Source organism: Sorex fumeus, unplaced genomic scaffold (assembly GCF_029834395.1).
Source record: "Sorex fumeus unplaced genomic scaffold, SorFum_2.1 ptg000240l, whole genome shotgun sequence".
Lineage (NCBI taxonomy): Eukaryota > Metazoa > Chordata > Mammalia > Eulipotyphla > Soricidae > Sorex > Sorex fumeus.
In genome coordinates this window covers 8,433,015-8,577,193 of record NW_026606297.1, presented here as the reverse complement: position 1 = coordinate 8,577,193, position 144,179 = coordinate 8,433,015, and the positions used below count along the sequence as shown (strand labels likewise).

General features: G+C 36.3%; 1 protein-coding gene across 1 annotated transcript; it reads left to right on the top strand.

The window, feature by feature from the left end:
• The first annotated feature begins 25,555 nt into the window (after positions 1 to 25,555).
• CDH10 (cadherin 10) lies at positions 25,556 to 142,171 on the top strand. Its single transcript, XM_056108954.1, has 11 exons — positions 25,556 to 25,906; positions 80,316 to 80,610; positions 82,570 to 82,689; positions 83,099 to 83,266; positions 113,994 to 114,181; positions 116,102 to 116,355; positions 121,926 to 122,062; positions 126,812 to 126,933; positions 134,456 to 134,564; positions 138,218 to 138,469; positions 141,664 to 142,171. The coding sequence occupies exons 1-11, from the start codon at positions 25,676 to 25,678 to the stop codon at positions 142,152 to 142,154; spliced, it is 2,367 nt and encodes a 788-aa protein (XP_055964929.1). The 5' UTR covers positions 25,556 to 25,675; the 3' UTR covers positions 142,155 to 142,171.
• Positions 142,172 to 144,179: the final 2,008 nt, after the last annotated feature.

The following is a 144,179-nucleotide window of genomic DNA, read 5'->3' as shown; positions in this document are numbered from 1 at the left end:
CCTATGCAACAGTATCACTGTTGATATTTCTCCTTCTAGGAATATCTTCACAGGCTGCCCATGATACTTCAAGGGACATTCTTTCATCTTATGGTAAATGAAAGTTGACATTTTCTTTTATAGTGAAAAGAAGATTTGTGAGCTAAACAATAGACCAAGGGGTAAGATGAAAACAATGAACACATTTTTGAAAACTATTGTACATGAAAGTAAAAGAACATGTATAGAAAATAAATAGGATTTTATCTCTTTTTGCTCGAAAGAGCAATTCACAATACTATGAAAATGTCTTTTTAAATTTTTTTGACCACTCACTTATTTATACTTCCACAACAAGGTAACAGCAGAGAGGACAAATGCCTTGTGTTTATGATTTTTTTTTAAAAATTACTTTTACTAACTATACCTATAGTCAAACAAAACATGAAAGGGTAACAGTTTGATGTTACTTAAACTACTCTCCCATTTTCAATTGCTATTTTAAACTTCAGTGATCTATTTTCAGTATAAACAAGTTGAGACTTCTAGTAAGTTTAGAATGAAAATCGTTACATTTCACTCTTTAACATTTTTTTTTCTGTCTTAAGTGCTTCATGATTATCCTAGATGGTGGCCATGATACCTGCAATCAGATACCTCCCATGCGCATCACCAAAAGGGGATATGAGCTTCTGCTCTCAGGAGTATGTTTTCCCATGTGATTGAATAAACACAAATAATAAATAAATGCAAAAATTAAAATTAAACTGCAAAGTGTTGATAAGGAAGTTTACTCGCCCTAAAAGAATACTCAAAAAATAAAAACTCTAGTTGTGATTTTGGATTTTGCATTAGAGGTTGTTATCACCACCTGCATTTTAATATATATATATATGTATAGTTTTAATATTGAATCACAATGAGATATACAGTTACAAAGACGTTCACAATCAGGTTTTAGCGTATAGTGTTACAACACCCATTACTTCACCAGGGCAAATTTCCCAACACCAGTGTCCCCAGTTTCCCTTTCTCCCCTCCCCTACCTCTATTCTATGGCAGGCACTTTTCTCTCTTCTCTCTCTCTCTCTCTCTCTCTCTCTCTCTCTCTCTCTCTCTCTCTCTCTCTCCTTTTGAGCATAATGGTTTGGAATACAGATATTGAAAGATACTGATACAGTATCTTTGGATACAGATACTGAAAGGATTATCATATATAACGCTTTACCTATTTTCAACACTTAGTTCTTGTCTAGCATGTCCATGTCTAACTATTATTGTCGTACTGATCCCTTCTCTATCCTAACTGCTCTCCACCACCACCCCTCCCCACACACACAAACACTGACAGAAAGCTTTTAACCATTGACCAGTCCTCCGGGCCTCTGTACACATGCATATATTTATTGAAGTAAAAATCTACCTTACACTCCAAAAGTCACTATTTGTCATTTTAATTTCCTGACAGTTGCAACTATTCTGCCAAAGAAAAATAACATATCTCTTTCTAAGATTTGATTATGTAGCTGTATGCACAAGCATTCATGTTCTACTCTGGAAAAAAAAATTGAGCTGGAAGGCGTCTAATGCTAGCACGGTTGAACAACACAGAAGTTCAGGATACTGGCCTTTATACAGCTCAGCTGAAAATCTGCATTCATTTTAGGTTCCCAAAATGTTACTAATAGTCTGTACTGCTAACAATAAATTGATGTATGCCAAGAATGTCATATATAGTAAACTTTAGAATTAAAAAGTATTATTAAGAACATATTAAGGAAAGGAAAATAAACTTGAAAGAGTATTATATTTATCATACTGTAAATTTACATCTTTTACAAATGGACAATCCGATCTTGCCTACATCATTGTTATACAAGACAAAAACACTACTGGCATTGCAAATGTATTCTTGATAAGAGACAGCACATATACAATTTAATGTGTATGCCTCCATAAGTATTTACAAGAAGAGTGATTCATGCAATAATTATCTTCAAAACTTTTACAATACATTTGTTTATTTTTGGATTTTGGGACACTCTTGGTGATGCTCAGGGCTCACTCCTGGCTCTTGCTTAAGGATTTGTCCTGGTAGGTTCACTGGACCATATAGGGCAGCAGGGATTGAATCTCGGTTGGCGGCATGAAGTCAGTGCCCTCCCCATATTTTATTACTCTGGGCCTACAATTGTATTTATTTGTAAAGCCCAGCATACAAGTGGGCATACACCATTCAAACGCAGTAGTTGTTGGTTTAGGGAAATATGCCTCGCCTGTTATAGTCTCTCAGTCAATGGTCTCATTACAGAAGATTTGATTCTTTATTATTATTTTTTTAGTGAAAACTTATTATTAAGCTTCAACAATAAGCAATAACTTCACGCTAGACAAATTAAATGGGTAACACCCCCATTTTCTCCAGCACTCTCTACAGTTTGCATTCTTCTCTTTATCATTTTCCATCTCTATTCTCTACCCTCCAAATGCTCATAAGTACCATCGCTTAAAATATTCTCGATGCACTTAAATTGTACTTGAGAACTGAGGAAAGTAAAATACTGGGATGAGAATATTGCCAGGAAATATTTATTGATGTTAGTATGAAGATTTAACCAGAAATATATTAAATCAATATATAATCCCTGTATTCAAGGATCATAATTCCATTTAGTAGAGCTATTTAACATTGCCATTCAGAGAAAACTTAATGTTTTATTCATAAGTGTTTTCTGAAGTAGAGGCCAAACATTCATATTTATAATATGAAAAAACACATTAATATTTAAACATCTTTCTCTAAATTTAATCAAATACAATTAGCATAATGGAAGTAAAAATACAGATGACCTTACTCAATACAATTTTAAATGGATTATAAAAGTACTGTTTATTGAAATTAAGATTAAAGAATTCAATTTATATTTAAGAAGCTATTTAATATGATGTTTTCTACAGTCAACACATAAATCTTCAGGATTCCTTGCTGTACTGTCTCTATTTATATCATTAGAAATCTAATTTTCAGTATTTTAAAAATCAATTTAGCATTTGTTCAAGTAACTTGCTCAGTGGTTGTCACATAATAATTGGTCATTTATGAAAGATCATTTTCTAGAAGTGTGTTAAGATAAAATTAGGCCCTGCAAACATGGATTAGCTAGCTAAAAGTGGTTACTGTATGCCTATTAGTATAGAATATTTTTGGAATCAGGGTCCATTAAATAAAGCTGAGGAGTCACTAACTGGATTCCTCGCCCTACTTCTCTCATCTCCACGTCCTTCCTGGACTGTAATGAATAGTAGATGTTATTGTCAGAATTCTGGGACTGGCAGGGAAACTGGCAAATGGATAGTCAACAAACAGTGAGGGGTACATTCAGCAATTCTGACAAGGAAACTGATGGGGGATTTAGAAGCCTGTTAACTGATTGTAAGCAGCCTGGGAAATGTGTAGTTGAAATGATAGAACAGAAGCTAAAAACACTGCAGGGAAGTTCACTTAGGTTAGTGGTGATGGCATGGCAAGTAGTGTTTTGGATTTTTGTTTGAATATGTGAAAGTGGCTACTCCTTAGTAGTCTACACGACTGTCCTACACTATTGTCATTTAAGAAAATAATTGTTTTGGTAGCTTTCCCAAGAGAGAGGTGTGTGTGTGTGTGTGTGTGTGTGTGTGTGTGTGTGTGTGTGTGTGATATTTATTTTCTCTCTGTCCTGTTATAATCCTGTCATACTCTGCTGTAATTCTATTTAATCTGTTTCTGTTTTCTTTTCATTTTCCTTTCTTCCATATATCTATATCCATACCCATATCTATATCTACGTCATTTTTATCTATCTAGCTCTATCAATATATCAGCCCCCCCTTCGGTTTGTGAGTTCATGAGTTGCTTCTAAGACAGACTGCGTGGTACCCACGCATCAATGAATGGAGGCATTCACCTGCTGTGCTACTCATTTTTCCTCTGTAGGCCATAGCCAAGTGTCAGTGATGTTCAGTGGAGACAGTAGAGTGTGTCAGGAGCCAAGAGATTGACTTTCCACTGCTGGACATTCTATTATTCTTCCTGATGGTCTTTCTTCAGTAGCTGTAATGGATTCCCACTTTCTTGTGGAAAAGAAATTCTGATATTTTTCTCTTATTTCTTAATATTTTTCTAGTAAACTGTCGACAAATTGAACAGTCACAGGTACAACTACTTTTCAAAAGTTCACGGTGTTTTCTTGTTTGTTTTTTTGGCTTTATTTTGTGCCAAACCTCAGCTGTCATCAGGTCTTACTCTTAACTCTGGGCTCAGGGATCACTTCCTATGCTTGCTCAGGGGACCATATATGGTACCAGAGAATAACGTTGGTTTAGTAGTGTGTAAGCCTAACATCTTAATCCCTGAACTATTTTTCCATCCCTTCAATTAGTTTTATTATAGATTTTATGTGGCTTTGTAATTGGTTTTGGGAGCCTGTGAATGCTCTTTTTTTTTCTATATAAGTAGTGGTAATTGCTTCTCATTATGCCATTCCCCTTAAGAAAGGTTTTAGAAAAAACACTTCACTTTCAGATTGTAGCAAAATCCTGTACTAACTTTCAAACTTTTATTCTATAAATGCAAAGAATAAAATTCAATTTAAAACTCAGTGTTCACTGATTACAACTTTATTCTAGCCACAACTTGGATCATAACGCCTAAAACTTCCTGTCAAAATATTAATTTTAAATCCATTGCAGTGGAGCAAGAAACACTGACTATGGGAAAAATCAATGCACTAATTTTAATAAATTTAAGCACCACTTAAAAAGTTCTTAAGGGACAGGAAAATAAAACATGATTTTAAATGTTGTTAAGGGGGCAGGGACATATTCAAAGGACTAGACTACGTGCTTTACATGAATAGCACTACATCCCGTTGTCCCACCAGCACTGCCAGTGTCTGACCCTTTAAAATAAAAGTTCTGAAATCTGTGCATTAAAGAATATATCATAAGATGCTGTCTATTGAGAATAGAGTGACGGCACAGCTGGTAGAATGTTTGCCTTGCACACAGCCGACCTGGGTTTGATTCCCAGCATCCCATATGATCCCCTGAGCACAGCCAAGAGTAATTCCTGAGTGCATGAGGAAGTGTAACCCTTGTGCATTGCTGCATGTAACCCCGAAAGAGAAAAAAAGGTGCTGTCTATTGCTATACTCCCAGGAAGGGACATGGCATGGAAGGAAGTCAACACAAAGGGTACCAATGCAGTGGGAAAGAATGAAACTTTTAGTGGTAAACTTGATGTTTGGTAGTAAATATTCAGATGTTCTTTATGCACATTTTGGCTTTTGGCATTGCATTCCTGAATCTTGATTCAATGTGATCATTCAATTAATAAAAAATATATGCATGATTTGGTGGTTACGAGAAAGAAAGGGATTGTTTGAAGGTGATCAAGTGCATGGTGATGGATGGAAAGGAGACTTTAGGTGGTGATCCCAATAAATTGTTATTGAATCATCTCTTGGATTATAATGCAGTGGAGCTGAAATTTGTGGGATTATATCATGTAGGGTAACACTGTTTTGTCCTTTCTCAGGTAGTTTAGGTTTATCAGGTCACGACCATCTAAGGACACTGAACTTGTATTGTAAGCAGTGTCCTTTCTGTGTGGACACAGGAAGACAGTTAATATTATGATTTGTAACTTTGGAGTTGATTGACTCTGAATAATATTTACTCCTGGGCATCTGCTTTTTTGACTCAGTTGACCTTTGTTCCTAGCATCCCAAAAGCAGGGTCCCGACGATAGACTGAATGGATCCAGGGCAAGCTGTGAGCTACCCTGGCATCAAAATGGGCCAGGCCAAAGTGCCATGATACTCAACTATAAGTTGAGGGCATGATTATAGACAAATGCTGTCATGATCCAAAGTAAGACTAGGATGAGACTAGGACCCTGTTAGACCTAGGAAGACTAACCTGGCCTGAGGACTGCAGAATGTATAATGAGATGTTTATATCTCTTACTGTGCTCTCACAGAATGACATTGCTAGAAATATTAGAAATAGATTTACAACAACTATTTAAGTAGATTACTAGCTGAGGAAAAACACACCATTGTTAGGATCCCACCCTTGAGCAGATCTCCTAGTAACCTGGAGTAATTTCTTTAGATGAGATTTTATCCTTGAGTTAATCTCCTGGAGGAGTGGTTTTATCTCTCATTGTTGATTTGTCAATATTCAGCCCACCTTCAGCCCACCTTTGTGTCACTGCCTTACATGATTTCTATATAAACTAAGGCTTGGAGAGGGGAGTCAGAAGCGAGAGGGCTCAGGCTCCAGAGATCCAGAGTCAGAGCCAGAAGGAGAAAGGTTCCAGATAGGAGTGAAGAGGATTGGAATAAACCACTATTGATATCGACCAGCCTGGTCCTCATTTCATCTTCCGTGTGCCCTTGGCCAATAGCTGTCCCGATCCAGGCCACACACAGCGGCTCAAGAGCACCGAACACGGGTGATGAGACTGTGCCAACCAGTGAGCCCGTGAACACACAAGCTTTGGTGCGATAAGATTTTACAATATCAGTCACTGTTACTTTGATAAAAATTTATTTTATAATCCTGCTTATTCAATTTATATTGTTAATATGGTTTCTCTTTTAAATTTTAGGCTAAATTGTTTTAATTTTCAAAATTAAAAAATAAACCTCATTATACCCCATTATAATAGATTTATACCATGCTATATTAACATAATTAGCACCGTTCCCTGATGACCTGATTTACTATATATTCAGACTAGCACTGCCCTGTAGCACTGTCCTCCCATTGTTCATCGATTTGCTCGAGCGGGCACCAATAACATCTCCATTGTGAGACTTGTTGTTACTGTTTTTGGCATATCGAATACGCCATGGGGTGTGTGCCAGCTCTGTGGGCGGGATACTCTCAGTAGCTTGCCAGGCTCTCTGAAAGGGACAGAGGAATCGAACTCGGGTAACGTAGAAAGCAAATGCCGTATCTGCTGGGCTATTGCTCCAGCCACATATTAAGGCAAATTGCATTTGAATGTTTTAAATTTTGCAATGAAAATAACTTTTGTAACTTTTATCATCAACTAATTCATTCAAAGGCAAGACAGAAAGATATCTCGGGTTGCTAAAAGTATTAATTATTATTTACTATCTCTTCTCAGTATTTCTGGTTTAAGATGGGATAACAATGTTTGAAATGTGTTTTATGTTGTAAGAATACATCTGTTATTATTAAAAATTACAAAAATAATTTTCTTGCAATACTTTTTATCCCAATGCTAACATTCCTTGTCGTAAATATTTTAGTGTCAGACAGAAAGTACAGGGGTTAAGGCATGTCCCTTGCATCCATCAATGTTGGTCAGATTCCTGGCACTAATTATGGTTGAGCACCACTAGGGTTCACTCCTATTGTCCTGAGCATAGAAAAAAAAGTAAGCCTCTAAACACTGCCAGAGGTGGCCTATTACCCCCGTCAAATCCAACAACCCCCCAAAAATAAATTCTCTCCCATGCAAAACATATTAATGAATATTTTTGTAGTAAACTGAAGGTACAAAACACTACCTGCTGCTTAATATCTGGATTGGTGCTATAATGTTTTAAACAGGTGTCTCTTTATAGCACAGAATTATTTTTAAAGTCCTTTTCATATCTGAAATCATAATATCACATTTTAAATTATGTTAAACAAAAATGAATTATTAAAAATACTAATGAAACACACATGAAAGTCATCACAGAATATTTGCTTCTGGCTCCATTTGAACACAACTTTTATTTGTATTATCTCAAATGAAAAGGTTTTTTACAGCGTGGTGAGTGGTGGATCATAATTCAACTGTCTTTTGTGAAATCATTCATTTGATTCTTTCAGATATAGTGTTTAAAGGTGTAACTGATGCACATCCCTCGTCAAACGGGTATAAAATACAATATGAATTCTAACACATCACTCTTGCATCTCTTTGAAATTTACAAGCGCTTGTTAGAAGCTTAGCATACAGGTCATAAAGATATGATTCCTTATTTATTATTTATGTTAGAAACGAGTCTATGAATAAAGTGGGAACAATAGAAGCCTGCCAGTATCTCTCGTACCTTTTATTCCAATAAATAAATAATGCAACTCTATGGAATCTGTTTTCCTAGTTGGCCTTCCCTTGTTTTTCTCACTGTTCTGTCAGGTATGTTTGTTAAGTCAATATCCCTTAGAGAATAACTCTCCCACCTTTGTGTCTGTCTCCAAGGGAAGATGTAATCTTGCTTCAGTCATCTAATTGGCACTAGGCCTCTCTGTGCCACGGGCTCCGACATCAGCACTAGGGTTATGCGCCAGTGCGCTGACATCAATGAACACTTTATTAAATTACACACTCTCCTAGGCAAGCCTGCGCTTTCAAAGTCCAAATCTTTTATGCACTAGTGCACTGGCTCCCTGTTTTCTGAAACTTCGAGTGTCCAGGCCAAGCTGAGCATATAAAGTCCTGCTGGAATGAGGGAGATATTTTTAAAAAGATAGTGGGCCAGAGTCTTTGATTCAGTCTGTTGTTTTGATAACTAGCTAGAATTAAAGAATAGCAGAGAACAAAATATGTTCTCATTTTCGATGGAAAACGACTGAGAGTAGAATAAAAGATGCATTGATAGCATTATTTATTTATAATTAAAACTCTACGATGAATACTTTTTCATATGTCTGTTTCTATATTTATGTCTGCTTTCGGGAACCTCTGTTCAGAAACTCTCATTATTTTTGGAGAGGTTATTTTGTTGAGCTCGTTATAAATCTTGAGTAGGCAACCTCAAAAATTAAAATTGACAAATCTTTTTGGAATGTTTCCTATTTAAAAATTATATTCATCTGTAGTAATTTATAGTGGTTGATGAAAGTGCGCATTCTCAGATGCTTTAATTAGCAAATATATTAATATTTGCTTATTTATTTTTTTGCTTTTGGGTCATATCCAGTGGTGCACAGAGGTTACTCCTGGCTCATGCACTCAGGAATTACTCCTGGCGGTGTTCAGGGGACCATATGGGATGCTGGGAATTAGACCCGGGTCAGCTGTGTGCAAGGCAAACGCCCTACCCAGTTTGGTATCACTCTAGCCCTATATTAGTATTTAATAAAGGAAAATTCAATTCAGCAAACTATTTTTTAATTGAGATTTTATGTACTAACCATCCTGACAGGTGTGAAGTGAGACCTCGTTGTTATTTTGACTTGCGTTTCTTTGTCAAGTACTCTTGAGCGTTTTTTATGTAACTGTTAGTTATTTGGATGAAGGTATTTTTTACTTGCAGGAAAACAGATCCTTTCTAGTAAAACATAAATGAATTTTTCTATGCTTGAATTTTGACAAATATATCCAGTCATAACTTTCACAATGATGACTAAAAGCACTTTTGTGACCCTAAAATACCCCTCAAGTTTCTGTTGATTTAGGGTCTATTCAGCATTATATGTTGTACTGTGTGCTTTTACTTCTTTAAGACTATCTTTAAATATTAACATGCTACTATAGAACAAACATAATTGCCACTCAATGCCTCTTTTGCAAACCACAGCACCCAAAAGGAGAGAGAGAGAACAAAAGGGAATGCCCTGCCACAGAGGCGGGGTGGGATGAGGGGGATGGGGTGTGGGAGGGATGCTGGGACCCGTGGTGGTGGAGGATGGGCGCTGGTGGAGGGATGGGTACTTGATCATTGTATAACTGAAACCCAAGCACAAAAATTTGTAACTTTATAACTGTGCCTCATGGTATTTCACTAATAAAAATTTTTAAAAAATATTACATGCTAAATGTGAATTTTAAAGTTTGCTTTCTTCAAGCTAGCATAATTCATTAGTGATTTGTACATAGTGATTCATGTAATACTATTTACACATTTTTAATGAGTCAAGTTCCTTACTTTTAGAATTCAGTTTTACTTGCCATCTATAAATTGCTTTCAGTTTTTGATGATTATAAACCAGGTATAACCATTTACATACACATTTGTGTAAAAATATTGTTTCTTCTGTACAAATACCTAGGATCATAATGTTACCTTAAAGAAAAAGTGCTATGTGACATTTGAAACAAACTTTAATTTGTTTTCTAATATGGTTAAATAAGAGTTTGTTATTAATGTATTACGAATAAATACATTTCCAGATATGTTTGCAGGTATTTTCTCTAAGATTTTAATATTTGAACTTTTATTATATCATTTGTAAAAGAGTACAACATATATCCTAGATATGAAATATCTAGGATAGTATAAAAGAAACGTGTATATGGTATATGTATATCCATATGTATATGTGTATCATGTATATCAGAGAAAAATATCAGACATTATTTTGATAAAATATTTTATTTTGTAGATAAATCTATATGCCTTACATTTCCTTGCTTTTAGATTATTTTCTTCTTTTTGGAATAGCATATTTAAAGAAGTATTCAAATGATTATATTATATGTTCTCTTTACTAAAATTAGTATTTTATAATTTCTTTCCAAATATGTATTTAGCTACATCACACACATTTTAGTATACACAAGCTACCGAGAGTATTCAATATGCCAGACACAGTAACAACAAAGTCTCCAATGGAGACGTTACTGGGCCCGCTCGAGCAAATCGACGATCAACGGGAGGGCCTTTACCTTATTAGATTGTTTGATACTCCTTACATCCAATCCAAATTATATTCTGATTTTTTTTGATGATTTCTTTGATTCATGAGTCATTTAAAAGTTATTTGATTTGGAGGGCTGTAAAGATAGTTCAGAGGTTAGGTGCCTTGTTTTGCATGCAGCCAGCTCTCAGCTGATTCCCAGAAAACCTGGTCCTCTGAGCATCACTGGGTCCAGCCTTGTAGACACCCAAGCTCTGTGCTCATGGATTATTCTTGGCGGTACTAAAGAAAACATATGTGGTGACAGGTACGAATCCAAGGCTGGCCACATGCAAGGTAAGCACCCTTTCCTTTTACTAGTTTTTCTCCAGCTCCAAAGACACGTTTATTGGAGAAATATTCGCTTCTTGAACCTGTCTTCTCAAAGGGACTTTGATAGCAAATTTATTCTCAAAACTCAACATTTCAATGATATGTTTTAACTCAAAAGTAGTCTGTGAAGTTTGCATATTAATCCATTGTCATTAATATTTTTAAGTAATATTGTTTACTCAGATGATGAATATCCAAATACTTCAAGTTCTTTAGTACATGCACTTTCCTTGGTATCAGCAATATCTCCTTGGTATCAGCAATATCCGGAGATATTGAGTCCATCTTAGCTTAGCAAAGGGAAGTTAGTGAGGTTGTCCTCCAGATAAGAATGTTAAAGCATAAGTTTTAACCATAATGATATACATTTATTATTTAATTGTTCAGAGCATTGCAGAAGGAATCAAGTGACTTGAGCTATATTTCTGATTAGGACACTATGTGATGCGGAGTACATCACATAACGTTTGTCTTGAAAATGTCCCTATATATGTCAATTTTTGTTATAGGAGAAAAAAATAATTTTGGGGGGCTGGAGCGATAGCACAGCGGGTAGGGCATTTGCCTTGCACGCAGCCAACATGGCCGACACAGGTTCGATTCCCAGCATCCCGTATAGTCCCCTGAGCACTGCCAGGAGTGATTCCTGAGTGCATGAGCCAGGAGTAACCCCTGAGCATCTCCGGGTGTGATCCAAAATGCAAAAATAATAATAATAATAATAATTTCGGAGCCGAAGAGAAGGACCACATGGAGGGCGGGAACCACAGATCCCGGAGGAAAAAAAAAACAGGTTCCAAAAAGAGCCGAGATCACCGGCAAGTCCCAGATGGGGTAGGTACCACATCCCGCCTCCCCCAGATGGAACCCCGGTGACCAGAAGCCTCTACAAGCACAGCTCGAGTATGCGGGAACGAGGACTTTTTCTCAAAACCGCGCGGCCGCATAAGTGGCCGCGCGACATCTCTCTATATACAACGTGATCAATGGGAAGTAAACCACCCAACGTTTCTCCCTGAAAATCAGAGTTAAGTTTGGAGCACAGCCACAGCCCCAGAAACACAAGAACTTAATGCAGAACCCAGCAGCTTGGAGCAGAAAAGTGAACGGACTATGCGTTAATCCAGGCCATCATGTCTGCCCGGAGGGGAAAGGGTGTTGCCCCATTCGCCCTCTCTTCTCTGGAAAGAAGGATGGTGGCCGCATGGGAGCCTTGTGGACAGCAGGTATGAGCCGGGGGTGTGGGGGCGACTAAAACCTCATGCGAAGGGGAGCGTTCCGGTCCATCCTTCACGCCCTACCGAGGTCACCAGTTGCCCCCCGCGAGTGGATCTCCAGCACAGCCACGGCCCCAGAAGCACAAGGACTTAATGCAGAACCCGGCAGCTTGGAGCAGAAAAGTGAATGGACTATGCGTTAATCCAGGCCATCAAGTCTGCCGGAGGGGAAAGGGTGTTGCCCCATTCGCCCTCTCCTCTCTGGAAAGAAAGATGGCGGCCACATGGGAGCCTTGTGGACAGCAGGTATGAGCCGGGGTAGTGGGGGCGACTAAAACCTCATGGGAAGGGGGGCGTTTCGGTCCACCCTTCACGCCCTACCAAGGCCACCAGTTGCCCCCCACGAGCGGCTCTCCAGCACGGCCATGACTCCAGAACACAGAAACCAATTTCTTAACTATCTGACTTTCAGTAGAAATACTTCCAGGGTCAATAGGTAAAATAGCAGAAATCCAAAACCAACATTTAATTCTTGAACCCAGCTATAGAAAGCAAATCACTTCACAATGCTTTTTCAGCATGTCTGATTTGGGGGGGGTAAACTCTAAATAATAGTGGTGAATCTTTTATTGAAACAATGAATCTAATCAAAGCAGATAGAGTGTTAACTAGAATTCATCTGCCTCACAGGGACTGGGAGGGGTGGGGGGTGGGGTTTTTTTGGGGTTCTTCATGGTAAAAAATAAGTATTGGTAAAGGGAAATGTGTTTGATATTTGCATGACTGAGACCTAAACCTGAAAGCTTTGTAACCTTTCCCAAATTGATTCAATAAATAAATAAAAATAAATAAATAAATAAATAATAATAATTTTGGATTCTCAGTTCAAATGTAATTGCATATCTGCTACTAAGAACAATACAGGGTACTCCAGTAGACCAAGTAAGAATTGCGCTGAGGACTCTATATTTTTAAGTAGAGGACCCACAAAGTGTTTAAATTTTTTTAATTGGAGGAAGAAGTAGAACGATTGGTCAAAGACATTGTTTTATAAATATAATATTTTTTATACATTGTTCATTGATTTGCTCGAGCGGGCCCAGTAACATCTCAATTTTGAGACTTGTTGTTACTATGTTTGGCATATCGAATATGTCACGGGTAGCTTGTCAGGCTTTGCAATGTGGGCGAGATACTCTCGGTAGCTTTTGTATTAATGATTATAACATGCATTTTCTATTATTTTATTGAGAAATAAAGTATAAAAGATTATAAAAGAAACAAAATAGCTTAGTCTCATGAAAATAGTAACATCTTGTGTAAAGTGGAAAAAAATTGTGACTGAAGGACATTGTGACATTTGGACTTAAAAATATTGTATGAGACATGGACCTAAATTTATATTTTTTTCTTAGTGATTTTAGACTTATGTTGAACAAAGTGAAATCAGTTAACAGACTGTTTCCTCTCTGAGGCATAGACATTCTTTTTCTTCATAATCCATGGTCCAACAACATGACCTGCTATTCCAATCAGTGGGTTACAATACCACCCCACCATGTTCAGTTTTTATACTTACTTGAAAACTGGTATATGTATGTACAATTAAAACATGCACACAGAGTGACATCAATGACAGCAATCTGTTTAGTACCTAAAACAGAATCTTCTCAAAAATATTTCTCAGAGCACACATGTTTGCTTTATGTGTTCTTTTTATACACTCATGTCATTGATGCTTGAACTTTGAGACTCATGTGAGATTTGTTCATATTGTACAATGTCTATATTGTAAAATGATTGACACAGAAACAGTGAAACATTGCCAAGAAATTGATTCTGTGCCTATGTGATCCATCTGAAAAACAAAGAAAATTCTGAACACACTCCACTTAAATGTGTAGAGTCAAACACACACATACATACACACATTGATTTTTACAGCTTGTTTATCAGTTGTTCATTGTAATCTACCCTAATATGAACAGTATCTATGAAAGTGATAGTATGTTTGTCGTTTAGAGTCTAAAGTTCGGAATTGATACCTTAAAAATAAAATGAGGGAAGTATTGAAAGACATTACAGCAGATATGGTGCTTACCTTGTTCACAGCTGACCTGAGTTCTGACCCTTCCATTGCATTTGGCCTCCTCAGCAATGGCAAGAGTGATCCCTGAGCATAGGGTTGAGATTGAAACCTCAACACAGCCAAGTGTGAGAAAAAAAAACTAGGAAAAAAGAAATTAAGGGAAAAGCAAATGGTTAAAGACAACAGAACCTGAAAGTTGATGTATAAAATTGACCTTAACTAGGAAGGAGACATGGGAGGGGTCCTTATGACATTGGTGATGTGAAGCAAAAGACACTAGTGGTGGCTGTTGTGCTGGAATTACATATACACAAATTCCATCATTAAAAGTATTGTAAACTATGCTGTTCAATAAAATGGATAAAAAGGAGCCAGTGAGATAGTGCAGGAATTAAGGTACTTGATTTGCGTATGGTCAACCTCAGTTTGATCTTTGGCGTCCCATATGGCCTCTGAGCTCTACCAGGAGTGATCCCTGGGCAAAGAGCCAGGAGTAAGCTTGAACAATAAGAAAAGAGGGATTACAAAAAAAGAAGACAAAATAAATAGTAGAATAAGCTAATACGATTGGCTTTTCCATTCATTTGAAAAATTAAATATAATGCATTATATGGAATTGAACCAGACATCAGGAGAAATAGAAAATGATTAACAATCTATTCTCTTTGGCCTTTAAAATATAAAATTTAACTAAATTAATGTTATTACAGCTTTAAATATCAGCTTCAAATATATGTTTTGAAATTTAATTTTTTAATGCCTTCAGAGTCTACATAGAGATAAACTATCAACAAACAGATATTCTGTTACAGCGCATATATTGAAGCATAATCACAGTAAAAACTAAGGCTGATAAAATTGTCTGATTTTTAAATGTAATCCTGCTGATCTTATACACATGCCAAGAACACTTGACTCATTACAACAGTGTTTATTATTATACAATAGCTTTACTTACAATTTTAAGTAGATTTTTAGTAGTTCATAATCTATTTTCACATTTGCACCTTTATACAATTTTCACAAATGAGTGCAAGGTATCTTTTTTTGTGCTTTTGGGTATAACATAACCACAGAAATATATTTTGTAACAGTTGACCCAGTTTGAGTGCATATATTATACACTCATTTATAGTGGTTATTTATAGATGATAGTATATGCATAGATGCTATTTAAGAAGTAAAAAAAAATGAACATAATCTTTTACAGCTCCTTGATTCCAAGATAGCTTGACATGATTCACTAATTATGCATCCAGTGAGGAACGAAATCCCATTCTGGCTATGATTTCTAATAAAGCTGCCAGGCTCTATCTCCCATCTCTTCACTCTTTGCTTTGAAGAAGCAGTTCAAGTACCAGATCAAAGAAAATGTGGTACCAGATGGCTTTTATCCTAACATCTTTATGTTACCCTCAGAGTTTTCTTGCCACCAATTTCCACATAATGAAATAAATTCTAGCTGTAGAAGAGTGAGACTTCCAGAAAGCAGCAGGTGTAATGTCATAGCTGTATTAGCACAGTTAACTTGATCCTGGATCTAGTTACAACTGGGACTGTCACCGTCCCTGCTGAAGTTAAAGAAAGAAAAAAGAAAAAGAAACTACTGAAAGTAGCAGTAAGTCTTGACTCATAGGATTCTTAGAGATAATGGCTACATTACCATGTAAAATTCCTTGACCAATGCTTCTCTTTATTTTCATCAGTCAGTTGTATCCCTTCACTGCCTGCAGCTTATATGCACTCTAATAAGTTTCTGCAAACCATCTCGTTGCTATTATGATACATACATAATGGAGCTGGAATAAAGTTTGTGTGCAGGTCACATTCCTGGAGAATAAAATTCATTTTTAATGGTTTGGCTTGAAGGAGGATTTTAATTTGAGAGGAATGACAAGGATCAGGGTTTCTTGAAAATCTTTCTGTACTGGCAATAGTTCTAGAAATACTCAATGATGAAGACTAACAAATATTTCTGTTGCATATTTCATTCAATACCAATGCATTGATTTCTTATTATGCTAAAGACTTTAGTGAGTTTGAGAATATCATGTATGAATGTGACGTAGGCATTAAAAATTCTCAATGGTCTTCGGCATATTGTGCTTTCTTAATAAAATGAATTATGTTTATTCTCATAGAATTATTTTTAAAAATGGTTTGTATTAAGAGATCAACATTTGTCAAGTTGTTTTATTGTTTTAATGTTACAGCACAACTTTGAGTGCCAGTATGCTCTTTCCTCCTCCAAAGTCACAAGGGTCCTTCCAATATCCCAACCCTTGTATAACAAATTTATTGCATATTGTTTTTTCCAACATAACATAAAGAAATGATAAATAGAACTGTCAAAAAATCAATAAAATATATTTGTGATAACTGATCACTATTTTATTTTAGCTTATCTACAAAAATAAATTAATTTTTATTTTTTCCACATCCAGCTGTGGTCGGGTTTACACAGGGGATCATAGGTGATGCTGGGGGTTGAACTCATTTGCCTGTATGCAAGGCAAGCACCCTACCTGCTATCTCTCCAAACCCTGAATTTAAATAATTTAATACTATGTATTAGAATGTCTATTCTCACTTATATAAGTAAATTTCCAACTCTCATATCTGGAGCGATAGCACAGCGGTAGAGCATTTGCCTTGCATGCAGCCAACATGGCCGACCCGAGTTTGATTCCTCTGCCCCTCTCGGAGAGCCCAGCAAGCTACCGAGAGTATTCGATATGCCAGACACAGTAACAACAAAATCTCCAATGGAGACGTTACTGGGCCCGCTCAAGCAAATCGATGATCAACGGGAGGGCCTTTTATATCTGAACTATATATCAAAATTTATATTCTACTTGGATCATACTATAGTAATTATCATGTCTTCCCTGTAGTAAATAAAATATTTTCTTAATATGCTTTAGAGTTTACACATAATAGGTAAAACCTACAGATGTTAAATTTAGTTAGAATGAAGAGAATTAAGAAAATTGAATGGGGCAATATGAATAAGCCTATAAAGTTAAAGTGTTTTACCCTGAGAAAGAGAATATTGGCTTTGTCTTATAAAATATTTTATTTTAAATTCTATTTGAGTGTCTCTCTCAATAAGTAAATGATTGCATAAAAATCTCTATGGATATAAAAATAAAGACCTAGAAGATTCAATATAAGTGAGACATTAATTTATTATTGAAAATGCATAAAATCATTTATAGGAGTTAGCAAGCTAGGAGTAAACATATCTTTCTTAATTTAGCAGAGGAAAATCATAAACACCACAAGGGAGGGCCATACTCCATGCCACGTTGCGGGAAGTTTGTAATGTCCTTTAAATAAGCTCTTTTAATGCTTCTTGCAAAACAGTTTTCAAGGCTTTGCATTCCCTGAGTGGTTGCTTGTCCATGAGCTCTGCATTGTTTATTCAAATCTGAATGATGATCCCGCTAGAAAGAGTATTCTTGGTGAGGTATTAAGTTCATTTTGTTGATTCAAAGAGTCTTATATTGCCCCTCTAGAACTTATCCCACAGTTCTATGATATGCTGCTCCTTCTTCTGCTGTTTTCTAGAGTTTCAATCTTTTCCTCAGCTACTGTAATTCTGCTACCCAAAGCTAATGACTATTGTTTTATGTCCCCTTCCTTCCTCTTCATGTCTATGTGTAGAGTCCCCAATTCAGATCTCAGTTTCTCGTGCTTCGTTGATCCTTGTGTCACCCTTATTTTGAGCCCATTAAGCATCCTCACCATAGTGTCATTCAAATAGTTTTTTTTAGAATTTACTGTACTACTTGGTATTTGTACCTTCCATGTTACTCTTTCTTTCTGATTGAACTTGATAAGCTTTTACGGGGTTTGTCTTCGTTGGTTTTCTAGTGCTCCTGCTGTGATGGGGTGAGTTTTTGTAATTAGACCCCTGGATATCTCTTAAGGAACATGCTGGGTATGTCTCTATTTCTTCTCTGCCCATCTACACTGAATGATAGGAAACATAATTGTGAATAGTTATGAATTTACTGAGTAGATCTGTCACGTGACTCCTATAAGGCCTGTTAATATAGTGCAGGTTGGGTCTTGAGAGCGGGGACCAAGCCATAAGGTAGAGGATCTGCCTTGTTTTCTAAGTTGGTCCAGCGATCTCAGCCAGACGTTAACCTCATCTGGAAGGGTGAGGCAGCAAGCTGAGGTTCTCTCAGAAATATATTTTTAAAAGAATAATATATAAGGCCTAAGCAATAGTACAGTGGGTAGATATCTCCTTGGCACTCTGCTCACTGGGGTTCCTTCTGCGTCAATCCAGATGGTCCTCCAATCACTGCCAGGAGTGATGTTGGGTGCAGAGCCAGGAATACGTGTGGCTCACAGACAAACAAAAAAAAATAATATATGAAGTAATTCAAAAATATTTTTGAATATTGAGAAATGGACCTGAATGATAGCATAACGGGTAGGGCATTTGCCTTGCAAGCTGCCAGGGTGGGTTCGATTCCTCCACCACTCTTGGAGAACTTGGCAAGCTATCGAAAGTATTCTGCCCACATGGCAAAGCCTGGCATGCTCCCCCGGGGTATCCGATATGCCAAACACAGTAAAAACAAGTCTCACAATGGAGATGTTACTGGTGCCCGCTCAAGATGATAAATCAGTGAACAACAGGACGACAGTGCTACAGTTCAGTGCTACTGAGAAATACCTATTTTAGTAAGTTTAGGTGCGTTTTGAATTAAGCCTCAATTTCTATATGTAGAAATGCTTAATGAACCCTTCAAATATATCATCAAGCATATGGACTCATTATATGAGCCTGTCATGTAATGATTTGTTTCAATGATCTTGCGTAGTGCTTTACATTTTTACTAGATACATAAAATGGTATTCGTGGCATAAAAATAAAGGATTTGATATGTAGTGTCTCAGCTGAATTGTGCGTACACAGCTAAAATGTCCTTTATTTCTGAATGCCAAAATTTTATTAGACTGTATTTATACTACAATACTCTAAAGTGATTTACTTTACTGTTTACTTTTAGTATCTTCAGTTCAGTGACAATAATCTTTAGCATTTTTATTACAATTTCAAGTGGTAAAATTAAATTGAGAAAGTGGGTCCATTACTATTCTAATAAACATGATAACTGACTGATGGATAATTTCTTCTGTATACCAAGGATGAATTGCAACTTAATTGATCACCTGTGAAGTGTAGGTATTTAGATATGGCAAAATACTTGTAATATATATTGTAGTCTATTCTTGGTTTATATAATTAGATTAATGATTCATAGAAAAATAATAATTTTATAAATATTTCAGAAGAATAATGAAAATTTTGTTTGTAAAATTAAGTAAATTTCAGGCACAAATTTTTTGTACAATAAGCAAAACATAGTTTGTATTTTGATCAGGAGCAAATTGCTATAGTGTGTTTAGTGTGAGCTGACTTGAATAAATAGTGGTCACAAGTTTATATTGTAGTGACAAGTTTATTGTCACTACAATATATATTACAAGTATTTTGCCATATCTAAATACCTACACTTCACCGTTTAAAAAATCATTGATTACTGAGTAATAGTCTCTGATCTTCCACAGTGGTCATTTTAATTTCATTTAATTAAATTTTCATTTTAACTGGTTTCAGGTGATAGCTTAATGGGTTGGAGTTTATGTGTTACATGCTGAAGACTGATTCAATCTCAGTGATCACTTGATTACTGCCGGGAGTGATTTCATGAGTCTTAGTTAGAAATAGCCTTTGAGCACTTCCAGGTTGAACCTCTCCCAAATAAACAAAACTTCTTTAGTTTTTGGTATCCAAGAATACCAGGAGCACGGCTTGGAAGCCGGCAGATTGAATCCCTGACTTGTGGGGCAAAAAAAGGTCATATGTACATTCCAAGATGATTTGGAGTTGGGTGAGTTGAATTCTGTCGCTTCGCTACTCAGAGCATGTGGTCTAGCCTAACTTTGCATGACAGGGGAGCTTGTTAGGAATATACAGCCTTTCTTACCAATACACATGGGTGTGTTCAATGAGAACTAAAAGTTTTTTTTTTAACAAAAGCTCTGGGGGATGTGAATATATATTAAAGTTTGAGAAGAATTGCAGAAGAATTCCAGGGATATAAACCACTGAGGGGTGGGTTAATCTAGTTGTTATGCATCATGTGATAACCAATCGACTCTAAATTATTTTTAAAAAATTAAAATTAGGGGCTGGAGAGATAACACAGAGGATAGGGCGTTTGCCTGGCACACAGCTGACCTGGGTTCAATTCCCAGATATCCCATATGGTCCCCTGAGCACCACCAGGAGTAACTCCTGAGTGCAGAGTCAGGAGTAACCCCTGTGCATCACTGGGTGTGACCCAAAAAGCAAAGAAAAAACAAAATTAAAATTAGGAAAATTGATTTTAAAAAGTAGTTATATATTCTCAAGAATAGTCAAGATAAATACCGGGAGATCTTCTCCACAGCTTGGAAACTGGCAGCACATGCTGGGGGAAAAGGAGGTAGTTCAGATAGAGAAGGGAACACCAAGTAAAGGGTGTTTGGAGGACTCGTCCGGGTTGTGAGATGCGTGCTGAAAGCAGACTATAGACAAAACAGGATGGCCACTCAATACCTCTATTGCAAACCACAACACCCTAAAGGAAAGAGAGAGCAAAAGGAAATGCCCTGCCACAAAGGTGGGGTGGGGTGGGGGGTGGGATAGGGGGGTGGGAAAGCTACTAGGTTCATTGGTGGTGAAGAATGGGCACTGATGGAGGGATGGGTACTCAATCACTGTATAACTGAAACCCAAGCACGAAAGTTTGTAAGTCTACAACTGTACCTCATGGTGTTTCTCTAATTAAAATAAATAAATAAATAAATAAAAATAAAAAGTAGTTATTTAAGATAAGCGCGATCCCTGGAAATGATACAAATTGCATTATTTTTGGCATTTTTGTCCTAGCAGATGTTTTAGCTTTTGTTGCAACTTACTCTACTCCCCTTTATATTTTATTTTATTGTTTAAATTTTCATAAAGTTGTTAACATTAATGGATTACTCAGTATTTTGACACCACCCCACCATCATTGCACCTTCATACCCCCATTATTTTGAATTTTCCCACCACCATTCAAATCTGCCAAAAAGGCATATGCTAGATAACTTACGTTGTATTGCTTGTTATGAATAACATAAGATGTCGTGCAGCTGCGAGAGTGGTCCCGCCCTCTTGGAATTCTAAAATTTTTGATAATTTGGGTCTGGAGAAATCTCTGCAGTGAGTTGCTCAGTACCAAGATTCTTTTGTGTGTCTCTGGATCATAGATGTTAATGAGCTTAAATGGTAGTTTGTGGGCATGACCTCCAGGGTCCCATAGGGACGGGGAGATGAGAAGGGCTGGCCCATCCACTATCCCATGAGGCCTGGAGTTTGCTGTCACTGTTTTTGCTGTCATACCTGCCCTTCTCATTGGGTTCTGGGGGTTGTCGGCCACCAGGTTTCTTGGGGGTGGGGGGGAGCAGGTGAAAGGACGGTAACTGTTCCCTTCTGAGGCACTCCAGTGAGATCGGCCTGGCACATTGTCTGGAGGCACCTCTGCAGTAAGCTGCTCGATTCCAAGATTCTTTAGTGCGACCCCATTCCTCTTTATTTTAAAACAACTTATAAATTCTAACAAGTATAGCTTCCTAATATAATATTTTCATCCTTTAAATGTACCTTTTGATTTCCACTTAATTCAGAAAGATGTTGGTCTAGACACAGTGAATGATACATATAAAACTCTAAAATTGTTTACTGACACATGTGCATGATACAGGTTAAATCACATACATGTGCATGGAAAAAATGTGGTCTTTACCAGTGGAGGGAATTCATCTAGAATTAACTCAAAATTATATTTTAGTGAGGAAGTAGTTATGTAGGTAAATTTAAAAGTTAGGTAAAAATTAAAAGGACAACTAAAGTGTTATGAAAAAGTCAATCCTTTTGTTCAAAAGATACAATGAATACAATGTTTAGATCTTATCTTTCTAGCACTAGCAGAAGACAATTTAAAAGGTTAACTGATTTGGCCTCAAAAAAGTAAGCTTTGGAAAAGAAATTTAGCTAACCACCCTATAGACTACTTTTTAAATAAGATATATTAAGATTAAAGGAACCTATTAGTAGTTCTCTTACAATTTTTTTTTTGCTTTTTGGGGTCACGTCCGGCAATACACAGGGGTTACTCCTGGCTCTGCACTCAGGAATTACTCCTGGCATTGCTTAGGGGACCTTATGGGATGCTGGGAATCGAACCTGGGTTGGCTTTGCAAAGCAAACACCCTACCTGCTGTGCTATCGCTCCAGCCCCAAGGTCTCTGACAATTTTTCATGAAATTATTTAAAATAGTATGGGAAACATGAGTAGGGAAAAAACAGCATAGAAAGCTCTGAAGAAAAAAGAGCAAGTGGGGAAATATGTTGACTGGCATGTAAGAAATATATAAATAGATTGATGTGTCAAGATGGTTCATATTTTAAAAGTCAAGTTGTTGGAAGAGTGATTAGTTGTGTTGCCTCTAATGCACTTTATGTAAACCTGGATTTAAACTGGGCCCTAGACCTAAGTGTAAAAATTGAAACTATATACTTATGAAAGAAAAGTTAAGAAAAAATCTTTAAGATTTATAGGTATGGTATCAAAAGTTCAACTTCTGTAGACATTTATTTAACCAAATTAATAAAAAAATTAAAATTTTTTTATTATTTGATTTGTAATTTTTTAAATACCTTTATAAAATAACATTTTAGCAAAGCCTGTATGTACATATTTTAATTGACTTTAGCAGTATCAAATGCATTATACTATGTATTATAGGAATTTGTTGTATAGTAGAAACAGTAATAAAATTATCTTATGTATATGTGAAATTATTTATAATTGCTAAATTTTACAGATAAAACCTCTAATATGTTTTTGGTTGCGCTGAAAATATACACCAATATGGCCTACAGTTGATGGTAGCTAATGTTTAAAATTAAGCAAGAGAAAAATAAATAGGAGAACAACTATTGGTTCCATATATTGTAGAGTTTTGATAGAACAGACAAATACTCAATTATGTAAATTGTCCCCCAACTCTTAAGACAGAGGTAACTTCTAGAGAATACCAAATGTTAAATAAATTCAAGAATATATTATGGTTTGTGTTTCTATTATTTCAAATCAAATCATCCTAGTTTCTGTATGTTAGTGCTTTGTGGCATAAAATCACTTTATGCATCAGATAATTTCTACATTCTAATTATAGCAGTACATGGTATATTTTAGTACTGTTTACATCTATCATGTTGAATGTTTCAATTGCTGTGGAGACCTCCACTATCATTCTGTACACTCAAGGGAAATATTGCTTCTATGACTCTAATATTATTTCTAAAGCAAGTTTACATTAACCTTTAAGTCTTTTCAATTGTTAAATATCAATAATACAGTAACTTATAAGTTGTTCACAAATCATTTTAAATGGAAGTATGCATATAAATATTGGAGTCCTTTGAAAATGTTACCATATTGAACAAGTAAAATTCAATATTCTGCTCTGTATATCACTTTTCATAAAAATATTTTATTATATCCTGAAATAAAATCCATGGCTAATGAGAAGCTAACCAAACTTTAAAATTAAAACCATGTTTTTATGATACGTGAATAAACAGTTACTGTGAGAGAAAATTTGTGTTTTGTACAGAAATTTTGTTGTTTGCTATGTAAAAATGGAGTAGTTCTCAAATATGTGAATCAATTTGCAATGCACTGAAGTAGAATGTTGCAGTCGGCATGGAGCTGGGGTATAGGAAAGATAATACACTCATAATGAACTTGCCTTGAATCTACTGACCCCAATTTGATCACTGATACCCCATATAAACTCTCCAGGCACTCAGGAGTGATTCCTGAATGCAGGGCCAGGATTAATTTCTGAGGAATGCTGAGTGTCCCCAAAATGGAAGGAAGGGAGGGAAGGAAGGAAGAAGGGAAGGAGGGAGGGAGAGAGGGAGGAAGGGAGGGAGGGAAGGAAAAAGGGAGGGAGGGAGGAGAGAGGAAGGGGGAGGGAGGGAGAGTTTATTGAGCAACTATCACATGGAAGATTCTGTTTTTGACAATGTAAAAACAGAGAGAATGAACTTCGCATGAAGTAGGAGTTCTGAGTTCTATTCCCAGCACCATATGGAGTGATTCCTGAGTACAGATCCAGGAGTAGCCTCTGAACACTGCCAAAGATAGCCCACAAAAGAGAACAAGCAAAATTTCTTTCCTTTGTAGCATTATAGCAGGTTGACCTCAGAATACAGCTTAAGAAAGAAAACATATGCTACATATGGGTACATATGCATGCTAGGGTTGGTTTGAGAAATAAATAGGGAATGTCTGTGCCTTACTAGATATTTTAACATCCCAGAGAGAGGAAATGGTAAAAAGGTTCTAACAGAAAAGAGCATGTGAAGAGTCTTGCAGGCAGCCGTAAGGCAGACTCTATGGCTGGGAAATTCAGTCAAACAGAAGGTCAGAGAACTGACCAGCAATTTTGAAACTGAGTATAGAATTGGAGTTTTTGTGAGACTGGATTTAATCAGCATAAAATAAGGAGCTATTGGCTGTTTTTGTGGAGAGCTGCATTAATTTGATTTACATTCTCATGAAATTATCTGGGTGGGGGCAGGTACAGAGGTAGGTTGGGCAGAAGTAGACAGATAGTGCAAATATATCCAATGCTTACTGAAGACATGACTGAACCTTTTGACACTATAATGTTAATTATGTTATTTACTGAATATACTCTTTACTTCTTTATAGTTTTTATTTCTACTCTAGGAAACCATAGATTTTTCTGCAGACTAACCGAAAATAGAGAATTTTACCAGTGGTGTCCCTATTTTGTATCATACTTTAACTTTTGAGGGAATTTAATCATAAAGCAATCATGCTGCTATTTAAAAAAATAATAGTATTGCTTCGGCCAACAGATACTTTTGGCCTGTACTTTATAAAAAACACATCTGTTTCATGTTGAATTACTCTGGCACAGTTTACTTGCAAGATTAACTTCATCTGTCAATGGCAAGTATTGTTTCCAAAAAAAGCAAAATTGTTATTTTATGTAAAAGAAGGAAAGCTTGCATTTTGATTTTTGTGACTAATGTATCTTGTCACTCTGTAATATTCCTGATGTTGTCAACTCATTTGTGTTTCTGTTTGTTTGCAGCTTTTGGAACATGCTCAAACCTTTGGTGAGATGTTGGAAACCAGTCGAAAAACAGTAAAATCCAACTGAATAAAATAGGACGGCTTCCTCTGCATCCACACCAAGACTTGTCAAGAAGTAAACTATGACAATCTATCAATTTTTGTTTCCGTTTTTACTCTGGGTATGGCTGCCACATTTCTGTTCTCCAGAGATGATATTTCAAAGAGCTCCTGTGGCCCAGCAAAGAATCTTAGGGATGCGTGTGCCTAGGAGTGATGGCAAAGTTCTGCATCGCCAGAAACGTGGCTGGATGTGGAATCAGTTCTTCTTACTGGAGGAATATACAGGATCTGATTATCAGTATGTCGGCAAGGTAAGTCTGGGAGCAGACAAATTTTTTACTTTATGTCTTACATTTTAATAAGACAATGTTGAATGTCATTTAGATCCTCAGGAATGCGTCGAATTTTCTAAATATCACTGATCTGTTTTTATTCAATGCAAGTTCTTTTTATTTGGAAAAACTCATATAATGAATAAGGCATGAGCAATGTAGGGGTTCACGGAATGGAATTAATTCTTCCCATATTTCATGGATTTAAAAATGTACGAAAAGATGCAGTTTCAAAAATTTGAAATCATTGCTAGTGAAGAAACAATACGCCATTAAATTTATTGAAAATGACTGCATTTATTTAATATGTAGTACATATTGATCATATGACTATTGAATTTGGTAAAGAAGAGATATATTTAAAGTTGTTTAATTTCTTACAGAATGGGAAAGCAAGTATGTTTAACATATGATCTAAGAAAACAATGAATATATCACTTATTCACTTAATGAATACATATGTGTGTGTATATATATATATGGCAAGTTATTACAGATAGGAGAGTCATGTCACTACTTGTATGGGTACATTTACACTGAAGAAAAATAAACTAGAAGTTGGGCAATTAAAAACAAGTTATTCATGAAATATTCATATTCATGCAGTGTAATCTATTACAATACAGAATTTTTATATAGTTCAGTTATAAAATCTATGAAAATTACTTGTGATTGAAATAGAAAGAGGATTGTGGAACACAGATACCATAAATACTTTTATACACAAAATTCTATGGATTTCAATTTTCTTGTTGTTATCTAATGAAATTAAACAAAGATAAAGATTTAAGAAAATTGTTATACAATTTGGGAGGAAAGTTCAATAATTATACTATTTGAAGGGAAAGTCTATGAATAGATGTTAAAAAAAGAAAGGTTATGTTACTTTATATTCCACATATAAGTGCAGTCATTCTATGTCTGTTCCTCTCTTTCTGACTCTTCACTTAGCATGATATTCTCCATGTCTATCTACTTGTATAGAAATTCCATGATTTCATCTTTTCTAACAGCTGCATATAGTAGAGATTAGGGCTAGGAAGATCGCTCCATGGCTTGGAAGCCGATCTCATGTGCTGAGAGAAAAGGCAGCTGGGACAGAGAAGGAACCACCAAGTAAATGATGCTTGGAGGCCTTACTCTGAATGGTAGATGCATCCTGAAAGTAGAATGTGGACCACACATGTTGGCCGTTTAGTACCTGTATTGCAAACCACAACACCGAGAAAGAGAGAAAATGAGGGAATGTTCCTGCTACAGAGGTGGCAGATGGGGTGGGAGGGGTTGAGGGGTAGGTGTGCTGGGAGGGATACTGGAAACTTTGATGATGGAGAATGGGCACAGGTGGAGGGATGGGTACTTGAACATTGTATGACCAAAAGGCAATCATGAAAGTTTGTAAATCTGTAACTGTATCTCACAGTGATTCATCAAAATAAATAAATAAATAAATACGGTTATTTAAACACAATATCAAAGGGAAAAACAAAATCTCATTTTAAAATATGTAAATACTGGTTTACCCTCCCAAGTCTGTGTTCTTTGAAATGTACCTTGCTGCTTGTTTCTGTGTCTCTTCACTTGCCTTTTCCATTCTGGTGAATTCCGTGATAGAACTATAAGATAGTTTCTCTTAGTTCTGTCTACACAGAACTACAAAAGCAGTTATCTGACTTATTTATTTCTTTTTCTTGGTTCTATCCACACAGAACTATAATAGCAGTTATCTTACTTAGTTATCTATTTTCCTTTATCTGACCCTTCAGGAAGATCTAAAAGATGCTAATGAACAGAATTATTATTGCACATTTTATCCTTTAAAACCAATGCTGCTTTTCTCTACACCTTCATTAATGCCCACTACTTGATTCTTGCCTCTTTTAGATAAACCATTCTCACATGTGTGAGGTGATATATCCTTGATTTGATGTGTACTTCCATGCTAAATTGTTACCATGAACATTTTTCATATTCTGTGCCACCTGCATTTCTTATTTATAAAGTATTTATTCAGGTATTTTTCCATGTTTTTTGGGGGAAGGGTATTGTTTTCTTTCTTTTGGTTCAATTTTTAAGAGTTTCTTATATCATTTGAATGTTAGCCCTTTGTGTAAATAGTTTCCTTCATGAGGCAAAGGAACTTTTTGCTATTTTAAAATATCTCTTTATTTCTGTTTTGTATTCCATTGTCATTGGAATCAATTCTAAAAATATACCATAGAAACCAATATTATATGGTGTTTACATAGTGTTTTCTTACTTCTAGAAATAAGCATGCGATTATGATATTCATCCTACATGGTTCAGTGTCTCTGTGTCAGTTTAGTTGTAAGTGAAATATGTATCTAACATTTTAGACATATGGGGAAATTGTTATTAGTACTTTTTAATATTCAGGAATATTTAAGTACTTAAAATAGAAACAATGGAGAGACTTATGTTGGTATGAAGGGGAAAAAAAATCTGAACAGACCGCATGTGAAGAGGGAAGCAAGTTTTAAAGTACCAAAGAATTATTCAACTAAATGGTACATAGGATTGATGGCATTTAACTTCTCAGGCAAAATGTATTACTCTTCATTGTGTTGAGAGCAGGAAATACTGGAACACACATAATCTCATATTAGAAGGCTTGTTTTTTCCAATAATTCCTCTTAATTAAATTAAGTTTCTCTTAATTTTATTTTTTTAATCAGTGAAATCAAAATGAATGTTTTTATTTAGTGATATAAAATGTATATCAGTCATATATATTTACATATGTATATATATATCTGATGACCATAATCTATATTGATAACCATTCCACATTCATTGTAAATTTAACTGCACTATAAATGCAAAGCTTGTGAGTACATAAAACCTATGTTGAAAGACAAAGGGAGATAGAAATACAGACAACTGAATAGCTAAAGGTTTTTATTACCATATAAGAAAATCTTATTGATCAGAAATACAGCTGTCCATTGATCTGCATTTAATGAACAAAGAGTATCGTCCTCTAAATCATTCAACTGAATAATATTAATATTCTCAACCCAAATACATCAGGAGTAAGACAATGCTTTCCTCTATAATGAGATATTCACTACATCGACCTTTAAGAATTTTCTCATATACAGAATTACACCTTTCACAACATTTCAAAAAAGTGGATTAAAAGTTGAGCTTCAGGCTATATTGCTTCATATTACAACTTTCTATGAACAGTAAGAGTTTGTAACAAAACTCAAATCTTAAGTTTTGATAAGAACTTAAATTCATTTAAGGCTTTTTTTACATAAAGATTTTACATACATAGACATGCACATGTCTAGTTGCCTAATTTCTTTTCTTTTTAATTCATTTTTTAATGGATCACTGTGGGGTACAGTTACAGACTTACACATTTTCATGCTTATGTTTCAGTCATACAATGTTGTAATGCCCATTCCTCCACCAGTTCCCATTCTCCACCACCAATGCTCCCAGTATCCCTCCCATCTGGTTGCCTAGTTTCATTGGACAGAAAGTTCTGGGAGGGGTTCTTAGTCTTCTAAGCATTGATTGGGAGGCCTCCCTCCAAGAAAGGTATTCAGATAACTGAAAATTTTCTCTCTTTCATTTATAAGTAAAATAGTGACATTAAACTAGATAATCTTGAATCTCAATGCTTAAAACAAATACATATCTAAATAAGTTACTGATTTAATTTATCACACAACCTTCATTTTCTTAGCTGGTCAGAACCATCTACTTTTTCATAAAGCACTTGAAATATCTTTTACTTCTTTCATAGTTTCTCTCAATTATAACATGGTCTTCCCTTTGCTAATAGTCATCATTACTTTTCCCTCACATAGATTTGATTCAAGACTTTTTATTTCTCCTATTCATGTCCAATTTAACATTTAACACTTATGTTTAACTCTTTAGATCATATTTTCCATAATTTTGTATACTCTTCATAACCACTCTACATGCAATGCTTATTAATTTACTTTTCCTTAACCCCCTCCCTAATGCTTTCCGTAATAGGTATCTGCAGGTTTTTCCAGATAATGCTCTCGTGTTAAGTATACAATGATGAAAATACAATTTATCTGCCCCCAGGTTTAAGATAATAAGAAAATAACGAATGGGAGAAACAAGAAGATATAATGCTTGTTTAGTCTCAGATACAGCATAGAGCCCAGAAACCAAGAAAAAAACTTCTAAATGCCAAAATATTCTATGTCCCACCTCTGTGCTATTTTTACATATACATAAAATCAGCTATGGAATACACCTCATATAATCTAATGTGATTGATGTTGACATGGGAGAATAATGATCTATATTTTTAATTTTTTTCATGTTTTTATCTTTAGAAGGGAGTTTTGGGCTACAGTTTTTGATAAATGATTATAGTAAACTGCCAGAATACAGAATTCACAGAGTGATATGATTTTGATCCCTGAGAGAATAACCCAATTTAAAGCATTCACAAATCCCAGAAGTAGAATCTGTTCTCATCATACTGAGTTGTATCCTTTTAACTCCTACTGAAAGAATGACAACAATTCAACTCTCTATAGCAGAGGAAAAGGTAGAAATTAGAATAATAAGACTGCCTAGCCAATACAGTACAGCCTTCATAGGGGGAGGTGGATCTTAAGTGAACACTTGAAATAACGTTATATTTTACGAGGACACTGAGATGAAAATACTCTTGGACATGTTTTGCAATGGAGCTTGTAATAAAATTTCCCAGATGACATTCCCCTCCCTGCCCCCACCCCACACGCACCAGTCCAAATAGAACCAAAGACAAACCTAGATAGAGCCAGGGAAATGCTCAAAATCATGGCGAACATGTCTGGTCAATGCTAGTTCCTAAATTCCATCCCCAGAGGTAGGCGGGCTCCCGAGCACTGTGTATCCTCTAAGTGTGGGCACTGGCATCTCTCTCACTGCAGCATCTGTTCTTTTTTTGCTTTTTGGGTCACACCCAGCAATGCATGGGGGTTACTCCTGCCTCATGTACTCAGGAATTACTCCTAGCGGTGCTCAGGGGACCATATGAGATGTTGGGAATTGAATGCCCGTTGGCTGTGTGCAAGGCAAACGCCCTTCCCGCTGTACTATTGCTCCAGCCCCATCTCTGAAGCATCTTAAGGAGGGGGTCATTAGGACTTTGGGATGAATACCGACATTGATTTCCTGTTATATAAAATCTGCAAGAAAGGTGGATCTCAATTAAAGTCAGTGAGTATGTTTCCTTGGGCAAGAAAGTGAGAAGTAATAAAATCACGTGAAGGCTAGAGACAGTGCAGTGACTAAGATGCTTATCTCAAGTAAAGTCAACCTGGTGCCATTCCTGGCACCCCTCCTCCCCCCATCCAAGCTCCACCGGGCATCGCTCTCCAAGGTCAGAGGCAGGAATAAGCCCATTTGTGGCTCAAAAACACAACGAACTTATTTTGGAAAGTAAGTCATGCTCTGAATGCCCCTGATGATTTCCTGGCAGACCACATCTTGCTTGTGACTCTCAAAATTCATGACAGAACGGGTAGGGGGTGGGGTGGGAGGCCTTTAATAGATCGTCAGACGGTAGTTAAATAGGGAAAAATATGCTTGCATCCTCAGAGTTACTCTAACACTTTAACAAAATAATGTTCAGGGAGTTTAAACTGCGTTTAAGATATATTTGGTATAACCTCAACACCACCCATAAATGGAACGAGGCTGTCAAAAATAATGTACAGCTAAAATCGTGTAAGCACTTAGTAAAGCTACAGTAATTCATATGGATTTTTAAGTCACAAAGTAACACTGGTTTAAGCACTTTACATTCTAACATTCTGACATGTTAATCATATATAGAGGTTTGTTTTATTTTAGTTTCTCTTTATAACATTCATTTTTTTTGAGTTTCAGGTTAACCTGTGAGCGTTATATTTTTTCTCAGTTAAAAAAATAATGGGAGCTAGGCTCGCTGTTACAATTTTCAAGCAAAACCTGGCATGTCAAACGTTAAGGAAACTATAAATAAAGTTTATTTATAAACATAGGAAGATAAATTAAATGAAAGTTACTTTTGTTTGTTTATTTTCCACACTGGCGATGCTCATGGATTGCTCATGGATTGCTCCTGGCTCTACATTCAGGAATTAATCCTGGTAATACTCAGGGGACCAGATGGGATTCCGGGGACCAAACTTGGGTAAACCTCCCATGCTTGGTGAGCACGCTACCCATTGTACTATTGCTCTGGCTCCCAAGCTACACATTTCTTTTACCTAAACATTCTAAGTGGTAATAGTGGTGCAGTTTTACTAATCTCTCCATAAATATACTTGCATCATATATTGCATGTGTATTTTTGCCAAATTTATTTTATAATGCTCACAAACCAACAATATACATATGCCATGTATACATATTTTGTATACTTCAACCATTCTTTCATCTAAGTATTTGTGGATCTCTATCTTACCACTCATGTCTAATTACATACTTGGAGTTGCCATGTGTGTTCTTCAGTTACTATTCAGTACCTACGCACCATACGTATTACTATCTTTTCTATCCTCTCATTATTTCATTATTCTCTCTCTCTGTATATATATATATATATATGTATATATCACAATTTTTTTTCTTAAACCATTTTCTTTTAAAAAATTAATGAACTTTTTGTTGTTGCTGTTGTTTTGGTTTGTGGGCCAAACCCAACATAGCTCAGGGTTTACTCCTGGCTCTGAATTTAGGGATCACTCCTGGAGGAATCCTGAGACCATTTGGGATTCTGGAGATTGAACCTGGGTCACCTGTGTGAAAATCAAATACCATTTACATTGTACTACAGCTCTGGGCTCAACTTCATCATTTTCTTATTCCCTATATCCAAATTTTTTAAAACTTGGTCACTGTCACGGTCCTCCCATTGTTCATCGATTTGCTCGAGTGGGCCCAGTAACATTGTGAGACTTGTTACTCTGTTTGTCATATCGAATACATCATGAGGCGCTTGCTAGGCTTTGCCATGTGGGCGAGATAATTTTCTTTTCTTTTCTTTTTTTTTTTTTTGAGTGGGTGCCACACCTGGTGCCATACCTGCTCAGTTTTTACTCCTAGCACTGTGCTAAATTATCACTTCTGGTGGTGCTCAGGAGACTATAGGGCCTTCTAGGGATTGAATTCTGGCCAGCCACATGCAAGGCAAACACAGTACCAGCTATACTATCACTCTAGCTCCTATTTTTATGTATTTTAAAGTGTGATCTTTTCAAATACAAATTACTTGTAATAGCCCTTGATTTAATTTTTACTAGAATATGATTTATATAGAAGATGATATGACTTATCTAGAATTTGCCAATGGCTTCATTTTCTTATAAAAGTTTTTCTGTTGCTTTCAGACAATTCAGAAAGATTAATAGTAGTTTGTAGTGAATAAATTGATCATTGAAACAGTTGATTGATTAAAATAAGAAACAAGTCAAGAATTTTTTCTGCCCCAAATATATTTATTTAAAAGATAAACATTCAATGATCAAAAGATTTATTGTTTAAAATATTTTAATTCAAGAATATAATAGTTTCCAGGTAAATTCACTAATTTTAGAAGTAGAACAGTCATTTCAAGGGGCATAACATACAAACATTTGATTCTCTCATAACTTAACCCTTATCAGGCAAAGAATATTTATTTTCATAAACTTCAAATATTTTCTTTAGGAAAATTATCTTGCTAATTTCATATTTAAAACAGTAATTTATGTATATATGGATTGCAAAACACTATTAAATTTAGCATTTTAAATTAAGATGTTAAAACTCAACCTAGGATTAAAGTTATTTTACTAAAATGGAAAGGTTGTTTTAAAAACCTATTTTCAAGTTTTTATTTTTGTTAAAGGTACATTTCCTATTTTAGCTTAAATTTCATCAGTGTGATTTGAAGTCCAATATTGCATCTAGAAGAAAAAATCCCCTTCCCTGAACACTCCAAAGTTACTTTAAAAAAGTTTCTGTGTTGTGATGAACATACTAGTGTCAAAAACTAAGTATAGTTTATGTGTTTTTTTTTTCTGGTTACCACAGACAATGATCAAACTAAGCTTCTGCATCCCTAACTGCTGAGCCTCTGAACTAGGTAATAAAAAGGTCAAATAAAGATTAAAAATGTGACCTTGGAGTACAAATCAAACAAAATAAATATAAGTACAGGAAGAGTATATTTAAATAAGTTGGTCGGAGAAAGAAATTTAAGTCTAGAGAGGTTATTGATGAGAAGAAAAAATGTTTATAAAGAAATTAACTTGATGAGCATAGCTTCAACCAGGCCAGAGGTCTAAGTATTGAGAGTTGAGTATGGCCCAAAGAAAGAGACATTTTAGTGACTCAAAGCAAAGAGCTCTGATTTCTAACAAAGACAAGGCATCAGTTCTTCACGGGGAAAGTAAGTGAGAAGCCCAAATAAGTGAATAGTGAGAGATATTTGGAAAAGAAGCCAGCTTGATATTAGATATCATGTGTACAGAAAGCAATGATATGAATGTTCACAGGAGGAGGGGTCGCTTTTCTCATTCAGAGTTATTTCTAATTAATTGACAGCTAGCATTATAGTTGCTACATAAGAGAACATTATATGGATTCCAATTATGGATAGGGGTAAAACTATTTAGAAATACTTTAATTATTCCAAATAGTTAACGCAGTTCAAGATGCAAAATTATACTATAGTATGCTATACTAGGTATATGGTTATACTAAATTTATACTAAATATAAATACAACTAGTTATAGTGGATGGACGGAGGTGACTTCTCAACTCATGTCTTCCATGGCGACCTCTCAGCTTGTGTCTCCAGGGTCCCCTTATGGCAGTAACGACCCAATTCAGCCCGTGGTTCAACGATGAGTCCAGTGCACCGCACTGCTTGGTCTCTTGTAAGAGCATGAAATAGGCTAACCTATTCTGAAAATCTGCCTCTATATTTTACTGTCACTGTCATTGTCGCTGTCACTATCCTCCCATTGTTCATCGATTTGCTCGAGAGGGCCCAATAACATCTCCATTGGAGACTTTGTTGTTACTGTGTTTGACATATCGAATACATTACAGGTAGCTTGCCAGGCTTTGCTGTGTGGGTGAGATACTCTCAGTAGCTTGCCAGGCTCTCCGAGAGGGGTGGAAGAATCGAACTTGGGTCGGCCATGTTGGCTGCGTGCAAGGCAAATGCCATACCGCTGTGCCATCACTCCATTATATTCCAACAACTGGATAAAGTGTCTTTCATCAAAATATCTGATTTGCAGCTCAGGGAAAGAGGTGTTTTACATTTTTTCTCTTAAAACAAACTTTGTTGAATATAAAATTCTTGTATTCTTTCTTAGTTCTGCTCATTTTGATTTTACAAATTTGAAAGTTTTTCTGTGAATTTAGAGTCAAGGATTGAAAGGAATTAAAGAAAAATAGGACAGTTCAACAGGTATTGTTAGACTATGTTTTCTCATGAAAAAAAACTAGTTTCTGTAAGAACTGTACTCCATGAGGTTCTTTGCGAATTTTCCAGGAAGTGAGAAAGATGGATAAAAAAAGGAAGAAAAGATATTAGAAGACAGTTCTAGAACCCCCAGGCCCTATACCATATAATATTAAAATATCTGAATTACCGTTTTAGGTTATTAGGATAGATTAATATGTCATATGATAATTCTACTATTTTTGTTTTGTTTTGTTTTTGTTTTGGGACCATTCTTGGTGATGCTCAGTAGTTATTCCTGGCTCTCCACTCAGAAATTACTCCTAGTGGTGCTTGAAGGACCATATGTGATGCAAGGGATACAACTCCTATTGGCCCTGCAGAAGGTCTGCGCCCTATCTGATGTACTATCGCTCCACCGGAATTCTACTTTTAAGATTTAAGATATTTCTGTAAATTTTTGCATAAAAGGTGAATGCTTATATTCTCAACTAAAGAAAGAGGGTTCTCTTTTTTTCCCCCTCCATGTTCTACTTATACATGTTTCTGGCCATTTGTAGAGAAGCTATTCTTACTGGTCTGAGATGATACATCATTGGTAATTTCTTTTCTGTGATAATCAGGATTCATTAATCTTTTAGTAGTGGGTTGGAAAGGTAATAGAGACAGAGAAATTGGGGGAAAAAAGACACATGCAGACAACTTTGGAGAATTCTGCCACAAATGACAAGTGAATGCAATAGATCTGGCAGAAGGGAGCATTGTAAATTTTAGTAGATGAAAACAATGTTTTTCTTTTCACATGTATTAAAAAATCCAATATGCTGTTGAATAAATATGAAGGAACTTATTTTTGTCCCTCACTGTTTTGACATGTTTAAAATAATCAACGTTTTAATGTTACTTGTGAAGCTTATTAAAATGCTCTCAAGGGAGCTTTGCCATAAAATGCTGAGACTGAACCCAGGTCATCTTTGTGTAAACCAAATGCCTTACCTGTTCTGTTATCTCTCTAGCCTCTTAAAGTGGCCTGAAAATCTACTTTTTAAGTAAAAACTTTGCTTAAGTGAATTACAATGTATTGGATCTGTTAATCACAAGTCAATATGAATTGTTGTAAAATATATTTATGCATCTTTTGAACTAGTTTTCTTTTCATATGCTACTGTGATGGATTAACTCAACCTATGTATTCCAGATTTGTACTTTGGATTTAGAAAATGTCCACTTCTCTATTACATTATTCTGTCACTCAGTATAGTAATATAACAGTGAAATTATATATATATACACTATTATAGTCCATTTTTCCTTACTTTATTTTATATATCTTTTACAAAAATATTATGTTTGTAAAAAAGGGGGTCACTGGCAGAAGTGCTAGGAAACAAAGAGTTGCTAGGAATTTGATATAGGGCCCTAAATATTTTAGAAAAGTGATCAATAGCTCTACTACCTGACCTATCTTGTCAGTCCCTCTAAAAACCCTCTTTTTATGGAGTATAACATTTGGAGACATTGTTGTAATGTTATCTATGAAAGTTATAATAGCCATATAAAATGAGACTGGGAATTAGGCACCCTTCCTCTCATATTTGTTTCCTGGTTGTTGGGAAATCAGTGACACATGCTTTTCACATGCTTGGAACCCTTGCGTCTCACTGGCACCATGAGCACAATTGGACATAGCTCTGGGCACTAGAAGGAACCAATGATATAACCCTAATGACTCAGGCACCATAGCAGAGCTTGAGCAATTTTAAGTTCTTGAGCCCTAAGGTAGGACCATCCATTCCACATTGCCAATTATCTGCTAAGTGACCAGATCCTAAGCACCCTTTGGGAGGCTCCCCAGATAAAAAACAAAATACACCAATAATTTGTTTGTTCTAGAATTATGTATTCCATGATTTTTTTTCTGTAGACCACCTGAATACCCTATGGTACTCTCTTCTTACTATAAGAGAATATGGTCTATTATGTTCCTTACTGTTTTATTCATACTTTCTTTCCTTTTTGAATAGATTGTGTAAATCACATCTTATGTGGTTAAAATATTTAATACTCTTTGAATATTTTATGAAAGAAACAAACAGTAATGCAGAAAAAACTTGGAGTAGTTTTTGTAGATGGTTTAACGGTGGAATGATTTTGGTTTTATAGAAGAGTTGTCCAAGAGTGTAATTCCATTTCCTCCTCATCCCAACTCCTGCTAATAATTTGTTATACTACTATAACATACTGGTTACAAAAAGAATAATATGTATATAGATTCATTAACTTAACTCTAAATTTTGTAAAGATTTTTATAACACTCCCAAATTCACATTTTTCTCTTCCAACATCCCACCAACAAACTAAACTGCACTTAATTGTTATCCATTATGTACTGCAACCCCTTTGGACTATGGACAGTTTCAAAATGTTTTGATGACATCAAAATTCTTAAGGTGTATCTATCTGATATTTATTAAAGTACTTCTCAACTTGGGTTTTCCTGATATTTTTCTCAAGAAATGATTTCCCTGAATTGGGTTAATAAATGAAAGAAAGAAAGAAAGAAAGAAAGAGAGAGAGAGAGAGAAAGAAAGAAAGAAAGAAAGAAAGAAAGAAAGAAAGAAAGAAAGAAAAAGAAAACCATCAAAAATAGGTTGTAGTTACTTGGGCTATGGAAAGGAAGACCACAGGGATAAAATACCATTCTCTACATCATCTCTTGGAATGGACTATATGTGAGAAGCTAGTTCACATGACTCACATATATAGCAGGACAGTAATAGAAAACTACGTTGACTTTAAGAGAAAAATAAATAAGTAAAAATTTTTGTTCACTTTTCTTTTAGGCTGACCCTGGTTGATTAGTCCGCCCCTCTCGGAGAGCCCGGCAAGCTACCGAGAGTATCTCACCCACATGGCAAAGCCTGACAAGCTACCCATGACGTATTCGGTATGCCAAACACAGTAACAACAAGTCTCACAATGGAGACATTACTGAGCCCGCTTGAGCAAATCGATGAACAACATGAGGACAGTGACAGACAATGCTTTCTTTTAGAGATACTACTTAAGAACAGTTGAGTTCAAATTGCAGATGAATTAGTGAAACAAATGGAAGGGACTCTTGATTACTGCAGTATAAATTATCACTAAATATTTAGCAAATAAATATTTCAAACTATTTTGGTTAAAAAAAAGTAAAAAATTTTGTAGTTGCAGATTCCCTAGAGCCATAGTTATATCAGTGAGAGCTGTTTCAATGTAATCAAACAGAAGAAGTCAATATGCCAAATACTATGCAATAATATTCAGTTTTGTACATTTTATCAGAAAAATTTAGTTTGGTACAACAGAGAAAATATTTACAGAAGTAATATAAATTATAAAATCAAATAAAAATATTCATAACCCTTCAAATTGGATATGAGTTAGCGATTAAGATATCAGATGTAAAAATAAAATTGCATGTCTTTTGGGGGGCTATGTGGGATACACCCAGCCGTGTTCAGAGCTTACTCCTGGCTCTGCTCTCAAAAATTTTGCCTGGCAGCCTCAGGTGTGTCAGGATAAAACTTAGGTGACCAAAGGCAAGGTAAGCTCCTTACCACTGTTCTCTCTCTACAGCTACAACATGTATTAAAATGACAAAACTACAGACTACCACATGGACATGCAACAGGAAAAGGATATTATAACCACACGCATAAGTGCTATGAAATAGAATGTATGCAATTAAGAGAATACACGTTTCCTCTTTCACATAAATGCTTATTCCTTTGAACATCTTAAATGCAATGGATACAATAGAATGTGATAAATCATATATAATTCTGACATATCATAAAACCTTCCTCAACTTTATTTATTTATTTATTTTTGTCTTTATCATTTATTTTTGGTTTGGGCTCTGCTGTGTGTAGGCTACACCCGGCTGTGCTCAGGGTTTACTCCTGGCTGTTCTCAGAGATCACTCTTGGTAGATTTGGTAGAGCTTACGCCGCGCAGGGAGTTGAATCTGGGTAAAATGAGTGCCTTTCCCATTGGACTATTGCTCCGTGCATGCATTTTCCCTTTCCCAATTTTAAAGGAATCTAGAATCAAGAGTTTCTTAGTTAATTTTTAGACTTTTTTTCATTATTAAAAGATTGAAGCTATTAACTTCTCTAAAATTTAAAACCAGATGCAGGAAATACTGATGATGAAATGGACTTCTTAACTGGAGTTCAAGTTGAATGGCTATGAAGTTTTTACCCTGAGACAGACCAATTTCCTTTAGAGTTAGTTTTTATTTTGGTAAGGAGACACTCATGGTAAAACTACAAGATGATTGGATTAATTTCTAAATAGCGCACTGTGGTAATTAGATGATTTATGATAAACATAATTAATTATTGATTTATATAGGTTTGAATCCGTTATCAGGTTACCTGTTTTCTACTTGTATTTTCTGGTTTCTTGCCATTTTTCTCCTCTTTTTCTTTATTTGGAACAAATAGATTACTATATTAATCCCATAAAAGTACTTTCTGTTTCTGCTTACTACCTATGGTTATTTGTTATGTTATCTTAATGCAGAACTTCATAAGAAAACAGAAATAGGAGAATAAAATTCAGATGACAGACTCTTAGCTTATGGTTAAAATATTATTTTACTTTAATTTTTTAGTTCATTTTGTTTTGATTTTGTTTCTGTGTTTGGGTCACAGGTGACAGTTCTCAGGACGTATTCCTGACTGTGTGCTCAGAGATCATTCCTATAGGAGTTTGGGGTTCAGATGGGTGCCAGTGATTTAACTAAGTTTAGCCTTTAGCCAAATTTAAAGAAAGTGATATTCACATTCTAATATCTCTCCAGCACCAAAAAAAAGGAAATCTTAACATATTTTTTATGAGTGGTTAAATTAAAAAAAGAAGAAGAAAAAGAAGGGGAAGAAAATCCCGGGGACAGATTGTATGTGACCCACAAAGTGAAAACAATTTACTATATGTTCCTACAAACAAAATGTGCTAACTCTGTGCATATGGTTTCTTTGGGAATAATAATGGCAGTATGTAACTATAAATTGTCTGAAAATACTGAAACTATTATCTTAATGATAACCAGGGTAAATTAACTTAGAATATTCTATTAATTTATAAATTCTTCCTTTCATTCTGTTTTCTTTGGGGAGAGGGTCAAATCTTCAAAATCCCATTATTTTCTGTAGCTATGTAAGAAGTGAAAATACAAAATTAACACTTGCATTTTCTGTAATTTTATCTATGGGTAAAAGTTAGTTTGATAGTTACCTATATATTTACTTTTTTTCTACACCTTGACAAATTTTTATACTCCTTTCTAAGCTTATCATGAAATATCTTTGACAGTTTCTTTAATCTATGATGTTACCTAGATGCTAGATTTTAATAGAATTCAGAATACATTAGTATTATTCATTTTATGTGTCCATTAGTACTACTCATTTTTATGTGATTGATACTATCATTTTTTATAAAACCTGTTTCTTTATGTTTACTCAAATATTATATATTCTCTTCGCTCTTTATTCTTTCTTACCTCTCAGGTATTTAATCAGGGGTCACATGCTTTCATTATGAGTCAAATATATTTATTAGCTGTGCCAGTGATTATATTCTTCTTTGTTTATCCGAAGATACTTTAAATATTGCATTAGGAAGTTGATTTGTGCAGGTTGGTATATAATTTAGAAATGGCATTTGCATTGGTATCATTTCTCTTGCTGAGACTATTAATCAGTTGTGCTGTTGAAATACCAACTGAAAATCAGTCTCTTTTTTTGAGGATAATTAGTATCTTATTGTAAAAATGTTCTCTGAGTTTTTTCTGATGTGTTTGTACATTTTTAATCGACCTCAAAATATTGGTATGGGTCAACCTGTGGTTGCAGCTTCCCTTGAACAAGTACTTTCTTTAATTTTAGTAACCTTAGCTTTTTTTAAAAAATCCCTCTAAATTTGTTTATGATAAAGCTATGTTCTCTCTCCTGTTTCACAGTGTGGGCAGCTGGCTTTAACTTTTAAAATTTGCATGTTTTCTATGTTTTTGATCTTGAATTGTAGATCTTTCACCCTAAAAAAGAGCTAAAAACAAGTTTCTGCTACTAATGTATTCTTATTAAAAAAAACCCCACAATTTTCTGATCTCCTTTAGGTTTTGCTTTTCATTTCAACAGTTGACAGGGTGGGGGAGGGGCAGCTTTTCTTTGTCACTCCATGATCATGTTTATAATTTCTTCAGCATTAATTTATTTGATATTATTAAAGAAGAAATAAAACTTCGATGACATGTCTGAAAATATAGGTCTCTTTAACAGTTTTCCTGTGTCTCAAATATATTTTACCTAATATATATTGTATGTTGATTTTAACCATCTTGTGTATGTATTCCTCAACAAAATATTCTATTATATTCTGCAGTTAAATCATTTACTTGACTTTTTCTATGCCTCGCCATTGTTCAAATTTTCTCATCTGAAGCAAATTCATTCATTCTTTTCTTTTCTCTTTATATTTTTACATTCCATAACAAATATTTTGTTCACAGAAAGGCGTTCTCTTTCATAAATTATAGCACAACAATCAAAAATCAGGAAACTAATGTTGATGCATTACAAATAACTGTCTCAGACAGCAGTCAAATGTTTCTAATCATTCTAATAATACGCTTATAACAGAAGAGTGAAGCTGACAATCAGAAATCAAATTTAATTGCCGTGACTCTTTGGTTTCCTTCTCTCTTCTAATGAACTTCTCAATTTCTCTCCGACTTCCTGACGTGGACAATTTTGAAAATTGCACATCTCTTGCTTTGCAGAACATCTTTCAATCTGGGTATTGTTTGATGATTTCCCATGATTAGATTTAGGTTAGACATCTTTGCCAGCAAATACACATGATGCTGATTTTCTCATTAATTCCTATTAGGTGGCACAAGAGTTCAATTTTTCCATTACTGGCAATAATTATGATTATTGGATTAAAATGATGTCTCCACAATATGGTTACTTAGTTCCTTTCATTTTATTTTAGAACAGATTTAGACTCAAATAAAATTTGTGAAAAAGGTATAGATATTTCTCGTATACATTGTTCTCCCATACACGAGTAATTTTCTCATTATTAACATCTTTTATGACATCTTATTATCTCATTCCTACTTTGGACAAACTTGCAGGCTATCGAATGTAGCCTGCCCACAGGGCAGAGTCTGGCAAACTCCCCGTGGCGTACCAAATATGCCAAATACCAGTAACAATGATGGGTCTCATTCTCCTAAAGAGCCTTGAATATAATCTCAGGGCTAGGATGAAGGAGACGTTACTGGGGCCTGCTCGAGGCAATCGACGAATTACAGGATGATGAAATGAATGAAAAAATTAACACCGCATACACAATACTAAATTTCTATGTGATCATATATATATATATATATGGAGCATGTGCGCTTGTGTGTATGTATTTTTTAATTTTATCAAATCACTTTGAGTTACACAGTTAACAAGTTATTCATGATAGAGATTCAGACTTGCAATGTCCCCACACCAATTCTTTCACTAGTGCATAGCCTTCTCCACCAGTGTCCCCACTTACCCCTACCTTTCAGCCTATTCGATGGTAGCACTGTATCACTGTCCTCCTGTTGTTCATCTAATTTGCTCAAGTGGGCACCAGTAATGTCTCCATTGTGTTACTGTTTTTGGCATATCGAATACATCACGGGTAGCTTGCCGGGGTTTGCCAGGCTGTTCGATGGTAGGCACTTTATACATTTTTTCAAATTTGATCAACCTATTATTAACACATCATAACCACCAAATATTATAGGTGATCTTACTCTTCTCCTTTGTTGTGAATTTAGCAGGTTTATACACTATTGTAATGACATGAACCAACATTGGAATCATACAGATTATTTTGCTACCCTAAACATCCTTTCTAACTATTCATCCTCTCTTAGCTCTTAATTCTAGTTACTAATTATTGTTTTTCTGTCTCCATGTTAATCATCTTCCAGAATATTACAGTTGAAATCTTCTAACATAAATCCTTTTCATCTTGGCATATGGTATCCTTCATTTGGTAATACACATTTAAAGTTCTTTTGAATAGTTTGACACTTGAGTGGTTTCATATTCATTTATTTTTAATGCTTAATGATATTTCATTCTATGGACATACTACAGTTTAAGCATGTACTTATAGTCTAATAACTCAGGGATTTGAAGTTTTATCAATTTAAAATAAAGCATGTAATATCATAACATGTATGAGCAGAATTTTATGAGTATAAAAAAGGAATTTGGGGTAAATAATAAGCTGGATCAATGAACTTGGGAAGAATCTGTTTAATTTCATAAGAAATCACTAAAATGTCTTTCTAAGTAGCTGCACAATTTTTCCAACCAGTCAGCAATAAAGTACAAATTCTTACTCCCATATTTTTCTGAATTGGAGATTGTAACTAATCCAAACTTTGCATGTGTTATAGGTGGATAGTTTTATCACATTTAAATTTTAATTTTCTTGGTGACATATGGTGTGTAGTATCTTTCCATGATTGTATTGAGTTTTCTGATTTATCTTTAGTGGTTGTGGAAATATAATTAAGGTCTTTGTCTAGGTTATTTTTGTTGAAGAGTATCTGCTGCTGTCAACCTTACATTGAATACATTTATTTAGTTATGCTTCTGGACTCTTCATTTAGTTTAACTGACCTGCTTTCTACTCTCCAACCATGTCACTTCTCTAGATTCTGCTGGTTTCATGCTTTGCAATTGTGTAGTGCCTGTCTTCCAATCTTGTTCCGCAATTTCATTATAGCATTGGCTATTCTGGATCTTTCTTTCTCCATAGAAGCATTAGAAAGGGTTTAAATATCCACAAACTGATTTTCATTGCCATTGCAGTTAGTGAACTACATGAAATATTATGACAATACCGATACTTTTATCCATAAGCAAAACATTTATCTTATTCTCTCTTGATTTAATAATTCAAGGTTTTATAACTTTCTAAATCTTTTTTGTACTTTATGAAATTGTAGCTAAAGTATTTCATTGTAGGACTCAAATGAAATGATATTATATTTTTAGGTTTTTCTTCTACAATTTTATTCCTGTGTATAGGAAGGGTGTTGACCATTAACCTTAAACATTCAATTTACTGCAATTACTTAGTTATGCATTATAATACTATTTAAATATTACATATACATCAATTTAAATGAGTTTTTGTATATACTGCAAAACATTTCGCTACTAAAAATGCTACTTTTCTATGCAACTATTACCTTCATTTTTCTAATCATACCCACCCACTTTCCCTACTTTCCTTGTTATAAACACTAATCTAAAGTGAACATTTTTATTTAATTTAGTTACATATAACTAACTTTTATAGTTTAAAATGACTAAAGATCTGTATTTTGTTCTGTATACCACAAACCAGTGGCTTCAAAGAGATCATGCCTTCCTTCTTTAGATTTATTTCACTATGTATTAATATTCAGTGTTTACCTGTGTTACTAATGGCAGAATTTCATTTTTTCTTTTGGTGCAGGGGGCACACCTGTATTGCTCAGGGCTTACTCCTGCTCTTTACTCAGTAGGTAGTCCTGGGTGTACTTAGAGGAGCAAATCCGGTGCAGGGAATTGAAAGTGGGTCTGATGCTATTTCTATCTTCCTGATTCTATTTAGGTATATTTTGTGGCCTAGGACATGGTCTATTTTGGAAAATGTTCCATGCGCACTAGAGAAGAATGTGTATTCTTTCTTTTGGGGGTGTAAAGCCCTGCATAGGTCTATAAGCCCTTTCTCTTCTATTTCTTCTTTCAAAGCCAATTTTTCCTTGCTGAATTTTGTTCTTGTTGATCTATCCAGAGGTGATAAGGCAATGTTGAAATCTCCACCTACTATTGTGTTGCTAGCAATGTCCTCCTTAAAATCTGTTAACAGTTGTTTTAAATATTTAGTTGTTCCCTCATTAGGTTCGTATACATTTAAGAGTGTGATTTCTTCCTGTTGTACGTATCCCTTGACGAAGAGAAAATAGACTTCACTGCCCCTTCTAATCTTTTGCAACCTAAAGTTAATGTTGTCAGATACTAGTATGACCACCCCAGCTTTTTTTGAGAGAGCTGTTTGCTTGTAGGATTGTATCCCATCCTTTCACTTTGAGTCTGTGTTTGCTCTGACTGTTGAGATGAGTTTCTTGTAGGAAGCAGTGTTGGGTTCTGTCTCTGAATTCATTTTGCCATTCTGTGTCTCTTAAATGGTGAATTTAGACTGTTGACATTGAGACAGATTACTGATATGGGGTTTTGTGTCATCTTTTTGTAAGCGTCTGCTGTGGTTGTAGGGTTTGTCTTGTCTTATAGTAGCCCCTTTAGCCCTTGTATTAGGTTTGGTTTTGAGTCTATGAAGTTCCTAAGCTGCTGTTTATCTAGAAAATAGTATACAGTTCCTTCGATTTTGAGTGAGACTTTAGCCGAATAGAGTATTCTTGGTAAAGCATTCATTTCAGTGAGTTTTTTCACTATATCTCGCCACTGCCTTCGGGCTTGTAGGGTTTCCTCTGATAGATCTGCTGTGAAACTAAGGGGTACTCCTTTGTATGCGATTGCCTTCTTTGACCTTGCTGCTTGCAGTACTGTGTCTCTATCGGCAGCATCGATCATTCTAACTATGATATGTCTTGGAGTGTTTTTGTTAGGGTCTTTTTAGCTGGTACCCTTCGGGCTCCTTGAACCTGAATGGCTGCATTGTGCAGCTCTGTGAATTTTTCAGCAATGATTTGTTTAACCGTGTTTTTTCATTGGGATTGTTTCCCTGAGTTTCTGGTAGTCCAATGATTCTAATGTTGTTCCAAGCATATAATCATCTAATCTTTGATAAGGAGGCAAGAAAAGTGAAATGGAGCAGGGAAAGCCCCTTTAATAAATTGTGCTGGAAAAACTGGACGCTACAGGCAAAAAAGTGGGCTCAGATCTCTGCCTAACGCTATGCACAAAAGATCAAAATGGATTTATGACCTCAACAGCAGACCGGAATCCATAAGGTTCACTGAAGATAAAGTTTGCAAAACCCTCCATGATATTGAAGTTACAGGTATCTTCAAAGATATCACGCCACTGGCCAACAAAGTGAAAACAGGGATAGACAAATGGGACTATCTTAAACTAAGAAGCTTCTGCACCTCAAAAGAAACAGTGACCAAAATACAAAGACAGTCTACAGAATGGGAAAGGATATTCGCCAAATACATCCAACAAGGGGTTGATATCAAGGATATACAAGGTACTGGTTGAGCTCCACAAGAAGAAAACACCCAACCCCATCAAAAAATGGGGCGAGGAAATGAACAGAAACTTTTGCAAAGAAGAAATCCGAATGGCTAAAAGGCACATGAGAAAATGCTCTACATCACTAATCATCAGAGAGGTTACAGAACAAAACAACAATGAGATATCATTTCACACCACAGAGATTGGCACACATTCACAAGAACAAAAGCAACCAATGCTGGTGCGGATGTGGTCAGAAAGGGACCCTCCTTCACTGCTGGTGGGAATGCCGACTGGTCCCACCCTTCTGGAAAACAGTATGGACGATTCTCAAAAAATTAGAATTTGATCTCCCATTTGACCCAGCAATATCAGTCCTGGGAATAGATCCCAAAGAGGCAAAAAAGTATAGTCAAAGTGACATCTGCAATTGCTTGTTCATTGTAGCACTCTTTACAATAGCCAGAATCTGGAAAAAACCTGAGTGCCCGAGAATTGATGACTGGTTAAAGAAACTTTAGTACATTTACACAATGGAGTACTATGTAGCTGTTAGAAAAGATGAAGTCATGAAATTAACATACAAGTGGTACTACATGGAAAGTATCACATTAAGCGAAATGAGTCAGAAAGAGCAGGATAGACACAGAAAGATTGCATTCATCTGGGGAACATAAAGCAACAAAATGGGAGACTAACACCCAGGAGTGGCTGATATTAGTACCAGAAATTTTGCTCCATGACTTGGAGGCCAGCCACATGTGCTAGGGCGAAAAGGAAGCTCAGATAGAGAAGAGAGCACCAAATAAAGGTGTTGTGAGGATCCTCCCAGGGTGGGAGAAGCATGTTGAAAGTAGGCTATAGATCAAACATGATTGCCACTCAGTGCCTCTCTTGCAAACCACAGGACCCAAAGAGAGAGAGAGAGAAAGAGAGAGAGGGAGAGAGAGAGAGAGAGAGAAAACAAAAGGGAATGCCCTGCCACAGAGGCAGGACGGGATGGGGAGAATGAGGGGTAGGAGGGATGCTGGGACCCGTGGTGGTGGAGGATGGGCACTGGTGGAGGGATTGATACTTGATCACTGTATAACTGAAACACAAGCACAAAAATTTGTAAGTCTATAACTGTACCTCATGGTGTTTCACTAATAAAAAAATTAAAAATAAAAGCGGCTCTCCGGCACGGCCACGGCCCCGGAGGCACAAGGACTTAGCACAGAGAACCAGCCGCTTGGAGCAGAAAAGCAAATGGACTTGTGTTAAACCGCGCGCCACCAAGCCTGCCCGGAGGGGGAAGGGCGTTGACCGGCCCGCCCGCTCCTCTCTGGAAAGAAAGATGGCGGCCGCACGGGAGCCTTGTGGAAAGCAGGTTTGAGCCGGGCTCGGGGGAGCGGCGGGGACCTCATGGGAAGGGGGGCTTTGTGGGCCGTCCCCCACGCCCCACCGAGGTCGCCAGCTGCCCCCCACGAGCGGCTCTCCGGCACGGCCACGACTCCAGGGCACACAAACCAATCTCTTAACTAGCTAATTTTTAATAGAAATTCTTCCAGGGTCAATAAGTAAAATAGCAGAAATTCAAAACCGCGCGGCCGCTATTGCAGCCGCGCGACATCATTTTATTCTTAAACCAAGTTGTAGAAAGCAAATCATTTCACAACGCTGTTTCAGCATGTCTGATTGTGGGGGGTGGGTCGTAAACTCTAAACAATGATTGTGCATCTTCTATCGAAATAATCTATCTAGTCAAAGTAGATAGAGTATTAACTAGAACTCATCTGCCTCACAAGAATTGGGAGGGGTGGGAGGTGGGGGTCTATTGGGGTTCAGGGTTAAAAATGAGTATTGGTAAAGGGAAATATGTTTGGTATCTACATGACTGAGACCTAAACCCGAAAGCTCTGTAACTTTTCCCACAGTGATCCAATAAATAAATTATAAAAAAAAAATGAAAATGGGTCTGTCATTTGCAAAGCAAATGCCCTAGTGATGGGCATCTACATTTCATCTTTTTATAGATAAAATATTCTTTATCCATTTGCCTGTTTTTTAGAAACTTAGCTTGCATCTAGTTTGCTATTGTGATTAATGTTGTTATAAACACTTGTGTGTCTTGAAATTATTTTGTAAATTTTGGATAAATAGATTTTGATAAGTAGATTGGATTGGATAGAACAACTTTTTTTTGGTTGTTTGTTTTTTGGTTCTTTGGGCCCTACTGACATTGCTCAGGGCTCACTCCAGGCTTTGTACTCAGGAATTTCTCCTGGAGCAATATGGGGACCATATGGGATGGCAGGTATGGACACGGGTCAGACACATGCGAGGCAAACATCCTCTCTGCTGTATTCTCATTCTGGCTCTGGAATATCTCTTTTCAATTGCTTGGAGTATTTTCTTATTTATTTTCCATAATGACTACACCAATTTACATTCTCATCAATAATATTTTAGGATTTTCCTCTCTTCACATACTGAAAATATAACTATTATGCAAAATATGTAGGGCGATATCTCATTTTTTAAATTTGAAGTTGTCCAGGAATGATGTGACAAATATTTTTATGTATTTAATTGCCATATGTATGTCTTGTCTGTTGTATCTATTCAGATTAACTCTCCATTATTTTAATTACATTTTTTTCTTTTTGGGTCACACCTGGCGATGCACAGGAGTTACTCCTGGCTGTGCACTCAGGAATTATCCCTGGCGGTGCTCTGGGAACCATATGGGATGCTAGGAATTGAACCCGGGTCAGCCGCGTGTAAGGCAAATGCCCTACCCGCTGTGCTATTGCCTCAGCCCCATTTTTTATTTTTATTGTTGAGTTTTGGGCATTAGTATATTTTGAATTTTAAGGCATTTTTAGCTGTGTGATATGCAAATGCTTCTTTCCTTTCAGTAGCATTTTCTTTTATTTTGATATTATTTTCTTTCATTGACTCAGAAGCTTTATAGATTGATGTAGTTCCATTGATAATATATGTTTTTGTTTCTCTTGATATTGACATTGAAACTCAAAGATATCTCTAAAATCGTGAGTGCACAGTTTATATTTTCTTCTGTTTCATGGTTTATTTAAATTTTAATTCTCCTTTAAATTTTTGTATGATCTTAGATAGTGATTTAATTTTGCTCATTTGCCAATCTCAGTGTTTCCCACACTATTTGTTGAAATGAATTCCTTGCTCCCATTATTGGCTTATGGCTCCATTATCTTAAACTAGTCGTCTACACATGTGTAGTTTAATTTCTTGGCCCTATTTTATTCCAGTAATCTGTCTTTTTTTTAAATTCAGAACCCGAGAGTTATTTTTCTACATTGGTGATAATGTTAATGAAGCAATTCTGTTTAATATATATTTTTTACCAACTTGTTCGCCTGTTTTCACTCCATAAGTTAGTTTCCTGTCTGTTTTATCAACTTGCATTTGAAAATGTTATGGTGCTAAAGATTCTTTCATTTTTACCCAATCCTAGTGGAAATTGTTTAAGTTGTAAGAAAGTACAATACTAGATTTAATTTTTTATTCCACTAACAGATTGAGGGAATTTTATTTCATTTCTGTGTACTGGTACTGAGAGTTTTTTTTTTAAACAGGAATAGTTGGTGTTTGTCAATTATTTAAACAATTTTGAGTGTGCTGTCAGAATTATTCAATTATTTTTGACATTTTTCTATGTTTTGAATTTGTTTTACTCATTTTCCTTGGTCTAGTCTCATTTATCTTACGTTTGTAGCAATTTCTACTGTTTCAGTATATCTAATGTCACCTTATTTTAAGTTGCATTTTATTCTCAACTTTTCCATTTTTTTCCTTTTTTTTGTCTTTTATTCTTTTGGTTTTTATTTTGTTTTGGAGCCATACACAGAGATGCTAAGGGGTTATTCCTGGCCCTTCACTTGGGGATCAATCAACCTGAGAGCACTTGGGTGACCATGTGGGGTTCTGGGGATTGAACCCAGTAGACAAGAATAGTACCAATTGTCCTGTTCTTCGAGTTGCTTCCCAATTATTTTCTGTTTGCATGCTTCACTTCCTTCTTAATTCTTGACATTTCCTTTCAACTCATGTCAGTCTCGAACTCTTGTTGCTTGAAAACACGGTCTCTTTTTACTTCAATTTTTGTTTATAGGTCACAAATATCCAGAATAGTATGCTCATCATATTAAGTGGCAAAATATTTAAATGTTTGCAACATGCATATAGTATTTTGAAATTCACTTATTGCATCCCCCTGTAAGTTAGAAGAAAACTAAACAAAGTCCATTTATGTTTTTTCTTATAAGATTTTGTGTAGATAACTTTTGATTCTAATTTTACTTCCACTATCTTCTTTAATTTGTTTAACTTTTTTTTTATTTTGTTGTTAACTGGGGCCTTCTAGGTGTTACTAGTGTTCTGAATGTGTTAGAAACCTAACCATAGGCCCTGTGATTGTCAGGTCTGCCCTCCAACCCTTCCAACTCTCAAGGACACACTTTCTTCTTTCCCTTTACCTTTTTTTGGGTTTGGGGTCACAGCTGGCTGTGTCATGCTATCTCTGCATTCAGAAATCCCTCCTGTGGGGATAGAGAAGTGATTACTAAGTCAATGGTGGTTGGAGGGATCAGTTGGGATGGGAGATATGTGCTGAAAGTAGATAAAGTACCAAACATGATAGCCTCTCAGTATCTGTATTGCAAACCATAATGCCCAAACGGAGAGAGAGGGAGAGAGAGAGAGAGAGAGAGAGAAATAATGAAATTATCTGCCACAGAGGCAGGGGATGGGGTTGGGTGGGGGTGGTGGAAGGGATACTGGGGACATTGGTGGTGGAAAATATGTACTGGTGGAGGGATGGGTGTTTGATCATTTTATGACTGAAACTCAAGCATGAAAACTTTGTAACTGTATTTCATGGTGATTCAATTAAAACAAACCAAAAATAAAAAAAGGTGGGTGTGGGAAGAAATCCCGCCTGACAGGCTTTGGGCACCATTTGAGGGGCTTCCAGAAATTACACCCATCTAGCCCTTTAGGCTGTATGATCCCTCTGGTTCCCCAGCTCCCTTGTGAAAGAATATTCGAAGGCAGTCATATAGCTTTTGTTCTGACGCCTCTGAATCCGTGTTGAACACTATGTTTTGTCTAATCCAGCTATCTGCAGGCCATATGTGAAGCTAAGAGTAGACTTCAAGCACTTTCTGTAGATGTGAGTTTGTCATGTCCTAGATGCAAATGTGGTGTAAACAGGAGGCAAGATTTCAATTTGTCTGATCTTGTTTCTTTGCCGCCAACTCAAATTGATGTCTCTCAGACATTTCAAAATGTAGATTTCTGTCCTCTTTTAGTCTCCTGCTAACAGAGTTTGTGGGAAGTAGGAGTCTTTTAAGTGATTCATTTTACCTTGCCTTGTGTGTACAGAACTGATTATCTTTATTCCTGCCATCATACTACATAAGTCTTTTTTTTTTTGTCCCGTAAAAGAGGAATGCTCAATTTTCTTGCACTGCAATTTCAAATACTTTTCAAATTGAACTCTGCCCCCTTTTCTTTAGATCCTCAGCCCCAGGTGTCCTCTTTTGTGGCTTTTCTTCCTGCTGCTTAAAAATTTATGCATATGGGCACCCTTAGGATATCACTTGATTTATTCAAGAGTAGAATAGCATTTTCTTTCTTGACTTCTTTATTCCGTTAGGTGTTTGAAAGGAAAAGAAGAGGGAAATCCTCTTTGTCAGTTTACCCTGTATTTGAAGGGAGAATACTCTTAGTGCTAGGTTATTTTTGTATACCTGATTGTGCTGCTACCATTAATTTAACTTTCAGTGCTCCTGCAAGAAAAGAAAAGAAAAGAAAAGAAAAGTAAGGAAAAGAAAAGAAAAGAAAAATCTAACAAAGAATACCAGATACATACATTCTATTTTAGATTTTTAGATATTGGGCACTCTGAGTATATATTTATTTGTTTATTTAAAATTTTATTGAATCACTGTGAGAGAGTTACAAGCTTTCATGTTTGGGTTACAATCATAAAATGATCAAACACCCATCCCTCCACCAGTGTACATTCCGTACCACCAATATCCCTGGTATACTCCCTCTTTCCCACCCTCCCCCTGCCTCCATGGCAGACATTATTTCCCATAATCTCTCTCTACTTTTGGGCATTATGATTTGCAATACAGACACTGAAAGGTTATCTTGTTTGGTCTCTTATCTACTTTCTGCACACATCTCCCATCCCAACCGATTCCTTCATCCATCGTTTTTCTGGTGATCCCTTCTCTACTCCAGCTGCCTTCTCCCCTTTGCTCATGAGGGAGGCTTCCAGCTGTGGAGCAGTCTATCTGTCCCATGTATCTACTATCCTTAGGTGTCAGCCTCATGTTATGTTATTTTATACTCCATAGATGAGTGCAGTCCTTCTATGTTTGTCTCTCTCTTTCTTACTCATTTCACTTAGCGTGATACTCTCCATGTCTATCCATTTTATAAACAAAGTTCATGACTTCATCTCTCCTGACAGCTGCATAGTATTCCACTAAAAGTTGTAAGGCAGATTTCAAAATTTCCCCTGGAGATCAAAAATGATGCCAGTGTGTAGGGTTTACCATTTGAGTTTCTCAAGTACTCTAAGTTTCAAAATTAATTTAACCAGGTCAAAACTCTAGACTAGTATTGAGATGCCTGTAAGCCTAGACAAGTATATGGTTTGGTTGGATTTGTTATCTTTCTCTAAAGTTTAGTTTTGTTTAACTTACTGTGAATTTTTGAACCCAAAACACTCTGCATAAGTTTGATCCATCCTGCTATGAATTTGTATTGTTGTCTCCATTTTTGTTCTAGATATAGCAGTGGATCTTTCCTGGAGGGTTCTGATGTCTGCTCAAAAGAGTCTATTGCTAATTTTTAGAGAATGTGCATGCCAGTTGATGCCATAGTGGTAGCTTTCATAGAATATGGTTTGGTATATACACTAAAGATATTGGCAAGCACTAGAAATAAGACTTCTTGTCTCTGGAGAGCTAGATGTTAAAGATTTGCTCATTAATCACTATATAGTAGTATTTTTTACATGAAAGTATTAACTGAGTTTAGAGTAATTTATAGAATACATCAAGTTTGCTTTCTGGCTTATTTTAATTGGTCAATAGATGTTAGAAATTGATTATTTTTTTCCTTCCTATTGCAGTGCACTGTAGCACTGTCTCTCCCATTGTTCATCGATTTGCTCCAGCAGGCACCAATAACATCTCCATTGTAAGACTTGTTGTTACTGTTTTTGGCATATCGAATACATCATAAGGAGTTTGCCAGGCTTTGCCGTGTGGGCAGGATACTCTCGGTAGCTTGCTGGGCTCTCCGAGAGGGAGAGAGGAATTGAACTCAGGTCAGCCATGTTCAAGGCAAATGACCTACCCGTTGTGCTATCGCTATAGGCTAATTATTTTATTTTTAATGTGTATGGATTATTTTTTCATCATTATGTTGTTCTCAAAGTGACCTTCATTCAAAACTGAATAATAATGCTATACTTGGCCTTAGACTGAATTATTTTTCAGTCATGCAATTACTCAGTTATTCTTTTCTCTGATGTATTTCTATATTGCTGGATCCATTGGCTTCTAGCATTATCTTCTTTTTTTTTTTATTTTATTTTTTTAAAGTTGTAGATTTACAATTTTTTGTGCTTTGGTTTCAATTATACAATGATCAATACCCATCCCTCCACCAGTGCCCATTTTCCACCACCATGGATAATATCCCTCCCACCCCCATCCCCCCATCCCCCCGTCTCTGTGGCAGGGCAATCCCCTGTGTTCTCTCTCTCCTTTTGGGTGTTGTGGTCTGCAAAAGAGGCATTGAGTGGCAAACATGTTCAGTCCATAGTCTACTTTCGACATGCATCTCCCATCCTGGGAGGATCCTCCAAACATACTTTATTTGGTGCTCCCTTCTCTATCTGAACTGCCCTTTCCTCTAGGATACCTGGCTGGCCTCTAAGTTATGGAGTAATCCTCCTGGTGCTGATCTCAGCTATTCTTGGGTATTAATCTCATACTTTGTTACTTTATATCCCCCAGATGAATGCAATCTTTCTATGTCTATCCCTCTCTTTCTGACTCGTTTCGCTTAGCATGATACTTTCCATATTGTACCACTTGTATGTAAAGTTCATGACTTCATCTTTTCTAAGAGCTACATAGTACTCCATTGTGTAGATGTACCAAAGTTTCTTTAACCAGTCATCTGTTCTTGGGCATTCAGGTTTCTTCCAGTTTCTGGCTATTGTAAAGAGTGCTGCAATGAACAAACAAGTGCAGATGTCACTTCGACTATACATTTTTGCCTCTCTGGGATATATTCCCAGGAGTGGTATTGCTGGGTCAAATGGGAGCTCAATTTCTAATTTTTTGAGAATCGTCCATACTGTTTTCCAGAAGGGCTGAACCAGTGGACATCCCCACCAACAGTGAAGGAGTGTCCCTTTCTCGCCACATCCACGCCAGCATCGGTTGCTTTTGTTCTTTTGAATGTGGGCCAGTCTCTGAGGTGTGAGATGGTATCTCATTGTGGTTTTGATCTGCATCTCCCTGATGATTAATGATGTAGAGCATTTTCTCATGTGCTTTTTTAGCATTATCTTCTTGATTTAATTGAAATTCTCCCTATTATTTCTTATATCCTGTTCTTTTTCAATCAGAATATTTTTCCTTTTTCTCCACCATCTTCAAGACTTACCATGAACATCACTATCAAATAAATAAAAGAATATAAATTCTTAATGGTGAGATTCGTGCCTTCTTGTCTCGGTCAGACCAATGATGTCGTACTTGATCATTCGTGCTTGTACCATCAGGTCCTCGATGGATGCATCTGATGCTAGCGTATGTGCATTGAAAGTGCAGACGATCATTTTTGTCTTCCTTTGTTGTGGCAGCCTACGTCAGCCTTGAGATTTTGTCGGCCTCTCCTTACTCATCCTTTTCAGTGCTGACATGTCGGTGAAGCCTTCAGGGTCAGGTGAATGAGACCAGTTGTAGTTACTGGTTTTGGCATATCGAATACACAGCGGATAGCTTGCCAGGCTCTTCCGTGCGGGCGGAATACTCTCGGTAGCTTGCCAGTCTTTCCGAGAGCGATAGAGGCTTTTGGGGTGATCTCTAATCACCCTTGTAGGTGTTACCATATTTGAACCCTATCAAATATGGTACAACAATTCCGGAAGGTGGGTATTTAGTGTCTTATGATGTGTTGCGCGGCCGCTTTGCGTCCAGAAAGCGTCCTGGAGTGTGGCGACGGCTGGGTAGTGGAAGTAGTGTCGAGAGTGGAAGTCTGCCAGTGGGGTATTTATCTGGGTAGGGTGGGTCTCAGGCAACCGCAAGCTAATGTCCGAGCTCGCAAAGCAGTGCAGAGATGCGATCAAGGAAGACCTCAAAGAGAGAAGAGCAGAAGTACTGGTAGATGCGGCAGAAGCTGGGAAAAGTATTCCTAACGCCCGCCTGTCCTTCGCCAACTATAAGACCAAGATGACTGCCCTCCGACGTCCTGATGGATCCATCACATCCTCCAGAACGGCAATGGAGAAGATTATCCATGACTTCTACTCAAATCTCTTCGATAGCCATGTCCACTTGCCGACATACCAAATTACACAGGATGGATATGTCGTTCCCAACGTTCTCCCTTTCGAAATCCGACACGCCATTTCGTGGGTAAAGAAACAAACAGCACCCGGCCCAGACAAGGTCAGACCTGAACACCTGAAGAACCTGCCATCAGTACTCATCAATACAGCTCTTCACTCGCTACCTGTCTGAATGCAAGGTTCCGTCCCAGTGGAAAACCAGCAGGACCGTACTACTGTTCAAGAAGGGAGACATCCATGACATTGGCAACTATCGCCCGATCTGCCTATTGTCTGTCATCTACAAGTTGTTCACTCGAGTCATCCTAAATAGGATTGGCAGAACACTAGATGAAGGACAACCATGTGAGCAAGCAGGGTTCCGCAAAGGATTCAGCACCATCGACCATATCCACACAATAACCAAGCTCATTAAGGTTTCTCAGGAGTTCAAGATGCCGCTCTGTTTAACGTTCATTGATTTAAAGAAGGCCTTTGATTCTGTTGAGATGGAAGAGGTCATTGAAGCCCTAGCCAATCAGGGCATTCAAGCCCAATACATCAGGATCCTCCGTGAGCTGTATTGCGGATTCACTACCAGGATCTCACCATTCTACAAAGAAGTGATCCTTGATGTCAAGAGAGGGGTGCGGCAGGGTGATACCATTTCACCGAAACTCTTCAGTGCCACCCTCGAGAACATCATGCGACGACTGGCATGGGAAGGAATGGGAGTGAAGATAGATGGTCGGCAACTACACCACCTCTGCTTTGCTGATGACATTGTTTTAATAACACCAAACATCAGCCAAGCGGCACAAATGCTGGCCGACTATGACCGTGAGTGTGGAAAGGTAGGACTACAGCTGAATCTTACGAAGACAATGTTTATGAGAAACAGCCTTGTTCCTGACGCCCCATTCGCTCTCAATGGAACGACCATCTCCGAATGCAACAGCTATGTGTACCTAGGTCGAGAGGTCAACATGACAAATGACCTGGCACCCGAGCTGCGCAGGAGGAAGAGAGCGGCTTGGAACGCCTTCAAGAACGTCGAAGAAATAGCTAAGAGGACGAAGAACCTCCGGCTCCGGGCATATCTCTTTGATTCCACTGTTCTTCCTGCATTAACATATGCCTCAGAGACCTGGGCCCTATGCAAACAAGATGAGAACGCTATTCAGGTCTCCCAAAGAAGAATAGAAAGAGCTATGCTTGGAATATCACGTTTCACTCAAATGAGAGAAAGAATCCGGAGTTCTGACATCCGTCGACAATCAAGAATCAGGGACGCTGTCTCATTTGCTAAGGTGTCGAAAATCAGATGGGCTGGTCACGTAATGAGATTTAAAGACGACCGCTGGACTAGAGCTGTTACCGACTGGATTCCACGGGATGTCAAAAGACCGCGTGGCCGCCCACCTTCCAGATGGTCAGACTTCTTCGTCAAGGTCATGAATGATTGGTTTGAGGCCCTTCATGTTCCCGGAGGGAACAGATGCCATTGGGCTACACTAGCACGCGACAGGGACAAATGGAGACGTTACTGGCGCCCGCTCGAGCAAATCGACGACTAATGGGAAGTTAAGTGATTAAGTGATTAAGTGAAATTCTTAATATAGATACTCTTTAAATACTACCCACAACTGTATACTAAAGTGCTAATTATAATGAAGTGGAGTCTTCCAATAAATTGGAAGAGAACAGGTTTTCTTCTCAAAATCTTTAAATTTGATCATTATTGATGAAAAATTCTATTTTGAAAAATATGATTATCCTCAAAGAAGTGTTAGATTAATGGGAACTTTTTTTTTGAAAAGGATAATGAGAAATAAACATATACTATAAATTTACTTATAGACTGAGAGTCAACAGAAATTCAAAGTCAGCTCTACTGAATATATTTCTGTTATACTGCACTGATCCAATGAAATCATAACCTTCTTTCTAAATACAAAAATGAGGGGCTTAAGAGACAGTACATGAGGTAAGGCATTTACCTTGCGTGCTAGCCACTGATTTGAATCCCTGGCATGATATACGGTCCACTGAACACTGCTTGGAATGACATAGGAGGACAAAGCCAGGAGCAAGCCCTGAAAACTGCTGAATCCAAAAGCTGAATCCATAAATAAATGCTATACAAAATGACTTCACAGTATTCACAAATGTAGGTTGCAAAATGGCAAATTTTAAGTGAACAAGTACAAATTTGATTAAAAATTTAAAGCAAAAATTATAAGAAGAGATTTTATATATATTTAATAAACCACGATTTTAATATTGAGATCTTACTTTATAAAAAGGCAAGCATTTTATTATTTTCAACAGTTTTAGAATGTATATCAGGGAAATTTTGGGCTTAACATCCTTATAGTATTTATAGTTTATTTAAAGCTTTATATATAGACATATATAATATATATATGAAATATCTGTGTATCTGGAGCGATAGCACAGCGGGTAGGGCGTTCGCCTTACAAGCGGCCAACATGGCTGACCCAAGTTCGATTCCTCCGCCCCTCTCGGAGAGCCCGGCAAGCTACTGAGAGTATTCGATATGCCAGACACAGTAACAACAAAGTCTCCAATGGAGACGTTACTGGGCCCGCTCGAGCAAATCGACGATCAACGGGAGGGCCTTTACCTTTATCTTTACCTGTGTATCTATGTGATCACATATAATGATGTAAATATGTCATGTATTGTAAAATCGTAGCATGCTGAAGGTTGTGTGTTCACGGGCTCTGTCTCACCACCTGCATTCGGGGCTCTTGAGCCGCTGTGTGTGGCCTGGATCAGGACGACTGTTCTCTTTCTCAAGCTTGAGCCCCTCTTGCTCTGACTCTTGTTCCTCTCTCCTGGGTCTACAGTCTTTGTTTATATAGCAATCATATAAGGCAGTGACACAAAGGTGAGTTGAACATTAACAAATCAACAAAGAGAGGTAAGACCACTCCTCCAGGAGAGTAACTCAAGGATAAATTCTCATCTAAAGAGATTACTCCAGATTACTAGGAGATCCGCTCAAGGGTAGGATCCCAACAAGGGTGTTTTCTTCCCTCAGTTAGTAATCTACTTAAATAGTTGTTATAAATCTACTTCTAATATTTCTAGCAATGTCATTCTGTATGAGCACAGTAAGAGATATAAACTTAGTTCGGTTCTTCCTGAGAACATCTCACTATACATTCCGCAATCCTAAAGCCAGGTTAGTCTTCCTAGCCCCAGCAGGGTCATAGTCTCGTCATTACTTACTTTTGGATTGTGACAGCATTTGTCCATGATCATGTCCTCAACTTATAGTTGAGTATCGTGGTGCTTTGGCGAGCTACCCGTGTCATATTCAATATGTCAAACACAGTAACAATTGTCACAATGGAGACGTTACTGGGCCCACTCAAGCAAATCAATGAACAACGGGAGGGCAGTGATAGTGACAGTGATATGTTGGGGGTCCACACCCTGCAGTGCTTAGGGCCAATTCCTGACTGTGTGCTTGGGGATCACTCGTAGAAGGGCTGAGTGGACCCTATGGATTGCTTTCGATGGCCCATTTTGATGCCAGGGTAGCTCACAGCTTGCCCTGGGTCCATACAGTCCCTCGTCGGGACCCTGCTTTTGGGGTGCTAGGAACTAAGGGTAACTGAGTCAAGAAAGCAGATGCACAGGCATAAATATTATTCGGAGTCAATCAACTCCCAAGTTACAAAGCATAATATTAACTGTCTTCCTGTGTTCATACAGAAAGGACATTGCTTTTAGGTAAACTATGCAAAAGAAATAAGGTGATTAACTGAGGAGACGAGCACAGAAAAGAGTTTACAGATAAAAGAATGAGAGTGACTCAGGAGCACTGGGATGGGAGTGACAAAACAGTGTTATCCTACAGTGTATTATATATAGAGAAAGAATACAAAAATTTCTTAGTTGTTTTTAATGAAAGGATCTAGAAAAACAATAGAGTACTCAAGTATATCTGGTATCTATTTATAATATCACATTTTTCTAATAGCTACAGGTTTATGAGTATGGAAATCCATAGCTGGAATAGGTATGGATTATTCTATTATATAACACAATAATGCATTATATATTTTAATAATATATTATGTTTGCTCGAGCGGGCCCAGTAACGTGTTATGCATATATTACATTATATGTTTAATATATCACACATAATATTATACCTTATATTATTCTGTTATATAAATTATTCTATTATAACAGATATGAAAACTTACTAATTTTCTTGTGCAATCTAGTAGTGATTAAAAAGTGATGGAAACTTGTGCAAATTCAGAAGAAGAACCTGAATAGGACCCTACTGCACCGAGCAAATGTGACTTGAACATAAAAACATCTAACACATTATAGAAGGTAGAGAGAGAATTAGTCTATTAAACCATAATTTTTGAATTGCTTAAAAATCATGGGAACTGGGATAGTAACATCATTTTTAAATCCTCTATTGAGAATTTATGATAGTTTTGTAAAGAAAATTTAGAACTTCATGGCTGAAAAGATTTAATTCATCAAAATAAATATTCTAAAAACGATTGGTTGAAAGTGAGTCTTGACACGTTGGCTCTAAGAACAGAGAATCAGGGCTGAAGCACTAGTATAGTGGTATAGCCTCTATAGTGGTAGGGTGTTTTACTTAAATACAGCTAACCTGGGTTTGATACCCAGCAATCCATAGGGTCCACTCAGCCCCCCTACAAGTGATCCCCAAGCACACAGTCAGGAATTGGCCCTAAGCACTGCAGGCTGTTGACCCCCAATGTATCACTGTCACTGTCACTGCCCTCCCGTTGTTCATTGATTTGCTTGAGTAGGCCCAGTAACGTCTCCATTGTGACAATTGTTACTGTGTTTGACATATTGAATATGACACGGGTAGCTTTCCAGGCTCTGCCATGTGGGCGAGATACTCTCGGTAGATTGCCGGGCTCTCCGAGAGGGGTGGAGGAATCGAACTCGGGTTGGCCATTTTGGACACTTGCAAGGCAAACACCCTACCTGCTGTGCTATTGCTCCAATATAAACAAACATACAAATAAATAAGCAGAAAATTTCAGTGATAATGTTTCTAAAAATGCCTAATATAAATCTATGATGAAAAAAACATAAGACCAATACAAATTGAGGAACATACTATGAAACCATCCATCTTAAATTACTACAACTATTTAAACTATCATGTTAAAGAAACAGCTGATACATCAATATCAAATGTACTAAAAATTACCAACAACTAACTGCAGTACATAACTTGGCATTGATACTTGCTGGAAAATTTGATGAAACTTAAAGAAACCTGAGAATTCTGTAATAACATTCTGAGTTGTTAATAGGAAATGCTAACATGTTTAGTTTAATCAGAAAGAAAAAGAAGGATGGGAAAGGAAGGAAAGAAGAAAGAAATTCTCTTTAGAAAGATAATTAGAAAGTTGTGGTTTGTTTTTCTGTTTGTTTTCATGGTTTGTTTTTTCTACCAGTTATAATAAATAGGATTTTTAACATTATTTTCAATGAAAATGGAGAAGATGAAACTTCTTTTCCTACATTGAAACTATTCTACCTTTCCTCATGTGCCGCTAACTACAGGTCATTTTGTAAGATGAGTAGGAAATACTCATTTGAAGTTTCTTATAGAGTCTAGTTAAAGAAAATACAAATAGTTAAAACTAATTTACAGGTATATTCCTGGAGATTATATCCATTCATATTGAATTCGTGTTGAAGTCATATGACAGAATATTGTCATATGGAAAAAAATAATTTTTTTTTGGAATTTTGTTTTATCTTAAGATCAGGGTAGCTGGTGAAATTAAATTTAAGTCATCATTAAGTATTGTAGTTATATATTAAAATAGCAAGAGAAGAAAGAACAGTTATATTTACAAAAATGAGTTCATCATTCCTTTATATATAAATTTTTTAATTGAATTTTTATTTATGAACTTATCTTTATTGTAGCTAGCATAATTAATATTGTACACCAGTATTAACTTGAATAGTTTTGATGTGAAATGTTGTTTCACTTTCACTTTCTAAGTATAGTTTCATAGAGTACAGAAATCTAATTTGATCACTTCGTTTATTTTAACATATGAAATATTTCTCTCCACTCTTCATGTTTATATGTGTCTGGGAAAATTTGTATTTAACTTTAATCTTTATTTCTCTAGAGTTTATGTGTATCTTGGACTTCTTTAAAAATTTTTTCTTTACCTTCTTTATATTTCACATTTTCTAGTTTAAAACTGATATGTCCTATGGTAATCTCTTAATTTATTATTACTATTATAACTATTATTAGTACTACTACTATTATTAATATTATTACTATGCTACTTTATCCTGCTCTAGTCTCCTTGAGACTCTGTGATCCTTATTTTGGTATCATGTTAATTTGGGGGGAAATTTATCCTCATCATTGTTGTAATTTCTTTCTTTCTATCTCCTTTCTCCATTCTTCCTCCTATTTCCTTCCTGACCTCTCCTTTGAATTTATATTATAGATATAGTTAGCATTTTGCAGTTTTCCTCAAGAACTATGATTTTTTAAGTCTTCTATAAATAGCACAGCGGTAGGGCATTTGCCTTGCACGCAGCCAACATGGCCAACCCGAGTTCGATTCCTCCACCCCTCTTGGAGAGCCCGGCAAGCTACCGAGAGTATCTCGCCCACACAGCAGAGCCTGGCAAGCTCCCCGTGACGTATTCGATATGCCAAACACAGTAACAACAAAGTCTCCAATGGAGACGTTACTGGGCCCGCTCGAGCAAATCGATGATCAACGGGAGGGCCTTTACTTTATTTTACTATAAAAATTTATTTTAAAAGGGTTTTTTTTAATCACCATGAGATACATTTACAAAGCTTTCATTTTGACTTTCAGTCATACAATGATCAAAGACCCATTCCTCCACCACTGCACATATTCCATCACCAATGTTCCCCATATCCCCCTCATCCCACGCCTCCCCCTGCCTTTGTGGCAGAGGATTTCCCCTATACTCTCTCTCTCCTTTGGGGTATTATGGTTTGCAATGCAGATACTGGGAGATAAGGAATTTTTTTTTTCATTTTGGGACCACACTGGGCCTGTGCTCTGAGCTTACCCCTGGTTCTGCCCATTGGAGTCTGTCCTAGTGGGGTTAGGGGAAGGTGTACTAACCCTGGGACTCAAACCCTGTGGCAAACTTCTTACCCACTATACTCTCTCCAGATCCGTTTTGAAGTATGCTATTGCCTACACTTTATTCAGGAATTATTTCCTTAACTACTGTATTTGTCAGCTTGAGCATAAATAACCAATTTCCAAAGAAAACACTCATAGGGCCAGTGGTTGCAGGCATGGATTAAGGGTTGTGTGCTTATGGGAGCGGCAAGTATCTGCAGCAAGCACGATTAAGTGGGCTAGAGGAATTTGCGCAAGTGAAACTAGTGGTGGTGGACGGCTTCTGGTACCATCGCTGTGCTGGTATGGTTCCTTAACTGCACAAGAGTTATTCAAAGGCAAAGCAACAGAAAACAATCTTGGAACATGGAAGGATAACCATAAGGGTCGGAGATTTTGGGGAGGGGAGAGGATAGAGGGGCAGTCATACACAGTACTGGACAAATTAGATAGCAGTAGTATCTATGGGTGATGTTCCAGTTCTTGTCCTGGAGCTTTCATGGAGAGCGAGCAGTCAAGATCAACTCCAGACTCCTACGCAGCAGGCTGGGGTTGTGAGATGGGTGTCTTTTCCTCTGTTTTCCCTGACACTAACCATGCCCAGTCTGTTAATGAGTCTATTCAAGGTATTCTTGTTTTATTGCAGTGATTCTTCTTTTTCTTTTTTTTTTTCAAATCTTCATCATGTATCCCTTATGAGTTACATATATCTGCTTACAATTTCTGTCTGTTCTTGCATGTTTTCTATTTTAGAAAATAGAAGACATTTTACTTAAAAGTGCTTTTTTGATAATGCACAAATCCATGCTCTTAATGCATCAGTTTCTTAAAATTGTTCTTTTTTCTTTATACGCTGCTTAGTATTTTTATTTTTTGGACCATACCTTAAGGTTTTTAGTGCTTATTCATAATTCTGTGCTCAGGGATCATTCCTGGTGGGCTCTGGGGATTTATAGGGTGCTCAGTTGAAACCAAGTCAGCAGCTTGCAAGGAAAGTGCCTTATATGATGTGCTGTCTCTTTAACCCTATTACCCTGTATTTTTTATTTCATTTTTCTTTGACAAATAAGTACAAGTTACAAGCAAGTATATTTATAATAAACAAAGACCTAATTAATAATATAAATACATTTTAATACCACGGAGACATTTGTTTTCAAATAGTATATGTATCCTACTCATGTATATCAATATACATAAACATAAATTAGCACTATAGGTAAAAAATACCTAAATAGAAATATCAACATCAAGGAAATTGAAATGGTAATAAAAAGTCTCCCAAAGCACATAAGTCCTGGACCAGATGGATTCACTAGTGAATTCTTTCAAATCTTTAAGGAGGACTTACTCCCAATCCTTTTTAAGCTTTTCCACAAAATTAAAATATCAAATACACTTCCAAACAGTTTGTATGAAGCAAATATCACCCTGTTACCCAAAGCAGACATAGATACCACAAAGAAAGAGAATTGCAGGCCGATATCCCTGATGAACACAGACACAAAGATCCTCGACAAACTATTAGCAAATAGAATCCAATGAATCATCAAAAAGATCATACACCATAACCAAGTAGGATTCATTTCAGGGATGCAAGGATGGTTTAATATTCGGAAATCGATCAACATAATCCATCATATCAACAAAAGAAAAGATAAAAAGCACATGATCATATCAATAGATGCAGAGAAAGCATTTGACAAGATCCAGCACCCCTTTATGATGAAAACCCTAGCCAAAATGGGTATAGAGGGGACTTTCCTCAACATAGTTAAAGCCATCTACCACAAGCCTGCAAAAAGCATCATCCTCAATGGGGTAAAACTGAGAGCCTTCCCTCTAAGATCAGGGATGAAACAAGGATGCCCACTCTCCACTGCTTTTCAATATTGTGCTGGAAGTACTTGCAATAGCGGTTAAGCAAGATAAAGATATTAAGGGAATTCAGGTAGGAACGGACGAAATCAAACTCTCACTATTCGCAGATGATACGATACTATACTTAGAGAACACTATAACCTCTACCAGGAAACTCCTAGAAACAATAGACTTGTATGGTAAAGTGGCAGGCTATAAAATCAATAACCAAAAGTCCATGACTTTCCTATACACAAACAGTGAGAGAGAAGAGAATGACATGAAAAAAACAATCCTATTCACAATTGTGCTCCAGAAAATCAAGTATCTACGAATCAGCTTAACTAAGGAAATAAAGGACCTGTACAAAGAAAACTACAAAACGCTACTTCAGAAAATAAAAGAGGACATGAGGAAATGGAAAGATATCCCCTGCTCATGGGTCAGGAGACTTAACATTGTCAAAATGGCAATACTACCGAAAGCATTGTATAAATTCAATGCAATCCCTATAAGGATACCCATGACATTCTTCGAAGAAATGGAGCAAACACTCCTGAAATTTATATGGAACAATAAGCCCCCACGAATAGCTAAAGCAATTCTTGGGGAAAAGAAAATGGGAGGAATCAACCTCCCAAACGTCAAACTCTAATACAAAGCAGTAATAATTAAAACAACATGGTACTGGAACAAAGGCAGAACTGCAGACCAATGGAACAGGGTTGAATATACTGACAGCTCCCCTCAAACATATGATCATCTAATATTTGATAAAGGAGCAAGAACTGTGAAGTGGAGTAAGGAAAGCCTGTTTAACAAATTGTGCTGGCAAAACTGGATGGCTCCATGCAAAAGATCGGCTCAGATCTCTGCCTAACACCATGTACAAAAGTAAGAACAAAGTGCATTAAAGACTTTAACATCAGACTGGAATTCTTAAGGTACACTGAAGACAAAGTTGGCAAAACCCTCCATGACATTGAAGCTAATGATATCTTCAAAGATGTCACGCTACTGGCCGAGAAAGTGAAAACAGAGATAGACAAATGGGACTAACTTAAACTAAGAAGTTTCTGCACCTCAAAAGAACAGTGACCAAAGTACAAAGACAAGTCTGCAGAATGGGAAAGGATATTCGCCCAATACAATCCGACATGGGGTTGATTACATGGGTATACAAAGTACTGGTTGAAGATCCAACCCCATCAAAAAATGAGGCGACAAAATGAACAAAAAAATTCTCAAAGAAATCCGAATGGCAAAAAGGCACATGAGGAAATGCTCTACATCATTAATCATCAGGGAAATGCAGATCAAAACCACAATGAAATATGATCTCACACCACAGAGACTGGCCGACATCCAAAAGAACAAAAGCAAACACTGGTGGCACGGATGTGGTAAGAAAGGGACCCTCCTTCACTGCTGATGGGAATGCTGACTGGTTCAGCCCTTTTGGAAAACAGTAATGACGATTCTCAAAAAATTAGAAATTGAGCTCCCATTTGACCCAGCAATACCACTCCTGGGAATATATCCCAGAGAGGCAAAAATGTATAGTCGAAGTGACATCTGCACTTGTTTGTTCATTGCAGTACTCTTTACAATAGCTAGAATTTGGAAAAAAACAGAGTGCCCGAGAACAAATGACTGGTTAAAGAAACTTTGGTACATCTACACAATGGAGTACTATGTAGCTGTTAGAAAAGATGAAGTCATGGAATTTACATACAAGTGGTACTACATGGAAAGTATCATGTTAAGCGAAATGAGTCAGAAAGAAAGGGACAGACATAGAAAGATTGCATTCATCTGAGAAACATAAAGTAACAAAATAGGAGATTAATACCCAAGAAAAGCCGAGATAAGTACCAGGAAGTTTACTCCATGGCTTCGAGTCCAGCCCGACATGCTAGGGGAAAACGCAGCTCAGATAGAGAAGGGAGCACCAAATAAAGGGTGTTAGGAGGATCCAAGTTGGAAGAAGCATGCTGAAAGTAGACTATAGACCTAACATGATTGCCACTCAATGTCTCTTTTACAAACCACAGGACCCAAAATGAGAGAGAGAACAAAAAGGAATACCCTGCCACAGAGGCAGGGTGGGATGGGGGGAATAGGGGGTGGCTGGGATACTGGATACTGAAATCCGTGGTGGTGGAAAATGGGCACTGATGGAGGGATGGGTATTTGATCATTGTATAATTGAAACCCAGGCACAAAAATTTGTAAGTCTACAACTGTACCTCATGGTGTTTCACTAATAAAAATCTAAAAATAATTGCATGTAAAGAAAAAAAAAGAAATATTTTGTCAATAAATTGAGATTCCCAATCACTGCCAGGAGTAAACCTTGAGCACAGGGTCAGGAGGAATCTCTGAGCCCTGCCAGTGTGACCCCAAACAAACCCTCTCACCCCAATAAAATGGAGATAAAATGAAGAGTAATAGTACGAAACTAGCAAAATATTAAGTCATTTTTAATATATTGAAAATATGGCCATTCTCTCATTTACCTTATTTTCTGGCCAAAAGCAATATAATGAGTGAGAGCACTTATAAAATTAAGAAATTTTGGGATGCTAGAGCAATAGTACAGTGGGTAGGGCATTTGCTTTGCACAGGGTTGACCCGGATTCAAACCTCATCATGTCCTCTTGTCCTACGAAATTTGCCAAGAATCACCTCTGATGGCATAGCCAGGAATAGCCCTGAGTATTTACAGGGCATCACCTCCCAAAAAAACAATAAAAATAATAATACAATTTACTTTTGAGTTTTAAAATTTAAGAAATTTTGACTTTCTTATCAAGACATCATTTTGCAAACAATCTTTGTTTTCTCTAAAATTCATTAGTATTTGTCGTTGCTTATTCCAGTGTTGGACACATCATTTACAGTAGTGCGTTTGTTACCAAGAAGGTTATTTTTCTCTTCTGTCCCAATTTTTCGTTAAACGTGAAAACCATTTTCTAAACTAACACCCTTTTGAGTTTATTCTTCCAATAAACACATTTCTCAAGATAAAGAGTATGCTGCACTGTGAATCTGTGCTAAAGTAAAATGTCTGAAGGAAGTTCTGTTGATTGGATATTGATCTAGGGTCAATTTATGCATATTGTAGCTATGCATTGTAGTTGGTTATAGAGAGGTAATTCACTGAAAATGTTTATTTTAGATTCTCAGACAAAGGTAATATGGACATGTAGCTAAAAAATGTCACAACCAAATAATAAATTTCAACAAATGTACATTCATTACTAAAACTGATTGTTAGATACAATGTGGCTAAAGCAGATAATTTGTAAGATAATTTGCCTGAAGAATAAAATCACCGGAGCCCATTTTCTTTTCTTATTTATTTCCACTAACAAAGGGGAAAAAATAGTTCCTTTGGTACCTATTTCCTAGCAGGATATTTATTTCTTTGTGCTAATAAACAAAATAGGGAATCAAATGTATGATTTTATGAGCAGAACTGCCCTAAGGAGAGCAATTAAAAATGAAATAATTTATCCTAAGAAGACCACTACTAGACATCCTAAAGACATATACCCCATGCTATACCAAGCAAAATGTTTGCTTTTGAAAGGAAATATATATGTATATATATATAATTTTAAAAATAAACACCTCTTACAAAGGTAGACGATGAGGTGAACACTGACTGAGATGGTTCTAGGCTGCAGAGAAAAGAGACTGGAACTTGATACTTATTTATGTAAAGGATGTCAGAAGGGCTTCTCCAATCATAAGCAGCCCAATTCTCATACATGATACATTCTTTATACTTTTGAGCCCATTATGCAATTAATTGTTAGTAATCCATATCTTGTCTCATCATATTCATTTTATATCTCAGTTATATTTAATTAAATATAATTATATGTATATTACTATATACATGTATATATAGCTACACATATATATGCAGTTATTGTGTAGTAGCTACTGAAACCCCTAGAACATGAAGATGGTCCTAGAACACAGGACAACCTATGCTCATAGGGAGCGTGCACAGAATAGCCGAGACATAGCTACCCACATGGCCATAGACTAATAATCATATGACAAAGTTTATTAAGAGAGGCAGTGGTTAAACAGAGGCTGAGGGAAAATACCAATGTAGACTATCTCACAGGTGGCAGAGGAAGGCAGGGCATTGTTATGACTAGGAAGAAGCTGCTGGAACACTCACTGTCCTTGATGATCTAAGCTTGTGTACTGCTGACACCCAAAGATGTCTGCTTCCCATGTATCAAGACATCAGCCGCTGGGAAATTAAGAACAATTAATCTATGTTATTCTTAGAATCGTACAAATGTCAGGTTTCCCTGACAATACACAGATTCCCAAGAAGTTAGTAGCCCAGGTACTGCCTAAAGACCCAGCGACATCTTGTGGTCAAGGCGATCTATCTACCTAAGATCGATCGATCTATCTATCTATCTATCTATCTATCTATCTATCTATCTATCTATCTATCTACCTATTTGTTTATGAGCTGGAGTGATAGCATAGTGGGTAGGACATTTGCCTTGCATGTGGCTGACCTGGGTTTGATTGCTCTGCCCCTCTCAGAGAGCCTGGCAAGCTACTGAGAGTACCTCACCCAGCAGAGCCTGGCAAGCTCCCCGTGATGTATCTGATATGCCAAACACAGTAACAATTCTCACCAATGGAGATGTTACTTGTGTCCACTGGAGCAAATCTATGAACATTGGGAGGACAATGCTACAGTGCTTTGTCTATCTATAACATAAATATATGACTATATAGATATAATGAGAGATATGTAGATTCTTGCCACATATAGGTATGTTGTTTATAATGTGTTATGTATATGCATATACATATTTATACACATATACATTTACATACATATCTATTTACATATAGATAGATAGGTTGGTAGATAAATAGACAGACAGACAGACAGACAGACAGATAGATAAACATGGTGGTACTCAGGTCTTTTTCCTAACTCTGCACATGGGAATCTCTCCTGGCAGAGCTCAGGAGACCATCTGGGGCCCAGGGATTGAACTCAGATCAGCCATGTGCAAGGCAAGCGCTCTCCCAGCTCTACTCTGGAGTGACCCTCTTTTGTATTTTTTTCTCCTTTGTTCCACTTTGTTCTTTCATTGTTTTATGAGATCTTCACTTGCTCTCTCTTATTGTTTTCAAAATGCACCACAGGAAATATCATTAATTTTAATATATCGTACCTTAAAATATATTCTTACATTTTTTGGAGAGCAAGTGATTTTTATTGTATGGAATCTTTGCATATAAAAAGACAACTTTCTAAATTAGCAATGCTGACTCTTTGTTTTATTTTGGGGTCACACCTGGCAGACTTACTCCTGCCTGTGTGCTCAGGACTCACTCTTGGCAGGCTCAGGGAACCAAATGTGTTGCCGATTATTTAAGGTGATTTGGCTCTGGGCAAGGCAGGATTCCCAACCACTGTAGTATCACCCCAGTCCCATATGTTTTTAAATGTTTATCCCAAGAGTTATTGCTACCTCATATAAAAAAATCACTGTCATAGTAGCCTTTCTTTTTAAACATAAAAAAGTGTTTTGAATGATATTTGCTACTCAGGATGCTCATATGTTCGAAATCTTGATCATAGCATAAAATGTAATATTAAAGAATGATTAAATTCCCTATAACTTGAGGTTCTGTTTTAATCAAATATTGTTGAAAGATCAAATTAACTTCCACTATATTAAGTAACCTCAATATAGAACTTTAGCCCCAAAATATAAACAATTTTCAGGATTACTGAAAGCCATCCAGATTTTCATTACTTCCTCTTTGGTTTATCTTATGCTTTTAAAATTGCTGTTAGGTTCTAGAATATAATTTCTCCTTTTCCACTTATTTTGGTTTTCAATATAGGGATGGGTACTGGAACACTTTATGACTGAAACCTAACCATGAACAGCTTTGTAGGGGTCTATCTCACTGTGATTTAATTAAAAATTTTTTAAAAATACATAACTATTATATGTGAATAATGCCTCTTGTTTCAAAATACTTGAATTTGGGGGAAGGTTAATCTTTTTAAACAAAATATAAATTTTTGTAATGATTTCTAATGGGACTCAAAAACAAATTTGGTCCTTGCTTAAGAAAATTGATATGCATCTTTACAATTGTATCTTTAATTCATTATATTTACCTTATTTTCTTTTATGACTATACTAATTTTTAAATAAGTGTTTAATTCATCAGGGAGCATTTCCTTTGAACATCAGTTACATTAAAAACTGAAAAAAAAAGTGTGTTCTAGTAAACATGGTAAATAGAGACAAATATTGGCATCTCCTGCCTTAAAAAAATGACCAGAAATCAGCTCACAGTCTCATCTAGTTTTTACTTGACTAATGACTAAGGGTGCAAGCAAACAACTTAAATGAAAAATGAGATTTAGCTATAGAAATTTAATAATCTATTGTCTTTTTTGTGGAAGTATCACAAAAGAAATTAAGCACAAAATTATGTGGAAATTTCCTATTAGCAATTGGTTCAAGTATACTAAGAACAGAATGGAACTAAATCAAAAAATGAGATAAGAGAAGAATTATCATTTAAAGTATTTAAACAGGAGATAAATATCAAGTTATATCAGAGAAATGTTAATCAAAACAGTAATAAGATTTCATCTCACACCAACTAGGATATAATTTATTAATAAGATTAAAAACAACCTGTGTTGGCAGAGATGTGGTTACAAATAAACCATCACTAATTGTTGGTGAGAATATGATCCAGTTTAGCCTCTATGGAAAACTGTGTGGAGATACCTCAAAAAATTAAGTATAGATTTCCCATATGAATCATCAATTTTCACTGCATAATCATACATTTGGAAAGATATATGCATACCTAAGTTCATTGCAACCTTCAATACAGGAGCTAGGATATGAAAACAGATCAATTATCAAAGACAGGTAACTGGAAAGGTTACGGTACATGTACATAATGGAATATTACTCAGGCATAAGAAAGATGAAATTATGCAGTCTGTTTCAAAATGGATGGGACTAAAGAATATCATATAAAGCAGAATAAGTCAGAGGAAGAACAAATATGAGATGGCCTCATTCATCTCTGGTATAGAGAGAGACCAAATGAATAAATAACATTGAACAATGGGAAAATTATACAACTATTAGGGTACTTGCCTTGTATGCAGCCAACCCAAGTTCAGTCCCTTGCATTCCCCATAGACCCTTTAGCTTTTCAGAAGTAACTCCTTAGCGGACAGCCTGGGTTAAGCCCTGAGAACTGCCAGGTGAAGTCCCCAACAAGACAGAACAAAACAAACTTAAACATGAACAATGACAGATCACTGATAGACTTAGATTCATCTTTCCAAGCAGTGTGGGGAAGGGTGAGGGATTAAAGATGTGGAAGACTGATGAAGTAAAGATAGTGGTGGAAGGTCTTAGCCACATTGGTGGTGGGGGGGTAAGAGAAATTTGTACATCAGTAATCTACATGCTGTATTATTGTAAGTAAGCTACTCTTGTTGGCAGTGTTCAAGGCAAGCACCCTATCTATTCTACTTTTTCGCTGGCCCCATTGATTAGTAAATTTTAATCAAAGTTTATCATGATTCACAATGTGGTTGGGACTTATCTATTCATTTCGGATGCCATATTCATAACACAAGAAGATATTTAGGATAATTTAGTAGTTGTTAAAATTATGAGAATGCTATGTAGCTATGTACTAGACTGAAGAAAGTATGTGAACTGCCCCATTTCACAGATACCAAAGGAAAATAAATACAAATATTTATTCAAAAAATGCATCTACTACATAAAATGTGCCATTCATTCAATTTTTTAAAGCAGAAAATGCTCTGTGCCATGATTATAGAATACTTAAATTATATGCCTTTAATGTTACTTTAATTTACTAATATAATATTGGCATTATGTAATGTTACAGTATGTTATCTTACCATCAGAGCAACAATAAAACTACTGTGTTTGGGATATCTTAAGAATGTGATTTAATAATAGTTCTTAAAAAATGATTTATTCTGGAATTTTATAGCAGTCTAGGCTAAAATAACTTACCTGTTATAAGACTTTGAGTAATATCTACTCACTTTAAGAGAGCCTCTTCAAACTCCAGAACAGCCTAAAATAAGATTCATCTTTCACTGTGACGCATAATCATGAAGGGACATTCTATCGGGTTACACTTCTGGGAGACAAAATGGGAAGAAAAATTCTAAGTTATTATATCCAGAGTCTATTGGAGATTCTCCTCTTGACGATCTCTAGAGAATCGCCACATTTGTGAAAACAAATTTCTATAATTATTTACTCATTAATTTTGTGGCACATTACAGAAGCAGACATCATTGTCATCTGCAGCACAGCAGCACAGTCCTCCCGTTGTTCATCGATTTGCTCGAGCAGGCCCAGTAATGTCTCCATTATGAGACTTGTTCTTACTGTGTTTGGCATATCGAGTTCGTCACAGGGAGCTTGCCAGGCTTTGCCGTGCGGGCAAGATACTCTCGGTAGCTTGCCAGGATCTCCGAGAGGGGTGGAGGAATCGAACCTGGGTCGGCCAGGTTGGCTGCATGCAAGGCAAATGCCCTACTCACCCATGAGAAATTTTTCACAAAAGCTAGCTATCTGAATAATATGTATGGATATATTTTATCCGTTTCACTTGTGTGTGTGGTGGGGAGAGTTTGAGGGTAACAACCCCAGAGTATTTTAATAATTCCCCAAAAGGATAGTTGTAGGTTTTCCTCCCTCTGTGCTTAGGTGTGATCTGCTGGTGCTTGCTGGTGCTCAGGGTACCATATGCAGAGTTAGGATTTCCCCAGGGGCTGGTGTATGCAAGACAAGTGCATTAATTACACAACAGTATTTTTTTCAGCCCTATTTTAATTTAATTTTATTTTTTGCTTTTTGGGTCACATCCGGAGATACACAGGGGTTACTCCTGGCTCTACACTCAGCAATTACTCCTCGCAGTGCTCAGGGGACCATATAGGATGCTGGGAATCGAACCGGGTTGGCCACGTACAAGGCAAATGCCTTACCCGTTGTGCTATCACTCCAGCTCCTCCAGCTCTATTTTTTTTCTTTTTGGGTTGCACCCGGCGATGCTCAGGGGTTACTCCTGGCTCTGCACTCAGGAATCACTCCTGGCGGTGCTCAGGGGACCATATGGGATGCTGGGAATCGAACCCAGGTCGGCTGCGTGCAAGGAAAACGCCCTACCCGCTGTGCTATTGCTCCAGCCCCCTCCAGCCCTATTTTTATGGAAGGTTTTCGCATGATCATGATTTATCTTGTAATCCATTCTACATAATTCATTTTATAATCCATCCTAGTGATATTTTCTCCTCCCCATTTCTTTCTGAAGGAATGATAGTTTCATTGGAATTCACAAAAATTGGTCTATAATTCCTGCTATTAATATTAAAGCAATGCTTAGTCAGAATCTGGATCCAACCTATATTTCAATATACAGTTTGTCCTCCATCTATTACATATTCAAAATCTCAACAAAACACAGATTTACTTATTTATAACCAGATTGAGTTGTGCTTGTTGGCTTAACTTGCTTTCAGCTGCACTCTGATATTGGCCAGCTTCACTGATACATTTTTTATTGGATGTAAATTTCAAATTATTTGATTGCATACTTGTTTTTCATTTGCTCTTATTTTTATTCCTGTAGCACTTAGAGTAAAATACTAATAACAGTGCCATCAGAATATTTGATCTAATGCTTTTGTTGAAAAGCAAATATAAAATTATTGGTTAGTTGAAATAACAGCAAGCATAAGATAGTCATGTACATAATAAAATGTAGTATATTTAACAATTTACAGTATTTTAAGTTAATAAGCACAAGTATAAAATAAAGAAATATTGCTAAAATTAAATAGGTAATATAATTTCCCTTAGCATTCATTCAAATATTCTTATTAATATGTATGCAATTTTATAATTATAATGCTAAGTTTATTGTCTTTCAGGCTTGGGAGTAGAAACCAATATTTATAATTGACAATAACCAAATGAATACCAAGTTCTTGCTCAATATAAATTTCCTATATGAATTAGACTTATACTAGCATTGTTGATAGTTTTTGTTTTCTAAAAAAAATTTTTTTCTATCCTAGTCAATAGCAAATAAGTAAAATAAAATCTAACATCAATTGTCTTTTTGACAGTTAATAATTTTCCTGTGCTTAAAAAACAAATCTTAATTTGCTTTTTATAATTTCTTATTTAAAAGAGGGGACTCAATTTTTGTAAACGACCGGATATTTAGAGGCTCACTCTCCACTATCATAATAACTATCCAAAATGTAATCTTTATAGAATTTGTCTGTAAGAATTGAAACTGACCAACTTGTCAGTTTCTTACACCTAAAATAACGGCTTTAAGTAGATAAGCAATATAGTCACTTTTAGTTCAAAATATCTTCAGATGAGGACTTAAATAAAAAGTTAAAAAATAATAAAATGGACAGTTTATAATATTAAACTTTAGTTAATAATTTGTGCATAGGAATCTTTAAATTCATTGTATTGTTTGATTTTTAGCTACTCAGAATAGATAATGCACTATGATTAACCACATAATTTTTTTAAGTTGAGTAATATGAAGATGACTTTTAAATGTGCAGCACAGTACCAGTTGTTCTATTTTCATTAATTGTCATGTATCTTGCCATGTCCTTTATCTGCTTGTGAATTTACAAGGAGCACAGCAGGTTTTGAATTTTTAATAGGCTTTCCTCAAGGAAAGGAAAGGTCAGTATTAGCATAAAATTCTTCTTAAAGATTTGTGGCACAAATGTTTCACACCGGAGAACAGGTGTTACCAAAGAACTAAAGCCACAAAATCTGATTTTTTTTAATGTTTAAAGAAAACTTAATGTTTCATGCAATAAAATAGCACAAGGTCAAATCAATATAAAAGTTCTTTCAAATTAGATGTTGTAAGTTATTTGACACATCATCCGTAATTTCACTTCTCAATAACAAAAAGAATGGGTTTTATGAAAAGCTTACTAAATCCAAATATTGGAACTACTCTTCAAGTATCAAGGGAGAGTCATATAAAAGCTGAAGTTGGAAGTACAAACCATTCTGTGACTTAGTAAATATGTAAATATGAAATAAATTTCTATCACACATACACAGGAGATACCAGGACAATAGTAGAAAAAGTATGAAAATGAAGAGCCAATGAAATCAAGTGAAACTTGAAAAATGAGTGAGAGTTTAGACAAAACAGTATGAATCAATAATTTAATCCCTATATTTCTATAACCCTTTGAAAATCAACATCTATATACTGTTAAGATTTAGCTCCATCACCCTGAGACTTCATCTTAGGAAGTTTCACAGTGTGTGGTTCAATCGGCAATATTCTGCTATCTATAGTAAAGATAGAATATTGCAGTAATTCAAATTTAAAAACTAGTTTTATAAAAAAAATTTTCAAACTGGTATGTTATAATTTTGACTATATGAATAGAACAGGTTTTAATAATTTCTGTTTTGTCTATGTCCTACACTTCAATCTATGTATATATACCCAGTGTTCCTTATGAATTATAAAATTGCCAAATCCAAAAAGATCTGTTTTTCATTCAACAGTTTAGATATAATTTTTCCTCTATTTATTTTAATTGAAGCGCTGTGTCTTACAAAGTGATTATAGTTGAGTTTCAGGCACACTACATTGAAGCACTGATCCCACCACCAGTGTCAACTTTCCTCCGCTAATGTTCCCAGGTATTATATGATTAAGGAAATCTTCACATGTTTTTATGATCTGGTTTAGGGCTGTTCTGTGAATTTCAGAACAGTATTCTGATCTTCGATAGGACTAGAATAAAATTGTTGATTTATTTTAATCAATACTTGATTTTTATGATAGTACATAATTAGTTCTCTGTTAAAATTACTGAATTGATAGATACTTAACATCATAAATCATGAAGGTGTCAGATTAAAGGATTGCTCTTCTCAATATTTTCTCATGAATTACTTTATTTCCAGATGAAACAAAGCATATTAAGTTCATCTCCCATTTGGAAAATTGCCACCATGTTTTCTCATTTCTATGAACATTTATATTATCCCAGGAGCAATATACATTTCCAGTGTCTGTAAAAAACATGTTTTGTGACTTGAGTATGGTTCTCTGGACAAAATAGCGATGTATTAATTCTGAGAGCTTTTTTTGCTAAAAGAAAAAGAAAATAATCTCAACTACACTGAGTTGTTTATGATTAAGTAAATATGCAATCAAAAATTATCTTTACCTAGCACCCATTTTCTTTAAATGGAGTATTTATTTGCAATTTTATGAAAAATTGGTAGAGGATTTACAGTAGTTTTATTTGTCCAGAAGTCATAAAAATGAGTTTGACACACAATTGATGACTCAATGTCAATCATTAGAAATACTTACCCAGAAATTAAACTCCTTTGTGGACTTACTTTGGTATATATTTTGTGTACATATATAAAAATTGATATATGCACAAAACTTTGATATATGTGTATATATGAAGATAGTTATTTAATTTTAACAGTTTTATGTTCATATAAAATTATTTTTACACTCAAGTTTTTGGTAGATCCTTTCATAAAAGAAGAAAGCTGCATTCTATTTTAAGCAAAAGTATTATGTACTATGTTTAAATATAGTTAGATTAAAATATGTATTCATGTAAATTTTCTAAAGAGAAAAATCCAAGCCTATATAGATTAATAGATGTAATTATTTCAAGTTGAGGGTTATGTCTTCCATGTTTCATTTCTCTAGATTACAGATCGGTTGTTCTCTTCTTATTTATTACTAAGCTGATGAGTATTAAAAGGAAAACACATTCATGAAGATATCTAGGCTTTAAATGCATGATAGTTATTTAGATAATCTACATCTTATCAAATAAGAAAGAGAAAATGACATAATCTCCTACTGAAAATCGCAAAACAATGAGTCTAGCACCAGAAAAGATTTGCTGATTAGTTTTGCTGATTTCTTTATGACTAAAGAAAAATATGTGAACGTCACATCTTGCTAAACATTGCTTTATTCCTCCTATGGTAAAACGTCTTCCTTTAGGGTAAAAGTTTCATGGTAGGCAGGGAGAATCAACACCTGGAATTGACGCATTTATATTCAGACTTTTCTCATAGATTTCTGACCTATTGTTCTCTTCCAGATGTTTCTTAGTTTGCTTATTGGTGCCAGGAGGTTTTCTTCTCCAAATTTATAAACTAAACTGTCATACTGACGTACTATTATATATTTCCCACATATATGCAATAGTACATAATACTATTATATAAGATATAATTATGCTCACACAACATATATACACACACACAAACACACACACATAAGATTTTGGTGTTTAGATTTGCAGTGGAATGGTATTTGTGTTGAACTGCTATATTCAAACAAATGCATGAAAAACTATTTTGTTCTTTTTGTTTTCTTCTGTTTCTGTTTTGGGCCACACCCAGCTGTGCTTAGTGCTTACTCTTGACTCTTGTTTTCAAGGATCATTCCTGGTGAACTCAGGGGACAATAAACCATCGGATTGATTCTAGATCAGTTTTGTAAGACAATCTCCCTAACCACTGTACTATCAGTCTACCCACACATGATTGTGGAATAATAGTATTGTCCACATGGGCAAAGGACCCAGAAATACACTCTCTTTATTTTGTCTTCTGGGATCTGTCCACACCTTGTTTGAGGTTGCTACATTAGATTAAAATATACATTGAGGTGTTGGGGTGATGTCTCAAAATACTGGAGCATATACATTGCAAACATATGCAATATATGCACCCCACGAGCAATGCCGAACATGTCTTAGTGGCCTTGTGCAGCACGGTATCTTTGAGTCAATCATCTTGGTGCCAATTATTGCCAGGATTATTCCCCAGGCTGCTAAGCACAATAATAGATAGATAGATAGATAGATAGATAGATAGATAGATAGATAGATAGATAGATACATACATACATACATACATTTGAACAAGTAGTTGATTTAAATACATTTTATAGTTTGCTGATTCACCCATGACATTAAAATATATAGAGGCATATATTACATAAAATATATGCAAATTCTTGCTCCTTGACCCAAAAGTACTTGTGGGCTTCTTGATGTCTTTTGTTCACAGCTGCTATGGGCCTGTTGTTTTCATTTTGTTCAAACTAGGAGCACTAAGAATGATTCACACTGTTCCTTGTGTAGTTTAAATCTTGTTATTATATATTTGTTTTGGGGCCACACCTGGCAGTGCTCAGGATATGATCTTAGATCTGTGCTCAAGGATTACTTCTGACAGAAATGGGGGTGGGGGGTATATGGAATGTGGGGGATGGAATCCAGGTTCACCTTTTGTAAGACAAGTACCCTACCCACTGTTCCAACACTGTCTCATTTATTTTGGCTGACTTATAGTACATATAATTTTACTAGTTCCCCAATAGAAATATGACAACCAATGAAAACTTTATAGAACATGAATTTCCCATACAATGTGAGACAAAGGAACTTTACAGTCCTAGAATAAGGTGATGAAAGCAATGTGTACTCTATAAGTTTAACAAGGCAGATGAACTGTTGTCTTTGTCAGGGGCCATCTGTCTATGATGTGGGCTTTTTATTAAACTTAGTAAAGAAGGAAGAGAACTGCATCTATTTTTTTTAAAAAATTATTAACATAATAATACTGATTTGTAAAAGTCTACTACGGTTGTTTCGAGTACATTGATGAGTGGAATGATACTTATTCAATGCTTATTTCAAGAGCAGAAAAAATGACCCAATTTTTCAATGTCAGAATTTCACAGATCTTCTTAGAGTATTTTCAGCATTATTTACCTTTAGAAGTTATCATGGATGTGCTCTTATTTTTATTTCCCAAGCTTCATTCAGACCAAGATAAAGGAGATGGATCGCTCAAATATATTTTATCTGGAGATGGAGCAGGTACACTTTTTATTATTGATGAAAAAACAGGTGACATTCATGCCACAAGAAGAATTGACAGGGAAGAAAAGGCCTTTTATACGCTACGTGCACAAGCTATTAACAGAAGAACTTTGAGACCAGTAGAACCAGAGTCTGAGTTTGTGATCAAAATCCATGATATCAATGACAATGAACCCACATTCCCCGAGGAAATTTATACAGCTAGTGTTCCTGAAATGTCTGTTGTAGGTGAGTAATTTAAAGAATTCATTCTGGTATTCTAATACTATAAAAATCACTACCAAGAATTCTCTGATATTAAGGTATATGAATTTAAATCAGTTGGTCTTCTTTTGAATATATGTTTAAATTTTATCATTTAGGAAATGATTCAGAAAAAATAACTGCATACTCACTTCCCATAGATTCATGAATTTTTATAAAATAGTGATTTCACTAATGAAGAAGTCAGTGAATCTCAATGAAAGGTTATAAATATATAAATTTTGTTGTATTTTCTGGTTTATAACTATATAAAATTCTGATCGCAAATATAAAGACATTTAGAATAACATCCAGGATATTTTATGTTCTTTCATATTTTTTCCTTATTTTTCTGATTTTAATTTAATAACACTAATAACATTAATGAAGTGAAATTGCCTCTCATTAGTTGATCTGATATCACTGTCACTGTCCTCCTGTTGTTCATCGATTTGCTCGAGCTGGGGGGGTCCCAGTAACGTCTCCATTGTGACAATTGTTATTGTGTTTGGCATATCGAATACATCACAGGTAGCTTGTCAGACTTTGCCGTGCGGGCGAGATACTCTCCATAGCTTGCCGGGCTTTCTGAGAGGGGCAAAGGAATTGAACTCGGGTGGGCCATGTTGGCCACTTGCAAGGTAAACGCCCTACCTGTTGTGCTATCGCTCGAGGGCTGGAGCGATAGCACAGCGGGTAGGGCGTTCGCCTTACAAGCGGCCAACATGGCCAACCCGAGTTCGATTCCTCCGCCCCTCTCGGAGAGCCCGGCAAGCTACCGAGAGTATTCGATATGCCAGACACAGTAACAACAAAGTCTCCAATGGAGACGTTACTGGGCCCGCTCGAGCAAATCGACGATCAACGGGAGGGCCTTTACCTTTACCTTTAATAACATTAATAACCATTAGTGTTATTTATTTTCTTAGCTAACTCATGCATATCAAGTATTTAAAATATGTTTTTAACATAAAAAATCCACTGGTATGAATTTTGAGTTTAAGTCAAATAGTTGAAAACCTAAACTCGTTCACATTCTATGTAAAATTACCACTTCAGGTTGTGGTTAATATAAGAAAAAGCAAAGAACTGAAATTTGTAACATTCAGAAAAATCTCGTTTTTTCAAAGCAAATAAATGAAGTTACACTTAAAGTCAAAGAAAAATAAGATTGCCTTAAGCTTTTTATTAAACAAAATATTACAGAGTGATAGCATTTGTAGCTCTGTGATGGGATTTAGTAGAAAGATTTCATTTGTCAGAAACAGAGAGAAGTTGAATAAACGAATGGGACAATGATGATACTTTTTATTATTATCACAGTGATGATATCCTTTTTCCGTTCTGCATTTCTCAAAAGCATTGTTCCCAGATTATTATTTAATATTTGCTTCATAAAATCCCAAGGACTTTAGGCAATCACCTTACTACAAAGCCCTTTTAAATGTCTTGAACTTTATTAAGCAGCTTCTAATAGTTCATGGAACTTGGGATCATCTAGGATTGTTTCTAAATTTAAAATTTAATCTATTCATAAAATTGTATTGTAGAGCAGATGGTAATTGTTTTTATAGTTAATTAGTGGAGAGGGGAAAGAAGAACTTACTTACTCCTTTGAGATTAGATCTGCCCTTTACAAGAAACCAGTGTATTATGGGAAAATGAATTTAAACATCAAATCTGAACATTTATAGTTACTGCACTTATCAGAACGTGATACATTGTTACATTTCCAAAACTACACCTGTTGGCTAAGCAAATAGGGAGCTGCGTTGGAGATTTCATGTAATAAATCGCTATATGCTTGTCATCTAAATTAAATGTAAATGTTTCTTTAAGAGGTCATTGATAAAACCAAACAATCATTAAGTCTTCCATGAAAACCAGTACTTTTGCTCCTCCTTCTGGTACTGTGCAGAACTAAGCTGAATTTGGATACTTCAGGTACTTCTGTGGTGCAAGTCACAGCTACAGATGCCGACGACCCCTCTTACGGGAACAGCGCCAGAATCATTTACAGCATTCTTCAAGGGCAGCCGTATTTCTCCGTGGAACCTGAAACAGGTCAGGAATCATCTCTATTTATTAATTTGCAGTCTATGTTCTCTTTATAAGTCCAAACTAAAAGGAGAAAACGTGAACAAAACCCTACCATTAACACTCATGGAACTGTGACGAATTCGCCCTGTAATTTTTAAGAACCCAATTAAATGATGAAATGGTTTTATAAAAGTATATGTATTTTAGAAGGGTGTCTAACAACAAATTAACCCTGGAACGCATTTGTACAGACTCGCTTTTTTACACTTTCCAAGCAATGAGGATTAACAGAGTTCATCAAAACCATTTGTCTTTTAAAAGTCATACTGCTGTTAGATATCCAAAGCGTGGTTTTAATCAGCTAATAGCTGAGATCACAATGAAGATAACATAAGGCATCCTTTGCTTCTGTTCCTTTTTCATTGTCTTTAAGGAATCATCAGGACTGCTTTACCAAACATGAACAGAGAAAACAGGGAGCAATACCAAGTGGTGATCCAGGCCAAGGACATGGGCGGCCAGATGGGAGGATTATCTGGGACCACCACGGTGAACATCACGTTGACAGATGTCAATGACAACCCCCCTCGGTTTCCCCAGAGTAAGCTACCTTTAATATCTTTCTACAGGGAAAGTTATCGAGCTCAAAGAAATAGCAGCTGTCACGAATTTCATCCAAACCAACTGAAACGTGTAGAGAAATATGTCCAGTGAGATAGCACAGGGGTTAAGGTGCTTGCATGCAGTGTGTTGGGCCCCAGTTGGGTCCAAAGTTCAACATACGGTTCCCTGAGCACCACCAGAAGTGATCGTTGAGTGCAAAACCAGGAGTAAGCCGGAAGCACAAGAGAGTACAAGGTGCCCGTCTACCCCACACTCCCCCATAAAAGAAGGAATTGTTAGAAAGTCTAGAATAATGGTTTATATTGATGAATTCACTATTATAAAATAGAAAATAGTCATGCTTCCTTCAGAGGCAGGAGGAGCTACAATCCCAAAATCTTCTCCTTAAGAATACTCTAAAAATATAATTCTGATCTTGGAATCTTTTCAGTTAGCAAAAGGAAATGAGCTTTATTGGAAAACAAATAAAGAGATTTCTATAATAAATACATTTTTTATTTTCACTTTGAATTTATTAAGGAAGATCCTAACTGGAGGGTAATTTTTTTTCTCATAAAATTCAATTTGACATATTACAAGAATACCCATAAAGGGTTACATAGGCGAATCTCAAACTAGTTGCATTGAATCCATTGTATCATATTGCATTTAATATCCCTGTGTTTGGAATGGAAAATATACAAACACTATGTTTTTCATGTATTGTTATATAGTTATCTTTTGTGACAGAATTAGCCTTCTACTTCTGAAAGATGTCAAGAGTAGTTCTAAGAAATATTAGATATGGGTTTGGCAAGATTTACAGCAGGTAAAGCAGTTGCATTGTGTGTGGTTGACCCTTGTTCAACCTTGTTCAACCTGGGCACTCGATATGTTTTCCCAACACCCCAAAATGGTCCCCTGAGCACCACCAGGATTGTTCTCTAAATGCAGAGTCCCAGGTAATCTCTGAACACAGCTTGGTGTGGCTTCCAGAACAAATATATAGAATATTTGAATAATTAGTTACTCTAATGTATAATAATATATAAGTAAATATACATATTAGATTGGATTCTGTAATACATGGTTTTTTGGAAGAAGGTAGGGATTGTTACGTATGAAACTAGCAAATAATTATTGCATCTCACTGCAGACTCAGCAAGATTAATGCTTTTCTAACAGCCCCTATTCTCCATAATGGAATTTTGTGTTATTTTGATAAACTGCAGGCCTTTGTATGAGGTGTGTCCTTAATATACACAATTTTCTGCGTATTAACCTGTTAATTGACGTCCTGTTGCTAATGATGTTTTAGTTTTAATTCTTTTGCAACGGTATGTTAAAGTACACAACACCAAATTTCTGTAGTAGTATTTAAATCAAATATTCAGAAGAATTATGTTTTAAGTATTCACTATATAGTGTTGATTCCCTGAAAGCATTTTACTGGTTTTCATTAGAATTTTATATTTAAAAATTTGAGTTGAATTTTTCATGTTTGAAAATATTACAGAATTTAGATATGATTTTTGAATGGTACAATATGTTACTACACTTGTGATGATATTCCTGTTACTTTAAAATACTTGACTCTTGGAACTGCTTTTGTGGTGTTTTGTCACTAAGCATAAATAGAATGATTTTCTATTAATAGAATTCAATTTTCTATTAATAGAATTCAAAAAGTATAATTATTTTATTTATTTTTTTAATCTTCTTTTTTGGGGGGGGTGACTTTTTTTTCCAGTTGATCATATTGGGTGCAAAGGATTGAACCCTTGTCAGCTGCATGCAAGACATATGCCCTGCCCTCTGGTCTATAATTAATCTGGCCTATAATTTTTCTTGTTATGTCAGAATTTATTAGTATTTGGTAATAACTTTATATAGCTCTGATAGGAATATAATAGAACTAACATTTATTAATAATGATAATGGCACAAACAACAGAATAGTATATATTGAGTGGTGATTATTTGATTAATTGATTTGTTTTGATATTTCCTTTTCGGGGGGGGGTTGGTTATAGACAGATGTGCTCAAGCTTTATTCTGGCTCTATGCTCAGAAATCATTGCTGGCAAGGTTCAGAGGACCTTATGGGATGCAAGGGGTTGAACCTGGGTTAGGCATGAACAAGATAAGCACCCTTCCCTCTACACTATTTCTCTAGACCAAAGATGTAGAACACATATAGTGAAATTTTAGAGTTTCTATGCCATTATCATTATTCTTTAGTTATAGATGCAAACATAAACTGTCCTCCTGTTGTTCATCAATTTGCTCGAGCATGCCCAGTAATGTCTCCATAGTGAGACTTGGTGCTACTGTGTTTGGCATATTGAATACATCGTGGGTAGCTTGCCAGGATTTGCCGTGCAGGCGAGATACTCTTGGTAGCTTGCCGGGCTCTCTGAAAGGGGTGGAAGAATTGAACCTGGCAGAGCCAGGCCAGCTGCACACAAGGCAAACGCCCTACCTCTATCCTATCACTCCAGCCCATTTTTATTTTCTCAATTGCACTTTGTGAAGATTATTTGCAACTCTTGGGGATTTTCATAGCTATTAAAATGTTAGTTATAGCCTAATACTGATGTCATCAAAATATTTAATGTCTAATGACATTTTATGAAATTGTAAAGGTATACAGGAAACTCCAGAGCTTTTAAAGTTATCTGCAATCCTCCATATGCTTCTATATTATAATAAGTAAAAGCTCACATTTAACTACATAGAAAGTTATTATTATCCAGTGTTTGGTAGAGTTAAAGAAAGTTTTAGAATTAAAATAAGTATAACTGAACAATGCTATATAAAAGAAATATAACACAAATTTAAACTATATTCTGCACCCAACATTGAATTTTTTTCAGCCATAATTTGATCACTTGACATCCCGTTACTCATGGATTAGCTCTAGCGGGTGCCAGTAACGTCTCCATTCATCCCTGTTGCGTGCTAGTATAGCCCAATGGCGTGTGCTAGTTCTAGGAACACAAAGAGCCTTAAACTGATTGTTCAAGGTCTTGACGAAGAAGTCTGACCATCTCATACATAGGTGGGCGGTCACGCGGTCTTTTGATGTCCCATGGAATCCAGTCGGTAACGGCTTTAGTCCAGTGCTCATCTCCAAATCTCATTATGTGTCCAGTCCATCTGATTTTCGACGCCTTGGCAAACGAGATAACGTCCCTCATCTTTGACCTTTGACAAAGGTCAGAACTCTGGATTCTTTCTCTCATTTGAGTGAAGCGTGATACTCCAAGCATAGCTCTTTCGATTCCTCTTTGGGAGACCCGAATAGCATTCTCATCCTGTTTGCGTAGGGCCCAGGTCTCTTAGGCATATGTTAATGCACGAAGAACAGTGGAATTGAAGAGATGTACCCGGAGCCGGAGGTTCTTTTTCCTCTTCGCTATTTCTTCGACGCTCTTGAAGGCATTTTATGCCGCTTTCTTTCTCCTGAGCCACTCAGGTGCCTGGTCATTTGTCATTTTGGCTTCTTGACCTAGGTACACATAACTGTTGCATTTGGAGATGGACGTTCTGCTGAGAGTGAATGGAACTTCAGAAATGAGACTGTTTCTCTTAAACATTGTCTTCATGAGATTCAGCTGGAGTCCGAGGTTTCCGCACTCATTATCAAAGTCGGTCAGCATTTGTGCCGCTTGTCTAATGTTTGGTGTTATTACAATGATGTCATCAGCAAAGCAGAGGTGGTGTAGTTGCCGACCATCTATCTTCACTCCCATTCCTTCCCATTCCAGTCGTCGCATGATGTTCTCGAGGGTGGCACTGAAGAGTTTCGATGAAATGGTATCACCCTGCCGAACCCCTCACTTGACAGGGATGATCACTTCTTTGTAGAATGCTGAGATCCCGGTAGTGAATCCATAATAAAGCTCATGGAGGATCCTGATGTATTGAGTTTGAATGCCCTGATTGGCTAGGGCTTCGATGACTGCTTCTGTCTCAACAGAATCAAAGGCCTTTTTAAAATCAATGAATATTAGACAAAGTGGCATCTTGAACTCCCGAGAAACCTCAATGGTTATTGTGTGGATATGGTCAATCGTGCTGAATCCTTTGAGGAACCTGGTTGCTCACATGGTTTTCCTTCATCTAGTGTTCTGTGAATCCTATTCAAGATGACTTGAGTGAACAGCTTGTAGATGACAGAAAATAGACAGATCATGTGATAGTTACCAATGTCGTGGATATCCCACTTCTTGTACAGTAGTACAGTCCTGCATATTCGATATGCCAAAACCAGTAAATACAATGGGTCTCATTCCCCTGACCCTGAAGGAGCCACCAATATGGCAGCATTGATAAGGATGTAGAAGGAGGGTCTGATAAAATCTCAAGGCCAAACTAGGCTGCCAAAATGAAGAAATACACAATTGACTGTCTGCACTTTCAATGCACGTACAGTGGCATCAGATGCATCCATAGAGGACCTGATGGTACAAGCATGAAAGATCAAGTACGACATCATTGGTCTGACCAAGACAAAAAGGCATCAATCACATCACATCGTTTTTGACACTGAAGAAGAACTGTTCCTCGGAAGATGCGACAAAAGAGGTGTTGGTGCTTTGGGTTTCCTTGTCAACACGAACTTGGCCATGAGCATTGATTCATTCGAATGCCTAACAATCTGAATCAGACAATTACACTTGAATAGATGTGGCTCACTGCCGGCAGTTTCTATCTTGGTTGTCTATGCACCAACATCCAGTTATGATGGAGAAATTGAGAAGTTCTACACGAAGCTGAAGAAGTTCTATAAAGAAGACCACACCTTCTACAAGATCATTGTTTGTGATTTTAATGCCAAGATAGGACTGAGAAGATCAGCTGAACAACTCCACATTGGGAGCCATGGCCTAGAATGGAATGAACAGGGTGACAGACTGTCTGAGCTCATCATGTCGACCAAGACCATTCATGGTAACTCACAGTTCCAGAAGACCAAATATAAATGTTGGACATGGGATCTCCTGGTGTATGGATCCACAATGAAATGGATCACATCATATTCAATCAACGGTTTTGCCTGATCAATGTCGCTGTTGTCCCAAAATTCCAAATAGGATCTGACCACCATCTCCTTCATGCAAAATTCTACTTCACAGATCAGGGAGAAAGGGCTGCAAAGTTTAAGAAGAGAACTCCCAGAATGACCACCAACTAGGAGCTCTTTGGCACTATTCCTACAACATGGGAAGATGCCGTCGTTGACAACATTGACGAGGAATACAATCAATTGGTTCAGCACCTCCTTGATTATAAGAGGAATGCCAAGAGAGAGATAGCCACAAAAGGATGCCTGTCTTCGAAAACTCTTGCGCTTATTCACCAATGTGGCTTGGTGCATGCCTCTGACAACTGCAAGTGAACATCTAAGCTCACAAAGCAGTGCAGAGAAGTGATCAAGGAAAACCTCAAGGAGAGAAGAGTAGCGGTGCTGGCAGATGTGGCAGAAGTGGGAAAAGCATTCGTAACTCCCGCCTGTCCTTCACCAACTACAAGACCAAGATGACTGCCCTTCGACGTCCTGATGGATCTTTTACATCTTCCAGAAAGGCAATGGAGAATATTATCCATAACTTTTACTCAGATACCTTTGGTAGCCACGTCCACCTGCCCACATACCAAATTCCACAAGATGGATATGTCGTTCCCAACGTTCTCCCTTCTGACATCCAACACGCCATTTTGTCGGTAAAGAAACAAATAGCACCTGGTCCAGACAAGGTCAGACCTGAATACCTAAAGAACCTGCTGTCAGTACTCATCAATCCGGCTCTTCACATGCTACTTGTCTGCATACAAGGTTTTGTCTCAATGGAAAACCAACCATATTTAAACAGCTAAAACGTAACATTTATTTTACTCATATTTCTTTAACTCTATCATCTTTTTCAACATCATTATAAAGTATAATCAGGTATTTTGCATTTTCTTCTCTCATGATTCTTTGAAATGCTCACATGCATCAAGTAGTTTACCTTTTAAAACAAAAGCTCAATTCAGGCTAATTACATTTGCACTGATATCTACCTGACAATTAATGAATATCCATATGCGACAGCTGAGGAGCACACTTGTGAAGTTGTCCTGCGTGGGTCCCCATGCTGACTTCTTTGTTCAGTAGCTTTTTAACCTTGGTCAGTGTGTAAACTCACACAAAGGGAGGCGCAGCACCCACAGCGGCAGTGGCTCTATCTCTCCCGCCACCCGCGTTCGGTAGTCTCACCCTTCTCCCACCCCGGAGAGATCGATGGCAATGGTTAGGTGGAGGAAGGAACGAGGGCCAGACTGGTAGGTATTAGTCTTAGTTTATTCTGATTCTCTCTTCATCTGTCTCTGCTCCCTTCTCCTTCTGTCTCTGCCCCCCCTGCCCAATCTACAGTCTCATTATATCTCTCTCCAAGAGGAATTGGGGAAACAATTACACATAGGTGCGGTCACAATCAATAGGGGTAGAGATCAATAGGGGTAGAAATCTTAGCCTCAGGAAAGACCGCTCCTAGGACAGATCCTTCCTCAGCAGGAGGACCCACCCTAGAGCAGAATCCCCTGGGTGTGCCTCTCCTCTCCTTGTCCTACAAGCATATAAGAATATAATATAAATCATTTTGTATGGATACAGTAAGAAATATCTTAAACTTATAGAATTGCTCTCCTAGGGCCATCTTGATCTCAGACTACAGTGCTCAGGCCAGATAGTCTTTCTCACCCCTAGCAGGATCCTAGTCTTGTCATTACCTTTGGATCATGACAGCATTTGTCTATGATCAAACTCTTAACTTATAGTTAAGAATCGTGGCACTTTGGCCTGGCCCATTTCGCTGCCAGGGTAGCTCACCGCTTGCCCTGGGTCCATTCAGTCCCTTGTCAGGACCCTGCTTTTGGGGTGTTAGGAACTAAGGGCAACTGAGGCTTAAGTCGAGAAAGCAGATGCCCGGGAATGAATAATATTCAAGGCCAATCAAATCCTAAGTTACAAAGCATGATGTTAACGGTCTTCCTGTATCTATACAAAAAGGATATTACTTTAAGGTAAACTGTTCATAAGGCATAAGGAGAGGAGAAAGGCAATATTTGACTCATACATACAAAATCATAGATTTCTGGGAAACTGATCTTACAAATTAACAAAGTCTGATTAAGGGGAAAGCTGATTAACTGGGTGGGAAGGAGAGCATAGGGAAGACTGTTTACAGATAAACAAAATGGAAGTGGAAGTGCCTCTGGAGCACTGTGATGGGTGTAACCAGATTAATGGGTGTAACCAGATAAATCTAAGCTTCTTGTGGAAGGACAAAGCAATGTTACCCTACAGTCAGTCCAACTTATTTCTCCATTTGTCAGGGTTATCCAGTAAAACTGTATAATGTGCATCTCTGAGAAGTGCTACAAGACTAAATCATTTCACATCTGTGAAGCACTTGACAAGGTGGCTGGTACTAGTCGATTAATATGTTCAACATTGTTGATTTGTACAAATGATGATCTACTAATATTATCATTCTGTAATACAAAAGAAGGGTCAGATCGTAAGCTTCCATGATGATTTTACATTCATGGAAGAAAAAATTATCAATAATCTTGATGGACAGAACAGATAAAAACTCAGATTCCTTCATTGATTAGCTTATATATCACTATGTAGATCAATTGCAGTTGTTGTCAGTCAGGGCAATTATATATTCCAGGGAATAGTTGGCAGTTCCCTCAGACAATTTTGTTTGCGTCAGCTAGAGATACAATAGTGGATGTAAACTAGGAATGCCATTAAACAAACTCACCATTCATATAATAAAATATGACCTGGTCAAAATTATGAATGGTGCCAAATTTGAGTAACTGATATATTATATGAGGGGCAGTTTAATGGAAATAATAACCATATTCACCTAAAGATTCTGGTTTGGAATAGTCTTGCAGAGAATTCTAGAGTGGACATTAGATATGAATTATTTCATTCAAAACATATTTTGTCTATATGTTCTTCATTAAATTAGAGGAATGTTATTATATATAAGTAAAAACATTAGATTGCTGCAGGTAATGTTTATGACATATATGTTTTATGAACATTACATATTATACCTAATTTACATATAGATGTATACATAGATATAAATATAGAAATACATGTTCAGTTCTGTATAAAATAGAGAATGTATGTATATTTATGGTGACAATTAAAGATCTGATATTAGATTGAGAAAAACATGATATAATATACCCAGTGATACAAAGGAGGGAAAATCTTCCAGGCATAAAAATATCCTGTGAGAATTACTGAGATTATAAATTGAATCAGTGAAAGATTAGATGTCACTAAAGAGGTATACACTTACAGAATAGTAATAGAAATGACTTTATTTTGGTAATTATAAAAAAGAAGAGGCACATAACTGAATCTGATTTAAGTTATCATTTTGTTAATTCAAAGTTTTATAAATATGCAAAACTGAATATAATGTGCATCTTAGCATGGTTCTCTAAGAGAGATATTAAGGTAAAAGGTTTTGGTGTGCTGGATAATTGAATTACTAAAATAATTTCTCTTCTTTTGTTTTTGATATTAAATTTTATTTTTCTCATTAAAAATAATATCCCTGAAATTATTTTAAAACTTGGGTTATTTTAAATGACTGGATTTCACAAAAACAGTAGTTAAAATGACATACTATCATCACTTACCTTCTACAAATATGCACTGTGTTTACCATTAAGCTCGTGAGGGAAAATAAGTCTTGATTTCTGTTTACAAGTGGCTTATTGTCTTGCATCACAGAATACTCCAATTTGAAATGTAAGGATGATAAAATAATTACTGCACAGAATGTAATGATCATACACAACAGAACTGAACTAAATACAAGGCATGAGAAAATTGATGCATCTTTTATAGTGGAGACTCTTTTTTTTAATTCTTATTAGTGAAACACCATGAGGTACAGAGTGATAGCACAGCGGTAGGGCATTTGACTGGCAAGCTACCCATGACGTATTCGATATGCCAAGCATAGTAACAAGAAGTCACAAAATGGAGACGTTACTGGGCCCACTCGAGCAAAATCAATGAACAACGGGAGGACAGTGACAGTGTGCGTTTCAGTTATACAATGGTCAAATATCCATCCTTCTACCAGTGCCCATTCTCCACCACCACTGATCCCAGTGTCCCTCCCACCCTCCACCCCCCATCTCACCCTGCCTCTATGGCAGGGCATCCTCTTTTGTTCTCTCTCTCCTTTTGGGTGCTGTGGTTTGCAAAAGAGGCATTGAGTGGCAGTCATGTTCGGTCTATATTCTACTCTCAGCATGCATCTCCTATCCTAGTAGGATCCTCCCAACACCCTTATTTGGTGCTCCCTTCTCTATCTGAGCTGCCTTTTCCCCTAGTGTAGTGGCTTTATGGAGAAATTACCTCTTCTAAAAAATGCCATTTAAACTACTATATGCCATAAGGATTGGAAGAAAGAAAGTTTATTAGGTTATAAATCAACACAAATTTATGAAAATGTTTGCAACATATTCTGTGTAAAAAAATGGCTCATATCATGCTTCAAAGTGGTAGCAAGTGTAATCTTTAAAGCATAATAGTTGCTTTTAATGTTTAGATTCCTCCAATATTCAATTTTTTAAAATAGTTTGTGAATATATAATGCTAACAAACAGAGTAACAAGGGATGGGAAGGATGAAAGTGACAGTTGCTTTGATGGAGTTCAATAAAATAAGCACTGAATAGAAGCTATTGAAATTGAGATAATTGGGAGCAATTGTGCGCTGTCTATCCTAATAGGTTTTAGAAGAAATCATTTTGGAAAAAGCTGGAGGGTAAAATGTTGGGAATAAAATAAAGCCAGGAATAGAAACAAAGATATCATGCTATAGCATCTTATGAAACAATGATGAACAAGAACATAAAATAGAAAGATAATGTATTGTAGTAATTAGAAGAAATCCTGCATAAAACTAGGGTCCCTAGATAATTTTTTTGATCTCTTATATTCCTAAACCTACTCCACCATTTTTTGATATGATCAGCAAAGATCCTGAAATACTGGTTGAAGTTGTAGACCGTAAAGTGTTGACCACTTGAACATATGCAATGATATCTGTTAATGTAGTTATTGTTGTGAAGAGCATAAAGTACATAAGGAATTAGAAAATTTACAGGTTTCTGGTATAGAAGAATTTATAGGAGAGCTTCTAATGAAGTCTGAATACTTTTAAAAATTAAAAATGCACATAAGTAAGCATTCTAATTTCTCTGGGCTGGAGCAATAGCACAGCAGAATTTCTCTAGTTCTACACACCTTCATGTAAAACACTGTACTACAGTTATGATATAAAAGTTATATGTATAAAATATTTTCAATGGCCATTCCAAATATTGTATATATATATATATATTTACATATATATATATGTTTCCTCCATTGGCCATTTCTTCTTCAATAAGCAAGTTCTTCTAGGGATAAGCACAAATTAAATGAAAACATCCTAAGACTCGAGAAAGCTATATCTTTGGTGATAGAAATAACATTAATGGACTTAATTTCTTACAGACAAATAATCTCCATGAATGAGAATTCCAGTGTAAATTGTTTTAATCTCCAAGCAGTCATGGTCTTGGTGGTCATTGAATTTGCAATGTGTCTTTGTGCTCCAACAGAAAAAGACATTTAATATCTACACCAAAAATCAAGGCACCTGATATTCCCACTTACATATTCAGGTCTGGTTTGCCCTCATAACTTACTTTTCTCTTTAAATTAGAAAAGCAAAGCAGACTACATGGAAAAGGTTTATAAAAATTTTTATTGCAGGAACCTGTATATAGTAGGCAATTGGTGAATACCTCTGAGATGACAGGATTTTTTGCTCAAATTGTCTTTTATACATTATCTTTGAGAAAGTGCTATGATATTGATTTTCCTCTATTCCAGAGTCAGTAATTAAGGAATATCTCCTTTATAGTGGCCAGGCAAGTTTAGGCATCTTTACCTCCCTTAATTTGGCTTTAATACATCAGAGACTTATACTGTATGAAAACATCTCAAAACTATTAAAAACATAATAAACACCAGAAGGAAAGTATAGGGGGGAAAACAAAGTTTGCAAAGGCCATCATGTAGATGGTCAGGGTACCAGCCAATGAGCTGGGGCAGAAAAGATGGCTCTAATTCTTTCTTGGGGCTATGATTTACTAGGATTTAGAAAGAAGGGAAGAAACTCCTTATCTGGTATTCAGTCAAAAACATTTGAATTCAAAGATGAGCCAACTCTAGAGCATAGTTTAAAAATAGTTTATTCATATGTTAGTGCTTTCTCACTCACCCTATCACAAAGCCAAAACAATAAGCAAACAAAACAACAAAGAGATAGAATTATTTTGACCAACTACTTAACTTGGGGATTAAGGTCTGAGGAGTTAGTACTGACCTTAAGATACTTGTCTTGTACAATGATCAAATACCCATCCCTCCGAACCCCAAGCACAAAATTTGTAAATCTACAACTGTACCTCATGGTGTCTCACTAATAAAAATATAAAAAAAAAGAAAAAATTTTAAATAAGGAGGCAGAGAGAGAGCTAAAAAAAAAAATAAAATAAAGATCCTTGTCTTGCATGTCACTGAGCAAGATTTAATCCCCTGCACGACCTATGGTTTTCTGAGCACTTCTCTGAGCAGAAGCAGTAGTAAGCCCTGAGCACAGTTGGGAACAGCCTCAAAACAAAACACAAAGAAATTAGTAAACTAACAACCAAACAAAAACAAGCTAAATAAACAGTGAATTTGAACTCCTGAATATTCAAGTTCTTACAGAACCAGGCCCATGCATTAGGTCCTAGTCATATTGGCAGATAGATTGTTCAGAAAACATTTGCATTACATGTAATGACAGTCAACTGAGACTTTGGAGAAATATTAGTACACTGTAAATAAAATGTCAGATGATTAAGTGATGGCATTGGGGCTTGGGCCACACACAACAGTGCTCAGGACTTTTCCTTGGCTCTGGGATTAGGGATCATTCCCAGCAGGTTGGGAGGGACTGTCCAGGGTTTGGGGGATTAAACCCAGGCTGACTGTGTGCAAGGCCAGCGCCGTGATCAATGCACAGTCATCTGGCTTTAAAAACAAAAAAAATCAAGGTGTTATATGTATGTAATTAAAAGGCTTCCAGATTTCCAGAGTAAAATGTATTGTTGTCTATTATATATTTTGTCATCATTAGAATTGATTATAATAATAAACATTTTCTTCATCATTTTGGTTGTAAATTTGGCTGTCTAAAGCACAAGTTCTAACTTAAAGTTTTTTAGTAAAATAAAATATGAAGTCATTATGTGTGTAAAAATACCTTAATGAGATTATAATTATTTCATTAGTTTTAATACTATATGTGTGTACTTTCCATTAGACTACCCCTAACGTTTATAGAAAATTGCAGTTAATTAGAAGCAATGGAATAAATCCAGAATTATACAGTCCCTAAGACATCGTGTATATAAACGACATTAATTGATCGTTTAGCCAGTTAAATTGTATTCATTGTTGTATGGATTGCCTAAATTTATAAAATAAAATAGTATTAAAGTAATATGCACAGTGCTTTACCATAAACAAATATTTGTGAAATGTAATTCAAATATAAACACATTAATCTTTATTAAATATTTGCTTGAGGTAGATAATACATACCTATTCATTAAAATCAACAACCACCGTAATAAACACTGTGGTCTGGGGAGGCCCAAAAAGGTCTGGGCACTTGCTTCGCATGTGGAAGGCTTGTACTGTCCTCCGAATACAGTCTGACCTTTCAGCACATAGCCAAAAATAGTCTCTGAGCACCATTGGGTATTGCCCCAAAAACAAAAACCCAAAACTGTAACTTCAAAACTTATATCACTCATTCATGATTTTATAGCTGGGAAATAAAAGCCAGGTTAAGATTTCAGATTCTCAGGGTGCTGGAATGATAGCACAGCAGGTAGTGCCTTTGCCTTGCACGCTGCCGACCTGGTTCGATTCCCAGTATCCCACATGGTCCCCCGAGCACCATCAGGAGTAATTCCTGAGTGCAGAGCCCAGGAGTAACCACTGTGCATCACCGTGTGTGACCCAAAAAGAAAAAAAAGTCAGATTCTTTGGCTCAAACATCTATGACTGTGCTTCTAATTGCTCTCCCAAGAATAAATTCACAAATCACGAATCACAAATCATCCTGTTAATCGTCGATTGCCTCGAGCAGGCCCCAGTAACGTCTCCTTCATCCTAGCCCTGAGCTTATATTCAAGGCTCTTTAGGAGAATGAGACCCATCATTGTTACTGGTATTTGGCATATTGGGTTCGCCACGGGGAGTTTGCCAGACTCTGCCATATATAAAGAATAAATTGGTGCCTGAAATATACCTTCCTTTACTCAGTGCAGCCTGCCTTTGATTAATTTCACAATTCACAATTGGTATGACCCAACTTCTTAAAATGTTTATATGTGTTAATGCAAACACAGATAAATAAAATTGTATTGGTTGATACTTCTGAAATTCCTGAGGACCAAACATGAAGGACATATTTTTGCAAGCATTTTTTTTATGGCGTTGGCAGGTAAATAAACAAGTTTACAGAAGACAAGGTCTTTCAAGGAAATGTCTTTGTGAGTCACAGAGGGATTTAAGACATGTATCTTGAGTGAGTTCTGGGACTACTGTAATCCCTGCCCTGTACAAGAGAGATTTGATTTAATAAGTGCTGATTTTTGCTTTGTAAATAGAATCAAACTCTCCTCTGCTGGGGTTTCCAAGGTAAAGAAGGCCCTTGGCTAATCTGCATATTTTTAAATTATCAAACACATTTCTTCTAGAACAAGAGTCAGGTTTGTCCTGAGCAGAATGCTTTAGCATAAGCAAAAATAGGATGCATTTTTTAAAAAATGAATCTTTATTTCCCCCTTTATTTTATCACCTAGAAAAACAAGTACCCCTATTATGAAAACAATTTTTTATTGTTTATGTATAGTTCTGAAATCTGCTGATTACCAAAATATACTCAGATTTTTGTCATGGTTTGCCATGCACTAGAAATACCTTTCTCTTATAAAAACTATACAGAGGTGTGTTATTAAAAATTGCTTGATTTATTAAATACCAACTGAAGTGATAGTGTGTGGCAGGATCTTTATTAGGGTATGCTCAACTAAGGTCTATTTTGTTTTGTAGAAACCATTATTATCTTTTAAATTTAGTTGCCATGAAATTACAAAGTTATTTATAATTGGGTTTCAGGCATAAAGTATTTCACCACCAACCCCTTCACCAGTGCATACTTCCTCCACAATGCCCATCATCCCAATCCCGTTTGCTTCCAACCCAACGAACAGTCTGCTTCTATGAGAGGCTAATATATATTTATATATGCATATATGTACTTATATAAATATAAGGCTAATATATATGTATATATACACTTGCATATGTATACATATACATTGTATATATAATATATATATCTAATTCTTTTTCCACTATGGTTTACATACTGTTGCTGATAGGGTTTCATACATGACACGTTCCCATCTTTCAAAACCACATCCTCCTCTTTGTTGAATGCTCCCATCTATTATATTATAGGTGTTGCCCCCTACCTGTCCTATTCTTCAAGTAACATGGTTCCTACCGAATACCTGTTGTTGTGTTCTTTGTTTCCACTGTCTTTGGGTATTCATTATTCCACCATCTTACTAAACGTAAATCTTTATGAGAAAAAGTACAAGTATAATTTCTAAATAGTTTGTATTTTGAAAGGTTATACAGAAATACTCTGGTCTTTATTTTGTTTTCTTTCTGGTTATTATGTCTATTCCTTCCTTCCTTCCTTCCTTCCCTCCTCCCTCCCTCCCTCCCTCCCTCCCTCCCTCCCTCCCTCCCTCCTTTCCTTCCTTCCTTCTTTCCTTCCTTCCTTCTTTCCTTCCTTCCTTCCTTTCTTCCTTCCTTCCTTCCTTCCTTCCTTCCTTTTCTCATATTAACACATAATGTACGTGGTGCGTGTATTGCATAAATTCATGTATATATGCGTGTTTATGAGCATACAGATGTGTATACATATAGTGAGTGTTTTTTAATGTTGATGAAGCTTCAAACCATAAAAAAAGAGAGACTCTTCAATTTAGGAAGCTAAGATAAAGAAAAGTGTCTTTCAGTATTTTTTTTTAGGTAGGACAAGATGAACAAAGGTGCCATTCAGGGAAATGAGTGTGAATTGGTATGTCTGAAATCAGTGTTTCTAGCATGGGTTGTGAGCAATGAGAATGGAAATACTGATAGTGTTATCAACATAAAAAGTTTGGACTGAAAACTGAAATGCCACATATATTTTCTAAGATAGTCCTATTTAGGAGATCACTCACTTTCCTGAAAACAATGAAGCACACTGATTGATGATTCAAAGCAAAGCAAGAGTAGAAAAGGCTGAACTAACTAATGCTGAGAAGGACGGTTTTGAGATGTATGTAAGTATATTGAAATATACACAGAATTTAGAACTTAGTAATTAGGATAGTAAAGTTTTTCCCCATTATTTATCTTTTTATTATTAGTTTCTTCATGAACTTTATAAAGCATTTTACAATATTTGATAACATTTAGTATTCAAACACCAATCCCACCACCATTACACCTTCCTAACACCATATTTAGGGTGTTTCCATCCTGAACCCCAACCTTTGTCCCAAAGCAGAAGTGAAATAATGAATAATGTATTCTGTATTTTTTTATGAAAAAACACTGAAAATGCTACAAAAAATTCCTTAGATGTGGTTTAAGGTTGATATATATATATAATATTTCCCTCTAAGAATGGGTTGCCTCTTATATTAAACCCTATCAAATGTGGTGCAGTGCTCTTGGAGTATGGGTGGTAGAAGGTATGAGTTGTTACGCAGCTGCATTTGTGGCCGCATGGTCCAGAAATAGGTTCACTTGTGGGTGAGGTTCAGCTGGAGCATGTGGGGAGCAATCATGAGTATGGTGGCAGTTGAGTTCTGGCAGTTTTAGGCTGCCAGGTTTGGGTTCCTTGAGGCGGGGAGGAATCTCACCCACCCCCATCTGAGGTGCCCTAAGTGAAACAGCCTGGTGCGGGGTCCAGCAGCCTGCTTATAGCGGGTGTCATGTTATGCTCCCTTCTGGGAGAGAAGGACATGCAACTCCAGTAAAAAGTTTGGTTGGAGAGAACATTCTAGTTTTTGACCAAAATAGTTTTTTTTATTAATGAAGTGAGATTTTAGTTAGTTTCTTTTGAATTACAGTGCCAGAAAAAATGTCGAGAGATCATAAATATCTAATAGTGATAAAATACATTGATGAAGTATGTGATCTATGTGATCTAAGTGTGATCTATGAGAATCAGATATAACTGAGGCATAACTGAGGAAATGTACAATTTTCTAAATGTGACAAAATATATATTCTTTACAGCCTATTATTTGCTAAGGGGAATTGCATACATGAAAAATAAACCAAAACATGTCATTGGAACTCCAGTTACAATGGAGTGTTGCCTGAGGCCAAACTACCTGACATTCTGCATTAAGAAATTCAGAGTCCCTCTGTATTTAACTGTCCTCAAAAAAAAACTTTAAAAAGTAGATGGGTGTATTTAGAAAAAACTGATATATAGATATATATCTAGTTGTGCAGCTATGTTAAAACTCACTGCGCTTCTGTTAAGAATCTTGGTTACACCTACAGTTTCAGGCAGGGCACACTGCAAAACACTGAGAACTTAATTCCTTTCACTATATTTACAAATGGAAATTTTCTTTCTATTCATTGCAAATTTATTTCTATTCATTGCAATTTTCATCTCTCCATGGCAAATTGCATAAAGTCAATTTCAAAGATATGTATCCAGAAGTGTTCTCTACTCTGGAAATCTACGTCGTTTCTCTGAAAGCTCTGTTCTGTTTCTTTCCTCGGTGGCATGAACAGGAAACTCAGACCTCGCCCAGCATTTCACTTTGTTCTAATTGGACTGAAACGCCCAAAGCTAAGTTGGTGGTTATGTCTCCAGTGCTCACAAACTTAGGTTTCCGTCTTTCCTCCGGTGAGAGTATGCGTTCGTTCCAAAGCCTCAATTCTTTGTCAGTCTCTGGTGGAACTTTCAGCTTCCCTCTCTTTTCTCCTAAATGCCCATTTAGCGTTGCATAATTTCCTTAACTACTCTGCAGTTTCCTCCAAGGAGCCTTATCTTGTTTTTAATTTCTTCCTGTTAAGCTCATTAAAAAACATCTTTTAAACATTATACAATGGAATGGTTTATAAACGTGTATAATTGTGTCATTTTTCTAAAAGCAAGTATTGTTTGAGATTGTTTTGCTGCCTAGAGATATTACAGTATGATTATACACAAAGCAAATAAAAAATAATATGATTTATTTCGTTGATTCTTATTTTACCAGCTTATGTTATTTGCCTAGCTCCTACGGAAAGGATTATGTACTTTTGATACTAGTACATAAATCAGCTGTGATTTAATATTCGAGTGTAAAGTTTCTCATTGGTCATCTTTTTTACAGAGCAAGTTCTACAGAGCAAGTTATCTGTGTAATGTTTAGCCTGGAATCTAAAATTCTCAAAATACGTAAAACGTGTTTGAGAGTTGGAGAGATAAGGAGCTCCAGGGGCTAAGGCACTTATCTGCCTTCCATGTAGCTTAGCTAGGTCCTATCTCTGATATACTACATAAGGTCTCCTGAGCAATTCTGGGTGTGGGCCCTTAGCACAAAGCCACAGTTAAACCCTGAGCACAGTAGAATGTGAGCAAAAAACAAAATAAATAACCAAACAAACAAAAAACTAAACAAGGCAACATATTTAAAATCTTTAGAAGTAATGAGATTTCTGTGAGGTGGTAGTAACAGTCTCAAAGGGCACTTATTTAAGGAACCATATATTTCACCCAATCTTTAGTGAGCGTTTGTCACAACATTACCCTTTAGACTTTCAGTTCTAAATACAATTTTCCGTATGCCATGCAGAAATAGCAATTACCTTTCTCCTCCCAGCATTCATGCTTTTGTGCTTCTATCCATAACAAAACCAAGAACAGACTCACCAGAAAGAAATATTTATCTTCCTTAAACATGAAAAGAGAAGCAGATGATTTAATCTGACACCTGGGAGTGGATTTAAAACAACTATAAAATGAAATTGATAGGAAAGCATACCACATAATTAAAGCTCCGTCAACTGTAAGATAAAAAATAAGGAACATGCAAATAGATGTCTTTAAGGAAAAATGAAATGTAGATGGGTGACAAGCTCTGCTTTGCTTTTGTCATCAGATGCCTAACAATCTAGGTCTCTTTTCCATTGCCCTCCTGCTGCTCCCCTACATGGTACATAACCTTGAGGCTCTAAATTAAAGTAATTTCAGTTTACTTGACAAACTAGGCTACTTGTGTCAGCAGACTAGTCTTGGTTTTGTTTTAAATTATGAACAGATAGCTCCTCATACATTAAAGTATAGAAATGCATCTTTTTAAAAAAATTTTTGTTAGTGAGACATCATGAGGTATAGTTGTAGACTTACACCACCATGGATCCTAGTATCCCTCCCACCCCCATCCCCCCCATCCCACCTTGCCTCTGTGGCAAGGCATAGAAATGCATCTTCATGTTTAGAAATACACTTATTGTATCATGTCCGCAAAGTAATTCCTGAGCACGAATATAATACTAAAAGGTGTTTTCAAAATATACAGGCTACGTTCTGAGAAATATGTATTAAATAAAAAATTACTGTTAAATGTGTTATGGAATAAAATAATTGCTGATGTTCATATAGCTTATGTGCAATGTGCATTACATCATCTAAGTAGAGCTAATTGAATTATTTTTGAAAGAATTAAATTTATATCACTGGTCAGTGCATTCTTCAGCACAGACTCAATCAGTCAAGTAGGCCTGAAATAACTGTAGTAAATACATAGATACTTTTTCTATTGTTACATTATGCCTTGTATAAAACAATTTGCATAGTATCTGCATTGTATTAAGTGCTACAGAGAATCTAGGGTTAAAATATACAGTATAAAGCATGTGGAAGTATGTTCTCAGAATACATACAAATTTCATGTTAGTTTGTATAATGGCATTTCTGAAAACTACGGAATACCTTGAAACTATTTTTGTAAATATTTCACAGCAAATTTAATATGTGTGCATATGCACATGTGGTGATCCTTGCATATAGATGTTTGCATTTAATGCAAGTGCATTGTAATAGAATCCGATTGTAACATGATATTAAGGTTTTACCTACTTAAGTTTAGAAGGTCGTAAAAATTAACATGAATAACACTTAGTCGGATATAAACGAAGTTAATTTTATAAGTGAACCCAAAACAAAGTACAATGGAGAAATAAATAATTTTTGACCCCAAATTAATACTTAAATGATAAGCTAAAAGTAGACAGACTGTGAGAACAGAAATTTGTGCCTCGTGATACAAGAAATCTGGAAAGTGACATAGTACAGCAGGTAGAGTGCTTGTCTTGCACATGGCTGACCTGGGTTCAATCCCACCAACCCTTATGGTCCTCTGAGACCTTGCAGGAGTTATCACTAAGTGCAGATCCAGGAATAATCCCAGAGTACCACCAGTTGTGGCCCAAATATAATAAAAAATAAGAATGAATTTTGAAAAGTACAAATCGCAAAAACCCGAGCTGAATATAAAAGTAAGAAAGCAAATTCCCAAAGATAATGCTCAGAGTGAAATCTTGGTGACAATAAAATGAGCAAAATATGTTTTTTCTCCAGTTTTCTGTTAAAAACAATTCCACAACATGAAAAATTTAGAGCACAACCAGATAATCTTTGCTATCCCAAGGCAGTTTTTCTATACAGTCAATAATATAATTTATATGAGAGTATTAAACTCACAAATTTTCTCTTAAAAATTTACCTGACAATTCTTCCTTATCCACAGCAGTGCTACATATACACACAACTCCTCCCCCAACCTCCCCACACACAAACTGTGTGCATGCAACTTTAAGCTGTAATTTTTTTTTCTAAAACCACACCCAGAAGGTGAATTTGGAGCAAGTGATCAAGTTGGGGCCAAAATCAGATCAAAAAGATCCGTGTATAACCGACCGTGAACTGTTGGTGCAGAATCTCCAGGAACCACCCCAGATGGGCCAAACAGATATGATCTGAGCTACTACAAAAGCAAAACCAAATAAAAATTAGAATACGTGTAAAGGTCATCTATTTTGAGCTATAATCATCTATGTAAAGTATTCTCGTTTGTTTAAATTTGCTATATAGTGTTTCTTATTTCTTTTCTTGATGATGAAAATTGAACTAATTAGCAACTCTCTTCTCCTCCCAAATATAATTGCTTTGCTTTTCTTTTAGTTTCTCTCCAAGTTATATCAGCAAATTTAAACAAGATGTTAAGAAGTTTCTTTTGTATTCATCTTATTATCGGGCATTATTTCTGTCTCATGAGCATTCTCAAAGAAGTGCTAGTTAGATCTGTTATTTCATTGTCTAAAAAGTTCTGCAATTTTCAAAGTGCAAATATAAAAGAAACATGATATTCTTGTGTAAAATTGTTCCATATTTGCAATACAAATTATGCCAAATTTATAAGATATACTGACTCAAAAGTTTAAGGAAAAAACATTTTTTAAAATAATCTATGTAATAATTTTAGTCTGCTGGATATAAATCCTCCTTAATAGAGTTATGTTATTGAAGATGTATTAAAAGTTTGTGCTTTAGGAACTGAGGAGTGGTACAGATTTTGGCAACTTTCCTGAGCATGACCAACCCAGGTCGACTCCTCTGAAAACCAGATGGTTCCCTGAGTTGTCCAGGAGGGATATTTGACGGCAGAGTCATGAGTAAGCCTTGAGCATGTCCAAGTATGACCCAGAAACAAAGAAAGGTGTGCTTTTGACTTTGTTTCATGTAAAGTTGTATATATATATATATATATATATATTTATATATGTATATATATGCTCTAGATTGACTTAGGCAGCATTCAAATTCCAGAGTTCATACACTCTCTAGCTAATCTCTATAGCACAGGAAATCCACTGTATCAGATTATTTATTCTTCTGCATTTGTTATTGGTCTTTGTAGTCTTCTAGAACACATGTATTTTTTTGTAATTAGTGAGACACCATGAGGTATAGTTGTAGACTTACAAATTTTGTGCTTGGATTTTAATTATACAATGATCAAATATCCATCCCTCCACCAGTGCCCATTTCCCACCACCACGGATCCCAGTATCCCTCCCACCCCTCATTCCCCCCATCCCACCCTGCCTCTGTGGCAGGGCATTCCCCCCTGTTCTCTCTCTCCTTTAGGGTGTTGTGGTTTGCAAAAAAGGCATTGAGTGGCAATCATGTTTGGTCCATAGTCTACTTTCAGCATGCTTCTCCCATTCTGGGAGGATCCTCCCAACATTCTTTATTTGATGTTCCCTTCTCTATCTGAGCTCCCTTTTCCCCTAGCATGTGTGGCTGGCCTCCAAGCCATGGAGCAAAGTTCCTGGTATTAATCTCGGCCAGTCTTGCCTGTTAGTCTCCTATTTTGTTACTTTATGTACCCCAGATGAATGCAATCTTTCTATGTCTATCCCTTCCTTCTGAGCCATTTCGCTTAACATGATACTTTCCAAAAAACATGTATTTTGGTTCATTGATTTTAGACTTTTATTTTCCTGGAATATTTTCATCCATAGGTTTCTTCATAGACCCAAAATGAAAATAAATCTGCTGTCTGAAACTTTCTTTACCATCATCAAATGTTGATGGCATCACTCATCAGGTACTCCGTTAGGCTCAGTCATTACTAAGAAAGGGCTATTGACATAGTCATCGTTTCCTTCTTTCAATGCACAGTCAAAAAAAAAACAATAGTGTGAGATCGTACAGTGTATAAAATGCTTGTCTGATCAGGAGTGACCCAGGTTAAATTCCTGGCACTTCGTATAGACCCTCCCCCAAGCCTGTCAGAAGTGATGCTTGAGCATAGAGGCAAGAGTAAGCCTTAAACATATCACAGTCTGACCCCCAAGCAAGCAACATTTCTCCCTTGAAATTTCACCCCATTAAATCTTTAAGGGACACATGGATGAAGTGGGAGAGGTTTTTTCATTCTCCACTGCATTACCTCATTTTCCTTTCTCTGTATTAGGTATCCATATACCTGAAAATTTATTTCCGGCTTTCATTCAGTTCTTTTTGTTATATATGCTGGTCACAGTTATTGTGCAGAACTGTTCTAATTACTATTGCTTTGAAATAGTTTCAGAAAACATAATAATTCCAGTTTCTGTTTTATTTTTTTTCTCTAAGAATTACTTTGGGGTTTTCTGTGGTTCCATGCCAACTTTATAAATATTTATTGCACTTTCTTTAAAATTGCCATTGATGTTTTGATAGGGCTGCATCCTCAGATTATTTTAGGTTAAATTACCATTCTAGTAATGTTAATCTTTTTTAATACAACTTATTGTTCATGTATAGAACAACAACAGGTTTATGTATGTTGGTTTTGATTCCACCACAGTTCTGAAATTATTATTCCTAATTTTCTCTGTTGTTGGGTCTTTATGCATTATAGTGATAAGACCTTCTAAAAACATCATGAATATATAGCAATATCAATATCATATCTATAACACATGTTGCTTTCTTTTTTTGGATTTAGTCACAAGTTGAATTTTTGTTTTTGTAGTTTCATTGTTCCCCTAATTACATTCACATATTTTTTTTTTGTTTTGAGGCCACACCCACCTGTGCCAGGGCTTGTTCCAGGCTCTCGGCTCAGGATTCACTGCTAATTGTTATTGGTGGAGCGTAGGGGCTGCCAGGGAGACAACCGCTTTGAATTCAGCCCTTATGTCTTGACCTACTGTGTCATCTCTCTGGCCACTCACAGACTAACATTTGATGTGAGCACATATATAAAAATGGTCACGGTCCTCCCGTTGTTCATCGATTTGCTCAAGCGGGCCCAGTAACGTCTCCATTGGAGACTTTGTTGTTACTGTGTCTGGCATATCGAATATGTCACGGGGAGCTTGCCAGGCTCTGCCGTGCGGGCGAGATATTCTCGGTAGCTTGCCGGGCTCTCCGAGAGGGGTGGAGGAATCGAACCCGGGTCGGCCATGTTGGCTGCATGCAAGGCAAACGCCCTACCTGCTGTGCTATCACTCTAGCCCGAGCACATATATATTTTTTTGAAATTTATAATCAGTCATAATAATTGAGTTCTGTGAACACGAATGTTGAATCGTGTGTACATGAAGTACATGGAATGTAACCCTGTCTAAGTGAATTCCTGACAGTTTTTCATGGTATACATTGGTTGTTCATTTTATATTTTTGTAATACTTAATACTTTAAAGAGATTTGATGTCGAACCACTGAGAAATATTCCAAAGGTTTTTGAAAGTTCTCCTTTACACAATCTACAATTTATTGTTTATGAAATTTATATAGACACATTATATGTATACATATACATAAATGTTATATACATAATTTATATACATATATAGTGATATAAATATAGAGGTTAATACATATATTTATGTGTTTAGCCCATCATGATTCTCTCTATTTTTCTGTATCCCATGGCATCAATACCATCAGTTTCCCATCTTGCTATTTCATAAGCTAAGTATTTGCATCTATATTTTCATTGTGCTGTCGTATGGCTGTTAGTTTCCCTGACCGTTCTTCTGCTTCTTGAGGGCAAAAGGTTTGAGAAGGATCCAACACAGCCCTTTATGGAGCACAAGGTCAGTAGTTTTCTTGCTGTGCACAGATTCTCCCTGAAATAATTATGGTTTCCCCTTTGATTGTTGCCTTGCTAGTGTTCTGGATGCCAGAGCCGTCCTTCTCCCTTAGTGGAAAGAACTGCCTAGGTCTTCAAAAAATATAGCTCTGCAGGGTTACCTGAGCCTCTGCTATGAATGTTAACTGTTGACGGTGGGATTTATGTCTATATCCTCTTCCATGAGAGTGAATCATTACAGTTGGTGGTGAAGATTATTTTTTCTTGAGTAATCACTCCTGGACTTTCTGGCATTTGATATATGTCTCCCTACTTCAAGTTCATATTAGAAAAAAATCATCTTTGTGAAAATGCCAAATATTTTAAGGCATGCAAGTACTTGAATTTGCTGATTCCTTTTCTAGTTTATAATCATTCTTCAGTACAAGACTTGTACTTTTTTTCTACCTCAAATTTTTAGGACTCAAACATTGTTTGTTTTTGGTTTTGATTTTGGGTAACAACTGGTGGTACTTTCTCCTGACTCAGAAATCATTCCTGGTGGGTAGCATGAATTGATAAACCAAACTATGTAAACAGTTGAAATATTATAGCATTCCTTTTAAATAGCTTTATTAGAAGTCTTAAATGTTGATATTATCAGTGATAGTAACCTAAAATCCTTTTAACGTAATTAACTTATTCTCAAAAGAAATACTAATCAATAAACTAAAATAAATATATATATTTAAATTTTATATAAAAGATATTTACATATTATTTTTGTGGTCTCACCTGGTGCTCGGTACTTACTCCTGCTCTGCAATCAGGGATCGTTCTGGGCAGGGCACAGTTGACTGTGTGGGATGCTGGGGATCAAACTCAGGTCACTTATTTGCAAGCAAAGACCTTACTCACTGTAGTATGATTTCAACCCCTTATTTTGATTTCTTATTTCAGGTACGAGCAGTTGTCTTTAAACTTTTTAAACTTTTTAATATAGCTACACATCATGAAGGGTTACTTCATTTATTAACATTTAAAGTATTTAAGTATATTTAAAAATTAATGCTCTTCCTCTAATACAGGATTTTCTTGTCGATTGCAGAATAACATTAACTATTGGATCTTACTGACATAAACACGTTCATAATGTGCTAAAATCTGCTTAATTACTCCATTATCTATAACTCCATTCATTTAATAATTTTTGCCTTTTTCACAGTTTCCCCGAGAAGTATTTTTGTATATATGATCAGTTATTTTAGAACTCTTTTGAAAACTTTTATGTTTTGTTCTTTTTATCACATATCTGTTCTGAAATTCATTACCTACCTACTATTTTTATCTTAACAATTTCCAATTTCTTTAACAATTATATCTTTGTTTTCCAGTTTCTAATGGAAAATTTTTAATTTTTAATGTCACGCTCATTAATTTCAGTTCCTCTTTTTGTATATATCAGCACAGACTTATAAATGACTTTAACTAAAAATAAACATTTCTTCTTCACATTTTTATTTTTAATTATTTTTTTTTAGTTTATGTCAGTAACTTGGAGATATAAACATCTCATTTATTCTATCTTAATCTCCACTTTAATTGTAACACAGCTAATTGGAAATGATTCTCCAACTGAGATGATGTGAACACAAGTACTAACAGCTGACATTGTGGCTTTCACCAAATAAATGTGTTTTCTCATGGTCTGGGAATTAGGAACTTAAAGTCAAAGTGGGTTTGGCTTATTTTTTTCTGAAACCTATTCAATAAATTTGCCATGGATAATTTTCCCTGTACACATCTTGCTCCAAATTTTCTTTTGTTAAGAACACCACACAGATTGCATTGAGGCCTATATGTAGGACCTCATCCTCATTAAGTTTTATTTCAAGGTTTGTTGGTCTCTGTGCAAATGCAGTCACATTCAAAGATACTGAAGGAGAAGGTTAGGGACCCAACACATAAATTCGACAAAACAGAGAGCTCCAAAACTGTATTCTTTTCTCAAATTTGACAAATTGTATTATGCTTACATGAAAGCAGTTGGGAAATAATCTTAGAAAAAATAATAACATCCAAAATGCATATTGCATATTATTCTATATATTTTATATTATGTATTATATTATTTGTATATTATATATAATATATAAAAATGGGCTGGAGTGATTACACAGCGGGTAGTGCATTTGCCTTGCACGCAGCCAACATGGCTGACCCGAGTTCGATTCCTCCGCCCCTCTTGGAGAGCCCGGCAAGATACCGAGAGTATCTTGCCCGCACTACAAAGCCTGGCAAGCTCCCCATGATGTATTCCATATGCCAAACACAGTCACAAGTCTCACAATGTCACTGGGCCCGCTCGAGCAAATTGATGAACAACGGGAGGACTGTGACCGTGACCATTCATAAAAAAATATTTATATCACTTATCACTTAATCACTTAACTTCCCGTTAGTCGTCGATTTGCTCGAGCGGGCGCCAGTAACGTCTCCATTTGTCCCTGTTGCGTGCTAGTGTAGCCCAATGGCATCTCTTCGCTCCGGGAACATGGAGGGCCTCAAACCGATCGTTCATGATCTTGACAAAGAAGTCTGACCATCTGGTAGGTGGGCGGCCACGCGGTCTCTTGACATCCCGTGGAATCCAATCAGTAACAGCTCTAGTCCAACGGTCATCTTTAAATCTCATTACGTGACCAGCCCATCTGATTTTCGACACCTTGGCATATGAGACAGCGTCCCTGATCCTTGATCGTCGACGGATGTCAGAACTCCGGATTCGTTCTCTCATTTGAGTGAAACGTGTTATTCCAAGCATAGCTCTTTCTATTCTTCTTTGGGAGACCTGAATGGCGTTCTCATCTTGTTTGCGTAGGGCCCAGGTCTCTGAGGCATATGTTAATGCAGGAAGAACAGTGGAATCAAAGAGATGTGCCCGGAGCCGGAGGTTCTTCGTCCTCTTAGCTATTTCTTCGACGTTCTTGAAGGCGTTCCAAGCCGCTCTCTTCCTCCTGCGCAGCTCGGGTGCCAGGTCATTTGTCATGTTGACCTCTCGACCTAGGTACACATAGCTGTTGCATTCGGAGATGGTCGTTCCATTGAGAGCGAATGGGGCGTCAGGAACAAGGCTGTTTCTCATAAACATTGTCTTCGTAAGATTCAGCTGTAGTCCTACCTTTCCACACTCACGGTCAAAGTCGGCCAGCATTTGTGCCGCTTGGCTGATGTTTGGTGTTATTAAAACAATGTCATCAGCAAAGCGGAGGTGGTGTAGTTGCCGACCATCTATCTTCACTCCCATTCCTTCCCATTCCAGTCGTCGCATGATGTTCTCGAGGGTGGCACTGAAGAGTTTCGGTGAAATGGTATCACCCTGCCGCACCCCTCTCTTGACATCAACGATCACTTCTTTGTAGAATGGTGAGATCCTGGTAGTGAATCCGCAATACAGCTCACGGAGGATCCTGATGTATTGGGCTTGAATGCCCTGATTGGCTAGGGCTTCAATGACCGCTTCCGTCTCAACAGAATCAAAGGCCTTCTTTAAATCAATGAACGTTAAGCAGAGCGGCATCTTGAACTCCCGAGAAACCTCAATGAGCTTGGTTACCGTGTGGATATGGTCGATGGTGCTGAATCCTTTGCGGAACCCTGCTTGCTCGCATGGTTGTCCTTCATCTAGTGTTCTGCCAATCCTATTCAGGATGACTCGAGTGAACAGCTTGTAGATGACAGACAATAGGCAGATCGGGCGATAGTTGCCAATGTCATGGATGTCTCCCTTCTTGAACAGTAGTACGGTCCTGCTGGTTTTCCATTGGGACGGAACCTTGCATTCAGACAGGTAGCGAGTGAAGAGCCGAGCCAGTGTATTGATGAGTACTGACGGCAGGTTCTTCAGGTGTTCAGGTCTGACCTTGTCTGGGCCGGGTGCTGTTTGCTTCTTTACCAACGAAATGGCGTGTCGGATTTCGGAAGGGAGAACGTTAGGAACGACATACCCATCCTGTGGAATTTGGTATGTCGGCAAGTGGACATGGCTATCGAAGAGATTTGAGTAGAAGTCATGGATAATCTTCTCCATTGCCGTTCTGGAGGATGTGATGGATCCATCAGGACGTCGGAGGGCAGTCATCTTGGTCTTATAGTTGGCGAAGGACAGGCGGGCGTTACGAATACTTTTCCCAGCTTCTGCCGCATCTATCAGTACTTCTGCTCTTCTCTCTTTGAGGTCTTCTTTGATCGCATCTCTGCACTGCTTTGCAAGCTCGGACGTTAGCTTGCGGTTGCCTGAGGCATGCGCCAAACCACGCTGGCGAATTAGCTCAAGAGTTTTCGAAGATAGGTGACTTTTTGTGGCTATCTCTCTCTTGGCGTTCCTCGCACATTCATGGAGGTGCTGAACCAGTCGATCGTATTCCTCGTCAATGTTGTCAACAATGGCATCTTCCCATGTTGCCGCAATAGTACCAAAGAGTTCCCAGTTGGTGGTCATTCTGGGAGTTCTCTTTTTGAACTTTGCAGCCCTTTCTCCCCGCTCTGTGAAGTAGAATTTTGCACGAAGGAGACGGTGGTCCGATCCCGTTCGAAATTTTGGGACAACAGCGACATCAGTCAGGCAAAACCGTCGATTGAATATGATGTGGTCTATTTCGTTGTGGAATCGTCCACCGGGAGACTCCCATGTCCATCGTTTAGATTCTGCCTTCTGGAACTGTGAGTTACCATGAATGGTCTTGGTCGACATGATGAACTCAGACAGTCTCTCACCCTGTTCGTTCCATTCTAGGCCATGGGTCCCGATGTGAAGTTCTTCAGCTGATCTTCTCGGTCCTATCTTGGCATTAAAATCACCCACAATGATCTTGTAGAAGGTGTGGTCTTCTTTATAGAACTTCTCTAGCTCCATGTAGAACTTCTCGATTTCTCTTTCATCATAATGAGATGTTGGTGCGTAGACAACGAAGATAGAAACTGCAGGCAGTGAGCCACATCTATTCAAATGTAAACGTCCGATTCGGGTTGTTAGGCATTCGAATGAATCAATGCTCTTGGCCAAGTTTGTGTTGACAAGGACACCGACGCCTCCAACACCTCTTTTATCGCATGTTCCGAGGATCAATTCTTCTCCGGTGTCGAAAACAGCATGGTGAGATTCGTGCCTTCTTGTCTCGGTCAAGGAAATAGTTTTGGGGTTTTTTTGGGTTTTTGGGTCACACCTGGTGATACACAGGGGTAACTCCTGGCTCTGCACTCAGGAGTTACTCCTGGTGGTGCTCAGGGGACCATATGGGATGCTGAGAATCGAACCCAGGTCAGTCACATGCAAGGCACACGCCCTGTCCGCTGTACTATCTCTCCCAGCCCCCCATAAAGAAATAGTTTTAAAGTCTGGTCTGGTCAAATACTTTATGAATGTGACTAAAGGCCAAATTCATTAGGAGAGATACAGTCTGACCTGTGTGTGCTTAGCTAACAGGTCTGGACCTCATTATTTATATTAAATTAATTGCTTAAGGTTTATGAACAAAAAGGCGCTATAATCAGAAGTGTGCTTCAGGTCGATTAATCTGTCAGTAATATGTGGTTTATGAGCAGGTATGAAAACACAAATCTCATTAGCAGTAGAGGTTGTGCAGGCTGGACACACAGCCAGGTGCACAGGGACCGAGAGAAAAATTCTTGTTTGTCTTTGAAATGAAAGAAAATGTAAAGCGTTTTGTGTTTTGACATTAATATTATGTAGAGCATCTCTGTATTTCTCCCATGGACTTTTGATGTGTCACAATAGAAACAGGATTCCTACTCACTGTAATTAACTGTCAGGATTCTGTAATGTTCACCCCCCCCAGCTGAAATAAACTAAGAATATTGTTATTAAATACAACAGAAACAAAATAGAATATAAATATTTCCTGCATATTGTGTGATTTGTTTTGATTGTGTATACACAATATAGGCAGGGACAGAGCAATCGTACATTGAGTAGTTTACATGTCATGTACACGGCCAACTGGGGTTCAATCCCCAGCATCTTATATGGTTTGATGAGCCAGCAGGAGCAAACACTGAGCACAGAGGCAGGAGTAAACTCTGCATACTGCTGACTGTGGCCCCCAAACAGACAAACAAGATGAACAAATACCCATAGGTATCTATCAAGTTTTAAAGCTTACACCTAGCCATTTATGAAAAGACAGAAAATAACATGTTTATTTTTAAAAATGAAAATTTTAAAGACTGTGAAGAGAGCTTACATGGTAGAACACATAGGTGTTAGACCTTGGGTTCAACCCCTGCATTAATGCCGCCCACCCCCCCCTCCACAGAAGAGTCAACTGTGTCCCTGAGGTCCTGTTGGGCATTGCAAGGTGCAAATCTTGAAAAATAATCCTAATCATAATGTTAGAGCGTGAGTGAGATATTCACTATTTATAATAAGGAAACTCTGAAACTTTCAAAGTTCCACATTTTCTGTTTCTAAACCTGAATTCGTTTTCTTGTTATGTGTGTTCAAATTGGTTAAGAGCTCATAATTTATTCTTTTACTTTGTTTGAGGGGCCATATTCTCGCAGTTCTCAGGTCTTTACCAGGCTCTGCTCTGAGGCATCACTCCTGGTGGGTCTCAAGGAACATACTGGGTGACAGGCTCGAACCTGAGTCTGCTACATACATGACAGATGCTTTATCCACTATATCGTTGCTCTGTGGAGTTTAATATTGATGTTCTCTCACCTACATATATTGCCTTTGAATAGTCTAGTGAGAATGACTTTCTCCTTTTTTCCTTCCTCTTCCTCTTGCTTTTCTCTTTATATATATATATATATATGCATAAGCATATATTTATTTATTTATTCTTTGCAGATACAGTTCATCTTCGAGTTCTTGAATCCTCCCCAGTTGGCACAGCCATTGGAAGTGTAAAAGCAACTGATGCTGACACTGGGAAAAATGCTGAAGTAGAATATCGAATTATAGATGGTGATGGGACGGACATGTTTGACATCATGACTGAGAAGGACACACAGGAAGGCATCATAACAGTAAAAAAGGTACACAGCACTGGTATGAATGAGCATTAAGAATCATCACCATTCAAATATAATGGCACTGTACCAAAGTATGAGAGAAAGAAAGCTTGGGATCTTGAACTTCTTCAAATATTTTTTGAGGCAAATGGGAAGGCATAGATTTTACAACATATAAAATCCAAGCTGTGTATGTGATTATATTGCTGAGTTACTTTAGTAAAAACCTTCCTGCCTTAATATAATATTGTTTTCATTTTTAAAAAAGTTTATAGCTAATAATGGTGCTATATCTTAGCAGTTGGAGGCATTAAAAATAACACCCCATCTATCCAGATGTATGAAGCAATAATTAGAGTTGCTAATAAAAAAAGAGACAGCATGAATTGGAAGATAATTTAATTGTTCACATTTTCCCTTCTGCTACATAAATTAAATTTTTCTGCTGACATATGCTCAATAATACTGTGTGAAGGTAACTCGTTTTTCTTTTTCTCTTTTTCTTTAATTGTAGAGTTAGTACCATTATTATAAGATAAAAATAAGGCACAGTACATTTAGATCCTTATGAAAGATCCTCAACACTGACTTATGACAATTTTTGTAGCATTGGTTAAATATAAAACTTTCATGAAATTATATGTCCGTGTCCTCGGTATACAGCTAACCATTTTTAAATGATGGAAACAAAGGAGAAAGTAGTTTCTTGTGGTTTTGCAGGACTGAATAATTAGGCAGAATAGTCTCCTTCTCATACATTTAGAGTTGTAAATCAGCAATGCATGCCCCATTTTTCCATGTTAAAATATACACATTAGGGCCAGAACAAAATTCCAGTTGGTGGGGTGTTACCTTGCAGGAGGCTGACACATGCTCCATCTCCATACCACATATAGTCCTCCAAGCCTGCCAGGAGTGATCTCTGAGCATCGTGCCAGGAATAAGCCCTCAGCATCATTAGGTGGGGACCAAGCACAACCAAATAAAAATACACATTTTATAATGATTGAGATATAACTACCCAGATATAACTATTTCAGAGAATAGTTATTTGCCTTGCAATAGGCTGACCCAGGTTTGAAGCCCACCACCCCATAAGGACCCCAAGCCCAGCAGGAGTAATTCCAGAGCTCACAGCCAGGAGAAAACCCTGAGCATCACTGGGTGGGCTTACAAAAGGAAAGAAACAAAACAAATGAAAAATGGTTGAGAGATAATTGAATTCAATTCTGTCCTTGTAACACTTATGTTATTCATATCTCATGCTTTTCTCTAATAATTGAAACCAAATTGCCAATTTGCAATATTTTATCTTGTGTCTTTTTATACAAGGATCTTTTTTTCTTCGTAAAACTAGAAACTGTTTTATAGAATTGTTGAAAAACTCTGTAATTGTCTTGAAAATTTCATAAGAATCATGTAGTAACGTGAACTTGTTACTCTGAATGGAAACATTACAACACATTAAAAATATAGTTGAATTTTGTTTTAGAAAATGTTTATAGAAGCTAGCACCACAACACATATTTATTCAGCCATAAAGATGTACATATACATATATATGTATGCGCAAATACACACATAATCTACTAATTGCCAATAAGTTACCACCTTCTGAGATAGGTTTTAATATACATCCATATTTTTTATAAAATGTAAAACTCAACTTTTCTATTTAATTCAATATCTAATTTTAAAATATTAATAATATAAAATATTAATAAATATTTTATTACTTCAATTATTTAATCAATTAGCATCTAGACATAATTTAGTCTTGTGTGTTTATTTGTTTGTGGACCATTTCCAGTCATATTAGGACTTAGTCCTGGCTCTGCTGCATTCAAGGATCACTCCTGGTTGGGCCCAAAGTTCGCAAATGTCAGACTGTAACTGGGAAGGAATACAATTTCTCTCACTCTAATTTGATGGTTCTTTATGCAGCCACTTGACTATGAGAGCCGACGACTTTACACTCTGAAGGTTGAAGCGGAAAACACCCACATAGACCCACGATTTTATTACCTCGGGCCATTTAAAGATACCACCATTGTGAAGATCTCCATAGAAGATGTGGATGAAGCGCCTGTTTTCAGCAGGTCCTCGTATCTGTTTGAGGTTCACGAAGATATTGAAGTAGGCACGATCATTGGGACAGTCATGGCAAGGGACCCAGATTCTACCTCGAGCCCTATTAGGTAATCACACCTACTTGTCAGATTAAAGGAAAGGAATTTGAAATAATATAGATCTCAAGTCACATGTAATGGGATGGAGAGACAGTACACAGATAGGGTGCTCCCCTTGTATGTGGCCAACCCAGTTGGGTTCCCACCATGGGATATGGTTCCTTGAGCTTTGCTAGGTGTGATCCCAGAGCAAAGAACCTAGAGTCAGTGGTGAAGACAGCCATGTGTGACCCCAAATCAAAACAAATATTTCCACTCAAGTGATTTATTGCGTTTAAATATGCAAGTACTTCTCCAAAAATTGTAAACACATTTGTATATTAAGCCTCATGCCTGCCCATTCCTGGAAGCTACTTAAACTCTCTCAGTGTTTTGAGGCAAGCCAGGTACAGATTACCAGTTTCAGAGCTTGCTGTGAATTGGGTTATTAGTTCTTTGAGAAATTTGGTGGTCAAACCCAGGTAGATAGAGTGCAATAACAGTGTTTACAATGGAACCAAATCACTTTGTGCTATCAGGATAGTAAATAATAGTGAGTTCTGATAACTTTTATGAATGAAAGGGATATTACAACAATGCTTCAGACCTTTATGATTTTTTTTCTTTTTTGGGGGGTGGGGTTGTGTAAAAACTACGCACGCAGAAGGTTGTGTGTTCGCGGGCTCTCTGGACAGCTCTATCTCACCGCCCCTGTTCGGTGCCCTAGAGCCACTGTGTGTGGTCTGCATCGGGATGGCTGTTGACCAAGTGCAGATGAAGGAAGAGACCAGGGCCAGGCCAGTTGATCTTAGTGGCAGTTTATTACAAGGAAGTTTATCCCATAGAAGAACTTATGTTATGGAGGGCCTAGGTTCTCTCAAGCACATGTTCCCCTTGCTAGTCTCTCGGTAGTCCATCTTCAGCCCTGCTCTCTCCTTCTCCAGCTCCCCTCTAGTCTGGGCTGACACTCCACCCAGTCAGGTAGCCAAATCAACATAAGAAAGCCCTTCCTGACTGCTCAAGGGCAAGATACCTCTTAAGGTGTTTTTCTCTTTTCCTCAGTCCAATAAACTATCAACTATTCCTGAGGTTATGCCTGAAGGACAGAACAGTGTTATCTTACAGGGTTGGGACCACACCCAGCAGCTATCATGGGCCTTTGTGGTGCCAGGGGTTGGATTTCAATCTCCAGCATGGAAAGCATGTACTAAGCCACTGAGCTATCTCTTCAACCCACATACTGTGGTGTTTATAACTCTACCCGATAAATGCCTCTTCCTCAAGCCATTTATTTTCAATGAAGTGGCTTCATTTTTTGTGCTTTCCCTTTGAAATTTATAACCATTTTAAAATACATATATATACATATACACACACACACACATATATATATATATATTTTTTTTTTTAACACTGTCCAGGACCAAACCCAAGAATAATTCATAGAAGATAAATATTTACCATTAACTCACTTGGCTGCCTATTCCTGGAAGTTTATTAATAACCAACATAAACAATGCTCCCCATTAAACACTTAGGAAAAATGTCTCGGGAACCATGTTTCACTGACTTTAACATTCAGCTTTATTTTGTCCCTGATTTTAAAGTGACTTTTTATAGGACTTTGAATTATTTTCTTAAGCGTTCCAAGGAAATCTGTATCAATATATATCTCCACACAAGATAAGCTATTTTACTATCTGATAGACTGATGGTTATTATATGTGAAACTATGCTTCTGATTTTTCTAACAAAAAAAGCAAAATGCTTCATTAATGTGCAGGTGTTCTGTCAAAGAAGAAATATTCCATATATGTATTCTTACAAAAAAGATTAATTCTCTGAGTGAATAATGAATATATAACTAGTGTATAAAACTCTGAGGGCGGCCAGGGAAGCCCCAGCGGCTCTCCCCACTTGTTGCCCGGGTTCGGGGCCGCGAGGGGGGGGGGGGTCCGGGGCCACTCCTCAAGCCAGGACGGCCTGGGCCATGTGGCAGACAGAGGAGGGAACAAGGGCTAAGTTGGTTAATGGATCAGATGCCGTTCATTCCATTCTCCCCACGCGCCTGTCCCAATCTCTCTGAGCCCCGCATTCTAGTCTCACCCTGGCCCTCATTCCCGTCTCCTTCTGTCTCTCCTGCTCATCTCTTCCCACTCCATCTCACATCCTGGGTTCTCTCTTTCCACGTGCCTGCTTCTGTATTCTTCTACATTCTTCTCCCTCTGCCCTGTGACCTGGGCACTCTGCTCTGCTCTCTCCAGCTCCCATCTCTCTCCCACTCCTCTCTCTCTTACTCCCCAGCACTCTGGGCCCACACTGCACCCAGTCCCTAGCCAACTCAACATAAGAAAGCCTTTCCTGACTGAGAGCTAAAACACCGACTAGGAGTGTTCCAAAGCCCTTCCTGACTGCCCAGGGGCAAAATACCTCTTAAGATGTTTTTCTCCTTTCCTCAGTCCAGTAACTTTATCAGCATCTCAGTATCTTAATACTAGTTATTTTTGCATGGACACAGTAAGAGATGCATTGAGTCTTGGAGGGCAGCTCTCCTGGGAACATCTTGCCACAGATTTAGACTACAAAACTCAGGCCAGATTCATCTTTCCTAATCCAAGCAGGGTCCCAATCCAGTCGTTAGTATTTGGATCATGACAGCATTTGTCCAAGACCAAGCTCTTAATTTATAGTTAAGCATTAGGGACTTTCGCCAGGCCCATCTCGATGCCAGGGTAGCACACAGCTAACTGCTTGTCCTGGGTCCATCCAGTCCCTCATCGGGACCTGGCTTTTGGGGGCACGAAGAGTAAGGGCAGCTGAGGTTTAGGTCAAGAGAACAGATATACTGGAGGAAAATATCACGGAGAGTCAATAAACTCCCATGCTCCAAAAGCATAGCGTTTACTGTCTTCTTGTGTCCATACAAAAAAGACACTGCTCTGAATAAACTATGCAAATGATTTAAGGAGAAGAGAAAAAGAATATTTACAAATTAACAGAGCACAAAGAAAGAAGTTACAAATAAACACAGAGGAATGGGAGCACCTTGATGGGAGCAACCTGATAAACCTAAACTACCTGAGGCTGTGGAGGAAGGACAAAACAATGTTATCCTACAGTCTAGGCCAAAAAAGCATGTCTATGCCAATGTAACTTAGACTAGACGATGCAAATGAATATTCTTGGATATAATACTTGATATACTTTATAGATTAATTAGCATAAAATGAGAGTTGTACACGTGTGTTTAGACTCATTTGTGCATATGTTATAAAGGAATGTATACTTTTAATAACATAATTTGTTCATAGGATGGATTACATCGACCAAGCCATAAATTATATATGTCATATATTTTAATGATTAATGTAATAACCAAAGGGTTTAATTTAAAATGTGTATCTGGTAATGATTTCTTAGAAGAAAATGCAAGTTAGCACACATAGTTTATCAGCAGACATTGAGAGGCAAAATTATAACATGTTTGAGAAAGACCCTATATTTTTCTGTATCTTCTGGTAATTTCAGATAATACTCTAAATATTGCCATTATTTCTTTAAACTATATTTGAAGACATAATTATGAAAAAATAGATAATGGGTTTGACAAAGACAAATGCTGTTTAGTGGCTAATATGTGCAACTTCATATCATTTTTTTGTAGAAATAAGTACCACCACCAATTGCCAAAATGATAAAGAATTCTATCACTCTTCTTTTATATTTGTTACTTCTGAAACACCATATTGAGTATTAAGATATTTTAATAGATTCTCTGTTAGAAAACATTTTACATGAGAAATAGTATTAATGAGTACATGTTGGACTCTAAATGCAATGCTTTTGTTTCCATGTTTGATTTCCTTTTTGAGATGTGAGATGAAATACATTTCTAATAAAATATGGTAAATTGCAAAGATGAATGATGCAGAGGACTTAAGAATAAAAGAGATAAAAAGTCATTACTTTAATCAGTAATGAAACGAGGAGGTAATATTTATAATATTTATAATAAATATTTCATTAATTAAATATTTTGTCAATATATGAAGACATGTTAATTATTAAAATTTTAGTGTTGTGACATTCTACTTCATGTGAATAGTAAGCCATGCAATTTTGATATAAAATTAAATTCATATTGTCTAAATAGTAAAAGCAGAATATAATTAGTATCTGCATATTACTACTCTGTTCTATATAAAATTAATTTATTTTGTTGTTGTTGTTGTTGTTTTTGTTTTTCCTGGGGTCACATTCAACGGGTGCTCTGCTTGTATAGATCTGTGCTGAGAAATCATTTCTGAAAAGGTTTGGGGGACCATTTGGAATTCCAAGAATGTACCATAGGCAGCCATGTCAAGGCCAGAACCTACCTGCAGTTCTTTCTGGCTATATAGAAAGAATTTAAAATAAAAATAATCTAACATAAACATTCTTATAACGTAATATCATATTAGCTGTGTGGAATATTAAACTGTTAGACCAATGCAATTTATTTGAAACTAAGACCCAAAGATCATAAATTTCAATTGACTTTTTGAAAAGATTGTGTAAGTTGGGACCCTAAAAGTTGTGTTTTACAGTACATTTTTTAATGATTTGTATAATTATAAAATGATAAATATATATTTTATACGTTCTTTGATATAAATAATATTAGTGACTTAGGGAAAATATTCCATAACTAATACCCCTTGTTGTACTTATTTTATTTATTTCTTAATTTAGAGCTTTAAATATAACTTGGGAATTTTGCTTTCTATCTCAAGAACCACAAATGTAGGTAAAAGACTAGGATTATGAAGTAGAAGAAACTGATGAAAGGTATATCAGTTTTAAGTCTTGGCTGAAAATGCCCACAATAATAGGATTTATGTCATCTATAAAAACCTAATTATTAGCAATATATTTGGCTTTAGAATTATTTTAGACATGTTATCTTTGATCTATTTCCAACAGTGTTTTGCAGACATATACCATGACTTTTTTGATACACATGCACAAGCAAAAAAACTCATTTCCTGTATTTTATTTTTAAAAGACATATTAGCTTAAACAAATGCATTTACTAATGTCATATGCAACTAAGAGACAGATTCTACAAAATTATACTATGACACTAATATTGTCTTCAATTTTTTCACTAGTATAAAAGATGTATATTTGGGGAATTATCTTTGGCATTAGGTATTTGTAAAAATTCCTCAGTAGAATCATCAATTACCAGATACAATCAGTTGGTTTATGTAACCACTGGCATTGAAAACTATTTGTGGGAAAATAAATCTAGTTCAGTTAAATGTCTGTGGTAATAGATTTAGTACTACATGTTCAGAAGTCTAGTGTTTGAATGCAATACAAAATGACAGTTCATTTTGACCCATGTGTATGTGTGTGTGTATGAGAGAGAGAGAGAGAGAGAGAGAGAGAGAGAGAGAGAGAGAGAGAGAGAGAGAGAGAGAGAGAGAATCAATAAAACTGCATTTAAGGTCAGTACTGTATATTATTCTGAAATCAGTGATGTGTGTCTTTGGATTTCATCATTTTCTTCTGCAAACCAGTAATACTGCCATGTGTTCGATGCCCTCTATGTTCAGATTTTCCTTAGATCGCCATACTGATCTGGATCGAATCTTTAATATACATTCTGGAAATGGATCTCTTTATACGTCAAAACCACTCGACCGTGAATTATCTCAATGGCACAATCTTACTGTTATAGCTGCTGAAATCAGTAAGAAGAATTTATCATACATTTAGCATTTTTGTAGGTTTTAATATGAAAATAACTAATCCTCATCTCATATATGAATTGCAATTTTTATTTAATTTTAAAAGGCTTCTATCTTAATTATTTTAATAGTTTCTACACATAGTTTGGATGTTTTAATGCATCCATAATTCTAAATATACTATTAAATAATAAAGGTGATCTAGAATTAGTAAAGATTTGGGATCATTTAGTATATGTATTAAATGTGGCATGCACATTATGAATTAGACTCTACTCAAATCTAGATGTTTTATTATTTGATTTCAAGAAATATCTTTGTAGATATTATTGCTTCAATTTAATAGATGTAAAACAAAATTTTAAAATAGATGGCATTGAGCAGTGTGTTTCTGCTAATAGTGTAAGAATTAATTTTTCCTACAAATATATTTAATAACTTCCTTTGATGGAAAAAGAAGTAAGACTACAGTTTTTTTTTTTATCTTGTCCAAAATCACAATGCTAGCAGCAATGAAACTGGGATTTGATCTAATCATTTTGTGTCTAACTCCATTCCTATTCTGTACCTAATTTGCAGCATTTCATGCAAGTGGAAAGAAGAGCTAGAATTCAAAACTGCATCTGTCTCTGACTTAAAAAAATTGCAGTTCCCACACAGGCTTGACTAGCAAATTTGCAGAGTCCATTATAAAGTGAAAATGTCAATGTCTTGTTAGTAAGTCATTTAAAAAATAAAGGACAAAAACAAAACACTGCATAAGCACTCCTGACACCCTGCTCAGTATACAAGTGAAGCCCATAAGCCTGTGAGTCTAGGGCTGTTCACACATGCAGAACTGTTTGTAGTTTCTAATTCCTCTACTGTTATGTAAATGGAGCAGCACAATTCCTGAACTATTTTTAAAAAGGAACATTAATCACATTAGTGGGGGACATAAATTAGTCATTGTCAACAAAGAAGCCTATGAATTCTAGATTTGAAATACTAAACACCAATCACAGCCATGTGTCAAGATCACATGATTTGTAGAAACCACTCCCAGATTTGAAAGAACTTCTGGACAGAGTCAGTAGGAATCTCGAAAGGAGAAAATTAGGCTAGACAGATCCTCGACCATTAATTAAAGCTCAAATATAAAATAGAACTTCAGTTCCCTTCTAAGATCTCACTGAAATATAGATTAATTTCATCAACCAAAGAATTCTGTTTTTCCTTTTTGAGTTGTGTATGTCACTTAGCCTTTCTGAGGCTGACTTAAGATTTGAGAGTAATTCTTTTGAAAAGACATTTTGTGTCTGTAGATGTTCTATATCTCCATGGTTGGATATGCCCAGCAGAATCATCTGCTTTTTCTAGAATCACGGATGTTTGCATTTGATTCAGGATCCTTCTTTCAGCCTGATAAGCGAGGAATTGCACTTTCCATGTCAGATACTTTGAGAAATTTAACTTTTAAAGCTAGTTGAAGTAATTACCATTCTGTTAAAAGCTAAACCAATTACATTCTTTTTCAGAACTAAGTCTAATTTTTTGTCCTCAAGTAAAATCAATCTGCAGAGCAGCTACCGGAAACGCCTACCTGCCAACCTACACAGTCAGGGCCCATTATGCTGTTCCCGAGAATTCCATGGAGTGATAGAAAGAGAGAAACGGCATTATAGGAAACTGTTTTTACTAGATTTTAAACATTGGTCTTATGGCACATACATAAGTAGTCAGTAATATAGAACAAAGTGTAAACGTAGTATTTAACATATTTCCATATCCTCCCTTTACCAATTTAATCCTACCTCCCAAATAGTCGATCATCATACAATGATGAAATGTTGCAAGAAATGTAAATGTGTTATACTATATATTTCTTTTTCTTTATCCTTTTTCAAAATAATTTAAATGTCATGTGGATCAAATTTTTCTGAAGGTACAGTCACAGTCAGTGAAAATAGATCACATTTGTTGCAAAATTGTTTAGAATTCCTCTAAACTATATGAAAATTTTACCATAATCGTTGTAGCACACTCTGATGATAGATCAAAGTCTGACAGAACTCCATTGTCTATAACCAGTTTCTTATTAGTGGAAATTCTTGCCTTAAGCAGCTAACCAAAATACATATTTCTAAAACCTGAGATTTCTAGATAATGACTTAAGGTTTCTTCTGGGAGATCTGAGGAATAAAAAAACTGTTAAGACAGAGACATAGTTTCACCTCAGGACAAACATTTTAAGATCCTTTATTGCTGATACAGATTTCCTATAGAAGAATTTTCCTGGATGACTTTGTAAGAGACTCAGCTGGGAAATATAGGCTAGCTCTTCTTCAGTATGATAGCGTTTTTGAAAGCTTTATATTTTTATTTATATACAGGCTGCAACAGCTGCCAGTAAAAAGATTAGTTTAAGCACTGTTTTTTGAATAGGTGACTCCAGGCCTGATGCTTTACAAAGCCTGTTTATCCTTGTGGATTTAACTATTGATTTAAAGAAGCCTTGAGTTATTTGTAAAGAGGCTGGTGAATCTCCATATTATGTGAGGCAAGGGGTTGGCTGAATTTTCTTTTTTCAGATATCAAAGTTCTCTCCTTTTTTAAATTTATTTTTGTTTTAAGATATGAAAGTTCCCCTCTTCTTTATTTTTTAAAATGATATGAACGCCTTCTTATTCTCTAACTATACAGGTTTCTAAATATGCAGGAATCCCAGGGATTTCCTGTAGCAGAGTCAGAAAGTCAATTGCTATCAGTAAGTCATTTTTATGTCAATAAAAATGGAAACATATTGGAAACATATTTTGCTTATATCTACTAACTAGAAATAATTCGCTGGGGCGATAGCACAGTGGGTAGGGCATTTGCCTTGCACACGGCTGACCCAGGTTTGATTCCCAGCATCCCATATGGTCCCCTGAGCACTGCCAGGGATAATTCCTGAGTGCAGAGCCAGGAGTAACCCCTGAGCATCGCCGGGTGTGAACCAAAAAGAAACACACACACACACACACACACACACACACACAAACTAGAAATAATTCTAAAGAGCAAATTCTAGAGAATATGGAAGAATCATTGTTCCCATTCTTTATAGCAACAAGTAATTCCAAGAGGCTGGCATCTCATTTGTGCATAAAGAGTGTACCAATGGGTAGTAGCGGATAATTTAGAAATAACAGGATGTATTCAAGAGGTTACCCACTTTAAATGTTCTCTTTCAAAAGTATGCATGGCCTAACAATGGGAAATCAGAGAATCATTATTTTTATACATGATTTTTTTAGAATCTTGATTGCATTATTTTAATAACATATTTTAGCTACCTAGACTACCTTTTTACTGTGGCACTGTAGCACTGTCCTCCCGTTGTTCTTCAATTTGCTTAAGCAGGCACCAGTAACATCTCCACTGTGAGACTTGTTACTGTTTTTGGCATATTGAATACGTCATGGGTAGCTTGTCAGGCTTTGCCGTGCAGGCAGAATACTCTGGGGAGCTTGCCAGCCTCTCCAATGGGGACAAAGGAATCGAACCCGGGTCGGCTGCTTCCAAGACAAATGCCCTACCCACAGTGCTATTGCTCCAGCCCTGTTTACATTGATGAAAAAGGAAATCTCTTTGGAGTGATGTATCTTTACATATGTGCACTTCTTATTTGTACATATTTGTCCTTAGAGACAATTTGATATGGTTACCACTGACCCTCAGCATTTCTATTCTATTTTTAAATTTTGCTTTTTTGCTAATTATCTTTGTTTCTTTTCATAGATTTTTTTTAAAAATTAGACTTTGTCAATGTTCAGAAAGAATTTGAATCGTATGCCAGGACAGATTTTGTTATATGGAAGCTGATGAACATAACCTGAATTTAAGTGTCAAAACATTCTCAGAAATCAATACAAGTGTCTAGAAAAATCTAAGGCATAGGTGAAGCAATCGTGACTAGTTGTTACCAAAAGCAAAGCCAAATAGACATTTATATTTTAAGTTCAATTTATAAAGCAACAGAAATTTTAAATGCATATTTTTGTGTGGAAACTTCATACTCTTGATTTTAAATTTATGGCAACATAATCATGATCACTATACATTTGCTATTTTGAATTGATTTTATTATACAAATTTGATACTTGATGATTAAACCAATAGTAAAAATTTATATTAAAATATTTGACCACTTATATTTTATTGTAAATTTTCTCAAAGCTTATAAAATTAATACTTGAATATTCAATTCACAAGGAGAGTTAAGGAATAGCTATTAGAATACATTTTGGTAATAGGTAGTCAGAAGTGTAAGTTCTAATACTACATTTAGCATTTCGGAACTTGGAGAAGTTCCTAATTTGCTTGAAACTATTTCTGTCTCCAAAAAAAATCAGTAAAGATTAAACAATAATGTATAAAATGTATAAGTAATTAAGTCGTAATGTATAAGTATTAATTTAGACTGTATTTTTCGTTTTATGTATTTGAACTACAAGGACACAAATGTAATATGAACACGATTACTCTGCGTTGTGCTTTTAAAAAGATTTTCAAAAATAATAAGAGTACTCTTGAGTCCAATGATAAGTGGATTCATGACTACTTAATTAGGCTCTGTAGTAATTCTCTTTATTGCATTTTCTCATTATGTGGTAGAATGAATGCAGTGTTTATTTGTACATAGCCATTAATATACACAAGATGCTTGTATAAATTAAATCTGGTACACAAATGTGTCCTCCTAATTTTTTTATCTTCCCCTGTTGTAGACAATCCCAAAGAGATGACTCGTGTAGCTGTTTATGTGAGAATTCTGGACGTTAATGATAACGCCCCTCAATTTGCTGTGTTCTATGATACTTTTGTATGTGAAAATGCCAGACCAGGACAGGTGAGTGCAGCTGGAACTAAAAGGAAAAAAAAACGCGATTTGCTGCTATTTAGATGCATGTGGAAAGTACCATACTGAGTGATGTTAGTCTCAAGGAGAGGGATGGAACATTCAATCTCCCTCATCTGTGGTATATTAAGTAGCATGGTAAAGAAACAACAGATACTCATAGGCAACAGAAATAAGGGAGATGGGGGATAAAATGGGGGTGGATCCTAGGCCATGACAGATGGAAGCTAACACTGATGGAGTGTGTGGTCTTGGATGCTCTATTCATGAAACCCTGCCATTATCAATATTATAAATCATTATTAATAAAAGCACTGTAGCACTGTCCTCCCATTGTTCATCAATTTGCTCAAGTGGGCACCAGTTACGTCTCCATTGTGAGACTTGTTACTGTTTTTAGAATATAAAATATGCTACAGGGAGCTTGCCAGGCTCTGCCATGTGGGCGGGATACTATCGATAGCTTGCTGGGCTTCCCAAGAGGTACGGAGCAATCGAACCTGGGTCAGTCGCATGCAAGGCAAACATCTTACCTGCTATGGTATCATTCCAGCATAAAAGCATAGGATTTTGTTTTGTTTTGTTTTTTGGGCCACATCTGGTGATGCACATGTGTTACTCCCCTCTCTGCTCTCAGGAATTACCCTGGCGGTGCTCAAGGTACCATATGGGATGCTGGGAATTGAACCCAGGTTGACCACGTACAAGGCAAACGCCCTACCCGCTGTGCTATTGCTCCAGCCACATAGGATGATTTTAATGACTTGTTTTTTAATTTTCCCCTCTAATTGAAATAAAAACATATATAATTCCAATAGTATAAGTGGAAGAAAAACAGGCTGATGTATTAGAGTTGAAAAATCTTTTAGGGCAGAAGAGATCTCAATGGACTGGAATGCATGCTTTGCATACAGAAGGTCCCTGCACCATACCCAGTTACATCTCTGGTACTTCATGGTTCCTCACCACTACCATTGAACATTGAGCACTGAACATCGAAGTATCCCTGGAGCACTGCCATGTGTTTCTCCAAAGCAAAACAAACCAATAAAAATATTTAAAATAATAGGACTGCAGGTTTTGTATTTCTATGCAAAAAATCTAATGCAAAGAGTAATGTTACTGTTGTCCTATAAATAGGAACCCAAAGAAATAACTTTGAAATTTTTTCCAAAGGAAAAATAATCTCTGCTGCTCAATGAGACAAACATTCAGGACAAATACATGGGATCAGTGAAACACTAAATGAATATTTCTACATATGCAAATACTATTTTGAAGTAGCACTTCCAAATATGCTCCTTCATCTTATACATTTTCATTTTATCATTATAGAAACACATAAAGTGCTTAATGACTTAGTTTTGATCCTTTAAAGCATCCTTCCTACATCAGCTTTGTTTATAACCCTTTAAGTCTTTTTCTCAGCGGACTCATTTTGTTGTTTGAAAAGCTCTAGTGTATATGGCTGAAAGAAATGCTCTTAATTGGTTTGAGTGCTATCTTCACAGAAGGAAGCTGCATGTTATAAATAATAATTGGGAATAAAATGTGTTTTATTAAAGAGAAGCCATCACAAAAAACTGCATTGTACTGTGACATCATTTGATGCTCTTTATAAAACATCAATGTCATTGTTAGATTTGCATGCAAATTAAATTGCAGAATAACTCAAATTCTTCCTTCTGAAGTTTCTAACAAGAGTTCTGTAGTCTAGCTATTGTTTGAAATGGTAAATTGCTGCAATCGGATTCTTTTTTGTGTTTGTTTGAAAATGTTATGGAAATGTTTAATTCGGAATATTTAAATGACCTAGCTACTTCCAGCCTGCTACTTAATGGTACTGTGCACGCCCTCAAAATACCATTCCAAACAGTCCTGTGCTTGTCAGACTCAGCATGAGATAAGTTTAAATCTTTCTCTAAAAGATAAATTGCCCACTTTGTGACTTCTGCATACATTGCTCTCTCTAAGAGATATTGTTACAGAGCATTTGAGTTAGACAAATGCTGATTTTCAAGTATATTGTAAGTATACAAAATAATGGATTATATCTGCTTATTTTTCCTTATATCATTTTTATCATTTTTAAAACACTATATAGACTCAGGAACTTTATAGTATTACCTCTTAAAGAACAGTTGACATGTTGATGACAAATAACTAAATAAAATATGATTTTACTTTTTTTAAGTGGTTGCCCTATCTTGACAAACTTGTTAGGATGAATCGTTATCATTTTCATCTAACTGACGGCTTGAGCAATCTCCATACTGTTCTTTTGTAAATAGGTCAGTTTATTAGCTATTCTTTGGTCTCCTAGGCTTAAAAAATGGCTATTTAAATTGTTATTTACTCAATAGTGGCATTCTGAATTTATGGTATACTATCAGATACTATCCACATAGTTGCTTGGTAAAGCCTGTCATTTGAATCTCTTTTGAATGTACTCATTAACTGTTTCCCATCTCCAAACAGAAGTAAGAGCTGGTTAGGACATTGAAATGTGCTTTAGTTATTTATAGAGTATTTTCTTCTACCAAATACTCCTCCAGATTAAGTGTTCTTAAGTGTAGCACTTAGGACAACAGCATGGAAAACAATTCCATTCATTTGGTATGGTTGATAAAATGAGAAGATAAAAATAACACTAATTAGCATTCTTCCTCTTTGCCCTGTTCTTGATGATTCCATGGTCTGAGAGTAGGGGGGGGAAAAAGTTGTCCCCTTGAAAGGATGTAATTAACAATTAGGTAGTATTAGTAGTTCTCTCTTGTGCCTGAAGTAGACTATTGGATTTTTAATTGTTTTTTTCTATCTCAGAGAGTGAGAGACCTTTGAAAAGAGGAGGAGAAGAAATGCGTGGTCTCACTCTATCCCATCTGCCCACTCAGATTTTCACTTCTGTGGCACATTCTTCTAGCCAATAAAGCGTATTTTGATAATTTTCATCTTGATAAGTAGCAAATAGCCGTCCCTGGAAGTCTCTCCAAAAAAGTCTGTAGCTTCTGGGTACCCATGAACATCACTTCTAAATTCTAGATTCTATAAAATAAATATGCTATTGTATATTTTCCATTGTCAATGTTTACTTACTCATAACAGAAATGTTACATTTTATAATTACACTGATTTTTTTCTTTGTCAATGGAAATTTTTAATCTTTACCACTGCAAACGCTAAAATATATTCAAATTTAATGATCAGGCTTCCAACTTTAAATATATAGAATTTATTTGTCATCCATACTGAATTATAGTGCAATCACTAACTCTTCATATTTTTAAGAATATTTTAAAATAATATTCCAATAAAAATAAAAAATAAATTAATGATAAGAACATTAATTATAAACAATTTACACATACCTATTCTTCATTTGCTCAAAATAACCGCACTCAATCAAAGGCATTATTAATTCTTTTTTGGTCACCCCTTTCATTGGAAAAGAGTAAAAGTATATTTGCCCTGTAGCATTGTAGCACTGTCCTCCCGTTGTTCATCGATTTGCTCAAGCGGGCACCAGTAACGTCTCCATTGGGAGACCTGTTGCTACTGTTTTGGGCATATCGAATACACCATGGGGAGCTTGCCAGGATCTGCCGTGCAGGTGGGATACTTTTGGTAGCTTGCCGGGCTCTCTGAGAGGGATGGAGGAATCGAACCTGGGTCAGTGGCATGCAAGGCAAACACCCTACCTGCTGTGCTATCGATCCAGCCCTATTTGAAGTAGAAATAAAATACTGAGTGGTTCTAAGAGAAGCATCTGCTAGTTTCTATCTTAACTTTTAATGGAACATATACCAAAGCAAAGTTCTGGAAGTAGAAAGACTGGAAATAGAAACACTAGATTAAGATGTAAAATTTGAGCACAACAGGACATAATCCAAAGCGAAATAGTATATTTTATAAAGGAAATAAAGTCCTTTATCTGAAATAAACATATTTTCCATATGCATTATAATATGGTAAAAGTTTGTAATATGTCATCCTTTTATGTTTGGGTATGGCATATTTCCTTTATAGATTTCAATGAAAGTGTACTAATGCAACAAATTTTGAAATTAATAATTACATCCACTGTCCACTGACCTCCCATTGTTCACCGATTTGCTTGAGCGGGCTCAGTACCGTCTCCATAATAACTATATCATCTTTTAATAATACAATCCATGTTTTTAATGTAAACCGGTCATTTCTTATGTTATTATATAGACATTCATATAAAGAAAACATACGTAAATATTTCTTCATTTTACTCTGTGAAATTTCTTCATAAAAAGTAACTAACTGTGATAGATAATAATAGCAACTACATATTATTTTTGAGGTGTTTTATTGTTTTAAAATCACAGTATTCATATAACCAACGCCAGGTTAATCCCAGATACTACATAATTCTCCAAGCTGGGAGCAGCCTCATTTGACATGCAGGGCATGACTCAAACCCCTCACATCAAATAATAAATCTTAAAAAGACATTAACAATGCTATCATTATATAATTATATCATTATATATCTACATTTTTGTGTTGAATATTCATCTTAGTGATATATAAAGTTTCAAAAGTATTAGTGTAACTTTTTTGTACCATTTTGTTTATGCCATTTTTCCAACATATTTTTATGATTCATAATTTTTAAGTCCTGCACTGCACTGCACTGTCCTTCCATTGTTCATCGATTTTGCTTGAGCAGGAACCAGTAAAGTCTCCATTGTGAGACTCTTCTTACTGTTTTATTGGAATATAAAATATGTCACAGGTATCTTGCCAGGCTTTACTGTGTGGGCAAAATACTCTCGGTAGTTAGTCAGGGTCTCCAAGAGGGACAAAGGAATCGAACCCAGGTTGGCACCATGCAAGACAAATGACCTACCCGCTATACTATGTTTCTGGCCCAATTTTTAAGTAAAATTTTTTATATTAAGCTCAATAAACATGAATGTGTCAAGAAATATTTAAAAAATTGAATTGGGTACTCTAATGAAGAGGCTAGAGCAATAGCACAGCGGTAGGGCGTTTGCCTTGCACACAGCCAACGTGGCCGACCCGAGTTCGATTCCTCCGCCCCTCTCTGAGAGCCCGGCAAGCTACCGAGAGTATTCGATATGCCAGACACAGTAACAACAAAGTCTCCAATGGAGACGTTACTGGGCCCGCTCGAGCAAATCGATGAACAACGGGGGGACCGTGACCCTGAAAAGTAAATGAAAATGTATTATAATGTGTTGTATTCACATTTTCTACTTATGATAGAAAATGTGATTCTGATTTTAACCCTTCTTTATTAAATGGGTAAGCCTTCAGTCATAAATTCTTGCTTCCATTTGCCTATAAATTACAACTAATGTTTAATTATGTTATATCTTGTTCTAAAATGTGTATTTTTAAACAACTCACGTTTCAAGTATTTGTCTTTATGCTACTTATTTCTAAAGAATAAATATTTCTCTGAACCAGTTATATTTTGGCATTACTTTAAAGTAAAACATTAAGTTTGGAATTAAATATTTTATGCAAATCGCATTGTATTTCACAGGAAGTATTTCTATTGAAAACTAATATAAGTAAACGCTTAGAATTTTACATATGTGATAAATTTTTTAAACATGAAACCCGTTTTGAACTAAAAAAGCATGAAGGCCCTTTTGAACTGAAAAAGCATATATTTATTTCAAGTATTTATACAGCCTTAATTTTCAGTTAAAATTAAATTTGACTAAACCGAGTCAATATATATTTAACAACTCTGGTGTCACTGTATAAAGATATAAAATGTCTAAAACCAGATTAAACAAAAATATGTACACAAAACATATATAGCTATATGTTGTATTTATCTACCATTACATGTAATTTATGTTTATAATGTTAATAATGTATTATGTCCAAGCAGGATTATATTATTTGCTGTTAAAATTCCCATTATTGTTCCAGGAAGCTTCTTCCAGTTCTGTTTATTTTTGAATAACTGAAGAGGGGACCCTTATAAAAGAACATGCATATAATAGGTTTGAAAGTATTCCAATCTTCTTTTTTTTAATTCATGTTAATAGTAGCTGTATTGAACTTTTTTTTAAAAAAGTTTTTTTTTTAAAGTGAATCACCATGAGATACAGTTGTAGACTTGCAAACTTTCGTGCTTGAGTTTCAGTTATACAATGATCGAGTACCCATCCCTCCACCAGTGCCCATTCTCCACCACCAATGATCCCAGTAGCTCCCCCAACCCCCATCCCATCCCCCCCACTCCACCTCACCTCTGTGGCAGGGCATTCCCCTTTGCTCTTTTTCCTTTAGGGTGTTGTAGTTTGCAATAGAGGTATTAAGTCTTCTTAATAGTGCAAATGTCATGAAGTGTTATTGTCCGTAAATGCCAATAACTTTCATTTAAAAGTTACATGATATGTTTTTATAGGACATCTACTAAGGCCAGTAATAGCTCCAGTAGTAGGGAGGAGCCTATGATATACAAAACTATGAGTTTGATCACTCGCTTGGAAGTCAAGCAATAGGCCAACCCTGGGTTCTGGTGTGTCTTGGATGACTCCAAATTAGAACATCACCTGCCCTGTTAGTCCCTTTTTAAGAAGTCTACATATTATTTAGTATTTGATAAGGAGGACACCCATAATCACAATAAATTTCTAGGTTCTTCTGCATTTTATAAAGTCTTCTAGATCCATTTTGAAATATATGACTAATTGCTAACTTCAAATGTTATGGAGTAGCTAAGTGAATAAATGGCAAAGAATATAATAGGAGCATTTATTATTTCAGTAAATCTTGCCTAAAGTTAATATTTTAGTACATATGACTATTTTCTATTTTAAGAAATATTTTACTACTTAGGAGAAATTGACAGAGATCAAGACATAGTAGGGTAGAGAGAAGGGGGAGAGTCAGGAATTGTTAAAATTAAAAATTGAAAACATGAATTGGAGACAGAAAGTTAGTTCAGAAGGGGTGGGATTTATCTTGCACTGACTGACCCAGGCTGGGCCCTACACATTCCGCAATGTTCCTCAAGCCTTTCCATGAGGAATTTCTGAATACCTGCAGGTGTGGCTCCCCTAAATAATAGCACTGTAGCACTGTCCTCCCATTGTTCATCAATTTGCTTGAGCGGGCACCAGTAATGTCTCCATTCTGAGTCTTGTTGTTATTGTTTTTGGCATATCAAATATGCCACGGGGTAGCTTGCCAGGCTCCACCCTGCAAACAGGATACTCTCAGTAGCTTGCCGGGCTCTCCGAGAGGGACTAAGGAATCGAACCCGGGTTGGCCGAGTGTGAGGCAAATGCCTTACCTGCTGTGCTATCACTCCCTCACATAATAAACTCCTCAAATATAAAAATGAACACAAATGAAGATATATGCACACACACAAAAAAAACACATTTTACAGTCTCTAAGACATTTTGAACATAATCCCATGCTAAAATTACACTGTATGCTGTAGATTATAACCACGAGTTTTTATAAACATGTTTTTTTCTGTTTCATGCAGCTAATACAGACAATAAGTGCAGTTGACAAAGATGATCCTTTAGGAGGACAGAAATTTTTCTTCAGTTTAGCTGCTGTCAATCCAAACTTCACAGTGCAAGATAATGAAGGTAATCTGAACTTGTTCATTGTGATTTAAGGTCATGTTAAAGTTATCATTACCATATACATGATTATTAATTTATTCGTTTGCATTACAACTTTTAATCAGAAAATGAATATCAAAGTATGTAGTCTTTGACAGTGTCTGGGATCTTGAATTTTAAATGAATAATGTACAAGAATTCTCATTTGGGATACTAACAGGGAGAATAAATCTTGAGATTATCAAGGTTAGAAATGATCTGATCTTATAATAGAAGGGCAGGATACATGGGTAGAGAATTAAGTGAGTTTCTGTGGTACTGATGATTAAATTTCAGTGAGATTTAGCAGCAGCATATTTATAAAAACCAAAAGAAAATGAGTGAGTGATCCTCCTGTGAGGGGATTAAATGCAAAAACAGAAGAACAAGGTATATCACTGTCCTGTGTAATGTGAATTTGATGCTAATGAGATTTTAAAAAAATATAGGGAGAACATTAAAATTGTATTTTTTGCATCCTCAAAAATTCAAAAACATCTTACAGGAAAAACATATGAAAATGATGACTATTTTTAAAAAGTCGAACAGCTTTATTCTTTGGAAAATATGGTAATTATTCTAGTCTCAACAAAGTATATAATTATAGCTTTTTTCTACCTTATACATTTGTTCAAACTAATTTTATCAGCCAACTTTTGTTAAAAAGGCATGCTTATTTTAGTGCAAGTGCAGAGATAGTTATTTTAAAAATAAAACTATTAACCACATTTGGAGTATTTACAATAACTTCATCACAGTGTATTTATGTTGGTAGATGCAAGTGACTATATTAACTTAAGGTTGTTACAATATAACAGAAGGTCAGAAAGTGTTTATTTAAGATAGGAGGTAGCTTCATGTTAAACCAAATATTAATACATTGGATAGTGTATAGAATTTGAAAAAAACCTAGAGGAGAAAATTCATTTACCGAATATAAGTTTATACAATTTCTATATATTATCCTCTGGTCACCTAAAACAATTATGATTGGAAAGCTTGACAGTTGGTAGATAAGATACAAAAGTCCAGTTACTTTAAAATTTAGATCATTTAAGTTTAATATACCATTTCAATTTGCTGAACCAACCATAAAATGAAATATAAAACCTAGATTGGACATCCTTATCACTGAGTTGGCAGTGCTATACATTGGTAGCTGTATTTTAATTTATTTTGTTTCTGTTAAACTGGGTCCTGTATTCTAACAAGGTACCTCCCAATTTTTAAAAGTAATGGAAACTTGTAATAGAATTTTCTTATCATAAAATTTCATACTCACTGGGGAACAACTCAGGACTTATCTTCATTTTTGGCAAGTAGTACAATTTTTCTATTCAAGGAAGAATTCCTGATGTTTTATTCAAAGAGGTCAAATTATTTGAATATAAACCTCTGTAACTAATTAGCATACCACTAAAGTATGATAGGGTACTTGATATGACCTGCTATGCTGTTTTCTGTTATTGGACAAATTTTGAAATTAATTTCAGTGACATAGACCTTGTGTCGATAAATTTTAGAAAAATACCCTTATAGATAACCACTAATTCAACTTAAAATATTTAATTATACGGTATAAATATTTTTGTAATTCCTTTTTGGGTTCTTTAGGAGCACACATGGAGATTTTCATTAAGATTTCCTTTCTTTTCATAAACCAATAGATCAAAAGTATATTAATAAATTTTAGAGTATTTAAATAAATAAATTTTAAAGCAAGAGTTTGAAGATAAGATTCCATTTGGATCAAAACTGTTTTAGGCAAAAAAATAGATTTAGAAATTAAAGTAACAAGGTAAGACAATTCTAAAATTATATATCTGTTAATGTTAGTGTATGTTGGAGAACGGAAATGCTATAGCATATTACTTCTTAGAAGATATAAAATTTTAAGAGAACCAAAATTGCATTTCACATTTAAAATTGGCATGTGTGCATCACTCATATAATTTGAATGTATGAAGCTAACTGACGTTGTATAATTTAACTTCCTGAGAAAGTTCTCCTTTAGGCCCAATTTTGGTCTCTCACAGTTCATGAGATTTTATTAATGCTAGTTGGTTAGAATTTTAGAATTAATTCTGATGAAGCACATTATTACATTTTGCTATCTCTAAAAAAGAATCTGAAAAATGGACAGCTGTCTTATGCATTGATTATAACAACTAATGCAATGTCAGACATCGAATTTGATTTGTCTCAAAGACCACCAATATAGAGATCTGTACATTTTTGGGGTAGTACATGAAAAGAACATTTATTAAAATGTAGATCTTTAGCTAACAAAATTGGTCTTAAAACACTGTGTGTAGTATGATGTTAGTAATGTGCATGTATATAAAATATTCAGAAGAATATATACAAATGTTATAGTGTTGGCTGTAGACAAAATGTTTTAGGTTTTTTTTTTTTTTTTACTTTTGCTCTACTTTCTAAATTTCTTCATCAGTCACATGTTGTCTGTTGTAATAAAAAAGCATTCTTGTAAACTGGTGCAGAAAAAGAAGTCCATTTTTCACTGTTTAGTAAATGATTTTGTGTTCATTAAAGTGCCACTTTTTAAAATATTCACTTGCCAGACTTCTCCCCTCTCTATGTTGGCAGTGCCTTTTAAATTTGTTTTATTTGCTAAGCAAGGCTAAGTTTATTAGGACAAGAAAAACAATTAAAAAACTGTGAGCGTCGATTTTATTTTTTTACTATTGATTATATAAAGTCCTGGAAGAATGTTTTGTTCTTATTAATGTCACAGTTCTCAATTTAGGTTAGTGGTTGAATTTTAAAGTTAGACAAAGAAAGGAAATTGTACAATAGGAAAATCACTTGCCACAGGTGATCCTGTGAGCCCAGACAGGAGTGTCCCTTGAGCATAGAGTCAGGAGTAAGCCCTGAGCACAGCCTAGTATGGTCCACAAAACAAGACCTACCCAGGAGAAAGTATTTGTACAATAAACTAGGAGTAGGTTGATATTCTTAATCCAATTCTTTTTTGCAGCTACTAGTCACTCCATACCATTTATCTTTCACCAATACTTTTAAATCATGTATTGTGCACTTTTATGGGTGAACATCAAAGTTTGTACATATTAGGGAACTTCCTATTTACTCACTGTCGCTCATAACGAAACTGTTGACTGATTATTACTTATAAAAGTGCTATGTACTTATAATCCCTCTGCACATGTTCATATTAGATTTACGGCATGTTGTGTGAGTGCCATTTACCGTGTACTATGATGTATCTTAGTATCAAAAATAGTTACATTTTCTAAAAAGTCTGAAAAGTGCACAATCATCAATGCTGTCTTCATTAATCAATCACTTATATAACTGATCATTTGCATCTGATAATGAGTGGAAAATCTGACAAGTAAACAATCACCACACTGGATTCCTCCAACTAGATTCTGATTTTTTCTTATCTATATTCGATATGCCAGACACAGTAACAACAAAAGTCTCCAATGGAGACGTTACTGGGCCCGCTCGAGCAAATCGACGATCAACGGGAGGGCCTTTATTATTATTATTATTATATTTTAACTGCACTGTAAACGGTTGTGTAAGAAAATGGGTATCAGTTTTCTAGTTTCCATCCTCCCATAAACTTGTAACGCTTTAACGTTTAATTTTAGATAACACTGCCAGAATTTTAACGAGAAAAAATGGATTCAACAGACATGAAATCAGTACCTATCTCTTGCCTGTGGTGATATCAGACAACGATTACCCGATTCAGAGCAGCACGGGCACGCTTACCATCCGCGTGTGCGCATGTGACAGCCAGGGGAACATGCAGTCGTGCAGTGCCGAGGCCCTCCTCCTCCCGGCTGGCCTCAGCACGGGGGCCCTGATTGCTATTCTCCTCTGCATCATTATTCTTCTGGGTAAGACTGTAAAGAAAGCGTGATTCTCTCCTAGTTTGCTTGTAAATAATAATAATTTTTTTTTAAAAAAGTTGTTTTCAAATGTCTATTCTAGAACGAATCTCAAAGATGAAAAAAGCAGGGCACCAATGACCTGAGGGATGTTATAGATATTCTAATATTTCAACTAATCTGATGGAGGTAGGGCTTTCCTTTATAAATAGGAAATCAAACCAAAAGTTAGAAATATGCAAGCCATTTTCCAACATGACAGAATTTCAGAATGGCTGCGTCAACACAAGGCTGATACTTGCCGGACACATAATTCTTCAGTACATCCAAACCTTATTTGCACTTTTTTTCTTTTCTAATCATAGCTGAGTGAAGTCTACTTACACAATTCTGCCCCAAAATTGTGTTCAAATAGTCCTTATCCTAGTTTCGGTATTCCCTCAAACTAAAACTAATTTTATAACTGAAAGCAAATAGCTTATTTTGTATTTTTTGGAGGAAAGTCTGATAAAATTTAATTTCTGGTTGCATTATTTTTAAAACAAGTGCCATCATGTGACCAAATTAAAAAGAAAATATATGTGAAACTTTACAAAAAAAAAAAAAGAAATGAACTTTGAATCTGGAGTCAATCTTAGTAAGTTTTATTATTCTCATTTTATTATTGTTTTTACTGGGTAAGATTTGTTTGCTGTTTGGACAGTTAAATTCTGCATTATACTTTTGTGCACTCAAGTGAGTGTGTTGTGAGTATGCATGAATACATGAATTTAGACAAAGAAGCAGGTCATCATTTCTTTTTAAAAAATGAATAGCGGTGACCTAATTTTTTAAACATTATAAAGGTCGAGGACACTTGTCAACAGATTAAAAAAAATTTATGTCATGTTTAAAAAGTTCTTTTTCCTCTTACACATTCTTAAAATTAAACCTTACCATGCTATGCTAATAAAAAAGAAAACATAATTTACCCTTCCTAAAAAAAACATAATTGAATTAGTTCAGGCTGCTATAATACCATACCCTAGACTGTAAGCTTCAAGCGCAGAGGTTCATTCCTCAGGATTTGGGGGGCTGGGTACCCCAGGTCAAGGTCACTGCAGTTCCATGGTGATGGGGAATAATCCTAGTTGGAAAGTGGCCTTTTTTCTTTTGTATTTTCATGTTGTTCAGCACAAAGCAAGCAATCATTTCTCTTGTGTCACTTTTTATAAGGGCTTATTTATGAGGGCTTCACCCGCAGTATCCAATGACCTCCCTGAGGGGCCCATCACAAATAAGATCACAGTCAGACTTGGACTTCGTTATATAGAGTTTTGGTGAATACCTTGAGTCCTTAGCGATGATAAATTCTATATTCTTGAAATATTTTTTCTATAGTAGTTACAGAATATGTATGTGACACACAAATATATGATATGCTTTATACTTTTACTCACCTGAATTGAATTCAATTTGTTTCTCCAGGTCCACATTTTAAAAAATAAGAAAAATATATGAGGATAGTGAAAAATGGTATGAAACTAGTGAAAATGGAGTGGGAGTGATGAAAACTTTCTCCTTTTATAGTATTATTGTTTTTAAAATAAGGAGATGATTTTTTATATGGAAGAAAATTTTCTGAGTGAAATATTTTTCAGCTTATGGATCTAAACTTTTTAAAAATACATTTAGAGGAGAATAAAGTATGATTTTTTTTAGCTAGTTCAGTGTAGTATTTTTCACTCAATTTTTGCCATGATGCGATCCTACAACTTAAAAAAAAATCACATGCATCGTATATATTTCCATGAACGTTTTATGAATGATTAATGGTTAAACCTGGCATTTGTTCCCAATAATCAACACCTTCTTTCAACAAGATAGGAAAAGGTACCCTTAAATCCATCAACAAATCAATTTAACAGAAACCAATATATTACATCTGTAAAAAACACTACCTATTTTAACCCTCACTTGTACATTGGGAGCTAAATTAAGTTTATTTCTATTTTAATATGCCACTTCATGTTATTTTTAATGCAAACTATACCATTTCTAGAGCAATCTTGTAAAAGGAGTTTTGAAAAAAATATTCACTGTATTTGAATCTACTAGAAATCCAGTTCTTCAACACTACCCAACCCTGGCTAAATTCTCCAATATCTGCCCTCATTGCCCCTTTCCTGTGCAAAACAATTGATAAGACTACATCATCCAGAGGCTGAAGCAATAGCGTAGAGGGAAGGGCGGTTGCCTAGCACCCGGCCAACCTGAGTTTGTTTCCCAGCATCCTAGATGGTCCTCAGAGCACTGCCAGGAATAATCCCTGAGTGCAGAGCCAGGAGTAACCCCGATGCATCACTGGGTGTGACCCAAAAAGCAAAAAATAATAATAGCACTGTCCTCCCCTTGTTCATCGATTTGCTCAAGGGGGCCCAGTAATGTCTCCATCATGAGACTTGTTACATCACAGGTAGCTTGTCAGGCTTTGCAGTGCTAGCGAGATACTCTCAGTAGCTTGCCGGGCTCTCTGAACTAGGGTTGGCCAGGGTGGCCAGGTTGGCTCTGTGCAAGGCAAACGCCCTACCCTCTGCACTATAGGCCGACCCCGGGACCCAGGTTCGATTCTTCCGCCCCTCTCTGACAACCCGGCAAGCTACCAAGAGTAAAAGCCTGGCAAGCTCCCCGTGAGGTATTTGATTTGCCAAACACAGCAACTAGAAAAAATAGTCACAAAATCACAAATCACAAATCATCCTGTTATTCGTCGATTGCCTCGAGCAGGCCCCAGTAACGTTGTCTCCTTCATTCTAGCCCTGAGATTATATTTAAGGCTCTTTAGGAGAATGAGTCCCATCATTGTTACTGGTATTTGGCATATTGGGTACACCACGGGGAGTTTGCCAGACTCTGCCATGTGGGCAGGTTATATTAGGTAGATTGCCAGGTTGTCCAAAGTAGGAATGAGATAATAAGATGTCATAATATAACGTCGCGCGGCCGCAAATGCGGCCACGCGGTTCCGGGAGCTGGTTTATATAGTCTCTGAGTCTTGGAAAAAAAAACAAAAAAATCAAAGCCTGCATCATCCAGCTCAAATGCAACTCCATCCTTCCCTCCACCCCGCCAGTGTGAGTCTAACCTGGGAGCACACCCCCCCTGGTTCCACGTGCACTGTGTGGCTCTCTGACTTCTCTCTCTTTTTTTTCCCCACCCCCAAGTGATCGTAGTGCTGTTTGCAGCTCTGAAAAGGCAGCGCAAGAAGGAGCCCCTGATCTTGTCCAAGGAGGACATCCGGGACAACATCGTGAGCTACAACGACGAGGGCGGGGGCGAGGAGGACACGCAGGCCTTCGACATCGGCACCCTGCGCAACCCCGCATCCATCGAGGAGAAGAAGCTGCGGCGCGACATCATCCCCGAGACACTGTTCATCCCCCGCAGGACTCCCACGGCCCCCGACAACACCGACGTGCGGGACTTCATCCACGAGCGGCTCAAGGAGCACGACCTGGACCCCACGGCGCCTCCTTACGACTCGCTGGCCACCTACGCCTACGAGGGCAACGATTCCATCGCGGAGTCCTTGAGCTCCCTGGAGTCGGGGACCACCGAAGGCGACCAGAACTACGATTACCTCCGAGAGTGGGGTCCCCGGTTCAATAAACTGGCCGAAATGTACGGGGGCGGGGACAGCGACAAGGACTCCTAACCCAGGACCTGTGTCCCGTGCAAAAGCAAGAGGAGCATCCCTGGACCTGCATCCTCTCCTCCACGAGACTGGAGAGCATCACTCGACACGACCCCCTCCCCCACCGCCTTTTATAATTTGTGCATTAATTCCATTAATTCTTTCCGGTAGGCTGTCTCATGGGAATCTAGACGACGTTTTATTGCATCACTTCCAAGAGCCAAAGCTATGGAAATTCAGCGTTGCCCATCTTAGGAAATAAAAGATAACTCCAGAAACACGAACAGGATCTTGTCCCTTACGGAACCTCACCAACAAGCCGCTTCTGTGAGATACATGCCCTGCCCTTGCAAAATGAAGCTTTTCAAAAACAAAACAAAACAAAAAAAAGGTGAAGACACATTTTAAGGTATATCCTGTTCTGTACAATAAATTTAAAAAAAAAAATCAGCAATGTACATGTGGTGTTAGTAGGTGTGATATGCAACCTGGTATTCAAATGTTTGTGCAATTTCATTTCATCAAATTCTATCTGCTAATGTTTTATATTTATATTTTTGTATTTATTTTTAAAAAAATAAACAAGTTTTTACAACTAGATTGTCTCCAGCTGCTTTTATCTCTAGGAACTGAAGTTGGCTTCATCAACTGTGTATCTTTGTAAAAAATTAACATTGAGCCTAGAGAAGAACACTGAGAGATTATATTTACTATTGAGAATAATTATTGTGAGTTCTTTTGAGGGAGGGCAATTTAGCCGAATTTATAGTATTTAGGTAAGAATTATTTTTCCATTGAGTCCTGCTATGAAGTGAGATGTGATAAATTCTTCACACGTTAGTGTGAATTTAGCAATTTAGTAAATTTAGCAATTTACTATTTATAAACAATTTAAATTTTTACCAGTAACACAGTCTTAAAGCATTACCAGTTTATGTCAAATATTCCCCAACACCAGAAATGCAATCATTTAACTTCATTTTGTCCGTATTCACTAAAATAATATCTGAAAGAATAAAAAAGTTGTTTTTTATGTATTTGTACTTGCAAGTTTATTGGCAATAATAGTTCAAACAGACTGAAATTAGCCTTTAATGGAAAATACACTTACCTCCTACAGTGACTTTGAAAATGCCTAATGATGCCAATAATAATGTTGAATATTCTATTAAGGTACAGTGTTACATTATGTCAAGTTTTCAATGCATGCATTATATATATGTATATATAACAAATTCTTTTATTATATATGTGTATATATAAATATATAATATGCATAGGCAGCTAATTATCTAGAGGTCCTAAGTTCATTGAGACCAACTGTTACTTAAGTGACTCCTTATTTCTCAAGCTCCAAACATGATTTATTTATAAACAGAGCACTTTGTTGGGTCGACACTAGGAAGTCACATTCCATGCTGAGTTTATCATAAATAATACCAAAGTGTTATGTGCTTTCCAATTAGTGAGAATACTGTGCTTTGAGAGTGAATTACAAAGTAGTAATATCATACCCTTTATGTAGAATCAAATATTTCAGTCTCCTAGAATGACCCCCCTCCCAAGTTTCCAGGAGCAAAAGGCACAGTTGTCTGTCCAAAGACATTTTAATTTTCAGAATTATCTAATTATGAAAGTAAACAACCAATGAGATCTGGTTAAAATTATAGTCACTTTACAAGGGTGTGTGCCACCTCAGATCGTAATACTAATCTGGTCACTTCCCATTTCCTAAGAAACCATGACTACTTCAAATAGATCAATTATTAAGGAAACAAAAATGGTTTGATACTGACTATATCTATATGTGGAGCTGAAGATAGAGATGGCCCAGTTTTAAAAATTAATTATTTATTACAAATTATTTACTACTGGGGAGCTGGGAAAATTGTATCGGGTTCAAAATGCTTGCTTTGCAGGAAATTTGATCCCTGATATTTCCTGTGATCCTCTGATCACTTCCAGAAGTGAGTTCTAATCACAGAGCCATGAGTAAACCCAGACACTACCATAATTAATATAATAGTTTATTACATATATGTATGT

Coding starts and splice junctions, on each gene's coding strand:
- CDH10 (XM_056108954.1), top strand. CDS start 25,676: ATGACAATCTATCAATTTTTGTTTCCGTTTTTACTCTGGGTATGGCTG. Junction 25,907..80,315: donor ATTATCAGTATGTCGGCAAG/GTAAGTCTGGGA, acceptor TTATTTCCCAAG/CTTCATTCAGACCAAGATAA. Junction 134,565..138,217: donor CACAGTGCAAGATAATGAAG/GTAATCTGAACT, acceptor GTTTAATTTTAG/ATAACACTGCCAGAATTTTA.